The 119,435-nt window shown below is 41.8% G+C and overlaps 1 protein-coding gene across 2 annotated transcripts; it reads left to right on the top strand.

Annotated features, from left to right (window-relative positions):
* Window positions 1-2,757: 2,757 nt before the first annotated feature.
* On the top strand, window positions 2,758-84,871 carry PIGG (phosphatidylinositol glycan anchor biosynthesis class G). 2 transcript variants are annotated; one of them, XM_054284927.1, is made up of 13 exons: window positions 2,758-2,977; window positions 6,250-6,455; window positions 7,442-7,651; window positions 9,142-9,330; window positions 10,871-11,009; window positions 14,583-14,795; window positions 22,824-23,041; window positions 25,425-25,706; window positions 32,775-33,232; window positions 42,052-42,243; window positions 43,972-44,281; window positions 54,227-54,390; window positions 82,990-84,871. In XM_054284927.1, the coding sequence occupies exons 1-13, from the start codon at window positions 2,818-2,820 to the stop codon at window positions 83,213-83,215; spliced, it is 2,967 nt and encodes a 988-aa protein (XP_054140902.1). In that variant the 5' UTR covers window positions 2,758-2,817; the 3' UTR covers window positions 83,216-84,871. The 2 variants fall into 2 exon arrangements, with proteins under 2 accessions (XP_054140902.1, XP_054140910.1); XM_054284935.1 differs by lacking the exons at window positions 2,758-2,977; window positions 6,250-6,455; window positions 7,442-7,651; ... (1 more) ...; window positions 10,871-11,009; window positions 14,583-14,795 and adding an exon at window positions 17,441-17,605.
* The last annotated feature ends 34,564 nt before the right edge of the window (window positions 84,872-119,435 follow it).

Raw genomic sequence — 119,435 nt, 5'->3', positions numbered from 1 at the left:
TCCTTCTCCCTCAACATACAGAGATGTAAATTTGCTTGAGTGGCTCTTCACAACAGCAGCAGTAGCCACGTGTTCTCCTATAGAGAAAGATACAAATTCATCTCCCACAGGGATGGGTTGTACCATGCTCTAAAATGTTTGCTGGCTCTGATAAAACAAAAGCCTTCTGAATCACATGAAGTGCACTGTATTGCACCTTTCCAGACATTCTGGCATGAACCTTTAACCTTCCAAAGACTATTTAAGTCAGCCAGTACCCATTGACACGAATTGGTGCACGCAGCGCTGACTGTGCGCTTACAAACTGGGAAGCACACAAACACTTCCTCCGAATGCTCATGAAATCACCAGCTCTCAGGGCGTAAATGCGTTGTGCACAACAGAGGGGCTTATACCCAAGAGCTTGTAAAACGGCCACAGCAGCGCACAGCAGTGACTGTCAATACATTATGTTGCAACATGCTTGCAGGCTCACAGACAGGCAGATCTAAAGTGTGGTACAACGCTCAGGATTCTCTCCGTATCTGACCCCTGCAGTTAAGTGCTACAGTAATGGACTTGAAAGCATGTTGCTGCAAGAACTTGCCAAATGGTGATGGTACCCAGTAAATGCCCAGTGATAGGTCCCAGGGAGTGTGAATCACATGCTAGATACTGCTTTTTATGTCTGTAGAGAAATCCTTTTTTCCTGAACGCAGAAATTCTGATCTTCTGCGGGAATCTGAAGGTTTGAATGACAGGAGAAAGATGCGGTTTGGCGAATTTCCACTTACTGAAAGGGAAAGTAAGCTTTACACATGAATTAAAAAGAAGACAGACATTTCTTAGATGCTGTTTTGTGTTGCATAAACATTTCCTACATTAGGTTGCTTTATATTTGTTAGGCAACCTTTCCTAGTTTCTGGTTGGAGAGTCTCACTAATTCAAGGTTTAAAGGAGAGGAAAAACACCCATAAAAAAAGCAACCAATACAGCTTCTCTTTGATGCACAAATAATGTAACTTTAAGGCATACTACCTAAAGTAATTTTAAAGTTTGAATACCATGGCCCAAAGTTGCTTTTTGCCATGTCCTACTGTTTGAAGCAACATTCCTTGCATGGTTTTTTATTCTGAATTTGATTGCACAGCTCATAATCAGCTGAAGTTAATTACTGAATACTGACTTTCATGGGCCTTCAGAGTTGTGCTTCTGCAAAAAACCAGGTGAATAGTGTCTGCAGAAATACAATTTCTTTTAAAAATAATGGGTTTGGATGCTCTCAAGAAGTGGAAATGCTATCAGTATTCAAGGTAGAATCATGAAGTGGTAAAAGGTAGCCTAAAGGTAGCATAGTGCTCAGGGATGCTCATAAGTAAAGAGCATGAAAACACAGGACCCAGGCTCCTTGATTTTTTTTTCTTTGTATTTGGAGACCCTATGAAAGGCCAAACCAAAGCTTTTATCCTCAACCCACTCACACATGCTTCTCACATCACAGCAGCTTTGCCTTGTGGCAGGCGTTGCAAAGCCCAGAATTAACAGCTGGCCAGTGTAACTGGCAGTAAAACCACAAACTGACCAACTGCAGCAGGGAAACATTTCTCAAAGCACAGTACAACGCATTTGGCCTATGTTTACACAAAACAGATCATGCGTTGTGCTGAGGGAAAAGACCCAGTGGGAAAACCACCCTGGTGTCTGCTCTCATGGTTCTTGCAGGGTCGCATGGGAGCACAGGCACACAGCTGTTGGTGGTGGCTGCAAACAGGTGCCACGCCAGCAGCAGACTGTGGCAGGGCAGCTTTGTCCCGAGTGACCACAAGAAGACACGTCCAGGTGTAAGTGGAAATGCAGCTGGCAGGGTGCTGTGCTTGTTAGATCAGGGAAAACGTGCCACTCACAGGTAAAGCCAAGGACTTGTGCACACTGCAGAAACATGAGCCACATCTTTCAAGCACAGCCATACAAAAACTTCCTGTGCAGGAATGAGGAGCAGTTTTCTTCGGGAGAATGAAATTTTGAGGCTATCTTCCTATTTCAGTATACATAGCAAGACCAGTATAAACTCTGCTTCACTTTGCAGTGATTTGGTTTCCTTTTTCAGAAAATCTAAGTTTAAAACTTACTTCCCCTCATCTTCTGATATGATCTGCCTACCATGGTCCATTTCCATTCCAACGGAAAGATTAAGAGATACCACTATCCAGTTTTATCAAGACGTGTGCGTTTGCGCGGCGAAAGACTCTGCTTGCCAAACACCCGCCGCAGCCACAGTCCAGGACTCCTTCCTGCCCTGCCAAGCACTCTTTGCTGCAGCTATTCCTCAAACCTGCTTTCCGCTCCCGCCGGGGAACGCGGGGTCGGGACGAGGGGTGGGATGAGGGGTCGGGACGCGGGGTACGATGTGGAGTTGGGTCGCAGGTGTGGGACGCGCGACCGGGATGCGGGAGGGGCAGGCGGGGGCAAGAACGCAGAGACCGAAAGCGCAACGGGACGCGAGCCCCGGGGGCGAATTGCAGAAGTGGAACGAGGATCCAGGAGGCGGGTCCGGAGGCGGGACGCGGGCCCGTGAGGCGGGCTGTGGGGGCGGAACGAGGGGCTGTACTTCCGGTTCGGTGTTGCTGTTACGCGCTCGCGGAGGGGCTGCCGGGCCGCTGGCCAATAGCGAGGCTTGGCGGAAGCGCGCGCTGGTCGCTGGTTGGCCGGCTGCGGGCCGGAGGCGGGGCCAGGCGGGCGGGGCGGGCATGCCGCAGGTGCCGCTCCGGAGAGCCGGCGTAGCGCCGGCCGTGCCGGGTCGGGTCAGGTCGGTGCCGCTGTAGCAGGTGCCGAACCAGGATGCGGCTGCGCTCCGGGGTGTTCGCCTCCTCCTGCCTCCTCGTGCAGGCCTTGGGCGTCGCGCTGTTCCTCCGCGGCTTCTTCCCGGTACCCGTCAGGTCCGTGCCCCGCAGAGAGGCCCGGGCGGACCCTCCCGCCGAGCCGGCCCCGCCCGGCCCAGGTAACGCGAGCAGCTGCCGGGCGCGCCCGTCGCGCGGTGTCGCGGAACATCTTTCTGTAGCGCCCTCGTGTTTCCAGATCAGTTTCCCGAGTAGTTTAGAACTTAACTGGTTTTCATGTAGTTATGGATCACAGGCAGGTGTACTTATTCGCAGTCGAAAAGCCTCAAGCGTCAGCTGTCGCTTTCTTGAAAGGTGTGTTTTCCTGTCGTTTTGTTTCCCTCTCCCTGACTCTGATGGAGCCGTGATACCCGGGCTGTTCAATGGCTCCTTGTTTGCATTAAATGATGCCACCTCAGCTAAAACGCCACACGCTTTTCCTGTGATCATTCGCTAGCTGTGTTGTGACCGAGATTCATTGTTCATTGATGTTTCTGTGGTGTGTGAGTGTCTTAATGCCACCTCAGTGAGACTTTTAACGCCTCCGTAGTGACAGAGCAACTGTAGCAATGCAGGTTGCAATATGTACAGTATTGCCATCCATCACTGTTTCTGTGAAATCGCTGTCTTTACAGGTCGTACTCTGTTCCAGAGCTGAATTTGTGAAAGCAGAATTTTCAAAAATCTTTTTAAGGAGCCTATAGAGGATGTGCTAAAAAAGTAGATGTCTCATACGTTCAGTCACAAATTGTATTAAAGTAATGTGAAGACGACTGTGTACTTGAGGGACTGTTTTTCACTAGTTTGGAGCTTGTGGGGTGAAACTTCAGTTTCACTTGGCAGCTAGATCGAGTTGTATTTTGCTTATACAAAGTTCTTGATTGGAACACCAAGTTATGGTTAACTTTTTGGAGCAGGACTGTAAGTGCCAAACTGGGTCTTCAGCTGCTTGATATTTACTGTTAATTCTTCTGAAGTCTGTGATGTTATGCCTGTAGGGACAGGCTTACTTAAATTGCACGACACAGTGGAGAGAACAGAAGGTTGTGTGGTTTAGAGTGTGGTGTGCTGGTATTGGTTAAGCAGGAACACAAAGAATCTAGTCTGGTAACAGACTGAGTGGTTTCTGCTGAAAGGCAGGTTGATTTTTAACTGGAGTTTACCACGACTATCACAGATATTTGAAAGGCTGCTGTGAGTGAAATATTGCATTCACATGTGATTATTAGCAGAAGACTTAATGTAGAAGGAGACTGTTCGGGTGGGAAGGAGATGTCAGACAATTTGGTTTTGGAAAGAGTGGTTTGTGTTGAAGAGTGGTTTGTGTTGAAGGTGAAAAGGAGATGTCAGACAATTTGGTTTTGGAAAGAGTGGTTTGTATTGAAGAGTGGAAATGTTGAAGAATGCCACAGGGCTCTACAAGTAATTTAAATTTAGGCATGTCACAAGCAAGTCTAGGTGTAGTAGGCAAAAATGGAGTGACAGTAGAAAAATGCTTACTTTCTGTAGTACTTGGTTACAGTATGCTTGCAGAGTGATGTCTGGATGATATTGTCTAAAGGCAGGGTATTGCTTACTAAACCATTGGGCAGAAGGCTTTCAACCTACTTTAGACGTATTCAGAAAACAATATTTCTCCAGTGCTTCTTTAATTCCTGATTGTTTCACTTTGTGAGTCCTGACTGCTGTTGAGTGCATCCTGTCGTAGCTGTAAGAAGGCTTGATGCTGAATGCTTGCAGCACATTATTGTAATAAGTTCTTGATAGAGAACCTGTGGTTTTCTTCACAGAGTTCAGGTTCATTTAGAGTAACTGTTTTCTAAGTAACCCTGGCAGAGATAAATAGGCATGCTGCATGGCAAGATTTGGACAATGTGTTGCTTTAGCTGTCTTACAGTAAGTATTTGCATATGGCTTGTAAATGACTCCAAATTCATTTGAACTTCTCAACACTTTGGCTTTCTGATAAATCACACTGCAGGAGGAATTTAGGAGTAGGGCATATGTGTCTGTGATCTGAACATTTTTGGTGTCCAGCAAGCTTTCTTTCACTAAGCAGTGGATAGGGAAAAGATGTAACTAACAGAACATCTGGTGATGCCTTCTTGTTTTTCATAGAGAGCCAAAGCATGCCTGATAAGTTGATAATTCAAGTCCTGAAAAAACCCCAAATTATCAGTTTAATTAGGATTGCTTGCAGTCAGCATTTTGTTGTTTTTGAGATTTCCTTCTTCTCCCTGCTGTGTCCTCCTCCTCTATTTCCTGCTCTGGAAGAATCACTAGCAGTAACTAGTCTTTGAATGTCAGTTGGTTGATGCTTCTCTGTGTAACCCCAAAATAACATTTCTGAAGTTGTTTTTGATGTTGCTGTGTTAGACACACCATTATCTGCAACCTGTCCAAACTGTCAACCATTTTGCAGAAGAAATCTTTACTCTGAAGGACTGTAAAAGCCCCAGCTTTGTATAACACATTTACAGAGCGGTCAATTCAACATGATGGTGTCTGGGTAGAGGCCTGTAGGTGGGATACATTCTGCTTTCATTTTGCCCTTCTGTGTTTTTTCCTGATAGAGAAATGAGACGTGTAGAGGTTGGAGCAAAAATGTTGCTGTAAGACCTGAATGTCACCATGTGGACCAAGTTCAATGCAGATGAAGAGTTGCTGTGGCCAGAATTAAATCCATGCAAGAGAAAGAGGTGGCATTGAAGGCATGATGTTGCCTACTGCTTGATGCACAGCAGCATTTTTCTGTACCCACCTGTATGTTCAGGGAATTCTGGAATTGGATTTTGGCCCTGCAGCTGCCATCACTGAAGTAGCCTGTCATACAGTCTTGTACCTTGAAGGGAGTGAATGTGCATAAATCTGTTTGATTCAAGTTTCAGTGAAATTGTCTCTTTCTTTGTAATCTTCCTGTTATGTTACAGTGAAATTTCATGCAGAGGCATTGTTTATGTTGTGATGTGAAAAACTGGGTATTAGCACTGGTGAATGCTATGTCTTTTTTTGTAACAGAAGTTGTCTGTCAGATGCAATTAGTTCAGTTTTACTGAAGTAAAAAGAGAGAAGGTAGCCGCTGTTACTTTGAATGCTCTGCATTACAAAGCTTTTCCTTAGTTTTCTCAATTTCATGTCACACATTCCTTTCACATCATATTTTACTTCCTAAAGGTGATATTGGAGTTGTTGTGTTATTCCTGTGCTGGATGGCTTGAAAACTCTTCTTCAGATTATTTCTCAGATTTGCTGTGTGCAACTTCTTGTTTCTGGGTGTAGAATTAATAAAAAAGTTGAAAGCACTCATTTATATGGCCAAGTTGTCCTTTAACTTCTGTCTCGTCTTTGGTGAAATTTTTTGGTGACTTTTATATGCCCTGTTTTTGTTGCTTAGGAATGGTTTCTAACTGGACCAAGATTCCTCCACCGCTTTTCAAAAAAGTTGTCATTGTGCTGATAGATGCTTTGAGAGATGATTTTGTGTTTGGACCCAAAGGTAAACAGTTCATGCCGTACACTACTCAAGTTGTTGAAAAAGGGACTTCCTACAGTTTCATTGCTGAAGCCAAGCCACCCACTGTGACTATGCCTCGAATTAAAGTAAGTGGAATTTTTTTCTATCATTTCATTGGAGAAGCTTTTGAAGTATGAGGTGTTTCATATGCTTGGAGTTGGCATAAAGGACATGTGTGTGGTGTTAGTGCAATCTATGGCTGAATGTCTCTGTGCTGTAGTAGTGCATGTGATAGACTCCTGATTTGCCATGGGCAAGTAAGGCCCTAGTCCAGGCTTAAGTGATCGATGTAGCCTTTTTATTTGTAATCATGGGAAGGCAGTAGCCTCTTAGTTGTCCAGTTTTCCAGAAACATTTTTATTGTATTTATCTAGAAACATTTTTATTGTATTTCTCTGTGTTCTTGTAACTTCTGAGAGAAAATCTAGTTAAGTATAAGATTTTTTTGTCATAGGGATGTTTCTGAAGAGCTTAAAAAGGAAATTCTGCCAAGTTCCAGATAAATAAAAGATGAATTGTGTTGGTGTCATCAAAATACTAGATCATTCAGGCTTATCAGTGGTAGATCTGAGTAGCACCTCTGCACTGAAGAGGCCGAGGCAGTGATCAGTGGTAGACTAACTAGCAGGAGAGTGAAGGAGAGACAGTCTGGTAAGTCTTTATAGGTGCACTTCAGTGCTTCTTCTAGAAGTTTCTTACTTAGTGTTTTGAAGGTACTGTTGCTGTTAATGTTGAGTCAGTTTACTTACACCTGAATTGTCTTTTGATGGTTTAATGACCAGCAAACATCAACTGTTTGTTTGATGAAAAGACTGAAAGTCTTTTTTCTGTCCATTAATTGAGACAGTAATATTTTTACTTTCTGTAAAGCAGTAATCACATACATAAACTAGCACTATGTTGTGGCAGATGAGGTTATGTGGCAAGACAGCTTGTGTTCTTTTACTTTGTTATATTTCCTTGCCAAAAATGTGATTTGTCTACCATCTGGCTTATTCCTTCCTCCCATAGCTACTGTCTTCTGAGCATTGGAAGTTTCCTGTTTAATGTGTCTCTTTTCTTCTTTCATTAGGCTTTGATGACAGGTAGCATACCTGGTTTCATCGATGTTGTTGTGAACCTCAATTCTCCAGCTCTCTTGGATGACAATCTGATATGGCAGGCAAAAACAGCTGGGAAAAGAATCATATTTTATGGTGATGATACTTGGGTCAAATTGTTCCCAAAGCACTTCATGGAATATGATGGAACAACATCATTTTTTGTGTCAGACTTCACAGAGGTGAGAGGTTTTGTATGATCTCAAGTTAAATGAAGTCAGTACAAACAGACAGTGCCAGTTTTTGAGAATGAGTGAATAAAGCTACCCTTGTTCTGAGATATTCACCTGGCAATTAAATAGAAATTGAATTTCTATGTCATTTTGGTGTGGGTGCTGTAAAGCTAAGCATTTGAATCCCTCATGCATCTGCCGTAAAAAGTGTTGGAATGATACAGTAATCATCAATTTATCACTCTATAATTTAACTAAGCATGCCGTTTTTTCACAAAACTTGTTCTGGTTGGAAGTTAGACTAGTTGCTTTAAAAATTCTGCTAACCACATTTTCATTTTGCTATCAGATATTTTTAATTAGTGCAATCTTTAAGAGGTCCATTAATATATTAACTTGGTGTCTTAAAGGTGTACTTTTATAGTATTGCATCACTTTTGTAATTGCAATGGAAGCAGTGTTTCTTTATGTTGTAAAAGAAGGAGCACAGAAAGTAAGTGAAACAAATGCTGATAATTTTTACTCCGGGCACATTAGAAGAGTAAATGCTTTGACAAATTTACTTCATTTTTGAACCTTTATGATTTTTAAAACCTCAAGTCATTGACCTGCTGCTACTGACTAAAGTATTTTATTATTTAAGAAAGTTAAAAGGGTCTAATGTGAATTGGAAGACATGTTTAATTGTTTATATTGTTGAGAGTTGCAAAAGCTTCTACCTGAAGTAAAAAGTACCAGTGTTCTACTAGATCTCTGGTTATGTGGCTCTCAAACTCTTTATGCAGTCCTTATGCTGTCAATGTAGTGTATTAAACACAGCTTTTTACAGTTCTTTTGGTAGTTATATACAGACTCAACAAAGTAGTATCACATGGGAAATACTATAGGGATTTTTAATAACTGAAGAGAATACATGCAACTAAAAATGTATCGTCAATCAGAGCAGGAAAAGTTAAGTTAGTTGACTTAGTTTGAATAGTACTTTTCAGTTTTTCTTTCTCACTATGTTGTCAGTTATTTTACTCATAGCAAGTTCCACCTTCTTGTGTTTGCACACTAGCAAAAATGGAGCTGAGAAATTAGGGTTTGTTGTACCCCCGAGCTTCCCATCATTAAACTGAGACTTTTGTTTGTACTTGTGATATGATGTATCACATGTGAAGTGATTATCTGGAATGTGCAGGATGAAAGTGACTGAAATGTTCTTGGGACAGTTTTTAAAAGTTTCTGTGGAAGCTTTGCAATCAGATTGCCTTGTCTGCACGTAAGCTGGTGTGTCCTTACCAGAAAAGATTAAATGGGGTGAAGAATCTATTTTGTTAGACAAATATATTTGAGTGCCTGACATTGAACTAATCAGTTTTTTTTCTTGTTAACATTGCCCATGTATGCTCATCAACTTCTATGGAATTTTCATGGGTAGTATATGATTATTTTTTTGTGCTTTTTAAAAGAAGAAAGGTTTTTTTTACCTTATAGTTGTTTTCCTTTTCTTTGAGGTTGATGATAATGTTACCAGGCATTTGGATAGAGTGCTAAAGAGAGAAGACTGGGATCTCCTAATACTACACTATCTGGGGTTGGACCATATTGGTCATATGACTGGGCCAAACAGCCCATTAGTGGGACCAAAACTTCGTGAAATGGATAACATACTGAAGAAGATTCATATTTCCCTTATTTCAAAGGTAATACAGCTTCTGGGGTCAGTGTCTGTTAGTTGTGGACTGACATTAAAATGCTTGCTGGTTGTTGTTGTTAGCTTCTTTATGCATAGACTAAAGTGCATATTCTGTTCTTTGCCTTCCTGGGCTATTTCCCAGTGTAGTATTTGTAAGGATTTGGTGGCTGACCTTAGTAACATCTGCTAACAGCCTCTTCTGGGCAGCTGTGGGAAGTAACATCCCCTTGATGTGCAGGAAGAGGAGAGGAATGCCTGCCAAAGTTCTCCCATCCTTTGTGAATTAAAATGGTTGTTGATGTGCTTTCAAGTAATGAAATTCTGCAGAAGGAGGAATGGGCATATGTAGCTGATGGCTCTGATGTCCAGAATTATGAAGGCATACGTAATTCTTAGATAGCTGATAAATTCAAATGGAAGTGGTGGTCTTAATCTGCATTTTTTTGTGGTAAATGTAGCACATCTGAATCTGTTTTTAGATTTGTAAATACTAGTTGTCACTTACCTAAGCAGTCTGGATACTGAAATACCAAGTCCTAGTTCCAAGTGGCCTGAAGCTCTTTTTATTGTTTGTTTTTGGCTACTGCAATTCAGAACAGCTGATCATGAAATTTTAATAGTATTTTTAGTCAAGTGGGTACTATAACATGAAAAAAAGGTTAAATCCTGTGTGTGGAAGTTCCAGGAATGTTACAGTTTTCTGCTTTTTAGTATCTTTGCTTTTGCCATTTATATTCAAGCCTTTATCTCTGTTTTAGAATACAGACATAGTAAAAGCACTTTATTTTTTGGATAGCATGTGTACTGGTGATAACTAGAGATGATACAGAAGTAGTTTGTTGTTGAATGACTGTTAATTTTCTGCCGCTTTGATTTGTTAGCTCAAAATTCTTGGACAGGCCTCACTTAAGTTTCTGTTTCTCTTTATTCAGAAACATACACCTCATTCAACATCATTCTTCAACAATCATTATCAATTAGTCTTCATTGACTGTTAGATTTAAATCCCAAATCAGTCAGATTTCAATTAAAGCCCTTGGGAAACTATCAACCATTAGAAACAGGATTATTTTTTAATATTGAATTAATATTATGTTAGTATTCACAATATTAGTAATTTGGAATTTGTATTAAAACTTGGTGAAGCTGAGGGAATGAAGAGGGGGATTATTTCTGTGTTAATGATGCTCTTCTGGGATGCCTGATTTTCTTCTCATGGTGATAGCCTTTATTTAATCTTCCAGAGAGTTTCTTGTAACTCTATAAATTCAGGGTTTTTTAAAAAAGGTTTTTTGTGCCTTTTTTTTTTTTTTGCTAAGATACTGGCAAACATGTTAGATATGAATATGCCTTAAATTTTAAAAATTACTATTACTGAGTTACACTTAATTGCAGTGATCTCTTATTATCTGTCCCAGGGTCAGCAAGTTTCAAAACTGAAGTTAATTTTGAGACATATTCATGTTTGAAAATGATGAAGATAGTGAAATTATATAAACGAATTGTGTTTGTATGGTAACGTAGATTTTTTTTTCTGTCACTTACAGGAGGAAGCTTCTCTTCCCAATTTGTTAGTTGTTTGTGGGGATCATGGAATGTCTGAAACAGGCAGTCATGGTGGTTCTTCAGAAGGAGAAGTGCACACACCCCTTCTGTTTATCAGCTCTGCTTTTGGGAAGAGAAGTGGTAAGGATCAAAGAAGCATGACGTTTTTTAGAACTGTCTTAGTTTCAGATGGAATAGAGTTAATTTTCCACTTAGTGGCTTGTAGAGGACTGTTTTCTGGATTCAGTATGAGAATAATGTTGATAACAGACTGGTGTTTTGGTGTTTACTCTGAATCAAGGACTTTCCTGTTTGCCATGCTCTGCCATTGAGCAGATGCAAGAGGAGCCATTAACAGCATAGCAAGGACATCTGACCTGAACTGGCCAAAGGGATATTTCATGCCATGGAACATCATTCCTAGTATATAAACTGGGGCTCCCAGTCACTGCTTGGGGATGGACTGGACATTGGTCAGCAGGGGATGACAAATTTTATTGTGAATCACTTGTTTCTCTTGGGTTTTATTCTTCCCCTGTCTTCTTTTCATTAGTATTATTGGTATAATATTTAATTTTGTTTCAATTATTAAACTGTTCTAGTCTTGACCCATGAGGTTTACCTTTTCTTTCTCCTCCCCACCAGGATGTGGGGTGTGAGTGAGTGGCTGCATGGTACTTGGTGCAAGGCTCCAGTAGGTACCAGTGCATAGTGTACTCTAATAGGGTGGGAACACTACTACTGAATAGCGCTGTAACAAGAATAGCAATAATAATAATGTGTAGATTATAGTAGTTATTATTGTAAGGGAAAGAGGGGAGAAAGAGGAATAAAACCCAAGAGAAACATGTGATGCACAATGCAGTTGCTCACCACCTGCTGATTGGTGCCCAGCCCACCTTCAAGCAACAATCCACAGGGCCCAGTCAACTCCCTCCAGTTTGTGTACTGGCTACGATGTGCTATGGCTTGGACTATTCCTTAAAGCAGTTCAGGTCAGCTGCTCCTACTGTGTTCCCTCCCAGCTTCTCTTGCTCGCTGGCAGAGCACAGGACATGGAAAAGTTCTTGATTTAGCATAAACTCTTCTTACCAACAGCTAAAACATCAGTGTGGTATCAACATTATTCTCATACTGAATCCAAAACATAGCCCCTGTATCAGATACTAGGAACAAAATTAACTCTGTCCCAATTGAAACCAGGACAAGAACATATTGGCAACTCTTAATTTATATTATGCTAGAATTCTTTTTGAAAAGTGCTTTGGTTTGTTTTACAGTTATTTGGGAAGCCCATTCTGTGTGGTCTAAAACTCTGGTTTCAGCTAAAGTTAGCATCTCTATCTCGGTGAATCATGAATGAAGCTTTGTAACCAGTGAGAGAATTGTGTATTTCTGAGATGATAATCTTTTACAGCACTGTCCTATCCAAATGTTGAGCCCTAATGAGATGTGTTGTCGGAATATTGAGCTAATGGTGAATGAATAGGTGTATATCCAAAATCCTATTTGAAGTAGGTTGAAACTGTGTCTTTCATGGCCAGAATATTTCCTTGGTCTCTATTCTTCTCTCTCAGGCAGCTGGGATAGAATCATGAAAATTTCTCACACAGAGTCTCCCAGGAGGAGGAAGAAAGCCCTTGGGATACTAGAGACTATTGGAAGTAGGATTATTTGATTATTTTTTAACATTAAGTTTATCTGACCCTTGTGAAAGGGTGAGAGGTGATGGCACTGATAACATAACTATTGATTGCTAAGTCTTAAGGATAGAATATGGACCGTGAGTTTGTTTACTGTACAGGCTGCTTAATTTTATATAACTGATGTGAGTTCACATGGTTCTAAAGCTGATTTTCTACTTGTAGGTAATGACAAAAACCAAAAACCAGACTGTTAAAGGCAAGAGGCAATAAAGAAATGGGGTGGTAGAGAATCTTTAGTCTACTTTGTAGAGTTGTGCTTAAACAAACTTCTTGACTGAGTGGATAGTTAGAATGCAGTTATACCAGGAGTGAATATTTTCCTCAAAATAATACTCCCTTCTGCCTTTCATTCTGCCACTTGTTCATTTCCATGTGGGTTTCTTTTCTTCTAAAACCTGTGTGCAGAAACTTGATTTATTTATCTTGCTGGAAGTTCCTGCAGCATGGTGGAGGTAGATTGCCCTGTAAAGTTGTTATCCAGCTGCAGTAGAAAGCACTGCTTGAGGAGTCCTTGACCTCTTCTCAGGTCTGTAAACAAAACAAAGTCAAGAGTGGATCAAAACTCTTGGCTAAATTCTTATTTTATGAATTTCACTAGCATGTGTTGACAGCCAGGCCACAAGAGTATAGGTTCTGTAAATGCAGTCTCCTGTTCACTGGAATTAGTTTCTGTGAGGTTTAACCTGAATGAGCAGTTCTTACAATTCAGTGAAATGTATCTATTTTACCTGTCTTTTGGGATAGCATTTGTGATTTCTAATGCCTTTGTAAATACCCAGCAGTTTACTTTTCATTGGTACAGTAATCAGGATTCTAGCGACTGCTCCTTATGATCCTACTGTAAACAAAATGTACTGTGGTTAATTTGGTAGACCTCAAAATAGTAATCCTGTGGGCTTTTTACATTTAGTATGCTGTCAGAGTATTACTTGTATAGCCTTCTACAGAGGTGTGTCACCCATGATTGGCTAAATGTGTTTGGGTAGTTCGGCTTTTTTTTTACCAGTTAAGAACTTGCCTTTAAAGATAAAATCTGAAAACTGCTGACATACAGGCACTCATGCAAAGAGGCTTTACGGATTATAGATGGCATTCTGTACAAGTACGGGATTAATCAGAGCTCGGTGAGAAATGAGGCAAATTTTAATGCTCTTAAAAGCAGCCTTGAGAGGAATAAAGACTATATAGAATTCTTTCTATACTGCATTTAAGTCAAAACACTCAATGCTTGAAGTTACAAAGAGGATGAAATAAAAGCATATAGAAAACCACTGTTACCTAACTAGTTTAGTATGAAAAGAAACAGCTGGCAAAACAAACAGAAGGTTCATTATGTTCATAAAATCATTCATGTCTGTAGATTTCTGTGGGACTGAAGGCTAATCCTGATAACTGCAGTAAGTTAATGGAATCTTACACAGGACCCTGTAAAAATCACTAGGTTTTCCTGCAGGTAGCCATGGATTTGGAGCCTCAACATTCTTTACCTGATGTCTAATTCTGTTTTCCTAGCAACATGATATTAATTAAATCTTCAGCTGTTGTCCTTATGTCAAGATGCTTCTGGAATGCTGTCAGCATTATTTTAGGTTCTCATTCTTTGTTCATATATTAAATTGACCTACTGTAGTGTTTTCTATTATTTCTAATGTAAAAGTTATGAAACCCTCTTAGGATGTAGGCTGCAATTTGATACTAAGATGATGTCCTGGACCATCTGTTTTCTTACTTCTACTTGTATAACATTTGTTTTATGTTTACAGTAGTTATTAGCATTAAAGAGTGGCACTGGCTAAGAGTTTAATAAATATTGGATTTACAGCAGCAGAGGATGGCAGCTGAGAAAGATCAGTCAGCTCTCTGTAGACCACTTAAAATAGCTGATCTAACACCAGTGAAACAATTTTGAATCTAAAAAGGTGTCAGCTGTCTCTGGAGAAATAGAATGGGCTTGTTGAAACACTTCTTTTCCTCTCTTTTTCTTTCTCTTTTTTTTTGGTCATTCTAGCTCCTCCAGCCCAGCCTGAGCATGTGCAGCAAACAGATTTAGCTAGCACACTGGCAATAGGTCTTGGCCTACCAATTTCAAGAAACAGTGTTGGGAACCTTATATTGCCAGTTGTTGGAGGCAAGACAATGAGAGAACAGCTACGTTTTGTGCACTTGAATGGGTTCCAGCTTAGCAGATTGCTGCAAGAGAATACGCCTGCATATGAAAAAGGTAAATTAGCTAAAAAGATGTTACAGATATACTAAAAAGAGATTGTTTATAAAACAGTTTGGACTTTTAAATTCAATAGTATGGCATTGCACTGCAAGTTAGCTATTCTTTTGAGAGCAGTATTCAGAACAGTTGTACTGAATTCAATCTTTACTGCAACCTACTTTATACTGCTTCTGAATACAATTTTTTTAATGACTACTAATATTCCTAGTTGGCAAAAGAGCAAAAATAATGATGGAGTAAGATTAAAGTAAAACTGCCTGTGTTGTTAAATCTCAATGGTTTCATAACTGCTCTTTGTGAGGTGTTCTATATAGGGCACTGACTCTGAGCTATTTGGAGAATTAACACAATGGAGTGAATTTTCTAGTTTAAATAAAAAGATGCTTCAAGTAAAGCTGGGAGATAATTTAGGGTAAGTTATCTTTTTATTTCATTTTTATGTATTTACTTGAAATGAGAACCTAGAGAACTGCTTATTAAAAATGCATATGTGTGTGTGTGTGTGTGTTTATTTGGAGGAAAGAATAAAAAACAAGTAGAAAAAATAAACCAAACCTAGCAAAATGTTGTATTTCATTAGGAAGCATGATACAAACTGCAGTATAAATAATGACGTTAATATGATAATTTTGTTAAAAAAATTGAGTCAGAGGGTGAAGGAGAATATTTTACCATTGACATTAGAAGATGTTGTCTTAAAGTGATTCTGAAGCTTGTCAGTTGATTTGTAATCTGTTGAATTATTAAAATAACTAGATGAGAATGCAGAGCTGTTGTATTGCTAGGAATAATTAAAGTGGATACCAATGTAGATTTTAGCAAAATGATTGTTCTAGGTCAAGAATCAATTATCTTTCAACATCATAGCTTCAAATCATAATTAAACCTTGTCCAGGAATCTCAACAGAACAAATTCTGCTTGTAGCAACAACATGCCTATAGCAGGACCCATGCTCCATGTCTTCTGGCATTTTTCTTCTGCACAAATTTCTTCACTTAACCCAGCTGTGTCAAGTGAGGAACTTGCCCTGTTGAGGGGTTTCAGGATATGACTGTGTTGCTGAAAATGCCAGCAAGAAACTCCCATCTGACAGTATTTCTGCAAACACTGATGAAACAGGCTGGAGCTTCTACCAGCTTCTTGTTTATATCTTCATTTTCATTTTATTCTTGTCTGGGAACAATTTAATTTCAACTTGTAGCTTTCATCTGAAACATGAAAGTCAAAATTGCTGAGGATAAAAATGTGAGAAATTTTTATGGTGCTTGCTTGTGACTGCAAACTTATTAGAGGTGCTACCATACTGGAAAGAGTTTGGGCGGCAAAGCACCCACAATGACTTTCTCTCCTTTCAGTAATGGAAAGTCTCAATAACATGGTGCAAATTAAGCTTTTTTAATAGAATCTTAATATCAATTTCCCCTGTTTCTGTTGACTTCTTAGAGGGGGTCTTGTTTTTCTTAGAGTGTCCTAGATGTGCAAGGCTTTGGTCTGTTCAGTTAAGACTGGCAGGGAAACAGTATGTTCTGTTTCTTTAGTGTTTGATTGATGTGGATACTTCAGGCCTAGAAGTACTAAAGACAACGTCACTAACTCAGTGACGTACATATGTAACTCAAGAGCTGCATGAATGGCCATTTGTTTTGCATAGCCTTTAAGTGGAGATAAATGCCATCCCACTATCCCACTACAGAAACATGGACATCTCTCCGGATTCCCCTAGTGGGAGGTTACCTTGCAGAGAAGTTACTATATTCAGTAGTCTGATTCATGTTCAAGAAGGTTGCCTGCTCTTTAAAAAAGGTAAAAAGAAGGCTTCTGGGAACTGTTAACCAGTCAGCCTTACCTCTGTACTTGTTAAGATCACAAAACAGATCTTCCTGGAAGACATATTAAAACATGTGGAAGACAGAAAGGTTGTTGGAAATTATTGATACTACTTTGCCATGGGAACATTGAGCCTGGCTAATTTAGTGTCCTTCTATGATGGAGTAAATGCATCAATGGACAAAAGATGTGTCATCTACTTAGACTTTTGTAAGGCCTTTGGTAAGGCCTCCCTAAACATTCATGCTGTTGTTGTTAGAGTGATATGGTTTGACAAATGGACTGTGTAATGAATAAGAAATTGGCTGCATGTGTGTACAGTCAGTGGCTTAATGTCTAATTGGAAACCAGTAATGAGTGGTGATGTAGCAAAAGATGTCTCCATTAACAGTGCTGGCAATGAATGAGATAATCTTAAAAGCAACTTCCAGCCTGAATAATTCTACAATTCTAAGATTGTAAGTTGGGAATGTGAGGAGGGAAAATTTATCTTAATGTGAGAGAGTGGTGACAGGCATGTAGCTATTCCTGGGAGGGGATGATGAAATAGTTGAGAACTTCTGGGTCAGGATTAGTGCACAGACCAACATGGGCAATATTTTATGGGCATCTAGGGCAGACAGTTGGATTGTAAGGAATTCTAGCTTTTGTTGTAAGGATTGTAGCTTTTCAGACAACTAGAGGAGGTCTTACTTTCACCATCCATGGTGCTCCTGTGATGCTTCAGCCATCCCGTTGCATTTCAGGCTAGATAGCTGGACAGTGAGATGGACTGAAAAGTGGCTCACCTGCTGGCTTCATGTGAATGTGATCAGCAGCTCAAAGTCCCCTTGAAGGCTATTTTGATCAACTACAGGGCTTGACTCAAGCCAGAACTATTCAACCTCTTCATCAATGATCTGGCCAGTGGTACTAAGTGGCATCTCAACAAAGGAAGGACACAACAGAAATCTGGGAGAAGTGCTTAATGCAATAGGTGGGTCTCCTGCACTCAGAAGCACTTTGACAGCCTGGAGAAATGGGCTGACAGGAACCTCTTAAGGTTCAGCAAAGGGAAATGCTAAATCCTACAGCTGGGAAGAAGTAATCCCAATGTATCCTAGCAGATTGGGTTTTGGCTGACTGGAGACAGCTGGAAGAAGCACCATGGGATGACTGGGGATACCAAGTTGAATATCAGGCAGCAGAACACCCTTGTAGAAGGAAGGGCAATAGGAGGCATCCAAGGTGGCATTAGGAGGACAGTCATCAGCTGGTCAGTCCTGCCTCTTCTATCAGCTGTGGTGAGCGGGCACCAGGAGTCTTGGGTCTGGTGCTGGGCTTCTCAGTACCATAATTTAGTGGATGTAACATAGTAAGTGTAGTGCATGGTCATGAAGTTGATGAAGGGATTGGAATGTCTGTCATATGAGGAGGGGCTGAGGGTGCTAGGACTATTTAGGAGGGGTCTTATCAATGTAGGTAATGTATGATGGGAGGTAATAAAAAAGATGGGACCAGGGTCTAATTGGTGGTCCTCACAAAAAATTTGGAGGAAACCTTTTTAGGTAAGGTTTGTCAAACACTGGAATGAGTTGGTGAGAGAGGTTGTAGAGGCTTCATACCTGTAAACATTCAAGACCTGACGGGACACAGGTTCAGAGCAATCTTCTTTAACTCACCCTACTCAGAGCCCTTTAATCTGTATTTATGGAACATCTGAGCACTCAGCAGAGTTGTGCTGACAGCTCTTGAGCCCTATAAATTCTGAATTCCACAGACAAGGTCTTCTGCCAGGTTTTTTGGAGTAACAGAAACCCCAAAAGATAGTTGGATTCAGCTGGACATCCCTCCCATTTGCTTAGTTGGACATCACTCATATTGAAACTGCTGCTGCAGTTTCAAGTTTTCCAGTGCGGATTCTCCTCTAGTAACAACTAGTGGATCAAAACATTTCCGTTTCAATGCTAAGAGAAATGCCTGTACTTGCAAGGATAGCGTTAGCCTTGCTGCTTTAAAAAAAATATTTTTGACTCTTGAAGTCCTCTTCAGTGCTGTAATTTACAGCACAGAGATTAGAGCACCAGCTGTTGGGACCATGAGGATGATGACTGAGTCAGGAAAAGATTCACCCATTTTAAGCTATATCATAAAATGTACGTTCATTTTTGGTGGAATATTGGTTTCCTTCTTAACACAGTGATATGAAGTCAGCTGTCAGTTGAGTTGAATTGCTGTCAGATGGGAAGGCAGAATGATTTTAACAAGCTGTTTCTTAAAGAAGCCATGGGTTTCCCTGAATTCAACTGCTCCAATGTTAAGAGCAAACTGTAACAGTACACAAAAATTTAATCTTCAGGTATGTTTTAAATATATCTGTTAAAATAAATAAAGGGCAGAATGAAGGCCAGTCAGTAACTTCCCCATCCCCCCCCATGTTTGTTCGCATAAACATGCATTTTCAAACAAAAATGTTGCACAACATTTAATGGGACTTGGGCTTTGCTTTATTGAGGTTCAAAAGAATCCTCACACTTATATCATCAAGTAAATGAAATTTTACAGGAGAAAGTTGGAGGTTGACTAAAGGCTTTATTATTTAAAACATATATTTTTGAAACATGCTAATAAATTGTGATGTGAGGCATGAGATTTTCTTTTGATAGATGTGGCTACATGCAGCTAAAGAAAAAGTCTGAAAAAGGAGAATAAATATAGCTAGCAAAAATTAAAAAGCTGAAAGAAGAATTATCTAAAAACACACTTTGGGTTTTTGAGCAAGTTCATACCTCAGTGTAAGATAGGCAGTCCTAGGTATCTAGCAATGCTTCCCTTATGTTCTGAACTTCTGAACATGTAGTTGAATGATAAATTAGGACCTCTTCTTTGAAAGACATTTTACAGTGGAATGAAGAGCCATTCTGGAGAGCAAGTTGGCTGGTGTTATTAAAATGAGTGCAAGCTTTTCAATTTGGGACTGATCCTGAACTGGTGGTAGATTAAAATAATTTGAATTTGACTTTTACTGGGACATGTGTATCTTGGAACTGGAGAAGTCACTTTTACATTATTCATTCTTTCATATAACTCTTTTTAAATTATTGTTGCCTGTGACTGGAACTAAGTGAAATTATTGTCAAGCATGCTTGCAAAGCTTATCCATCTGGTTGTGATAAGATGGTAGTGAGGCTGAAGCAGAAATTGCTAATGTAATAATATGCAAGTAAAACATTGCCAGTGCTTTGTGAAATATGCAGCTGGGCAAGCTTTCTTTGGATTTTGCTTCAATTTTGACTTGTTTTATAAGTATCTTGTATGAGAGTGACTTCCCAATGTTACCTGCCTGTTACCAAAATGCGTCTCCAACAACTTAATGCCCATGACCTGTATTATTTTATGCCTTCTGCATATAAATGTGCCACTTAACCAATATAACTGGAGTTCTCCAATGAAATTTGGCAAGCATGGTCTTCTATTCCTGTCTGAAAGATCTTTAAATAATTAATTCATGAGAGTTTGGCTAAAAGTCATCTTTCATAGCAGGGACACCATAGTTTTGGTGGGCAGTTAGCATGGAAAGGAATAGATGAGAATGAAATAAAAATGCTGAAGGGGCTGAAGAGGGAGACTAGTCAAGAAGCATGAAAACGGAGCAGAAGATGTGGAGAGAATTTATTTATGTTTCAAAATATAGCTTGAACTCATTTCAGTCTTCTGTATAATGAAAAAGTGTCATGTCAAATCTCAGTTTGATTAAAGCTCATTTTAGATGATCCTTTATGGATGTCCTCAAACGTATGAATATTTAACTCTTATTTCAAATATACTGAATGAGAAACTTGAGAGGGAAGTTAAAAGAATTACAGGAAGGAAATAAAATTGTTCGTGAGCACTGGCAGCTATCTTGATAAACAGGTGTTTGCTGCTGGCTGGATTGTGCTTTCTGGCAGATTCCTGCAAGTCCCCTGAATAGCAGGGTCAGCATGCCTTGGTATCTGCTGGAAGTCTTAGGAAAGCAAACTTCACATTTTGAGTTAAACACCGCCTTTTAAAATTCTCACCTTGAATTCAGCCCACAGTAAATGATGAAATGTCTTGTATGGTAAGAGACATGAAAATAGTAAGCACAATTCTTTTATGACTATATGATTGAGAATAGAAATACTTTGTTTAGCTTCATTCACTTGAAATAAAATTTAGAATATTTCTAGATTTAATAATGCACTTTTGCTGAAAAGGCTTAAAAAAATAAAGGGTTTTTTTTTTTTCCAAGTAGAATACATTGATCATCTACAAGGAGTGAAAAAGAACTGCAACTTAAGTCTTTGTGACAGCAAAGTTATTTCACTCATTGTTTTAACCTTTCTTGTCTGAAACTGTACAGCAAATGTTTCACCCTACTTTAAGCTAAAGAGGGAAAAACTGCACGTTATATAAAATTTCCAAATTGACTTTTTGTACTTAAGTTATCATTACCTCTCAAATCAAATTGCAGGGAAATAGCAAGTACTATTAGTGTGAAGTGAAATTAAACATATATTTTTCAGAAAAAATGCAGATAAATGTGAATATTCATGCATAACATAAGTTCCAGTGAGCTGTGATGTTCTGAAAATTATGCTCTTGCTCTTGCTTTCCATGTGTTATTAACTGAATTTGTATTGTGAATGCATACTGTATTAAATGATCAGTATTTGAAAAGCAGAGTCACAGATTAGGTAAAATAGGACTGGATCACTGCAGGTTATTTAGTCCAACTGCCCTGCTTGAGCAGGATCCCCTACAACACATTGCTCAGGAATGTGTCAGACAACTTTTGCATATCTCGAGAAAAGGGCTCTGCAAACTTTCCATGCAACCTGTTCCAGTGCTCAGCCACACACAGTATAAAAAAGTTCTTCCTCGTGTTTAGGTAGAACTTCCTGTGCTCCTGTTGTCTCTTGTCAACAAGCAGACTCCTGCCTGTTGCTGGGCACTGTGGAGAAGAACCTGGCTCCTTCCTCTTGGCGCCCTCCTTTCAGATGCTTACAGACACTGATGAAGTCCCCTCTCATCCATCTCTTCTTGAAGATGAGCAGGCCCAGCTCCTTCAGCCTTTCTTTGTCGAAGAGATGCTTCAGTCCCTCATCATCTTTGTTGCTCTCCACTGGACCTGCTCCAGGAGCTCCATGTCTCTCTTGTCCTGAGGAGCCCAGAACTCCAGATGTCCCTCTGCTCACCAGGGCTGAGCAGAGGGACAGGATCACCTTCCTCAACCTGCTGGCAATGCTCTCCCTAATGCACCCCAGGGTCCCATTGACCTTCTTGGCCCCCAGGGCACACTGCTGGCTGGCTCATGGGCAGCTTGTTGTCCACCAGGACCCCCAGGTGCTTCTCCACAGAGCTGCTTCCCAGCAGGTCACCCCCAGCCTGTGCTGGTGCCTGGGGTTGTTCCTCCCCAGGTGCATGAGGATTACCCTGCTCTTGCCTCTGTTGAATTTCAGATGTTTCTTTTCCCGTCCCTCCAGCTTGGCATGGTATTTCTGAAGGGCTGCACATCCCTCTGGGGTGTTGGCCGCCCCCTCAGCTTTGTGTCATTAGGGAACTTGCGCACGGGAGGCCTCTGTGCCTTCATCCAAGTCATTGGTGAGTAAGTTAAACTTCTTTGGACCCAGTGTTGATCCTTAGGGGATGCTGCTACTAACAGGCCTCCAGCTAGATAGACTTTACACTGCTGATTAAAAACCTCTGAGCTCTGCCTTTCTTTTAGTTCTCAGTCCACCTTCACCATCCACTCATCCAACCCGTACTACCAGCTGATGTGACGTGTGTCATTTGGTGTTTTCCCTAGACATCAGCTATTTGATAATTTCCTACTTAGCTTATACAATGTGTTCTGGTCGACAGCATTGCTTTCTTCCCCCTCCAGTATCTGAAGCATTTAAATTGTTTGTCCTGGAAACATTTTGTAAAAATGAATGGTTATTCTAATAAGTTTGTCAATTGTTAGAGGTCTTGACAGTTTATTAGGTTAGAATTAATTGCTTTTATTCCAAGTAGCTGGTATTGCTGCAGAAAGATAGTGTAATTTTGTACCCATGAAAAACTTCTCAACTGCCATACCAATTATATGTTTTTATACATTTTACAAGCAAATATAAAAATACGACCACATCTCCAAGTAATCTTTGTTCATGGACCCTCTTTCTTCTTTTCTTATCTCTCTTTCTCTCCAGATCCTGGGTATGAACATTTTAAGATAGCAGAAAAATCCCATGGTAATTGGATCAAACTGTATTTAGAGGGGAATAATTCAGAAATACTCTTAAATCTTGGCAAGAAGGTCCTGAAGCAATACTTAGAGGCCCTCAAGACTTTGAGTTCTTCGTTAAGCAGACAAGTGGCACAATATGACATGTATTCAATGATGGTGGGGACTGTGATTATCATGGAGGTATGAAAATCTTTTCTGCGTAAAAGTTAAGTGCACAAAAGTAAAGTATCTTGGTGTTGGATATGTAATGTATACACTTACTAGTCTTTAAAATTACTGAATATGGATTCTTAGGGTTGGCTGACATTCTTCTTGCATGATCAATACTCTTTTTAAAGTAAAATCTGGCCTTTAAAATTATTCAAGAGTGCTTTTGATATGAATTACTTACATTTTAGTGTATCTAGTTACAGTAGATATGCAGATGTGCTGCAACTTTAATTACTCCCATATTAGTTAGCCTCCTATTTTTAAGTGACTTTACTGCATTAGGAAAAAGAAAAAGAGTCTGGCAAGTAAATCCCTAGCTGTTCCTCTTTATCTAATATTGAGTATAGCTGCTCCAAACAGGCAATACCTTATATGGAAAATTCTCACAGTTCCAGGAATTGTTCCTTGTACTGATAGATTTAGAGCCCTGAAATAAATACTTGCTGTAGGGTTACCTCTTCATATCTCCTGTAGTTACAAGGATAAGATATACCGAATCTTTAATTTTAAGTGGATCTCTCCAAGTGATGTTTTGGGGAAAATTCAAGTACTGGGTCTCCTTTGTCCTGGCAGGGCTCTGTGCCTTGTCTCCCATGCACTGCTCTCTGCATACAGAGAGATTCTGAAATGGCTTTCTGGTAGAGTGCTCAGTGGGGTTAGTCACTCTGCTGATCACTTCACAGGAATGAGTTCCACGGTGCCCTTGGGTGGATGGGATGGTAGGTTCTGTTCCTGCTCTACAGATGGAAGATCTGGAGGTTCAAAGTTCAGTGCAAAGCTGAAGGTGCATGTCTTTCTTTGTTCCTTTATTTTCAGAACCTGTGCATTCAAGTTGTTGAATGTTACTTTCGATTTTTTTTTTTTTGGACTGCAGTTGTAGATGCTTACTATTTCTTGAAAACAAATCTTAGGTGTTATACACAATCAGTCTTCATCAAAGAAATATGCAGCTACTAACCACAGAAATTTTTGTTGAGAAGTGTATGCTTAGTGTAGCTGTAAGACTCCAGCAAAATGGCTGGAGTTGTTTATTTTCTCCAGTGCAACACTAAAGAAACTGCCTTGCTTTCCAAAATGTTTTTGCCTTGATATTGATTTTCCACCTTCACGGAATAAATAAGAGTAGAGAAACTCAGATGTCTCTTCAAACTACATTATGCTATAAATGCCATTTATCCTGTACTTAGGATGAGGAGAATACCTCTGAGACGTGAACTGATAACAGTGCATTTGTTCAAAAGACCTAAATTTAGTTTGGTAGATACCTACAGTTTCAGCATTTTCCTGCCATGAGTGCTGTTTTGGTTTTAAGTGATGGGCTGAAATGTAAGACTTAAGCCATAACTGCATATTTTCATAACCAAATGAAATATGCAGTAGAATATGAAGAAACAGCAGACTGTTGCAAAGCTTTTTTTTTGTCTACTTTATTATGTCTCACTGTAGTGTGGGAAAAATTTTAGGCATAGGTCTTCACAAGTGACAGTGAAAGATTACAGGTTGACAGTGGTCTGATATAGTTATTTTTGTTTTGATTTCTTTTAATCTTGCTCTCGCACCAGCTTATTGAGGTCAGTCTAGTCCTAGCTCCATCTCTGCAGCTTGCAAACATTTCAGCGTGTGGCTGAAATTTCCCACTTTTTGGTAAAGATTTGTATACGAGTTGCAGAAAGTTTCTTTGTGTTGATCATCTCTGCTGCCACAGTTATGTAAGAGAAAACTTGGAATTCTGCGTGATCCTTGTGCAGGTCAGAGCAAAGTGAAAGTAAAACCGATAAGTTCAGCTAAGATCAGGAGAGATAAAAGAAGTACTGGGAGAAGTCATAAACTAGAAATTCAGTGTACACTTGTGTGATGGTATGAGAACTTCCCCTCGTTCGGGAAGCTATTTAGCTCAGCAGGATCTCATACATATGTATTTCTCATACAGGAAATAAATTGCCTTTGACAGAATGTATTAACTTCAGGCATTTACAGGTGACAAACAATGGGTCAAATTTGCTTGCTTAGGAGCTATTTTGATACTGGGAGTTCAAGATCTTTTACAGGGAATGAAGGTCATACATATGATTGGTTGCCACAGGTGAGGAGGCAAATGATGATTTATTAAACTTGGTAACTTGTGTGTTTAAGCCCTTGATAAATGAAAAGACAATATTGGGTTCTCCCATTTATATGGTAATATCCTACTGGGGGAAAAGAATTCCAACATAATTCTTCATAGCTTTTTTTACAAAGTATGCATATTAGCATAGTGACATGGATGACAGCAGCATGATTTTTTATGTGAATTCTTAGTGTATGCTTTAGCTAACCCCAATTTTCAAAGTATTAATTCTCCTTTTTTTTCTAGGTTCTGATACTGCTTTTGCTCAGTGTTCCAAAAGCCTTGAGCAAGCGGGCAGAATTTGAAGTGCCCCTCTCCCCTCCACTGTTCTCTCTGCTGTTTTACTTGATGTGTCTGATGCTGTGTGCTGTTCATGTCATTGTATGCACATCAGCAGAAAGTTTGTGCTATTTCTGCAGTATGTCCTGGTTAACAGCAGTTGGAGTGATGATGCTGATTTCTGCACTCATGTGTGGTATTTTATCTGCTGTTGCAAAGATCTTAGAGAATTACAGACTTCCACCGAAGGTGAGAGTGTGCATTAATTGTGTTTCAAAATGTTTTATCTTTCATGTACTGTCTTCTATCTTCCATAATATTGTCAGTTAAAATGGTGTTTTCTCTGCGTGTGCTTAAAGAAATTCTTATTTGTAATGTAATATGAATATGTATTATTATTTAAAATTGTAATTGAAATGTGTTGTTGTTGCTGTGGCATGATACTGACCTGATGAAGATCTAAGAAGTGTTTTTTTTGACATGATTTGAAGAATTTTTTTAAAATATTGTACAGTATTTTCTGGTTGACTTTATGAGATTGGAAACAGTTATGCATTGTACAAATCCTATGCTTTTACATAGTTAGGTTTCACAATTGCAATTAAAACAAGATGTAAAATGCTTTACAACAATATGAACAAAGGAAAAGTGATGATACAACAGAGAGTAATGCTGTAAGTATTCCTTTTCTTGTATTGGTGTTACTAATGTTTGGGTTTTTTTAAATAGTTTTGAAAATGCAACAGAGAGAGATAATTTAATCTGTCTTTTCTACTTTTTAAGCTTAAGAAATAGAGTTTGTTAAAATCTTCGGAGTTCTTGAAGTGTTCTCAGTGTGAGGAGTTAACTTCTCTATGTTACTTGATGAGTTTTATTGTTTGTGTTCTGTAGAATACAGGTAATTTAAAGGAAAGAGAATTTGCAATGCCTTTTCTTGCACTATGAAACTTTGTGTACTAAGACCTGTCTGTCAGATCATAAAATAAGCTTCTAGCTGTTTTTTCTACTGCTTGTTAGTCATATTTTTCAAAGGTCTCTAATGTTCAATAGCTTCACTGCTCATAGTACTCCATTTGATGGTGCAGCCTCTGTGCAGTACAGTCCTTCATCAGTCTGTTTCGTAGAATCAAGCTTGGGGGTTTAGTACCTTTTTTTAGTGTCTGACAAAATATGGCAAGTACATTGCTTTTATGATATGACAACATGCTCTATCAAGGAAAAGAGCAAACTTTCCAACTTGAAGAAACATTTTGTAACAGCTATATTTCCTACAATTCCGAAAATTCAGAATTCCTGAGTAAAGATTTATTTTGCAGTCTGTGCAGATATGTGCTATAATTCCTGAGTGTAGATTTAAATTCTTATAAGTAGGGTTGCTAATATATTTTATTCAAACTATGCCAGATTATAATTTTGTTTCCATAATTTCTGACTAGCTGTTTTTTTTTCTTAGAAAAAGAAGAAAAATATGATCTTGAAATAAGTATTAATGCTTCACTGTAGAAATCTCACATGTACTTGGTGTGCAATGACAAACACAACTATGAAAGATAAACTTGTTTTTCATCTTGTTACTAGGTTTTCTAATTTTAGTAAACAATAGAAATCTAAATACGATGCATTTTGTGGACCTGCATAAAATTTACGTACATACCACTTCAGTAGCATGGAAAGCAATTGCAAGAGATGATACATTTCTTCTCCAGGTGGATAGTCTCAAAGAATCACAGAATGATAGAATGGTCTGGGTTGGAAGGGATACAAAAGATCATCTGGTTCCAAATCCCTTCCATGGGCAGGGACACCTTCCACTGGACCAGGTGCTCAGAGCTCTGTCTAGCCTGACCCTGTTGGGGCATCCACAGCTTCTCTGGGCAACAAGTTCTAGTGTCTCACTACCCTCAGACCATCTGCTTCAAGTTGATAATACACGAATGAGATTTTCAGCAATGTTTTCCAGGTTTGTTTGTATGTTTGTTTTTCCAGGGCTGGGGCAGATAGAAATAAAAAATATTGGATTCTCCATCCCAGGCTGGTCTTGTGATTTTATTCCTACCTTAAATATATCTGAAAATGGGGACGCTTAAGTAAATCTTATGAAGTTTGGTAGTAGTAATTGTGGTTGGGCAGATATGACTTTATATTCAGACCAGTAGAAATACATTTTTGTCATCCTGTCTTCACTCCTATTCCATAGGTGACTGAATTACTGGATGTATCTCATCACATCAGTCAGGGAGGCTTTGTTGTGTCTGTTCAAGTTCCAAACAAAGCTTGAAATATTTCTTGGGTTCAGTTAGTATGTGCCTTCATTCCAGATATGTGTAAAAGCAGTGACTTGGTTCTGAGTAACATTTTTATCAGTCTCAAGGCTGTTGTAGAATGATGTGGTAGGGTTTTTTTTGGGTCTGCTTAGACAAATACAGAGTCTGGAGAAGGTGAAAGGAGCAGTGTATAAATCTGGCGCTGCTTGTCATGAAGATGTGTTCCAAATGTTCATCTACCTCTTTCATGCCCTTTCCAGTAGAATGCCTAGGTTTCAGGGAGAAATGGGTTGTTTTCATATGCTGTGTGTTGATCTCGAGGGGCCTTCTGTGTGAGTTGTGAGTATCACTTATGCTAAAATATCTCTGAATCCAAGTGTTTTGTGACCTGTGCATCTCCATATTGTGAATCTGCCTGTGGAGTCCACTTCTGACAGAATTCTGAAGCTCTCATCTTCTGATGGTGGGAATAGAATCCTGAATCTTGGCCTTTCTGGTTAAAAAAAAAAAAAAGCTAAAAAGCCTTTTCTAAGCTCAAGCTATACGATAAAATGCAGGTATTCTAAAAGTAATTAAGATAAGCTCTCCTGTTAATAGCTTCAGAGCTTTTTTCCTTTAAATTGTTTCCGTTCTCTTCTAAAGATTTCTCTGAAGTGCTTCTCATTTGTAATGCTTTTTTTTCCCCACTGTGGCTGAATATAGAAACTGATTACCAAGTTCATGAATTTTCTGAAGACCAGTGCAGGGAGTGTTAGCATCTGCTTCCTGATGGTTATTTATAGATTCTGATTGCTGTGTTTCTAGCAGAACCAGTCCCTTCTTTTAGTGATACTTCAGGCTTTAAATAGTTCTGCAGCCCTTTATGAATTCCAGAAAATTGTTTAAAATTTTAACTTCTTGTTCATAGTTTCACTGTAAGTGCTTGGTAGTTGATATAAGCATGGTATTTACTACTACTAATTGTGGGGTTTTTTTTCCCTGTTTCTGTTAGAAACAAAAACTAACCATTTTTTTGAACTAGAATACAGAAGTTAAGGCTTGTCAAGTAGAGATTTTGAGAATTTTCATTATGCAGAATTATAGTGGGTTTTCATCACATATACAAAATGTCCTTCTTTCAGTTTATTTTAAAGCACCTGTTCATATAACAGTAGTTCTGATTTTCCTCCTTTTTTTGATATTCTTGATGAATTGAACAATGTTACATTTTTATGCAATTGCACCTAAAATACTTTTGTCATTTTCTGATCTGGGGAGAAAAAGCTGATTGGGTAGTGTCTTTACCAGGTAGTGTTCAAAAATTATCCCAAACTGCTGTGAAAATGTAGGAGCAAGTGTGATCTGTAGTACTATGTCATGGAAAAGTTACCATCATAGAGAATCATGGGTTCAGGGAGCTCAAGTATCAGAAGGGAACATAATGATAAGTGTTTAAATTGTGAGTGATGGTGAGCATGAAAAATAAAATGTTTCTCCTCTGAAAAGTAGTTGCAGAATTTCTCAGGCATTAGCTGTAGATGGTTAATCACACAAAAAAAAAAGGTAACTGGAATAAGCCTTAGAGTGCAGGAGGCTTTATTTCAAAGTGAAGAAGTTTCAAAATTTAATGATCAAAGGTGCATGTACTCTGTCATTTATGTAGTGACACTTTTGCAAGCTGGCAAGGTATGTTCAAAGATGGGGCAGAGAGGTCAGTTTCCATGTTGCTTAAATATTAGTGCTGATACATCAGTTGTTAAAGTTGCCTTGGCTTGGGAGATGATATGTTTACATCATTTGAAGCCTGGCATTTAAAGATTTCTAAACAAAAGCTTTTGTTTGAAGTTTTTTTGCCAAGATACCAAACAAACTGAGAGTAATACTGTTTTTTTAGTGTCTGGAGTGTCACCTGAGTTCCTGAGGGCTGGAAATGTTCAGCAGCTGGAAAAACATAGCTGTGAATATCAGAGTAAGACCTACATTTCAATGCCTTTAAACCAAATCTAAAAAATAGGTACAATCTAAAAAATCGAAGGTTAGACTGTATATGACACCATACTCATGGCATTCGTAATAAGGCACAGTTAATACATAAGGAATTAGAAGTAAATGTAGAAAACCTTGATGAAGATATTTCTAGAATTTCTGAAGATTATCAGGGCTCGGGAGATTATAATTTGCATCATAATTTTTAATTTTGCATAGTGATTTAACTCTGATCTGAGATGTGGTTTATCAGTAAATGTCATTGGATTTTAATCCTTTGATGTAAATAGGAGTAATTTTTTTCTCTTTTCACTGAAGTTAGGAGAGACAAGCAGGCAAGAAATACAGATTTCTGATCCTGGGACATGTCACATTAATGCCATCATTTTAATGAGGTTTTTGTATGTTCCCCATTGATAATGCATCACTTCTTCAGTTTTCACATCGGTTGCTGACAGAAACCAGATACAAGAGACCAGTCCTTCGATGGATTTTATGTTATGTCTTACAAAGAAGACAAATTATATCATGGACTTTTTCATTCTCATTTATTTAGGATCTCAGATTCCTTTGTCTCTGCAAGCTGATGGTGCTTACATGCTCGTTTGTTTAGTTAGCCAAGATCTTTAAGGTCAGCATGATAGAATTATTGGGATTTAAACTTGCTGAAGATCCATCATGTACTGTTCTTGTCTCAGCTTTGTGAATTTCATGCTCTTTGGTCTTTGCAGAGACTACCTTGTCCTTTTGTTCCAAATACCAGCTTATGGTATTTGCTTTTCAGAATAGAGTACTAAACAAACCTGAGTTTGTTCTTCCACCAAAGAAATTTCAAATGCTAGTAAATTTAGATTGAACCTGGGCATTTTTTCCTGATTATTGGTATTTTTCTCTCCATTATTGTTGTGTGTAACCTCATGAAGACTTTTTTGGTTGTGTGGGGTTTTGTTTGTATGTTTGTTTGTGTTGTTGTGTTGTGTTGGTTTTTGTTTTAAGTTAAATGAGTTTGATGTAATGTATTCTTTAAGAACACAAGAAATGAAGAGGTGAATAGGTCATAATTGTAGTTATAGCTCCTGCATTCTTTCACATCCATCTCATTAAATTTCAATTTTGCAAAAGTTATTTTTTTCCTAAAGCAAAGTTTTTTTTTTCCTAAAGCAAAACTTTTTCCTAAAAAAGTTTTTTTTTCCTAATAACATTAACTATCTTCTTGCATCATGTGTTTGTTGTCCTCTCAGTGTTACATTGTCTTGCTTATTGACAAAAATACATATGCTGCTGTCAGTAAGTCATAAACACAAATGATACTTGCATTTAAGATGCTCAGAGCTACTTGTATTGTTTATACCTGCGTACTTATTATTGGCTCAAAGGTCAGTTTGGTTTGATTTTCTATTAACATGACTTAAACTGTGCAGGTATAATAGTACACTGTGCATCTTTTAATTTAGTAGTTTCTCTGTGAAATATATCCCTGTGAATATTCAAGATTTTTAAAAAAGTTTTTTCATAGGTCAGATGTAGGAGGATGATGTAGTTAAAATACGCAGTTAAAGAAATGAATGTGAAAGTAGTTTCAGATATCTTTGTTCTGAAGTAAAAATGGCATGCAGTAATTTCAGTCTGGCTTCTAAATTTTTGATTCACTAGGTGCTTCAAATACATTATAAGAGATTCTGCATAATATTCTGTAATAGTGCAAAATTAGATAAAATAAAACAGTAATGTGTGACAGTGCATTGACAGTGTCTTTCCCAAAATTCTTCACAAGCATGTATGCTAGCCTATTCATTAAGGTATTGTTAGGAAGCTCCTGGTGGTTCCACTGTCCTCTGGTTCTTGCTTTTACTTGCTCTGGTCTCAAGTTTTTGACATACAGTCTTGTCCCCAGCTACTCGCAGTTGCATCTTGAAACACCCACAAGGTGGGACAGGGAATGGGGTTGAACAGAATATAGGAGAGGATTTAGTAAGAGAGGATAGACCACAGTGACCAGGCACAGGGCTCAGCCTGACATGTGCACTGGCTCCTGCTTTTATGTAACTGAATCCTTTCTCCTTTCCCTTCTTACTTTGCCCCTGCTTCCAGCATGTTCCTCACCACCCCCTCTTCCCCACCCTTGACATTCTTGAAGCTCTCTTTAATGAGTTGGTACAGATCCACAGGCACTCTCAGATATCTGTAACGCCCATGTGCTGTCACTTCTCCCTTATCTGTTACAGAGTCCAGACTGATGCTCTTCAGAGCTGTGCCTGTGATTTCTTACTGGCCTGTCAGTTAATGGCTGAAGAGTTTTGGTCATCTTTATGATCTTCCTTAGTGCATACTTACCATGGTTGTGTCTCTCTGTGGTCTTTTTATGGCTTTCTTTATGTGCTGAAATGGTTCTTTACTTGATAACAGCAATAAACTGGGTACTCTCAACTTCCTCATGCCCTTAGGCTTTCTCTTTAGCCCTACCATTGGAGGTAGTAATGGTAAGGCAATTCCAATTAGCTGCTGAGAACAGGAAATTGAGCTAATGAAGGCATTAGACAAAAAATATTGTGGTTTTAGATAAGCATAGTTTGTAAAGTAAGTAATAGATGGTTTAAAGTAGATGTTATGATGAAAGACGCATTTCAAGCTAAGCAAGGTCATGGGGTGCCACCAGGCAGCTTTGTTAGCTTGAGTAGTGAAGGCTGTCACTGCATTGAGTTGAAGATATCACAGATTTCAACTACTAGAAAATTACCTATTATCTGTATCTCAAGATTTCTGCCGGATTTCTATTTTTACTTCTACAAATATGCAACAGGGCATGAACTTCTTTTGAACCTTCTGTTACAGAGTGGTAGGGAATCTTAATCTGTAAAGTTGTGATGATTATTCATAGAGAAGTTTTATTCCTTAAACAGAATGCAGTTTTAAAAATCATTACTACATTGTAGTGCTGAGTATGCTTCACTGACATTTTGAATTTCTAAAGATAGATATAAGTTATCCTGCTATTTATTTTGTTTTCATTGGTGGATACATACAAGTGAAAGTTTTACATACTTTTTCACCACTGCTTTTTTGGTGTTTTGTTTTTTTTTTTTTTCAGAATCCTGTTGCTTCCAGTTATAGCTGGTCAGAAATAGATGTCCTGATTCTGGCTGGAACTATTGGCCATGTTTTGAGTTTGGGGGCAAGCAGTTTTATAGAAGAGGAACATCAAACGTGGTATTTTCTTATCAATACACTTTGTTTGGTGCTGTGTCAGGAACTTTGTAGAAATAATTTTCTTCTGAAAGAATGTGACCCTCAACATAGCTCCAATGTGAAACAAAATTTTGATAGTATCGAGGAATCCTCTGAGTGCAAGAATATAGACATTCCAGCAGCAAGTAATTCAAAACTGGGCAAGGCTACCTCTTCCTCTGAATTCATAAAAGGATCAGATAAGTGGATAAGCTTAGCAACTCCATGGATCATCCTTATTTGCTGTCGGCTGCTTCGATCCTTGAATCAGACAGGTGTTCAGTGGGCTCATCGGCCAGACTTTGGACACTGGTTGACAAGGTTGGTATCTGATTTGTTGTCACACTTTCTGCCTTATTTAAAAATTACTGTGTGTTGAATTTGGTGGAATATGTATTTTTCTATATGGTCTCTGATCAGGAAGTGCTGCAAACAAGCAGATAAATGGTGAAGTGACATAAGGAATTTTTTCACTTCTATTTCATGCAGGAGTAATTCCTTGTGTACTATCAATAGTTTATAATCTTTGCCCTGCACCATGACATACCTAATTAATGCCAATTATACATGATAGGTTTATCAGAAGCAAAAAGTAAATATTTTCCATGTGTAAGTCAACAGTGTCTGGTTTGAGAAATTAAAAATTGCTTAATAGAATTAAACTTGAAATTCAGGCAGGAAGGTTCTGCATAATTCCAAACTTTCTGAAGTCACAGGAGAAGATGCCGCACATAGAATTCTTCCTTGTCTATCACATGCTTGTAATGTGTGGGTGAAAAGCTGAAGGAATTTATTGAGTGTAATATGATAAACATGAAAGGGATTTTTTATAACTGAAAGAACAGCAGAGAAAGGCTTCTGCTTTTTCTAATGCCTTTCGGTATTTTTAAGGACTAAAGTTATTATTCAGTGATACTTGAACTGTCTCATGTACTTCAGTTAGTGGATAGAGATGCAATACTTTTTGACTATCTAGTCAATGTTTTGCAAACAGCAGATGAAGAGGCTCTGCTGTGTAAGATAAATAGATTTCTTGCCAGTATTTTACAACACGTGGATGAAATGTCATTCATCATTCATTAAAAATGACATGAGGAAATGGACTAATATGAGACTTTTTATTTATTGGCAGCCTCACAGATGAAATGCTAATTGCAGTGACAGGCATAAGTGCTGAAAGACATGAGTTATGAGGGAATTTATTGCATTATAGCAGTTGTTCTATACCAGAGTGTTGCAGACATCTTTTATGAAAAATCCTTTCCTTAGGATTTTTCCTCCTGAGAAGCTGAGAGGCCTCAGGAACAAAATGTAAACATTGATTATCTGCTGCTGTGGAGTGCAACAGGTGGATCTTTGATTGGCCCATGTTAGATGGTTGTAATTAGTGGCCAATCACAGCCCAGCTGGCTCGGACAGAGAGCCGAGCCACAAACCTTTGTTACCATTTTTTGCTAGCCTTCTGATGAAACCTTTTCTTCTATTCTTTTAGTATAGTTTTAATGTAATATATATCATAAAATAATAAATCAAGCCTTCTGAAACGTGGAGTCAGATCCTCGTCTCTTCCTTCATCCTAGGACCCCTGTGAACACCGTCACACCAGAGCTTTCAGCATGCATTTCTGCTCTTGAGGTCAGGAAATGAGGAAAAAATGTCATATTTCCTATATCAAGTCCATATGATAGATAACTCACTTCTTCAGTATGAGCTAAGCCAATGTGTGAGCAGGATGAGGTATGATTTGGTGTGACTGTGAGAATTTTTACAATTAATCCTGAGCATCTGCGGAAGATTTATTTGTCCAGTTATGTCCTGAGCCAGATTTTTTTCTTCAGACAGTCCTTTTCTTTGGAGTGTGGTGGTGCCACAAGGCCATGAAACAAGGACCTGATTCTCCTGCAGCTGAAAAGTTTGTTTTGTTTTAGATACATACTTTTACTCATGTGGTCTGCCAGGGATGTTTATTTACTCCTGGAAATGTTACCAGACTTATAAAAATTGTGTGTGTGTGTGTGTGTGTGGACTTAACTTTCGAAGATCCTCTCTTGCTTTAATATGCTCCCACCTCTGATTTCTTGGTGCTAAGTACGCCTGGAAAGCAGCTAAACTTTTTGTAGCTTTGGCCTGTAGGGGTCTCAGGGGGATAACACAAATGGAGTGTAGGCTGCAGATAGAGCGGGTGCTTCCTAATTTATAACAAAAGTGGGAAATCCTGTATGCCCAGCTCTAACACTAGTTGCCTGTCAGGAACTTCCAAGCAACCCATTCCGGTAAAGCGAAAGCTTTTTACATCTTTTTGGTTTACTATGGTGTTTTTGGTGCATTTTTTTGTGTTTTTTGGTGCTGTTTTGTTTGTTTGGGGTTTTTTTGTGTGTGTGTGTATCTGTGGGGTTTTTTTTGTTTTGTTTTTTTCTGGTTTTTTTTTTTTTTTTTGTTATTGTTATTGTTGCTGTTGAGGAAGAAGAGGGGAGAAGGGAGAGAGGATTCTATTTTTGTGTTTGGTTTTTGTCCCTGTGAATTGGAAGTCATGTCAATTTGAATATGTCCATATCTTTCTCTGCACTGGGTCACCCCTAACTGGAGCCATGGTTGAACCCAGGGTGAGAAATAACCTTTGTCTGTCTTTGAGTAGGGTTCTGCATGTGCAGCTCCACATGCTGTTGGTTGCCTTTGTTACAAGGGCATGTTGCATGCTGATTGTTGAGTCAGGGTCCACCCAGGCATTTAGAGTCACCTCTGAGAAGATGGTCAGCCCCCAGTCTGTCCTGATATGTGTAGCTATTCCTTCCAAGGTGCAGGACATTCCTCTTGTGCTCATTGAACTTCATAAGATCACTGGTGGGTGATTTCTCCAGGCTGTCAAGGGGCCTTTAAATGTCATCAGACCCACCTACTGTACCAACCACCCCTCCCAGTTGTGCATTGTGTGCAGACTTGCTGAAGGGGCACTGCCCCATCCCCCACATCATTAGTGGAGACGTTAAACAGTATGGGCCCCAGCGGGGGCCAATGCCCAAATCCTAGGGTTGACAGGTACTGACTGCCCTCCACGTGGACTTTGTGCTACTAACGGCAACTCTGTGAATCCAGCATTTGAGTATTTTTCAGTTTGCCTGACTGTCCACTTATCTAGCATGAGATTGCCTATGGGAATGTTATGGGAGCTGTTATGGGAGCTGGTGATCAAGGTTAAAAACCTTGTTAAGGCACAGATAAACAACAATGTGGGGTTTTTTGGGTTTTTTTAAATTTTGTGCTCTTCCACTGAGCTTGTCTCATCACAAAAATCTGTCAGGTTGATAAACTATTCTCCTTCCTAAAGCCATCACAACCCTATTATTAAAACTGTCTGCCTCCCCCTTCAGTAAGGCTGAAGAATAGCAATTAGACGTCAAAACAAAACCACCAGAATTTTACAGATTAATTTCTTCCTCTGTTCCCTGTCAAATTATGGCCTCACATTGAATATATTTGCTTAGGTCTTGAAGTAAGTAGAAGAGAAAAAATTCTATGTCTGTAGTCTTAGGCTATGACTGATTGTTTGGCTAAAGTGCTATATTTTGCCATACGAGGCAAGGAACTTGCTTTCTTTCTCCTCACCTCACTGGCCTGTATTTTACTTGTTCCTGTGTCGGTATGGTGAACCACTATGTGACTGCATAGACGTGTCTGGAAAAATAACTCAAGATGGTATGGGGAACTCTTGGCTTTCAGTTGGACTTTCACTTTTCACTCTAATTTACCATCAGTCTTGGCAGGCAATTGGGCTGACTTAGTAACAGGAATGCAGGATGGGAAATGTATACAAGTCAGCACTGCTGTTGTTGGAATTACTGTAAGAAGAGAATGTGGAAGTGTCTGCATCTTTTGAAGTGCATCCAGACAAACAGTTTTTTCTTTCTGCTGTTGTCAAGCATTCCTTACAAAACTCACTTGCCTTTCAAATCTAATTGAGAAAGAAGCAATGATTCCCTACCTTGTACTTTGGGAGGCTTAAAAACTTTATGCAACAGTTCAGAGTGTTGTGCCATGGCAGGCTAAGAGGATGTGTGATTAGGACTGTCACTGTCACAGTTCTGCTTTCTCCCTTTCATTGGTGCAACTACTTCTTCTGTGTTTAGGGACCAAATGAAAGAACTGAGCCCTGGCAGCCCTGGCACATGTTCGCTCAGGCTGCTGTGGGACTACATATTGACTTAAAACAACGGAGCAATTTTCAGCCTAACAGGAGAATATTATGTAGATGTCCATGGTGACATAAACTTCAGTTGCAATATGGAGTTAAAAGATTAGTAATATTTGAAGTATGACAATTTTTGAACTTGAATGATGGGATGTAGTTGAGTTTATGACTCTGTTATGGCTCACTGAACAAGCTTTGGAAAGGTTAGTCAATGATGCAGCTAAATCTTTACACATCCTGTGGTCTGTAAAGTGTCTGGGAATTCCTATTTGGCCAGCATGCTTACATTTTCTTTGGTCAGGGGTTTTAACATCTTTTTTTCTTCTCCTTCACATGATATTAGGGTTGTAGAGATGTCTGTTTCCCTAGTGATTTGATCAGTATTGAGATGAATAGCATGAATTAAAAGTTGGTGATAAACTGAGTTGCATAAAGCATTTACTCTTCTTCCCAAAACACATTGCTAGTCTATAAGGTTGATTGTTATTCTATTTTTAGTATTAGTTTAATTGGTGTAGTTATGTCTTAATAGCATGTTTTTTACTAGTAAGAATTAGGAACCTTACTTAGATCATGTGTGCTGTTGTTAGTTTGAGTTTGGGCTACTCAGACTTTTTCTAGCCAACCTTCTGTTTTGTCTCTAAGATAAACTAATGAACAAACAGCCCTCTTTTTTTGTTCCTCTGTATTTATTTTCTGGACATCTGTGCTCATGCTCAGACTAGGATTTTGCTTAACTAGACAGTGCTAAAGGGGCTCAGCATTTAAAACAGAGAGACTGTTGTCTAGATTTTCCTGTTTCGTGTAAGCATCAAAACACAGAAAATCAATCTACCTATAGTGTGTTGAATTTGGCTACTAGGAAAGCATTCAGCAGTGCTGAAATAAGGAAAATGTTCTTTGTTACTTGCAGACAGACTGTGAAACCCGAAAAATACTTTGATGGGACAAAAAGCAAAAGAAAATCAGACAGTAGATGAAATGAAAGAAAACATGCAATCTAAATCTTGGCTGGAAGTCAAGTTTTCTTTTTGATTGGTTGGTATTCAGTTAGCTTTATTTGGCTGTTAATCTTGGTCAGCGCTGATACTTGAAAGTATCTTCCATGTACTTCCTTCATGGAAGTGTCAGCTTGAAGAGAAGTGACAAGAAGCATCAGCATGGGAAGATGATAACATTTTCTTTAAACAATATATTAACCATCCCCAAATGCCCTTCCCCTCAAAGCTAGCACACCTTGTGATTTCTGTGTATTTGGTTGTAAAATGAAAAAAACGATTTAAAAAGACCACATCCACTTAAGTTATTAATCATGCACATTTACAATTTGTTTCACTCTATTTGTATTTGCAGTAATGAGGTGAGGTACAAACAGTGGAATAAAATGTCTTCAACCCTCCTTTTATTACCAGAAGTATGAGTGTAGACTAACAAGCTGTTACAGTAGGAAGATAGAGCCAAAGTGCTCTTTTTTCCTTCCCTTCTCACCAGATTTTCTTCTCAGGGGGCTATTGGTTCTTCACTTTCACTTTTGTGATTTGTCCAAAACCCAGGACAGGATAGCTGAGATCAGAATAGCTTGTTTGTGCTTGTATTTCTGAGAAGACTATCAAAACCATGTAGAACTTTCCATTATCTTTCAAAATATACGCTAATTACATGTGCTTTTAACTACCTAACTGTAAGAACCTTGACTGGAAAACCTTAAAACAGTAGGTGATTTGTGCTGACCTGACTTGGCTGTCTGTAAATCCTTTCCTTGCTTCGTCAGCAAATGCTATGAAGCATGCAGGTAGGGTTTTTTCCAGCAGATTTATATTATTCAAAAAAAATCCAAATAAGATCACAGGAGACTGTTACAAGAAGACCTGGACATGAGATGTGTGTTAATCCCTGTGCTAGCAGTCAAGAATGTAAACTCAATGTGTATTGAGATTTTTAGATAAAGAGACAAAGATGATGATGAGGGTGTGCTGTTTTTTATCCCTGGTTTGTCTTGCTCTCACACAATGACTAGCCAAGGAGAATATAACCAGAATGGTTAGGGTTTTCTGTAAGTGCTCATTTGAAAAGTGGCTACTAAATTAGTTAGTTATATTTTGATCATAAAGAAGATGGTGCTTGTGTTACCTTCATAGGTTGCTGCAGGAGTCCACTGTTTCTGCTCTCTCCATGTGTAGAGGAAGAATAATTGGGAGGAGAAACATCAAAACTACATTTTTTGTTTCATAGTATTCTAGATTTTGTGCTTCTCACTTTTCTCCACTGGGTTTCAGAGAATAGTTCATCTCTTGGGAATTTTGTTAAGGTGTACAAGCTACTTGACTGGGTTCTGCATGCAGAACTAACAGGACAATTTATCTGCCCTACAACCTTTCCTCCATGACTTTTCAAGCACCACACTTGGAACAGCTATTGATCAAGCTCCTGATAAAGTGTATACTGGGGAATAGGAAAGTAAACTTGTTTTTGAAGTACAATAATATTTATTAAATCAGAGATAAAACTGGAGTTTCATAAGTTATTGAATTCAATGCAGCTAACAGCCCAGGCACACTGTTGATTTCTTGAAATTAGTGATCTTTTATCATGGGATTTTGAGTTGTGGAAAACAGAAGATGGAGCCCTCAGCTCTATGGGCTATGGAAAATCTACATGTTGTTCATAACTGAAGGCAGATTTAACAAAATTAGTGGTTTTATGTTATTTGGGATACTGGGAATATTTTCAGGCATGGTGTGGTGGTTTGACCAGGAAGAAGTGGGAATTCTGGGATGCTGTGGTCAAACCAATGGATGCTCAGATTTTGATATTGGCACCTGGTGTGGCCAGTTGGGTTTGGACACACCTCTGAGAACACACAGGGGTTAAAAGCAGAGCTTTGGGCCTGGGAGGCCCTCTTGGGACTTCGAGGCAAAGAGGACAGATCGCCCGCTGCTGCTGGACGTGTGAGGGGCAGCCATGTGGTAGGCCTGGGCCTGGACAGAGATGGGGGGTGAGGAGGCCCTTGAGGATGGAAGGGTGGAGGAGCCCCAAGAGACATCGGGCAGCCACCGCCCCCCCCCCCCCCAGGAGAGAGAGAGGGAGAGCCGGTGTCTGAATTTGATAGGGGCCGGCCCAGGAAGAAAAGGGGGGGGCAATGCGGCGAGGAGGTGCCGGCCGGAGCAGCAGCGAGTGTGGGAGTGCCGGAGCTCTGGGACAGGCAGAGACTGAATTTTTAACCCCTTTCTTTCATGATTGGGACCTCGCAAAAAATGCTGATCCTCCTCAGAGCTGAATAAGAAGAGAAATAAGAGATGAGATAACCAAGGACCTGGCCCGAAGGACGTGGAGAAGGCTTGCTGAGTGGAGAGAGAGATGATTGGAGTGGCCTTTTGGCTGGACTTTTCTTGTGTAGCCATAGACTCAGTTTTATTCCTGTGACACAGAGACTGCACTTAGAGGGAGGCAGTGCCTCAGAACCAGGAGGGTTCATTGTGGGGACCCCTCGGCCCCAGGGGGTTGGAAAAAAATGGGGGGGACAGATGTCCTAAAGCAGAGACTGTGCCTTTTTGGAGTGAGACAAGGCATCCTTAAAAGACAACCCTAGAAGCAGCTCTGGTCCATGCACAGTGGTGAGAGCACTGGGCATGGAAGGAAGATGTCACAAGCGGCAAAAGGACTTTCCAGGCGGTGCCGAGTGACATGGAAGCACACGAGGTTTCAGCGTGTTTCCAGGGGAAGCCTATGGTGCAAGAATGACTCCTCTCCTCTTCATGGACTGAAGTTTGAGTATTCTAAAGGGTGGTGCCGGACTGAGAGTTGGTGATTTGGGGGAATGTATTGGATTGGGAAATTTTTGGGTGATGGGGAGGAGGAAAGTGCTTTTTGTAAGGTTTTCAATTTTTTTTCCCTTATAGGTTTTTTCTTCTTTTCTTGTAGTTTAGGTAATAAATTTTTCTTTATGTTTAAGCTGGAGCCTGCTTTGCTTATTCCTGGTCACATCTCACAGCAGACACCAGGGAGAAGGTATTCTCATGGGGGCACTGGCATTGTGCCAGGCCCAAACCATGACACATGGGTTGGCAGTTCTTGGACTACAGCAGGCTTTCTGAAGCTACATGTTAAGGAGTGGGTGCATATCTTTGCCTTACCCTATTACATTTTTCATTGCTGGCTCCTACTACTGAAGATTTAAATATATAACACTGGCAGCATGCTCAGTGGAATGCCCTTGTTTCTGGAATGAGTGTTACCTATTTAAGATGCAGGGGAACAAACAAACAAGCTGTATCTGTGATCTTCTCTGCCAGTGATGCAAATTTTCTGTCTGTCTCTTGAATGTATTGACAGAATACAATGTTCTGTAGTTGCTTAAGGGAATCATATTGTGCTAATGAGTTTGTGTGTGTGTGTTTGTGTCTGTTTTAAACTGTGTAAGTATATTTTTGGTCATTTTGGGTGGATAATGTGCTCTATAGGTGGTAGGGTAGGTAATGAAGCAAATACATATGTAGTTATTTCGAAAGACAGTTCTAATCCTGTAGTGCAGAAATATTTGTATCGTGCTAGAAAATAAAATACTGTAGTATAAGAAAAACACACCATTTCAAAATGTATAAATTGCAAAACTGTAGTTTAAAAGCAGTAGACCCTTTTCCATTATGCAATATGCAGCTCAGTTTTATATAATTAACAGAATAACTAGCATATGGTGGAACACAATAATTACACTTTTAATATGCATGCTTGAATAGAAAACCTCATTAATAAAACTGCTTTTCTAAAAATACTAAAATATTTTACCACACCTCTTGGAAAGTTCATAACAGACACCATTGCAGTGATTAATTTGGTGCTGCGTTAATTAATGCAGTTTGTTTAATACAGTGCTGTAGCTAAGGCTTTATCAAATGTGTTTAGCACTAATTACTGGTTTTAAAGGGGTTTTTTTTGTTTGGTTTTTTTTCCCCAGCTCTGAACATAAATCTGAACTCTCCTTCTTGGCTGCAGTCTCCCTTCTTATGATCTTCTTTCTGGTTCAAAGAAGATGCTCCCTGGTTTCAAAAATTGCTATGGCACTTGGGCTCCTGGGAGTCTACAGTTACCGGGCAGCTATTGGAAATGTCACATTTCCATGGCAACATGGTGGCAAAGATATTTCAAAGTAAGTTCATCAGCAGATAAGTAACTGTTTCTAACAAGGTGTTGAACACTGCCTGTCGGGGAATGAGGTGGATGGGATGTTGTAGGTTGGAATTACATTCTTAGGAATAGAATTGTAAGTTGTAGGTAACCAGCATTGAATTTTTGTGATGTGTGCTTAATTTTAAGCCACATGAAATGTCTTTTCACTGTGACACATGAGAAGCCAGTCAGATAAACATTAATATGAGGGAAATCTAGTAGGTATACTCTATATTTTTTGCCACTAAAACCTCCAAATGGACCTTCTCTTGTTTTTAGTTGGATTTGCCACATCTAGCAGAGCACAAGCCAAGCTCATTTAGCTACTTCTTAGTTTCAAAAGTGCTTAGTAGTTCAGAGAGCTGCTTTTCCATACCTTACTTTTGCAGTTGAGTATTCTATAACATGGGCTTTCAATAAAGGTAAATCATGCTTGACCAACCTGACTGTCTTCTGCTATGAAACAAGTACAGGGATGAACAGGAGGAGAGCAGTGGATGTTGTTTACCTGATTTCAGCAAGTATTTCAACACTTTTTCTCACATTTCAACCCTTGTAGACAAGCTCAAGTAGTGTGGACTGGATGAGTGGACACAGATCTTGGCAGCCCTCAACAGCCTGGAGAGTTGGGCAGAGAAAGAGGGGTGACCTGCTGAGAGGCAGCCCTGTGCAGAAACACCTGTGGGTCCTGGGGGACAACAAGCTGCCCATGAGCCAGCAGTGTGCCCTGGGGGCCAAGAAGGCCAATGGGACCCTGGGGTGCATTAGGGAGAGCATTGCCAGCAGGTTGAGGAAGGTGATCCTGTCCCTCTGCTCAGCCTCCAGAGGCACATCTGGAGCGCTGTGCCCAGTTCTGGGCTCCTCAGGATAAGAGACATGTGGAGGTGCTAGAGTGAGTTCATGGCTGGACTCTGAAAGTGGTTAGGGGACTGGAGCATCTCTTGAATGAGGAAAAGCTTAGGGAGCTGGGCCTGTGTAGCCATGAGAAGAGAATGATTGAGAGACAACCTCAGCAATGTCTTTGAAAGAAAGGTGTCAGAGAACCACCAGGCTCTTCTTGGTGGTGCCAAGCAACAGGGCAAGAGACAATGGGCAGAAACTGATGCACAGGAAGTTCAATTTGAATATGAAGAAGTAGTTCCTTAGTGTGAGGGTGACCAGACACTGGAACAGGTTGCATGGAGATGTTGTGAAGTCTCCCTCACAGGAGATATTCAGGAACTATCTGGAAACAATCCTGTGCAACATGCTCTAGTTTGTGCAGTGTGCCCTGTTTGAAGCTTGAGCAGGAAGGTTGGATCAGATGACTTGCTGTAGTTTCTTTTAGTCTTAGTTTCTCAGACCTTGCACTTCTAGAATATAAGGTTACAGTTTCTAAGCTTACTGATCCTCCTTCTTGTCAGCTTTTTTGAACAGCATGCTGTGTTTCCGTCAGAAGCTGGCTTTCACTGGAAATTAAGAGGCAAATGAATTTATAAGTGGTTTGAAGATAATGTAAGTGCTAATTACACTTACAACTTAAAACATACATTTTTTTGTAATGGAATTGCTTAGGGATTTCAAAAATACTAGCCTTGGATTTAACCTGTTTGGCAGAACTGGTTGGTCTTGACCTCTCTTGAAAGGTTCTGAAGTAAGTATTAGTAAGTAACTAATCTTTCTGGTATATTTACTTATTAACTTTTTTTCAATTTTATTTTTTCTTTAGGGGGATTACTGAAGCTCGTTTTGTTTATGTCTTTGTTCTTGGCATAGTCTTCACTGGCACTAAAGATTTACTAAAGTCACAGGTTATTTCTGCAGACTCCAGCACGAAGAGCACAGGATTATGGGAAGTATATAGTGGATTGGTTCTACTGGCAGCTCTTCTATTTAGACCTCACAATTTACCAGTCTTGGTATTTTGTCTGCTGATTCAGACAATGATGACAAAATATATTTGGATACCTTTGAAATTTGATGCAGCACAGATTACTATCATGCACTACTGGTTTGGCCAAGCTTTCTTCTATTTTCAGGTAAGCTGAATACTCTCTCCGCTGCAGAGGTAGGAGATGGAATAGTTTTTCAGAGAAATATTGCCCATTGTAAATAAAATGCTAACTAAATATTACAGTGGAAGACTTTACTGAGTTCTCAGAATGATTTAGTTTCTAAATGCTTTAATAATGTTTAATTTTCAAAATCAGGGAAAGATGCATTCCTTAGTGTCTTATCCTCATTGTAGATTTCCAAAAGTGTTACAAAGATCAGAGAGCTGCACCCAGATGATTTTGGTCTGTTAATGGGCCTCATAAGTACTTTTCAGATGATAATTACTTTAAAAATGTCATCTGAGTTGATTAATACCAGTAAAAGACATGTGGCTTTTGTCACTGGTTATTGAGAATTACGATAGGTCTATATACTGTTTAAGACTGAAAGCAAGTGCTGTGGTTTATAATACCTCTTATGAGAACCAGAACTAATTTTCTTTCTTACTACATCAAATGATATCTTCTTTCCTGAGGAGCCTTACTAACTTCAATAACCTAGTCTCTGTATTGCAAATAAGGTTGCAGTTCCATAAAAACTTTGCTTTGCACTGAAGCTGGAGAGGATCTTTCTACTTCTAGTATTGTTGGAACCTTAGCGTAGCAGGCTGTCTAAGGAGAGCATTTGTTAACCTGGGAATCAGGTTTAAAAGGTGGGGTTCTGCAGATTGAGGGTTGGCTTGATTGAGAGTAGTGTATGTCCAGATAGGGGACTGCTGATGCAGGTAAGATCATCATGATTCATCCCTTTGTCCCCACTTTTCCTATTCAGAGGGTCTAGCATGTCTTGCTTGAGTGGCTTTTGCATCTTTTGAATGTTACTATTCAGGCAGTCAGCTTTGATTACAGTCTTCTGAGAGCACCCCTTAGTGCAGCTGGCAAAATGCTGAAGACAGAGCCATCTCTGTACTGAGGTACCAAACCATAACAGCTACCGAAAATTTAATGGTGGGGAGGCTGGCATGAAAATCCTAGTGGAAAAGAGACTAAAAAAGAATGGTTCAGATTTTTTCATAAAGCAACAAATGGTTCATGTTTTCAGTGATGTTGAGTTCTTGATATACTTTGCTGAGAATTTCAGAGGACCATGAAATTACAGGAGAGTTGAAGCTGGAAGATGCCTCTGGAGATCAGTTAGTCCAGTCTGACCCTGACATGAATCAGCAGATCAAACAGACCAGGTTGGTCTGAACTATGTCCATTCCCTATTTCAAATACTTGAAAGGTGAAGACTGCAGGCTCCCTGGGTAGTTGGCCCAGGGCTTGACCACCCTAGCTAGTAAAAAAAGCTTTTTCTGATCTTAATCAGAACTTCTTGCATTTCTGTTTCTGTGTATTGCTTCTCATTCCTTTGCTAGTCACTGTTGGGTGACTGAGAAAAGTCAGTCTGGCTACATTTTCTGTACTTCCTCTCATCAGGTATTTATACACATTGTTATGATCCTTGCTGAGCTTTCTCCTCTTGAGAGTAAAAACATCCAGGGAGTTGCTTGTATGACATGTGTTTTGTTCCTGCTGTCATCTGTGGTGCTTCTGTGGACTTTTTCTGGCACGCCCTTGGCATTTCCATGGTGGCAAGCCCAGAATTGGACCCAGGCACCCAAATGTGGGTCTCACCACTGCTTATTAGAGAGAATGGAGATATCCCTTATGTAGCTTAATGGAGTCCTGGATGCTGTTGGTCTTTGCGCAAAAAGGACAATGGCTGGCTGATCTCTTCCAAGCTACTTTCCATATGGTTAGTTCCCAGTGTCACCAAAGGCATGATTTTATTCCTCCCCAGGTGCTAGATTTGACATTTCCCTTTGGTGAACTTGCTGAATTTCTTGTCATTTCATTCCTTCAGCCTGTTGAGGTGCCTCTGATGGCACCTCTGATGGCAGCCTATTCCAGTGCTGTATCTGCCACTCTCCCAGTTGTGTATTGTGTGCAGACTTCCTGAGAGAACTCTCTGCCCACTGCCCAGGCCATTGGTAAATATGTTAAACGGTATCAGCCCCATTGTCATTCCTTGTGGCTGATCACTAGTGATTGGCCTCCAGATGGACTTCAAGCTGCGGACGGCAGCCCTGTGAACTCAAACTAGCAGTTTCCAGTCCACATGACTGTCCAGCTTCCTAGCCTGGACTGCATCCATTTGTTTGCCTGAGGAGATACTTAAAAGTGCTTGTGAGGTGAATGTGCCTTAGATAAATGTAGCCCATGTATCTTCAACCAGTATTGCATGATGGAAAGGAAAACAAAAGCTTCTTAAAGTAATAGTTTTGTTTTGGAAGTTTAGTGTGGCAGATGAAATGTTGTGTCTTTTCTGCTCTGAATGATGCAAAAACTTTGGACTAACTTTTCTGGAAGAATTTACATCAACTTTGAAGCAGCTATAAACATCTTCCAGAAATGAGCTATTAGAGCTATGAAGAGCTTGAGACATCTTTCTGTTTTACTGTGCTGTGTCAAGGGTTTTTTTTCTACACCAGTAAAAACATATTTATGCAAGACCAATAGAAGATTACATGATCTAGTAACATGTTTCAGCTTTCTAGTGGTCTTAAACTGGTGTTAGGGAGAAGACTGCTCTTTTTCGTTATGAATGTTTTGCAGTTTTAACTACCCTTGCGATTGAGGAATTTTTTCATTTTTAGAAGATTGGAAGTGATTTCCATTTTATGTGACTGCAGATTGTGTTACTGCACATCCTGCAGTTTCAGAGCATCTGCCTAGGTTCTATCACTCTGCTGGCAAGTTTGACATTTCTTCTAGAAGTGTTTCCTTTGGAAATGATAACTTCAAGTATGATACAGATTTCAGCAAACTTCAGGATATTTGAAAAATTAGATCTGACAGGGGAGTTTCTTCCACATAGACATGTTGCTGAGTCACAGCATCCAAATCTCATAAATGAGAAATTCTCCATTGCTCTATTATGAGCCAGATTTCTAGATGAGTCTTTGTGCATCTCCCATCACTGTAAGATCTGGAAAATTATGTGATCTGGGTGATACTTACCTATCAGAACTTCTGTTAGAAGCACAGCAAAGCTCTTCCCCCCATGTTGCTTCTCCTGCTGCTGTGTATGAAATAGAACAGGCCCAGATAAGAAGCTGCCTTTTTCTGTCCCATCACAGCTTTGAAAATATTATTTTGAATAGCAATGGCTTAGCAAAAGTTTTGAGAAATTCTTTAGCACAGCACCCTTTAAAAAGTATCAATTTCAGAAGAACATGTTAACAGTCTTCTAGAATTTTTTTGTGTGTTGGTTCACAAAAACGAAGGTGCATGCCTATTCATGATGCCCAAGGCTGATTAAAATGAAAAATGAATTGTAATAGAACAGGATGGATTTCCTCTATTGTTTCTCTTTATTTCTCTTTTTGTTTTTCTATTTTCAGAACATCTTAGAAATGTTTCAGAAATAGAGAAATCAATTCTTCTGATAAAAAAACAACAGCTTTTAAGGGTCAAGTCAGATGGAATATTCTTCCCCCCCCACCCCCTTAGAGAACAAGTTTTTGGTTCTCTTTTAGAAATGTTGTAAGTACATTCATATTAGATGCCTTTTTAGGGTGGAGATTAAGAGTTTGACCAAAATACCCATCTTTAGATGTTGGCTTGTTCTTTCATTCTCTGATGAAAAAACTGTTCTGAAGGTATGGAAAGAAGCAAATTAATTCATACAAGGGTAAGAGGGACCTTTTTTTTGCGTTTCACAATTGAAAAAAAGTTATCTGATATGCAGAATATTAGCATAGAAAAGTAGAATGGTTGAGCTGGTAGTTCATAAATTACAGAGCCTACAAAGGTGCTTCAAAATCTAATTAATGCTCTTTCTTAAATTTGTAAATTTCTCTCGGTTTATGCTGAGAATAGTTTTTCCAGTCTGGATCCATATTTCCAAGGACGGAAGGAACTTCTTCCAAAAATGATGTGTAATTTCATGCCTCTTTTATGTTGTTTTTCTCTGTGGCATTCTGATCTGCATTATCTGGGAAAATCAAAAAGCTGGTGACATACAGATTTTCAGAATGTATTTAAATGTCTTCTTCTCTTTCCTTTGAGTTCTGTCTAGAGATTAATGACGTGTTGCAAAGGGAAAAGTGCTCACTCTGTGCAGCTGAAAATCAGAATTGAAATGTTTCTTTAGTTTATTTGTGACACATTTATTAACTGGCAACTTTATACTGATAATGAACTGCCAGTCGCTGGACTATAGATGCAGGTTCCATACCAGATATACAACAGGTGAGCTTTTACCAATATTTATGCTATTTTCTGTACCTGAATTGGAAAAAAAATCTAAAAAATCCTCTGCACTGGGACACCAGGCTCCCTAACACATGGAGGTAACCTCTCCCTGTTTACTCACACCTCCTTTGACAAATGCAGGCACGCAAACTTCCTTCATGTGTCTTGATAGTACTGTAGGCAAGTGACTCAGGTGAAGCTAGAGATGATTCTGCGTGGTTTTGTACATTCTCCAGCTATTGCTTAAGTGAGTAATGGAGGGTGGAGGTCTGGATGTACCCATACTGGTTCAGTAACAAATTTTACTTGTTTGAATAAGCCATTTGATCTTTTTCCTTTATTTGTGGGAAAATCAGGAGGATCTTTGCTTAGTGACAAGCAGATTCAGATTCCCACCTTACTTCTGTGCCTCCCCATGAAGTGACAGTGTTCTTACTGAGTACAGTTCAGGTGTCCCAGGTTTAGGATCTACCTGTCCTGTCCATGACCATCAGTGCTGAGTTCATACACTTTGACTGAGTTAGGACAGGGTTGTCTTTCTGACTGAGCATGTATGGTTTGTTCTCAGACACTGAATAAACATAAAAGAAGTACAGCTGGGCTGTTTCTGGAGGGGGGAGTCAGTCAAATTCTCCCTTTCAGTATTGACCTCTGTTCAGCTTACTCTTGGTAACAGTCATTTGTTTACTGCCTCAGGAGCAAGCAATACTTATGCTAGAATTCTAGGGGAGAGATGTGAAGGAAGCACAACTGTATTACTAGGTGTGATATGTACTGCTGGTGTAGATTTAAATGTCTTCCTTTATTTCTCCAAGTTTTGTGGTCACTAGAGCTTCAGTATGAAACTTACTGAGTTCAGAGTGATGCTAAGGTTTTAATTTCCAGACAGACATAAAGATGTAATGTAGCATACAAAAAAATAGCAGGCTTATGGTTGAAATACAAAAACTGAATACCACTGAAATTCACTGGTGATGTAGATCACATTGGATGCTAAATTTATACTGTGCTGGCTAAATGAGGCAGGAGAAGCGAAAAATAAATGAGATATGGAATGCTTCCATCTGGAAGTAGGAGAGAGGTTTGGAGAACTACTTTTTGCACATGTCTTGGTGTGATTATGAAGTAAATGAGAGTTGCCCATGTTGCTGAGTCTTTCTTAAGTCTTGGTAGACAATATGTTACATAATGACTAAAGGAGTAACTCTGTCTTGCTGAGTGTGGATTGTAAGTGATGGCCTTTTGAATATGATAGTAAAAATAGCCTTGTTCAGGATAGCATATTTAATGAATGAGGCACTGTTCTTTCAAAAAAGTATTGTAGAGTCCTTCAAGACTTCATGGAAGTAGATCTGCAAAAATCCCAAGTGTACAGAATAAGCAAGGCTGACAGGAACAGATACTACTTTTTATTAATCAGTTGCTATAACTGAAGAACATGGGGGGAAAAATGAAGTGCCTGGGTGTGGAAGTTAACTTTTTAATTTTGAATGTAATAGGAAAAAAAATAAGGATGGGTTGAAGACAAATACCTTGATATTACACTTGGTTTTGCATTCTGCATTTCGTCTATGTCTGAACCCTGAGTGCATCTTTTGTCTCAGTTTAGTTAGCAGACTTCAGGGTCATGTCCTTGATTGAGAGAAGAGCTGATGGTAGAAAAGCAGCAGGAAAGGCCTGGCTCTTCTTTTCATTCTGGTTCTGCTTTAATCTGATGCTTTACCACCTGTGTTGTATGCCAGCTGTGTAAGCAGGTATGTGTGTGCCTGTCTTAAACTTTCTCGATCCTGCCCTGGACCTGGACCTGATGGCTGGGCTTTCTGGCCTAATCTTGGACTTGCCTTGTCACTACAGACTTGCAATCCCTGGGCTACATCTAGCCCTGATCATTATTTCTGGATCCAGCCCTGATGTGGGCATGCCACTGAAGAGTCCTGACTTACTGCTCTCACTTGCCTTGTTTTCACACTCTTTTCCCAGCTTATCTTCATTTGCAGAACCAAAGTCCCTTTCTGCTTTCTTGCAGTTTGGATCTAAAAGGCAAATTTGTTAAACAGTTGTAAATTAAATGGGAAGGCTATGTGTAATGTCATTTTTCCAGCATTTTAGCAAGATTTTTGTGAATATTAAGCAGAGGAAAAGGTTGCTCACACAGGTTGTGTAGTCTTCATGCTTGGAGGTTTCTAGTGATTGTCTGGATAAAGTGTTGTCTTATTGATGTGGAGCTGGGTAAACCAAATTTGTTTTCTAGTCTTGTTTTAGTAATTAAGGACTTGGTTTATCACTTTGTGTGAATTGATGAAGTGAAGGAAAGTTTAAAATATTCCAGTATTGTCAAAAATAGATGAAGTTAATAGATTTAGTCAGAATACTACTTATTTATCGGGATATTATTGCAAGCTTGAGAATCTCTTGATGAATTTTGCAATCAACTTGAATAATTGATTGTTTTCTCCTAAGCCCTGAGTTGTGCACATCTCATAACTCAGCAGTCATTTCCCAAAAGTATGTTGTATCTTTATTGTTATTATTTGTCCTTAAAATACAGTAAGAATAGAAATAAATTACTTGGGTTTTTTTTCTCTTTAATAGCCCAGCTCATAAAAAACTTATTTTGCTGTAAATATTGCTAAAAATATTGTTGTTTTCTTGTGTGAATGCTCATAAATGAACAAAAATTCGATGTATTTATTTATTAGTCTTGTGGAGTTTTGTTGCCATGCTTACAGCAGTATATCTGCAGAATGGGAGAAAGAAAATACAATTCCAGTTTCTGGTGGTTCTTAATCACTAGAAGAAACCAAAATAGGTTTTATATTTAGAATTATTTGGATCTAATTCGACTTGCCTTTAAGTAAAGAGATGGACTGAGTGGCTATTTAAAGTGATTTTAACTTTTTCTTGTTATGATTTGAAAGCATTGTAGGATAATTTACATTGGAAAGGACTCACAGTTCAGTCCCATTTTCAGAACAGTGTCAACTGTGAGGTCAAACGAGATGGCTCAGGGTCTTGAAACCTCCAAGCTCTGTCCGGAGACAGCAGAACCTTTCTGGCCAATCTTTTCTGAAATACTAGAGTGGTATGTTAAAATAAAAGGAGGCACTCTGAATTGTCAGTTATTTATTATTGTGTGGCATATTAGAATTTATAGCTTTGAAAATTTAGTGTAAATACATGAATTTGTCTTGGAGAAAGATATTTAACGTGAAGAAAAAATGCTTCTTCCTACTCACTGGGACTCTTCCAGTAGAACAGTGGCAGTAGTATCCATGAGACTCGGATTCACAGTAGGAATAAGATGTTTGGACGCCCCACAGTGTGATTAGAGCTGTGTGTGGATCCAAATGTGTGCGTCCTTGTTCTACAGCTATGTCACTTTAAACAAAGTCAAAGACAGATGGAGTGAGCCCTGTGGTGAAGGGACTCAGGGAGCTGAGGAGAAGGAGAACCTGTTCCTTCCTCCAGCTTCCTTGCTTGCCTTGACTACCTTCCTTGGGGAAGTACATATTTTTGCCTGCACCAGGTCTGCAGGACCAGTGACGTGCGCTGCAGGGCAGCATTTATTTTTGCTTCTTCGCATATACAGTGACATGGGGCCCCAAGATGCCGAAGATCAACCATGTGTGTGAGGATTAAGCAGTGTAAAGAGACTTTTCAGCTCCTCATGACACAAGCAGGAAGGATCTCCTAATATCTCAGCTTTTCTACTCTCTATGCATCATGCAGTGAAGGGCAGTGAAAAATAAGTAGATGAGGTGGGCAAAAGACCTGCTGCTGTTGACAGGGACTGGAGGAAAATAGAGCAGGTTCCTTCCCTACCTGTCCCTCTCAGACTGTAGCTTATTGAGAAGCAGCACCTTGCTCAGCACTCAGAGTACTTACACTTACCTTTCTGCTCTTGTCATGACCTCAGTCTGTACTGGTTAAACCTGAGAAGTAGTCTTATTTTGCAGCTTCCTTTTGCAGTCTCATATTACAGGTTCTAGGGCACAGACATGCTTTTTTTTTTTTTTTTTAGCTGCTTGTCCTTTGTTGTGCTGTGCTTTGCTCCTGGCATTTCTGAGCATTGCACTAAATCCATAACAATAATTGATACACTGGTGCAATGATTTACTACAGTGGTGCATGATGAAAGTCAAAATGAGGAAGACTAATAGTCATAAGTGAAGAATTTTATACTGTATGATATCTTGGTAAAGTCTATACCATACAGCCGTCTTACAACTTCAGGCTCCCCTTACATTCTGGGGATATCTTCATGGTGAGATTGATGGAGATGACTACTCATAGTGGGCTCTGAAATGGTTCCATCAACACAGATGCCTTTTTTCTCTTAGGTTTTAGAGCTGTCTCAGGAATAGGGTTTTTTGCTGATGCCTCGTTAGTTATGTACCTAAAAGAGCTGCCTATCTTTTATGCTTCCCTGTGTGCTCTGGGCTTTGTGACAGAAATGTGTATTTGATGATTGCACTTCCTTGCTGGGTTAACTTGCAGTTCAAGAGGACTGCAGTCACTCAGGTGACCTGAGGTCAGGTTTGAGGGAAATGGAGAGCTACCACTCCTCATATGCTCTGTGGGGATTGAGTCCAAGGCTATTGGTGGTGACAGCTGTCCTTACATTGATGTTGTTCTGGGATTCTGTAGGTGGAAAAAGAGGGTTTGATGGCTGTTAGAAGATCAGTGCTGTAGAAACTGATCAGTTTCTCAGGGTACAGCAACAATATCTGAGAGCTTTCTCACTAGTCTGAGGAAACCTATCTGTGACCTTTTAATTTAAGAAATATTCTGCCTTAATCATAGGGTGTGTTTGTTATTTTAGGTATTTGGGTGAAGTTAAGTACTTTTGGATTTTCAATGGAAAATACTTCCTTCAATTTTACATTGTTTCTTGTTATTTAGTGGTCCTGGTCACTGGAAAAGAAAACTAGGTAAAACATGCCGGACTTTGACAGCTCTTGGTACTTTAATTGCTGTATGTTCCTTCTGTTTTTCTCTTGGTAGTTTTAAATGCCTTTTATTGATGATTCAGGCTATACAGACTGACTTCTGGTCTATTTCAATGCAATCTTATGTGGTACAGGGACTTGAGAAGGAGAAGCCTCTCTAAATTTGCCTGTCTTAATCTGTTTACATGCAGGAACTTGTGCTGTGAGGCAGGCAGGTGGGCGATGTAATGTTCCATTACAGCTCTAATTTAGAGTCCTGCTGTCTCTAAGGGCAAGAAATATTTATTCCTGGTGTAATTTTAGGCAGCAGACCTAAAATCTTGTGTTCTAACCTTGTGTGACAAAAATAATGCATCTTTTTCATTAATGTGTCTGAAATCAGCAAATGGAGCTGTTTATTTTAAATTCTTTATTTTTTTAATGTAACTTATTAAACAATAGGCATGTTAATTTGCAGAAAAAATAAGACTGACAAAGTAGCATGCTGTTTATGCCTTTGTTAATCTGTAAATTTTAATTAAATTTGTAAATTTGTAAATCTGTAAATTTTAATTAATCTGTAAATAAAAGCACTTGTTTGGTAAGCTGTATTATTGAAAGTCAGATGTAAAGAATATGGCTGTACTGTAAAGCAGTTCAAAGAGTAAGTCCTTAATGGGTGCAATAATTAATATTTTTCTAATGTATTTAAAATGTATCTTTGTAGGTATTTGGATGTTTACTATTTTATCCCTATTTTCAGGGAAATTCAAATGGCATTGCTACTGTGGACATTTCGGCAGGTTTTGTGGGACTAGACAGCTATGTGGAGATACCAGCTATCTTCCTCACAGCATTTGCCACGTACGCGGGACCTTTCCTTTGGGCCGTCCATCTGCTCTGCTACTTGAGTTCTGAAGTTAGGAGGTAATAATTTTTGAACTAAAGTAATGCTCCTCTATGCACTGCAGTTATAAACACCATCTATAAAGTGTATATGTTTGCAAAGAAGTTTTTGTTGACATAGTCTTTTTCCCTAAAAGTTAGTTTTGTATTAAAAAAATGCATGTGAATTTTTTTAGTATAAGTTCACCTAACTCTACCAGTTCCATGTTATCTGCAGAAGCTTTGCTTTGGGAATATACATGCATGTTTTCCTAATTGTGTTTCTTAATGAGTTCTCAGTTTGCTGTGCTAAATTACTTAATTTTTTTTTTCTTTTTATGACAGCATGTTCTGCCTAAAAACATTTTTTCTTGAAACCTTTTGAGACCTGAGAAGGGCTTTTTAAAGTATTAGAATAGAATTCAAACTTAACTAACATGATGTTCTTTGAATGTCCTAGGACATAGTGACATGCCAAGTTTTATAAATAAAACACATTAATATTATTGTGTGTTACTGGTTATTGCAGTCATTTGTAGCTAAAATATTTGTATTTCTTTCGGTATCTTGTGTAGTGGATAACTTAAAGTAAAATGAATTATTGCATTGGAATTAGAATTTTAAGACGGTTGTAAAAAGGTAATGTAATTTAGGAGTGTGCATATAACATCCGATTGGACTCTCTAAAACTGCTTTTAACTCATCATTCAGCGTATTTAAACTGTGTGGTACAATATGTTTAAATAGGGGAGTTATTGCATTATATCAGTGTACAAATGCCAAAACTTCATGAATTTTCACAGAATTGACATTTGACAGTGACAAAATTCTTACCATCTCAGAGTCTTTTCTCTGTTATCTACTTTCTTTTAGTGATTGTAAAAATATTCCAGTAGGCTCAGTAGGTGGGATTTTAGGCAGTATTTAGTTTATCACAAATTTTTACCTAACTTGTCAACATCTGTAAACCTCTGACTCCCTTTTATCTACACAGTGTCATTGCTCTCACTCTGTCAGTGATTTTTTGATTTCTGACTTCTCTCTTCTCCTTTTGCTTCTCTGTTTTGTGCTACGCCTACACTGTGTACTTGTGTTGGCTCGTTAAAGGTGTAGGGAGATGGGATCACCAGCTGACAAAACTGCACAGACCAGTGGAGTTTTTTGAGCCAGGAGGGACCTGTTGTACCAGACTAAATTGGACAATGACCCAGTCACTGTGTCCATTTTTCTGGATTAACAGGCCCCTTAACAGGTATTCAGAGTTATTAACCTTTGTTCACTGATTTGCTTATCTGCTACATATCGCTGTAAAGATGTCTGGCAGTCCCTTGTTGCTGTGGATTTATGCAGACCAGTGCTGGGCCATTGTATTGATCTACTCATGCACTTCTTAGTGTAAATTGAGACTCACTGTAGAACCTTACCTCTTAGGCTGAGGCCAGATACCCTGAGGTTGTCTTTGGTCTTAAATGGGTTGGTACTTTGGTCTAAGTACTGGTGTTTGAATATAATACTTCTGAAAGCCAGGCTTTTCTCTGTTCATTCACCCTGTTCATTTTTTTGCTTCAGCAAGAGTAAATGTGGAGTACACTAAATATTGTTGTTTTGATTTGTGTAACCTTAGAAAGCTCTTTCCTGAATTTTTCTTACTGCCTGCTGACTTGACACCAGACTGAGTTATAACTCTATTTCTAGTGCTCCCCAGTTTAGCTTTAGTTACTGCTTTGCTCAATCAATACATTTTTCTAGTGTCTAAACTCTTCAAGTGTTCTCCATTCTTTCACTCTATTTTACAAAATAGTGAACCTGTACATATAAAAAGTGTCGCCACTTGTCTTCTGGTAAATATGTTACCCATGAATCTGGGTATTGCTTGCATTCTTTCAATGTCCTGATTTTCCCAATTCCTTTATACCTCTAGTGTGATTTGTTAAAATAGCTCTGTGCTGTTTTACGAGTTCACATCCATGTTTCTGCCATGTTGAATTTTTTTCTTGTGGTCTGACTCTCCATTCTTCGTCGTTGTACTGTAGGTGCTTTTGAACTGGCACTTTTGGTTTGAGCTTGGAGGATTCCAAGCAGAGTAGAGAGCACTGCCTTGGTGGCATTCTCTGGGGAAGGAGGAGAAAAAATTTAGCTTCTGTAATTTAAAGAACTGCAGTTTTATTGTTTAAAACCTAGACTGCAGACTGTGATGAACACTAACATACAATGAAGAGAAAATGATAACATACAGCATGTTTTGGAAAGCTCTTCTAACAAAATAACGAAAAACTTTAGGTGACAAAATCTTTGAGTATCTGTACTTGTTTAATATTACTTCAAATAATGTGCCTCTACAGTACTGTTTCTTGTTGTTCTGATGTTTTCCTGGTTGAATTTTTGCAGATTAAATCTCAGCTAGTAGTGTTGCCAGGTACAGAGCTGGCTTAACCTGCTCTCAAGCGGGTAGCTATGGCCAGTAACTCCCACATCACTTATGTAAGTAGATTCCATCAAGCAGCTTGTGTCTCTACCCATTCTAAGGTTCATTTCGTTCAACTGGTAAGGTTGTTTCCTCAATGAAACAGTCCATAAATATGAACTGGAATCTCTAGCTGCTGGGACTTACTTAAATTAATATGTTAATCTGCTCGGAACTTGGTCTATATGCTTTTTATTTTTTATTCTTGTGCTTTGCCATTGCTGTCCAAATGGTTCTTATTACTTGCTTGTTACTCCTTGGAACCAAAGCTGAAATTGAAGAAGAAGGCAGGGGGTTGGCTACTTCATGTGCTTTCTTAAGTGTGTGGGACATTGAACTTTTTTTAAAAAAATGCTAGATGCTTTAGGATGTTCTTTATAAAAGCTTCTTACTAACTGCTTTATAGCAATATGCTTTGGTCAGTGGAATTCAAACCTCTGCTTTTTGATTGTGGTTCTGAGAGCAAGATTAAGATGTGCCCAGAACCACTCAGGAGTATCATTCTTAGCAAAGAGCCTTGCATTCTGCAGCCTGTTTAGCAGCTGTTGCATCTGAGGAGGTTGGCCTGGATAGAAAAGCCTGATTCCAGGGCTGTCTTTGTTAATTTCAACCACTCTAGCAGAGTCCATGTAATTAACAGCTGCATCAGTTGGGTTGGCTTACCAGACCTTCTTGCACTGGGCATCCCGGCATAGGTGCAAGTACACATACATTCATTTCCCTCTCTTGGCACTTTGCATTTATGAAGTCACAGAATACCTGAGTCTGGAGTCCACCCTCCTGCTGAGGGTCAGTCAGAGCAGGCGGAGATATTCCAGGGTCTTCTTGAACAACCTGTTCCAGGAGTTAAACAGTTGTTCACTGGTGTTTATGGGCAATTTGTTGTGTATCATTCATCCTTTCACTGAGCACCAGTGAGACGAGTCTGAGTACATCTTCTTGTGCCCGTGAAACATTTATGAACGTTGGTGAGAACCCTGCCAAACTTTGTCTGCTCAAGGTTAAACAGTCCCAGCTTTCTCAGCCTCTCACTTTGTCAGATGCTCCAGTCTCTGAAACATATTTGTGAGCTTTCAGTGCATTCTCTCAGTAGACCCATGTCTGTCTTGTACTGGAGACTGCAAAACTGGATCCAGAACCCTAGTGTGATCTCACAACTACTTAACAGAGAGGGAAGATCACCTTCTTCAGCTTGCTGGCTCCACTTTTTGCACTATGGCCTTGGGTTGGTTCATGGGAACATTGCTTGCTTATGCTCAACTTGTTGTCCAGCAAGAATGACACACGTCCTTCTCTACCTAGCTGCTTTCCAGATGGTCAGCCCCAAGCCTGTTCTGGTGTGTGGTGCAGAATTTGGCATCTCCCTTTGTTAAACATCTTGAGTTTCTTTCTTGCCCATTTCTCCAGCCTGTCAAGATGCCCCTGAATAGTAGCAGACCATCTGCTGAGCCAGCTCCCGCACAAACTACTCCTCCCAGTTGTGTATTGTGCAGACCTGCTGAGGGGGCACTGCCCCATCACCTACTTCATTAGTGAAGTCATTAAGGAGTACTGGCCCCTGTGTGACATCCTGTGGTTGACCACTGGTGACTGGCCCTCAGATGGAATTTCTACAGCATCTCAATAGTTTATCAGTTCACCTAAATGTCCACTTTTCCTAGTCTGGACTAGGCTAGGAAAATATCAGAAAATACCAGTTTGCTTATGGAGATGTGATAAGAGACATTAGGAGCCTACTTGTGAGATGAAAGTGCATTAGATACATGTAGCCCATGTATCATGCCAGTATTTTGCTGGTATGATAAGGTGGAATAGAATATAAGGATGTTTTCAGATAGTACATTTGCTGTGGAAATGTAGTTGAAAGTCCTTAAACAATTTGCTCTCATCTGAATAAACTCGTGAAACTATAAGATATTCTCCTCATATGGAAAGGTAAATGTGTTTCTAAAATAATTAAGTGGCATGTGATAGACACTAACATGGGTATTACTGCCACTTTTAATCGTTCAGGCTCTCCTGAGAAACTTGGCAGCATAAATGTGAAGGGATTTTCACAGACAGAAATAGAAAGAACTCTTTAGGTTCAGTCTCCATGGAAACTGTGCAATATCTCTTGAAACTATTTTTGAGATGGGGAGTACTGATTAAACTGATGCCTGAACTTAACCAAGTGTTCTGTGTGTGACTTGCATAAATTCCTGTGAGTACCTGGTTCTTATAAAAGGTAGTTTTTACAGTGATCACTCTGTTGCTCTGATCTGGATTAGAACTTTTGGGTTTTCTCTCCTTAAAACTGGAAAGGGCCGTGTTTTTGGATAATTTAACCTATATTATATGACCTCACTGTGCAGTACACTCCATATGGATTCAGCTTCTGAGCTCCTACCCAAACAAAATTGTCATGTGGGTGATGTTCACAGTGTTGTGTAATTACCACTCTTCAGTTAGGCATCGTGATAGTTTTCAGATTACCAGCACATTGAAATCTGTGTTTTAGTTGGTTTAGTTAGTTAGGTGTCAGGGTGAACTGGTGGGTGTTTCCTAGCACTAGAAGCCTGCATGCCTATCAGTTTTTGTTCCTCAGATATCAAAAGTTGTAACAGTGCTTTCACATTTGCAAATGGCTTTCAGGTAGCAAAAATGGATATGTGCCCAACAAGAGGGTGTTAATAGTTGCATAACTTTAATGTTATGCCTTGACTCTGTTAATGTAGAGCACTGGCATATCAAACTTAAATTTTCCTCTGAATTCTTTTATGATGCTGATCTAAACAGAATTAGGAAGGTGTTCTAGCTGAAGGAATTTCAGCAGTTCATATCAGCTTTTGCTATCTTCAGCCTAATGTGTTTGATTGATTGAGTCCCCCTTCTTGGTTTGAAAACACAGGTGTCTGTTAAGGAGGGCAGGAGCCTCTCTTAAAATGGAAAATGTAAACTCCCTCCCTCTGAATTACTAGAATTCTGAAATTAAGGGGCTCTCAGGCAAGATATGGGAGTAGGAATAACAGTTCTTTATCAGGAGAAATAAAAATGCAGTAATACAAAACAACACTGTCAGAGTCAGAATACAACCTGACACCCCGTGGGTCAGGGTGTTGGTAGCAGTCTGATTGAATGGTGGCTGCAATCCTGCTGCAGTGACAGGGGTGGTTCTGTTGGAGCAGGGATCCTGTAGAAGGGCATGATCTTCCTCTGAAGGTCCAGTGGTGGTGTAGATGGGCGTGGTCTTCCTCTGGGAATCCAGTGGAGAAGAAAGCTGCTCCTCTGGGGATCTAGTGGGAAGAGGCTGCCTGTTGTGTTCCATATCTCAGATTATATTTTGGAAGGAATGCTTGGCTCCTCCCCCTGAACGAAGTATCTCACAATGGGATGATGGCACTTCATCAGTCATGCAGGGAGACTCAGTGGCCCATTAACAGAATATATCTCCTGGAGGGAGGATGTGTCATGGAAAAGATAAAGGAAACTGCCCAATTAAGAGAAGATAACTGCCCCACCTCTAAGAGATGGCAATAGAATGGACAACCCCATTTGCAATCTAAGACACCCCCCATTCACTACCCATGTTAATGCATTAAAACTTTTCCTTCTGACATAAGGTAGACATGCAGTGAGTGTTTCAATACCTTTTTTTTGAGTCCTAGGTAGAAAGTGTCTCCTTAAAGACAAAGGACAGTCCAAACATTTTCCACTGAACCCTTCAATATTTTATACAAACAGTTTTAAATTCTTCTGTTTAAATTCATTCTGTCTTACTTAGATTAGCTGAACAAGGTGTAAGCTGAGGAAATGTTGGCATCTATGAGTATATGCTGCTGTATTCTCTAAAATTGTAATACTTGTTATCTGTTATACTGTGGCAGTCTCATTCTCTAAATAAATAAAAAGAAATACAGAGGTCATCTACTTGTTTGTTGATAATGTATGGAAATCTGGAAATGATTGGCTAAAACTAGGCTGGGGGTTTTATTGCCACGAGGTAGAGGAATATTCTACTCACTTATGTTTTTCCTGAGATGCTGTCATTGTAGAGATGGCTGAAGATTTCTCTTGGACTTTATTACTACTCTGTGATGGATACCTCTTCAGTCATTCCTTTTTCATGTTGTTGAGACACTGATTTTTCCAGGCATCCGTGACTTTCAGTGTTGAAAATTATTTTCTAATTGGAAAGTGATCGAGCAAAGTAGGGTTGCTTCTGTTACAAACAAATAACAAGTTACTTCCAATCCATTTGCAAAATAAATATCATCCTTTTGCTCCATTAATCAGTTTTAGGAGCTGAAGCACTTTCTATGTAAGTATTAAGGAAACTTGTCAGCACAGAATTTATGAGTAAACAGATTGGGGGTAGGTTAGGTTATTTTTGCTTTCTATAGATAAAATTAAGTGTCTGAATAGGTTTTGAACTTAAAAAATTAAAATCTAATTTTTGGTGGAGTTAGCATATCCAACATGAGGTTTGCTTTCCAGTAATGACTGATGACCCTAATTGAGAACTTGTCCTCCTCCAGTGTGCTAGCTACTGCCCAAATCATTGAGACTTACTCACTTGGCTTTTAAATGGTCTTATGGATGCTGTTTATTGCAATTGCTATGAGATTTGTTCTCATCAGCAGAACTGCAGTCTTAGGTAGAGACCACTTTGAGTAATATCAGCTACACTTTTAAATTGAAATGGTCTATCACTTTTTCTTTGTGGGTAATACTGAATTGAAAGGGTTCTGAAAATCTTTTTTATTTCTGCCCAAGCTCTGGTTTGAGGTTGTCATGGTTACATTGTCTTCTTCCTCTTGTTCTTCTGGTTTTCATGTGACTTTTTCTCAAGAGCACATAGCTGAGTTGACAGTTCTCATTGCATCTTTAGACTGCAACTACCTACAGTGCAAGTGTGTAGTACCACTTTGCTGTACAAAAAGTATTTGTTCTTTATTTTTGTTTGGAACCTCTGTGTTGTGAGACAGCATTTTTCTGCCATCCTATATGGTTAGATTTCCCAAAGTTGCTTGCACAAAAGAGTTCATTAAATGTTAATACATGCAAAGCTTATTGAATATATTAAGACAATCAGTATTAACTGTGCTGGACATGAGTAGCCTAGGGGAAGTTTTGTGTTCCAGTGGTAAGCATGCAGAGTATCCTCAGAGAATAATGACAGTGTAGTCAGAAACTGTTAGCAGGATTCTAAAAGGACTTGAAAAGCTGAAAAGATAGTAATGAAAGGTTGGTTAAGTTTTGTGTCTGTAAATAAACTTATAGCAGTCCTTCCTATTGTTACTGAACTGTGCTTACTGGAACTTAGCAGAGGAAAACTAAAACAACCACATCATTCTGCAATAGGAGGAATTTTAGTAAGTTTGTATGGAGAAGGGATTAGGTTTTTCTACACGACCATGTAAGAAAATTTTGATTAGTCAGCCCAGCTGATCATAGATGAAGAGCTGTGAAGCTTGGTGCTGCTAAAAAATGAAGATTTCATTTTCCCGTGTGCTTTCCTGCTGTCTCTGACTCACTGTCCTTCTTTATATCTTGCCTGCTGTCTCATCTCTCATTCCTCTGTATCCTTTTCTTTAGCTTGTTTGGTATCTTCCCTATCCCTCTCTTGTTATCTGCTTGCCACCAGCACCCCACCCCAAACTTCTCTTCTTTCTTGGACACACTTTGCACCTGTTTTTCATACTTTTTCTCGCTTGCATGTGCAACACATCTCTCCCTCTCACACTTCAATCGAGATAAGACCGCTGCATGCAGACTGAGACAGACCAAGATGGAAAGCATGGAATTACAGGAGTAAACATTTTTTTATGTATACGAGGTGTCCCAGTAAAACAGAGGTACCTGGATGTGGTTTGACACCTCTGTTCATTCTCCTCTCTCTCACTGTGTCAGTCTCTCTCTTTGTCTATGGTGCTACACCTGTCTTCTCTCCACCCCCCTCCCTCTTGCTTTCCTATCCTGTCAGACACTTACCCTTCTTGTGCACATTGCCCGTCTCTCATGGCTGTGCTTTCATCATCCCTTGTGTTTGGGTTTCCTGCCTCTTTTACATGCAGACTTTTCCTACTTGCCACATGTGTTTGATTTGTGCCTCTTGTGCTTCCTGTCCTGGCTATGCTTACCTCTCTCTCTTGGGCTTCCCCACTCTCGTGCTCTCCTCCTCAGTGCCCTCCTGTCACTCTCATGGTTCTGCCCCTCACAAGCATGCTTCTTCATGTTTCATGCTTCTGCACGAGCTTTCCTCCTCACACACTTCCTCACTCACACTTCATGGCTCCCTGACTCCCCATCAAGGCTTTTCCCCTTCTTTCTTCCTCACTTTTTCCATCTCTCAGTCATGCTTGCTCCTTCTCATGTATGTGTTCTTCCTGCTTTATGTGCTCTTTACATCTTCTCTCACACACTTCTCCCCTTCTCTCACACACCTTTCTCCCTCTCTCTCGCCTTTTTCCCTCACCATTATGCTCTTCTCCTGATTGGCACACTTCTCTCCTCTTTTGAGTGTTCCCGTCTTGCAGCTCCCCCCTTGTATGCTTCCCCCTCTCACGCATGCAACTCTCATTGCTCATGCACTTTCTCCCTCTTGCAAGCATGCAAATACTCTCCCTCTGTCATTTGAATGTGCTTTGTTTTTCTCTTGCTTTCTTGTGCATGTTTGGTCTCTTGTTTCTTTCTCTTGTGCATCCTTATGTCTCTTGTTTATCCTTTTTGTGTCTTCCTTTCCCTTTTGCAGCTTTTCTCCTTTGTTGCATGCCTTCCCATGCCTCACAGATTTTCCAGCTTTCACATGCACTCAGGTACTTTCAAATCCAAACTACTTGCACTGTTCTTCTCTGCCCCTTGTTAAATCTTTTACCTGGGTCCTCATCTTCTCCCTCACCCTTCTTCTTTCACATGCCTTTTTGTCTAGGACTTCCCTCCCTCATTCTATGTCTCTTTATCTTTTACTTTCTCCTTTGTATGTATTCTCTTGACAGACATACTTTTCTTGCATGCACTATGCCTCCTTAAGCTTGCAATGTCTCACTTGTGCTTTCTTCTTCTCACTCGTTCTCTATCCTTTCTGCCTCTATAGTTTTTCTTCTAAATCTGTAGAGCTTGCCCCAGCCATACCCTGCTTTGGCTTGTCTTGAACCTGCTTTTCCTCCCTCTTAGATTTGCATTTCCTCTTTCTTGGGGATTTCCTATCTGTCTTTCAAGCGTTTTTGAGAGTCCTTCCCAAAGCAGAGTGGCTTCCCTTCTTCTCTCCCCTCTGTCCTTATCTCCAGTTGTTCTTCCTCCTCTTTATTGTTCCTTTCCCGCATCTCTTCCCCCTCTCACTGTGAAGCTTCTTCTCTCTTTATGTCTGCACCCACATTTCCCTCTCTCTCTCTGATAGGTTTTGCCTTTTTGTCATGTGCTTTGCTTTGCCTGCCCCTCATCTGTATCTTTATCAGTGATCTGTACAAGGGGATTAAGTCGTGACACCAAGTTAGGTAGAAGTGTTGATCTACTGGAGGACAGGAAGGCCCTGGAGAAGGATCTGGACAGGCTGGATTGATGGGCCTAGGCCAGTGGTATGATACTGAAAAAGGCCAAGTTCCAGGTCCCTACCCTTGGATCACAACAACCTACAGGCTGGGAGCAGAATGGCTGGAAAGCTTCTTGGTGGGAAAGGACTGGGAGAGGGGTACTCATAGAACATCAAGGGCCCAGGTGGGTCACAATGGCCAAGGGCATCCTGGCCTGTGTCAGCAATAGTGTGGCCAGCAGGACCAGGGCAGTGATTGCCCCTCTGTACTTGGCACTGGTGAGGGCACACCTTGAGTGCTGTGTCCAGTTCTGGGCCCCTCACTACTGGAAGGATATTGAGAGGCTGGAGCATGTCCAGAGAGGGCAGTGGAGCTGGTGAAGGGTCTGGAGCACAAGTCCTGTGAGGAGCAGCTTAGAGGGATTATTTAGCCTGGAGAAAAGGAGGCTCTCTACCAGAAAGGAAGTTACAGCTAGATGGGGGTCAGTCTCTACTTCCAAGCAGCAAGTCATACGACAAAAGGAAGTGGCCTCAAGCTGGGCTAGTGGAAGTTTAGATAGGATGTTAAGGAAAAGTTTCTTCACTGAAATGATTATCAAGTACTGGAACAGGCTACCCAGGGAAGTAGCTGGGTCACCATCCCTAGAGGTATTTAGGTGTGCAGATGTGGCACTTTGGGACATGGTTTGGGGTGGACTTGACCTGGGTTCATGGTTGTACTCAAAGATCTTAAGAGTCTTTTCCAGCCTAAATGACTCTGTATGTTTTTTGCATGTACATTCCCTCTCATGCTTTCCCTGCTATCCAGTGCTTGCTTTCTTCTGCATGCTTTGCCTCTCCTGCCTTTTGCCTGAATATTGTGCTGTGCCTCTCTCATGTGCCTTTTTTTTTTCCTTGTAACTCTGAACTTCCCTTTCTTATTCTGTCACTTTGTTCTTGTGCTTTGACCTGTGCTTCCACTTTTGTGTTTCTTCTTGCATGCATTTTCCCTCCTTTGTACACTCCATCTCTTATGTATCTTTCATTCCCTTCTGCATGTTGTCATCTTTACACACATGTTGCCTTCTCTCTCACATACTCTCTGTCTTTCATGTGGGCTTTATCTGTCACATGCTTTGCTGTTCCCTCATTTGTCCCTTTTTGTCCCTTGTGTCATGTGCTTCACCTACCTTCCTTCCTTCCTTCCTTCCTTCCTTCCGCCCCTTCCGCCCCTTCCGCCCCTTCCGCCCCTTCCTTCCGCCCCTTCCTTCCTTCCTTCCTTCCTTCCTTCCTTCCTTCCTTCCTTCCTTCCTTCCTTTTTCTTTCTTTCTTTCTCTCTCTCTCTCTTTCTTTCTCTCTCTTTCTTTCTCTCTCTCTCTCTCTCTCTCTCTCTTTCTTACTCTCCTTCTCTCTTTCTCTCTTACTCTCCTCTCTTTCTCTCCTTCTCTCTTTCTCTCTTACTCTTCCTCCCTTCCTTCCTTCTGCCACTTCCTCTTTCTCTCTCTCTCCTCAGTGTTTTGCACTCATGCTTTGTCTCTTGTGCATGTGCACTTCAACTCTTGTGTGTGCTTTGCCACTCTGTCTCCCACAAATGCATTTTGCAGCTTTGTCTTTTGTGCTTTGCAGTCATTGTGTCGATTTAGGCATTTTACTCTCCTAGTCTCTCTTCTTATAGTGTCTAACATTCTTCTCTCTCATGCATTTCCATCTTTCAGTTTTTCTCTCCTTGGGCTTTGTCTCATGACAGCTTTCTGTCTCTCACTATCCCCTCTGTGTCACTTGCTGTCTCATTCTTTGCCTCACTGTACTTCTCTCTCCTGCTCACTCACTATCCCTTCTTCTCAGTTGCACCCCCAACCATTCCTCTCCCTCCCCAACTTTCCATCTCACTCTGCATCTCTTTTTGCCTCCCTCTTCTCCATCAATCTTTGTCTCTTTGACCTCTGTCCTTCTCTTTCTTCATCTCTTCCGCTGTCTCCTGTCTTTCCCTTCCATGAGATGGGCTTTTCCTCTCTCATTTGTATCTCTGCCCTGCAGCTTTTCTTGTCTTCCAGACATATTTTGCCTCTCACTCACTTCACTTGCATGATGTTTTTTCCCATGTTTGCCTTTTTCCATTCTTCCTTGCTTTGCCTTTTTCACTTTCTCCATTCCTCATGTGCTTTCCCACCTCTTTGACACATTCTTGCATGCACTTTCCCTTCATGCTTTAATTTCCTTGCTTGTGCTTTCCCTACACTGCTTACTATTTCTTGCTCTTGGCATTCCACTGCCTTCCTTTCTCTATCCATCTGTCTCTTGGGTTTTTCTTTGTCTTAGATGTGTTTTCTCTCCCTCCCCTCCTCACAAATTACCTCTCAGTCTCACTCTTTTCTTCCCTTTGTGTAGCTTCTGCTTTTGTCTTTTCTTGTCTTAGGCTTTCTCTGGACTCCTCTTTGCATTCCACTAGTCTCTATCCTTCCCTGTTTTCCCTCTTAGCAGTGTGCTTTTTTCAGTCAATTCCCTCTTGCCTCTCAACCTTTGCCTCCCTCTTGGCCGTGTTGTCCTCTTCCCAAAGAAACTGTCTCCTTCTTGTAGAGGTGCTTTCTCTTCCATTCTGATCAGCCTTCTCTTTCACAGACCTTGCCCTCCTGTTTAAGGTTGTAAACTTAAACACATCTGCTTTCTCTCACATACATAACATCTCAAACACATGTTGCTTCTCTCTTGGTTTGCTTTTTCCTTATGTTTTTGTGAATGTTCATGCTTTTATATGTTTCTTTTCTATTTTTCTGTGTTCCTCACTTTTTCCTCCCTACTGTCATCCTGTTGGCTTCTCTTTTTCTTGCTTTCACTTTCCCTGTGTATTTTTCTCTCTTCTGTCTCCAAATTCCCTCCCTCCCTCCTTTGATCTTCCCATTTCCCTACTCTCTTTACCTTCCTTTTACTCTGTCTCAGATGTTTTCCCTTTCACATTCACTCTCTCATATGGTCTTCCCTATTTACTTTCTTCACCCCTCTCACTCTGCTTCTGACATGCCCTTTGTCCCTCTGTCACATGCTTTGACTCTCTTGAGTGTTGTTACTTTGTTTTGCACTTCCCTCTTCTCACTCTTTCTTCTCTCTGTCATTCTTTCCTCCCCTTTAGTTGCTTTTCCATGTCAGACACATTTTTCTACTTTGATGTGCTCACTTTCCCTCTTGCTCATGCTTGCCATCTCTTGCTTATACTTTCCCTACCCCTGATCTCTTCCCATTCCCATGCCATTCAGGCACGCTTTTCCTCCCTGATGTGCTCATTCTCCCCTTTCCTCACAGATTTCTCTCAAAGGGAGCTGAGCAGGTGGTCTCCTTCCTCTCAGCAGCCATTCAGGTGCAGGGAGGTGCAGAGGTGCTATCAAAAGAAGGCTCTAAGGAGCATGGTGAACAGGGTGTGGCCTGTGTTTGAGGGAGCAGTGTGGCAGTTTGTGCAGGCAGGGTGGCAGTCATCCTCCTAGTGGAGTTTTTATTTTGTGTTGGGGGTGGGTTGGTTGGTTGGTTGGTTGGTTGATTGGTTGGTTGGTTAGTTTTGGGGTTTTTTCAGCAATGGTCTCTAAACGATGCCATAGCTAGTAAAAGTGTGCCAACCCAAACAGAACCCCACAACACATCTGTCCAGACCCTTTCCTGTAAGGAGTGTTTGAGCCTGTGAGAAGTACCAAAGGATGGATGATGCCTGCCTGCAGTGTGAGCAGCTGAATGATCTCCCCTGTCTGGTGGTCAAGCTAAGGAGGAAGTCGAAAGACTAAGGAGTATTAGGGAAAGTGAAAGGGAAATATTGTGAAGTTTCACCCTTCCATCTGTGAGAGAAGCCCACCAGGAGCCAGAGGACTCCTGTGCCTCCTACAATCAGGCAGAAGGAGGAGACCTAGTAGATGAAGGAGAATGGAAATGGGTTCCTTCTTGGGGGACTTAATAAAAAATTCTTCCTGACCCTCATTACCTGCCCAGGTGCCACTTCAGAATAGGTATGAGGCCTGGATCCAGAGGATCAGCCAGATGATATTGAAGAAAATAATCTGCCTGGAGAGCCTCCAGATTACATTTCATCTGTCAGATGGATCACTAGCATTAAAAAGAGAAGTAGTCATGGTAGGTGTCTCCCTTCTGAGGGGAGTAGAGGACCCTGTATATTGACCAAATCCATCCTACAGGGAGGTCTGCTGCCTCCTTGGGGCCCAGGTATGGGATATCACCAGGAGACTCTCTGGGCGGATTCAGCCCTCTGATCACCCTCTGCTGATACTCCAGGTTGGCAGTGATGAGACTGAAAAGAGGAGTGTCAGGGCAGTTAAAAAGAACTTCATGGCTCTGGGTCAAGTGGTTGGTGGGGTAGAGTGGTGTTCTGCTCAGTCCCTTCAGTGGCGGGGCAAATGATGAAAGGAACATGAGAACCCACATTTTCACCAAGTAGGCTGGTGCCATCAGCAGAATTTTGGGTTTTTTGATCATGGGGCTGCTTTTACACCACATGGCTTGCTGGAGTCAGATGGGCTTCATCTATCTATTAAGGGCAGAAGGATTCTAGCCCATGAATTGGCAGGACTCATTTAGAGGGCTTTCAACTATGTTCGAAGGGGGAAGTAGATGCAACTAGGCTCTCCACAAACAAGCCCATGGGTGGTAAGCCTGAGTCAGGGGTGAAATCAGCAGCCTAGCTGAAGTGCATGTACACTAATGTGTGCAGCGAGGGTAACAAACAAGAGGAGCTGGAAGCCATGGTACAGCAGGAAAGCTGTGACTTTGTTGCCATTACAAAAATGTGGTGGATCGACTTGCATAACTGGAGTGCTGCAATGGATGGCTACAACATCTTTAGAAGGGACAGGAAAGGGAGAAGAGGTGGAAGCAGGTAGCCCTGTATGTTAGGGGGGCTCTTTACACCACAGAACTTGAGATTAATGATGATATGGTTGAGTGCCTATGGTTAAGAACCAAAGGAAAGGGCAACAAGGCTGACATTCTGGTGGGAATCTGTTATACACCACCCAACTGGGATTAAGAGATGAATGATATTTTTTATAGACAGCTGGAAAATGTTTCACAATCACCAGCCCTTGTTCTTGTAGGTGCCTTTAACCTTCTGGGAACTCAACACAACAGAGAAGAGGCAGTCTAGGAGGGTCTTAGAGTGTGTGGAGGACAACTTCTTGTCGCAGCTGGTGAGCGAGCCTACCAGCAGCTAGACCTGCTGTTTGCAAACAGAGAAGGGCTGGTGGGAGATGTGGTGGTTGGAGACCACCTAGTGCACAGTGATCATGGAAATTACAGTTTTCAGTATTTGGCGAAACAAGGACCGGGGAGTCAGGTCCACACTGGACTTCCAGAGAGCAGACATTGGCCTATTCAAGAGACTTACTCAGAGAATTCCTTGGGAAGCAGCCCTTAAAAACAAAGGGGTCCAGGATGGATGGGCATGCTTCAAAACAGAAATCTTGAGGGCACAGCAGCAGGCTGTCCCCTATGTGCCAAAAGATGAGCCATCGGGGAAGATAACCAGCCTGGATGAGCAAAGAACTTGTGAAGGAGCTAAGGAAAAGAAAGAGGGTATATCACCTTTGGAAGGAGAGTCAGGTGTCTCAGGAAATGTTTAAGGGAAATGTTGCTTATTTGGTCATGTAGAAAAAAAATTAGAGAGCCAAAAGCCCAGTGGGAACTCAATCTGGCCCCTTCTGTGAAGGAAAAAAAAAATGTTATTTTTAATCCATTAATGGCAAAAGGAGATGCAAGGATAACCTCCATTCTCTATTAGATGTGGGAGGGAATTTAGTAACTAAAGATGATGAAGAGACAGAGATACTTAACACCTTCTTTGCCTCAATTTTTAATAGACAGGTTGTCCTCAGGACAGCTGTCCTCCTGGGCTGGTAGATGGGGACAGGGAGCAGAATGGTCCCCCTGTTATCCAGTAGGAGGCACTCAGAGACCTGCGGAGCCACTTAGATGCTCACACGTCTATGGGCCCTGGTGGCCATCCCAAGGTGAGGAGGGAGCTGGCAGATGAGCTTGTGAGCCTCTCTCCATCATTTACCAGCAGTCCTGGCTCACTGGGGAGGTCCCAGATGACTGGAAGCTGGTCAGTGATGTCCATCCACACAAAGGGCAGGAAGGAAGATCCAGGACACTGCAGACCTGTCAGCCTGACCTCTATGCCTGGCAGGAGAATGGCACAGATCATCCCAAGTGTGGTCACGTGGCACCTCCAGGATGGCCCAGGGCTCAGCTGCAGCCAGCATGGATTTAGCAGGGGCAGGTCCTGCCTGACCGACCTGATCTCCTTTTATAACCAGGTGACCCACCTGGTGGATGAGGGGAAGGCTGTGGATGCTCTCCATCTGACCTTCAGCAAAGCCTTTGACACCATCTCTCCACAGGACTTCCACTGCTGGAAAAGCTGGCAGCCCATGGCTTGGACAGGAGCATTCTTAGCTGGGTTAGGAGCTGGCTGGATGGCCGGGCCCAGAGAGTGGAGGTGAATTGTGTCACATCCAGTGGGTGGGCAGTCACCATGGTGTCCCTCAGGGGTCTGTGCTGGGGTCAGTCCTGTTCATATCTTCACTGATGATCAGGACAAGGGGATTGAGTTCACTATCAGTAAATTTGCAGATGACATCAAGCTGGGAGCAATTATTGATCTGTTAGAGGGTAGGAGGGCTCTGCAGAGGGACCTGGACAGGCTGGATAGATGGGCCGAGTCCAAGGATATGAGGTTTAACAAGTCCAAGTCCCAGGTCCCAGACCTGAGTCACAATAACCCCCTGCAGCACCACAGGCTGGGGATGGTGTGGCTGGACAGGGCCCAGGCAGAAAGGGACCTGGGGGTGCTGGTCCACAGCCGGCTGGACATGAGCCAGCAGTATGCTGTGCCCTGGGGGCCAAGAAGGCCAAGGGCATCCTGGCCTGTGTCAGGAATGGTGTGGCCAGCAGGAGCAGGGAGGTCATTCTGCCCCTGTACTCGGCACTGGTGAGGCCACACCTCGAGTGCTGTGTCCAGTTCTGGGCCCCTCAGTTTAGGGAGAATGTTGAGATGCTTGAATGTGTCTAGAGGGAGGCAACGAGGCTGGTGAATGGTCTGGGACACAGGTCCTGTGAGGAATGGTGGGGGAGCTGGGGTTGTTTAGCCTGGAAAAAAGGAGGCTCAGGGAAGACCTTACCTCTCTCTACAACTGCCTGAAAGGTGTTTGTAACCAGATAGGTCTCTTCTCCCCAGCAACAACTGACAGAACGAGAGGACGCAGTCTTAAGCTGCGCCAGGGGAAGATAAGATTAGAAGTCAGAAAAAAATTTTTCACTGAAAGAGTGATTGGGCACTGGAACTATCTGCCCAGGAGGTTGGTGAATTCACCGTCCTTAGACATGTTTAAAGAAAGACTGGATGTGGTGCTCAGTGCCATGGTTTAGTTGATGAGGTGGTGTTAGTTCATTAGTTGGACTTGATGACCTCAAAGGTCTTTTCCTTTCCTAGTTAATTCTGTGATTCTGTAATTCTCCCTAAGTATCCCTCTCTTTTCCCTTTGTTATCCCTTTCCCTTTGGCTCTGTCATTTGCCTCTTCTACTTTTTTCCCCTCACACTTGCCCTTTCACAGGCTTCCCACACCCTTTTCCTCTGTGTGTCTTTTACCCATGTGTGGTGCACCTATCTGTCTCAACAGCCTCCCTCTCAGATGCATCTTCCTCACTCTCATGTGTTTCCTCTCTCACATAAATTCTGCCTGTCATGCTTACATTATCTCCCATGTATTCTTTTTCTTGCTGGCTGTTCTCATTCTCTGGCACTGCCCTCTCTTACGTGTATTGCTATTCTCCATTTCTGTGTCTTCCTTCCTCTCTTGTGTGCTTTCTGTCTCACAAAATTACCCTTCCTGTTTGCACTTTCAATGCCACTTGTGCTTTCTGTCTTGTCTAGTGTCATTGTTCCCTGTCTCACTGTCACTATACCTTTGTCTCGTTCCTTCTCTTTTTCTCTAGCTTTCCCTCTCTCCTCATTTCCCTCTTTCTTATTGTCCTCAGTTCCCCCTTCTCTCTTTCTTCAACTTCCACCCTCTGTCACTTACCTCGTCTTTCTTACGCACTTTCCCAACAGTATATGATTTGCTTCCTTCTCACCTGCCGTGCCTCTCTCTGTCATGTGCTTCCCCATAACTTTTCATGATTTACTGATGTCATGTTCTGCTCACCTTGCACTTTCTCACCCCTCCTTCACCTCATCCATATTCCCTCTGTCACACACATCTTCCCTCATGCTGACATTCAGTTTTATTGTCTGTCTGGTATGTGGTTTTTATTGTCTGTCTGGTATGTCTTGGACGTGCACTTTGTGCTCACTCTCTAATGCTTTGCTTCCCTTGCATGCTTTTTCTTCCCCTTGTGCTATACTGTTTCCTTTTTTTATCTTGTGTTAAGTCTTTCTCTCTCACTAACCTCCTCTCTCACACTTTCTCACCTTTCTCACATTTTTCCTCTTGGATTTCCCTTTTGCTTATCCTTCCAGCCTCTGGCTAATGCTTTCCCCCCCAGCTTGCTACCTCCCTCTCTATTGCTCTCTGTCCTTGTCCCACTTGCTGCCCTTCACACTTCCTCTAGGTTTACATTTCTCACAGTATGTTTCCCTCTCTGTCATATGCCCTTACTGCTGTCCTCAGTGTTCATGTCCTCTCTCTTGAGTGTGCGTTTTCTCTGTCTTGGATGCTCTTTGACCCCTTCGCTTGCATGTCTTCACTCATTTGTGTGTATCATCTTTCTCTTGCACACCTTTGCCCTCTGTCCCTTTGCTCTTCTGCTGCCCCCCTTTCTTGCATTGCTATACAAAGCACACAGTTCTCCTCTCCTCTGCTTGTACTTCTCTTACTCCTACTGTCAATTTCCTGTGCCCCTTTCCTCCCTCTCTCTCATGCTACCCCTTTTCATCTTTTATTATCCCTTTTGCTTTCCCTTCTCCCTTCTTTCTCTTTCTCTTGTTTTCCTTCCCTCTTGCACGATTTCTTGTTTGTCTCCATCTTCCCCACACTTTTCCCTCTATCGTGGGCTCTCTCACTTTGCCACCTTGTAGTTTGCTCCCTTGCATGCTTCATGTCACTCACTTGCACTTCAGCCCCAGCACATGCTGTCACTCTTGGTTGTGCTTCTTGTGTGTCTCTCACTCAGTAGCACTTCTCTCACTGTCTACTTACTTGCTAGTTCCCTCTCTGTGCATTTCTCTCTCCCATAATTTAATTCATCTTGCTGCCCCCTCACTTACCCTCCAAAATTCACCCTAACACTCCTTCTCTTGCTTCCTTACTCTTGCCTCTCACACACCTTGGCACTCACTGGCGTACACAGGTTCTGTCACTCCCACATGCTCCTTCCCCATCAGTCTGTCTCTCCTGGAGTCTTTCCCTCTCCCTTCACCCCTCTCTGGACATCCCTTCCCTCCCACCCACTGCACCTTTGGCTCCCCTATCAGACATCTTTCACCTTCTTACCCTCTTTTACTTTTTCACACACTCTATCACTTTCTTCCTTGCTTTCTCAGACTTGCCTCACAGAGCTTCTTCCCTTTCTACCATGCTTGTCTTGCCTCCTGCTCTTCTGCATATGCATTTCCCTATCCCTATGGCACTCCTTACATGTTTTTTTTCCTTTCCTTGTGGGTTGTCTCACATATTTTGTTTCTCTTTTGTACTTCATTGCCTTTATTGCTTTCTCTTGACCACATTTAGTTTCAGTTGAGCAGTATCCCAGTCTCTCTTGCTTGTACTTTTCTAATTACATGCACACTGCCTTTTCTTACCCATGTCTTCACTTGCTCTTTCACTTCCTCTCTTCTCTTTTGCTCATGCTTTCTGTCACTTTCACACATTCCATCCCTCTGTCACACATTCCATCCCTGTTTGTTTTTATGCTTTCCTTTTAGTTAATGCTTTCAATTCCTAGAATTCTATATCATGGCTTTACCTTGTTGCATGTGCTTTTCCTTTGGTCTGCTGCAGTTTTCCTTGCTTGCCCTTGTACACTTTGCTCCCTTGTGTATGCTACCCCACCCTCTCTGTCTCATACTCTGTTGTTGATTTACTCATCTTTTAAGTTTCTACTTCCTTGCATGCATGCTTTCCTTCTCTCTCTATAGTGTGTCCCCCTTTTTCTGCACGTGTTTTTCCTCTCTGGTACACTTTCCCCATCTCACAGTCTTATGCTTCCTCTCTATTGCTTTTACTTTCCCTCTCCTGGGCACACTTTCCCTCCCTTATGCAGCCATTTTCCTCCTTTCCAGTGCTGACTTGGAAACCTTCCATCTCATTTGTGTACTTTCCTGCTCTGTCACATGCCTGTGATTCCACATGTGTATTCCTAATATAATTATCTTCTATGTAAATTCTCTCTCATTTTTTCATTCATTTTCCCGTGCCTGTCCCCTCTCTGACAGCTTTCCATTCTTTCTGTTACACCTTTCCTCTCTCTTGTGCACATACTTTCTCATCTTCTCTCTGGCATCCCCATATGCTCACACCCACAGACATATTCAGTGTGTTCTTGGTATGCTTTCCCTCCTTTTCCCTGTTGTTTTTCATCTTTCTCCCATACTTCTCTCATGTACTTTCTTTTCCTCAGTTTCTTGCTCTATTGCGTGAATTCCCTCTCTGACAGGCTCTTTCACTTTCCCATACACACTTTACCTCTGATTTGCTCAAGTGTCCCTTTGTCTCTACTGTGAATGTTTATCACTTTTACACTCTCTTGGTCTTTCTCAGTCAACATAGGTTCCCCACTTCTTCCTTCCTTCCTTCCTTCCTTCCTTCCTTCCTTCCTTCCGCCCTTCCGCCCTTCCGCCCTTCCTTCCGCCCTTCCTTCCGCCCTTCCTTCCGCCCTTCCTTCCTTCCGCCCTTCCTTCCGCCCTTCCTTCCTCCCTTCCGCCCTTCCTCCCTTCCGCCCCTTCCTTCCGCCCCTTCCTTCCGCCCCTTCCTTCCGCCCCTTCCTTCCTTCCGCCCCTTCCTTCCGCCCCTTCCTTCCGCCCCTTCCGCCCCTTCCTTCCTTCCGCCCCTTCCTTCCGCCCCTTCCGCCCCTTCCGCCCCTTCCTTCCTTCCGCCCCTTCCTTCCTTCCGTCCCTTCCTTCCTTCCTTCCGCCCCTTCCTTCCTTCCTTCCGCCCCTTCCTTCCTTCCTTCCGCCCCTTCCTTCCTTCCGCCACTTCCTTCCTTCCGCCACTTCCTTCCGCCACTTCCTTCCGCCACTTCCTTCCTTCCGCCACTTCCTTCTGCCACTTCCTCCCTCCTACCCTGCCTCCCTCCTCCTTTCCCTTCTGCAAATTAACAACTGCAATCTTCTGAAAGTTGTGTTCTGTCTGTGTACATTTTCTGTCTCAGAGCCATTACAATTACAGTATCACCAAAACTAGGGCATGAAAAATCCCGTTCTGATTTGTCTGTCTTCTCAGCTGGGGTCCAAAGAGGAGGAGGGTCTGCAGCTACTAATCAAGGTATCTTCATAAAACATCAGATTAATCTTGCAATTAATTACATTTTGTTCAGTGTTCCTTCTGCACTTAATGATATTAGCAGTGTTTCATCTTTTCCATCTTTGCAGAGGTCTTAGGTCTACAGATCATGCTGTAATCCATTTTGCTTCCCAGAGGAGGTATGTGGGGCTTGCAGTCTTTATCCCAATGCTGAGTATTGCTCTTAAAAGTAATTTGGACAAAGCTGAATTACTAAGAAGTCCAACACTCCTATAAACTTGCCTAAGTAAAAAGTGTGTATAACACTTGGGCTTAGTAAGAATATCCCTGTGTAATCCCAGAAGGCATCTCATTGCACCACAAGGAATAAAAAGTCTCTGAAGATGAATATGCTGTGCATTGTGCTAGAAAAAGCTGTGAAGAAAGTTGGGAGCAATATTCTGATGCAATGCATGAATGCACGGTTCACTGAAGAAATTATTCCATTGCCCCTTTCTCTTCAGTATTTTGCATATTCCTCCCTATTTATTCTGAAACAGATTGGAGCATAGTACCAACTTTGTTTCCTCTCTTAAATCAGCAAGAGCTGCGTGATGATGTTGGACTCTGAGTTGTTTATTGCTGCTGCTCAAGCACAAGCAGAGTCATTCAGAAGAGCACTGCTGGAAAGAGAGGGTCATACTTGCAGAGCTTTGCTTATATACCTCTTTATTGTCCCTATTATACCTCTTTACCTCTATACCTCTTATACCTATTTATTGTAGCAATGTTTCTAGATATAACCTGTACTTTTGCTGGTATTGGCCTAGTCCTACTATTCTTACAAGTTTTTTTCCTTTTTCTCCATTACTTTACTGTTCTCCTCTGTTCCATGACCAACATAACTGCTTGGTTCTCGTAGCTATGGATAGGACTGTGCATAGGACCTACTGTCATTCTGCATTTATCTAGGATTTTTCTATCTTCTTTTCTCACACCTTTTCTTGAAGTTAACAAATTCTTTTTGAATGTGTGTGTTACTGGGATGGCAGGAGTAATTTGAGGAGAGAGCTGTTATTTCATTTAAGTCGTAAGTTTAAAAATAGTTACTGTAGTGGAAAAACACAAGAAAGAATTGAGTCTGCCCTCAGTGCAGAAGAGTGAGAATTGCTTCACAGAACCACAAGACACCCCAGGTTGGAGATGCCCTTAAAAGATCATCTGGTCCAACCTTTTCTGGGAAGAGGAGCGTCCATGAGATTATCTAGCATGCTGTCCAGTCTTGTCTTGAGAATTTGCAATGAGGGGAACTCTACCAGATCCCTGTCAAGATTGTATCTGTGTGTGATAGTTCTCACTATAGAACATGTCTTTTTTATACTGAGATGAAACCTCTCCCAGTGCTACTTGTACCCATTGCCCTATATTTTCTCCCTGTACCACCTGGTGAGGAAAGCATCTCCATCCTTTGTTGCCATCTTGAAATAATAAAGTACAGGAATGCTGTGATGAAGTCTCCCTGAGCCTTCTCCATGAAGAAGAGACTTAACTTCTAATGTCTTATGTTGTACAACTCTTTCATGCTCTTGAGTCCTTCTTTAGAGCCCCTCCAGCCTGTCCATGTCTTTTTGGAAGGGTGGGGAAAAGAACTGAACATGGTACTACAGCTATGGCCTGACAAGCACTCAGTAGAGTTGGGATAACCACATCTCTCCCTGCTAGTAGTGCCCTCGAGAATGCAGCCCAGAACGTGATTTGCCTGTTGCTGCAGCAGTGCTCTGCTGACTTGTGTTTAGCTTGTTTTCCCCACTACCCCCTGGTCCCTTTTGGCAGCACTATTTCCCAGTCACGTGCATCCTAGCCCACAACCCGGGTGCAGGACTCTGTGAAACTTCATATAGGTCTTGATCAGATCTCTCTGTAAGACAGCTCTCCCTTCTACTCTGTCCACTTCAACACCCAGTTTAGTGCCCAACAGCACATTAGCAAAGGTGTTTTCAAGACCTACCATCTAGACATAATTAATCCAGAATTAATCATGTATTTATGAAAATGTTCAGCCATTTGGGGCTCAGTAGCATTCACTGTGGTACCCTACTTGTGACTGACTGCCACAGTGAGTAAAAAACACAGATCACCACCTATTCTGGCCTTGCTGGCCGGTTTTCTATCCACGCTTAAATAAATTGTGCTTTACCTTTCTAGAAATGCCTTGTGTCACTGTCAATATGTCTTGTTATACTGGTATATTTTAACATGTTACGTTTGAATTTAATTGAATAACTTGGACACTAACAGTCTGTGTTAAATTTCTTCAGATCCCATCTGTCAATAACAATTGTTGGATGCAATTTTTCTTTACACCTTTAGCTAAGGTCATGAAGAATAACTGTTTGTTTACAAAGATGGGCAGGAAATTGTGCAGATGCACCTTAACAGAAAATCAACCTGTGAATTTCCTTGTTTTTCCTTGCATGTATGATGCCATTGTAAAATGCTTCAGGTTTTTTTCCTACTGGAAACCTTATGAAGTGTTCAGCGAATTTTGGAAGAATCATCACAGAAAATTGACTGATGCTGGGCTTTCAAATGTTTAGGATTTGTGTTTGGCTTGTTAGGATAGTTTGGTTATACCTTGCTGCAATAAAATCTGGGACAGTGTCAAAGGAGTAAACTGACTTGGTTTAGTGTTTTTTTTCTTTTTTGTCTTTTTTGTTTTGGTTTGGTTTTTGTGGGTTTTTTTTTGGTTTTGTTTTGTTTTTTTGTTTGGTTTGGTTTTTTCAGAGTTTTTTCAGGGTTTTTTTTTTGTGTGTGTATGTTTTTGTTTTGGGTTCTTTGTGTGTGTATGTGGTTTTTTTGTTTTGTTTTGTTTTGTTGGGGTTTTTTTTGCTTATTTTGCTGACATGAAGCTCACAGCACAACTGATTATGCCAGCAGTGAGAACCAGAAAAAAACATTGATACAATTCTACTTTTCATACTCTTGATGCTGAAATCAAGAGAATTGAAGTTTTGAGTCCTAATAGCTTTTTACAACTAAGTCTGTGTGAGAACCTGCTGATCGCTGTACTACAATCCACGTGTCCTACAGTCCCCTGTAACTTACTGCCACAAACATGACCTTGCTCAGGTAGTTGTACCTTCTCTGCCTTTCTTACTGGGAAAAAAATGCAGAGGGCAGAGAAAAATCAGTCCTCCCCAAGTTCCTCATTTCAATGGCAGCAGAATACACTTTACAGCCCTTTTATCTTGCTGGCAAGCACCATTTTTGACATCTATCCATTGATAGGGTGTGGTGACAAAAATCATGACTTCATAGCATTAAAACTGTGGTTCTGATTGGTAGTTTCTACCAGAATTAATCATGTAAATTTCCAGAGGACTCTTGGTTCCTTTGGAACTGCTAAATATATAAAGTGTTTTTCCATGAAAACGCAGGATTGTGTGCTATAATCTAAAATAGTGTTGTAGAATTATACTAAGTGAGAATGGGACATGTGGGAGAGATACAGCAAATTTGTTCTTGCTGCTGAACTGATTGATACTTGCTTAGATCAGAAAAATTGCAGATACACATTGCAGATACGCTAAGATGATGGAGAAATTTGGAATGCTACACAGCTTGTTTCTGAGTGCAACCCTTCATTAGTATGTATGGGGCAGGTGAACAAAATCCTGAGTATTTTTCAGAGGGCACTAAACAGGGAGATCTTTGAAACTGCAGAATGCCTAGAAAGAGAAGTGCCACTTAATACTGTAGAAGATGTTAATACAGTAAAAATTGCCTTCAAATAGGCAAATTCAGGATCTCCAGTAGGAGATAACTTAGGCAGTGATGTTCAACTAGAAAAGGGGGGGTGGAAGGGCAGAAATGCTAGAGGGTAACTGGCATTGAAAGGACTCAGCACATTCACAGTGAAACCCTCCAGAGTGACCCTGCTCTTCCAGCCCCAGAAGAGCGACAATACTAGGGTATTCCACCCTCATATGTCTGCATGTTTCTATGCTGTTTATTTGGTATGGTGTGTTGGAAAAAGGGTTGGAACACTGTAAACACTGTAAAGATTATTTTAAAATTCCTTGTGGATGCATTTGTAGGACTGTTAGTGGAGATGTTTTTCTTGATTTTTAAGCTACAAAACTTGTGTGCCACCAGCTGCCAAGTATTCTGTATAACTATGAGACATGTTTTCACAAGAAAATAGTGGTTTGGGTTTTTTGGTTTGTGGGGGTTTTTTCAGGGTGGATTTTTTTTTTTTACATTGTAGTTTTTTTTCTTTTTGCAAGACTTGTATTACTGAGTGGCACTTTAGAGATGGATTGAGAGGTGAAAAATTTGTTGATGGAACATCTACTATTAGGGTTTAGAATATCAAAAGAAGTGGTAAACCTATTAATATAACTGTTTCTTGGGCATATTTTACTACACATTAAATATTTTCTATTAAGAGACAGTTTTTGCTGAAAGCCAATGTTTTCTAGACCATACTTAATGTTTGCATTCTAATTACAGCATGTCTAGTGATTTTAATCTGTAGTGTTCTTTGCTTCAGAACTCTCCAAAAACGTTTTTTCCAGGATCTCACACGAAGTTTGGATATGTTTTGTCATCTGTAACACATATGGATCTCTCTTTCAAGTCCCCATAAGCTGACTTGCTAGATGAGATGATTATTAGAAGCTGAGCATTCCTTTTTGTTACTCCTGCATTGTGCAGAGGCCTTAATAGTGGGCTGTTTTTGTCAGAACACGGAGGTAGTTTATACCTGTCTATGCTCTTCTCCTTTAAATAATGAAAGGTATTAATTGCTGAAGAACGACTCAGTGTGGATTAGTTACAGTTTGATACTTTAAATGTGTCCTGTAGTCTTCCATTATTTTAATTGAAACAGCACTGAGAATTTTTGCAAGGTTGTTCATTACTGGCTGGTCCAGATCATAAACATGAGCATACATGGGTGACATCCCACAGACGGCTTTCTCTGTTCTTCTGGTGAATTAGTTTGGAGTAACTCAGAAACTGGCGGAACTAGCTGGATTGTCATGGTCCTGTTATCAGTAGCTGCCTAATCCATGGATGCTGCCTTCCTTGTGGCCTGGAGATGCCGTGTGCACTGTGTCTGTAGAATGAGAAGAAGGAGCACACAAAGGGCATTACTACTCGCGGTGCAAATTTTGTCCCTGGCCAAAGTAAGAGAAAAGGATTATGATGTGCTAAGTTGTTGCCTTAGGATCAGGCCAGGTAGGTCTCACTGCTTCTGCTCAGTCACTCCAGTGCTCTGTCCACAACGATGCGTGTATGAACACTTTCACCAGCTCTGAGATAAACCCAATTATTCTGCTGCTGAACCCCACTAACAGTTTAACTTTGTGGATACAGTGTGCTTTTGCTGCCTTCTCTAAATTGCACCACTGAGTTATGCAGCAAAACTGTCCAAGTTTTCCCTCTAAAGGTATGTGTCAGTGTTATCTTGAGAAGTGAAGTGAGTGCTGAGAGCTTTTGTAAGTAGAGGTATCCTGTAAGTAGAAAACAGTTAGCTGTTTTTATGATATCAGAATACAGAAAGAATTGGGTCATTGACCTGGAGATTCATCTATACAATCTATTAAGTGCATTTTTTAACTCTAGAAAATATTTTTAAAAATGCCTGTTTGTCTGACTGAAAAGCCATTTCCTCTGTTTATTCAGTGATCATCTGACTATTACAAATACTATTTTACTACAAATACTGTTTTAACTCATATCAGCATCAAAACAGCTAAGACTGAGTGAACTGAACTTTGTTTAATCCTTGTCAATAAAATCAGTTATTAAACATAAAGTTGGTTATTTACACAAGCTCACTGAAGATTAAGATAGTTATGCAGACGCAAGGAGCAGTCTAATTCACTCCCAAGTCTCAGTTTTCTTGGCTAAGCAGCAAGGGAAACAGCTTTCTGTGAACTGAATATATGTTTTTCAGTCATTCATGCCTGCTGTTCTTGATTTTAAAACTCTGCTTTCATTACCTGTTCTTCCTTCTACTGAAAGAGTTGGGAATTTAGATCTTGACTTCACTGGAAAACAGGACTGTATCCAAGTTATTTTTATTTTAAAAATAAGAAGTTTAATGGTTTTTGTAAAATACTGCGTTCTGTAGCTTACTTAGTCATAAGTAACTAATTAACATCTTGCAGAAGTGCTAGCCATACTTGGAACAAGATTAGAATTAAAAACTGGGAGGAGCAGAACAGATTCTCAGATCAGGATTTCGCTGTAAAACATATCCACTCTTTGCCAGTGTGTTCTTTTGGGAACTGCTTATGTAAAATATTTTGATGGGGAGAGGAAAATGTTCGCTTATTATTCCAGTGAAATAGTTTTTTCCTTCCTTTTGTCTGAAGGGGTAAACATCTGAATTTAGTGTGAATTAATCTCAGCAGATGTATTTTGGGGAAATTGGACAGGGGCCAACCCAGCATTGCTTTGAGTTGGTGCCTCAGGAGAGAGAGGACAATCAAAGTGCAGAAAACCTCACTTCCATTTTCATCTGACTCTTGTCACCCACCAAAATACATCGATGTGGCAAATATGGTCCATGTAAGTTACATGGGGCAGACATTTCTTGGGATGCAGTGGACCCAGCTGAGCTAAGCACCTGTGACAGGAATACAGTGTATCACTCTTGTGAGCCTTAGAATACAGTATTTGGAGAATGTTATGTTAGTTAGCTTTGTGAAGCTTTCCAATAGCACGGTTTTAATGTTGTTTTGTACAGTGTTGCTGGCTATAGGGGCAGTGGTGCACTCTGACAAGTTTAATGCCCTTTACGAGGGGGCTGCATGATCCATCTGATTGTCTGTTGAACAGGTTAGAAGCTTTGTGAGAAGTACTGTTGTCCTCTCTTCCTCCTACCATTCAGGTTTGGTGGAACTGCACTATAAATCCAACAGGAGACAAAGCGGTCTTGAAACTGCTTAATGGAAACTTTGACAATTAGAATAAAATACATTAAAGTACAGAACAATCTAAGGTTGAAGTGAACTACTGGGCACCTTTATTGTAATCTATGCTTACATCTGATGTGCATGTTATAGGATATATAGAGGTGACAAGAACAAATTTTATTGGTTCATCATTGCATTAACAATCAGTTTTCTAAAACAAAGTGGAGATCTCTGAATACTCCTTGTGCTGTGAAGTAATGCTGAAGAGGGGAGGAACTCAGGTGTCTTTTCTGAGTTTGCCTGAGAATGACCTCCTGTGTTTTTGTTCCCAGGAACTCTGCAGCAGTGGGTCACGGGTGTTTCTGCTACGCTCTGATGCGTTCCATCCCCGTTGCCATCTACGTTGTTTTGGTGACAGGTCTGCGCTACCACCTGTTCATATGGAGCGTCTTCTCACCGAAGCTCCTCTACGAGGGAGTGCATGTGTTCATCACAGCTGCTGTCTGCCTGTTCTTCACAGCAATGGATCAGAACCACTCCTACAAAGTGCAAGACTGAAAATGGGTGTGTTTTGTGTGGTTCTGCATTGCAATGTCCACTGTGCCACTGGATTGGAAGAAGGAAAATACTGGCTTTAAATTGTTGTGGAGATTTTGAAGAGTAAATTGTTAAAAGAGTTGTTTATTTTAGTCAAGATCAGTCTTGTGTTAAAACTGAGCTTGCTTTAGAAATGTTGAATTGAAATAAACTGTCTTTTCAAGGATATCTTTTGTTCTATAGCTGTCATTATAGCACTTCCCAAATAACAGAATGGTGATATTACATGTTTTGAATTTGAAAATATACATCTTGATATAAATAAAGACCAGTGCCTCGTAGGCACAGAAGAAATCCTGTGTGCATATAATTTTTTTACTTTCTTAGACTACAGAATCTTAAAAATGTGCAGGATTTCTAGGTGCTATTCAAAAGATCCTGAATCCATTAGCTTCAGGGGATTTTTGTGTTTGCTTTCTTTCTAGAGGATGCATTGAAACTTTTGTTGTACAAACATCCCAGGTAAGAGGTTTTGTTTTGCATAAGCAGCAAGCATTTCTGTTTAAAAGCAGCATTTTTCTTTGTAGGATGAGTGCCGTCATTGTTTGTAATGGATTTCGATCTGCACTTCAGACACTGAATAAGAAACACTTATGGTCTAACAAAGTAATGAATCTTTTATGGAGTCCATTCACGGCTAAAATGTTGTTTCTTCTTATCAATGTATAAATGATAAATCAGGTCGGTGCTGCTATGCTGAACATTTGATCGTGTTTTCCACACATGGGTACAGAGTTTTGGGCAGTAAACAGGAAAACAGTTTAATGGATTAAGTTAGCAGCAGAATAAAATGTGTAAAAGGTGTGTTTGCAGTTTGCATCACCACCCCCCTAGTGACCTGTCTAGCCATCTCACTTGAATTAATTTCTGTAATTTCTGTAATTGCTGTAATTAATTTCTGACAATGTTTTTCCTTGGTTCTGTAAAGAAGATACATGTTAACGACTATACTGACTGTCAGTATTCATGTGGGGTGTTTTTACTTCTTAGTTTTGTCCATGTTTTGTCCATCGAGTTACTCTATATTTGAGGTATATCAGAATAGAAGCAGACCTTTTAACTTTTGTTACAAATATGGAAAAATAAAGCTTTCAAGACCGACATAGCTGACAGTACAGTTAAAATAACTGATGCACTTTTTGTCTCATGTTACAGATAATGCAGATCTCAAAATGTAGGCCTTTAGTTTTTATACATTAATACTAGGCCATCTTGATTACTCATAATGAAATATTTTTTCAGGCTATAAAACGACTAAAATTTTCAATATACTGGCAGCTTATTGCTCATTACCTGAAGGAGAGAATACTCCATCTTAATGTCCTTTACTGTGACCTGCTGGAAGATTGAAAATTAAATACTTCTAATAAATCACATTTTACTGGAAATTATGGTTATTTAAACCAGTTTGTATTTGTGAATGTGCATCTACCATTTTCCCAATTCTCAATTTTTTTTGGTTACCTGCTGGCTAGCAGCCATGTTGGCATTATCAACATATTCTCTGTTTATTACATTGTTAATTTGTAAGCATTCCTCCCTAAAATTCATACAGATTATGTTTATAAGACATTTAAATCAATGGAAGAGGTTGCTAATAAAGAGATGGAAGGCATAGAACAGAGCTTCTGGTGAACAGAATCCTAAAACAATGTGGGATGACATTTACAAGGTCTTTTATTGCTTCCTTCTGGGTTTGTTTTTTTCTTTTGTTGTTGTTGCTTTTTTATTGTTTGGTTTTTTTGTTTGGGTTTTTTTAGGGTTTTTTTTGTTTGGTTGGTTTCTTTTGTTTGGGTGGGGTTTTTCTGTTTGTTTTTTGTGGGTTTTCTTTTGCTTCTAGCATATCTCTTTTATCAAATAGTGGAATCTAAACTATTGCGTGTGTAAGATTGAATTTTTTCAGATTACTTAGTTAAATGATCAGTGTCCCCCTTCTCCTCTGAAGTTGAAAGATGTCCAGATTGGATATAGGATTAAATGGCTTGGGAAAGCTGTTACTTAGGTCTTCAAGACCAGGAAAGGGGGGAGAAAGGAGAAGAGACTGCATATCTGTCTCAAGTCAGCTCATGAGTTTGCGTGATATATGAAAGAAACATGGTGCTTTCAGCTTCAGAATCGACATTTCAATTCTTTTTCACCCTTTCCCTTTGGGTGTAGGCAAATGAAATAATGCTTCATGAGCTTGTGGGCTGTAGCAATGCAAATCTTAGGCAGTGAAGGAATGAATTAGTTCCTGCTGCAGGCAACCAAGCTTTAACTGAGGGATTATGTTACAATAATTTTATTTTTAATCAACATGAAGCAAATGCCTGAATACAAATTCTTATCTCACTACTTGTTGCACCTCACTTCTTGTCATGTTCAGCATGTTTTAAACCCTCAGACAAGGAGACAAGTGATGTGGGAAGCAGGAATTCTACTGGAGATATTTTTTGCCATTTTGAGCATATCAGTTTCTTCTGTCCAAGTCACCTGTAGTGCCTGCTCCAGTGTGGGATCAGACTGGAATTCCTTGGTAGTGCCCTGTGCATAGGCACAGACTCCTCCTTTAAATACCTTCTGAGCAGGGATGTTTTCTCTGTTTGGATAAAATTTTGCCATGTTAAATATTTCTGCTCAGCACCTTTACAGACAGTGCAGCCAGTTACTGTGGGCTACTGCCTGCTCTGCTAGATTTCACTAGGTCACCACCAGCCAGCGCAACTCAAAGCTCCTAGCTGATGTCTGGTCTGGTCCCATGGATTCGCAATGGTGAAGCTTGAGCTTCATTCTTGTAAATGAATTCAGGTTTAAGAAAAAATACTAAATCTATTTGTATTTCAGGTACTGCATAGATGTATTTCTGCTCTCTAGGAAAAGAAGCCTCCATTTTCCCTGCTTCTATATAAGCCAGCACAAAATCCACAGTGAGAACCCCAGCCTTTCCAGCAGGCAGGACATGTGTGTTAGGCCACTGTTCCTCTGTGGTTCTCTCTGTAAGGGTCAGGGCAGTTTCTGGAATCTCTCACATCAGGCATTTGCAAACTAAAGATCCAAGATTTAGCTCCACAATTGCACAGTTGCAGAGGAGGGGCCACAGTTGCAAGGTACCATGAAAGACTTCCTCTGAAAAACCAAAGTTTTCCTGAGTGCTTCACCAGCAGAAGTAGGGGAAGGGAGCTGTGATCCCACTGGTCAGTGGGGCAGGAGAAGGAGCTGGCTGATGTCATTAGAGGCATCCCACTCTCCTGACTGTGAAAGACTGTGTTCAGGTGATGTTTGTGAGGCTGGCATTGCACCATCTAACAGAAGTATGGAAAGTCTGGGAAATAGCCTCTCTTCAGTCCCCAGGCAGATAATACAGAGGGACACTCTTTGCCAAGAGCTAGATGGAGGGAAAATGACTGAGAGGGAGTTTGCCCAATGTGTTTGGCCCATTGGTACTTGATTTCTTCTTTTAAGAGATGACAGGCGCTGTGGAGAAGGGAAGAGCGTGGATGTTGAACAACTTGAGCAAGGCCTTTAGCAGGGTGTACGTGGCAGCCACATGTTGAGCTAATAGATGAGTAGGCTTGAAGGATGGACTGGATCTTTGGGCTCAATGTCTGAGTCACCCCATCTCAGCCTTGTTTGTCAGAGAAGAAGTGATGTGATACTATGTCGGATTTGGGGCTGTTTAGATGGTCTGGAAAAGCCCGAAGATGGCCTTGGGTCGCCCGCGCTCCAAAGGACGAGAAGGGACTTCAGATATTTTCTCGGTCTCGGTGTTTATTAAATGCTTATCTAAAAGATTTTCTCTTGGCCTGACAGAGTTCTGCTCAGCAGTCAGCCATGGGCACACACTGAGAGCCCCTGGGGCGGTCGTCTATCTTTATACTTGGAGTTACATATTTATCATTTTTCTCCAATAAATACAATATTTATCATTTTTCTCCAATACCCTCTACTCTTATTAACCAATGTTCCCCTAGTAAGGTCCAATCCCAGAGTGCCAACATCACCACAGAAGATGGAGGCCTAGAGGAAGAAGAAGAAGGAGAAGGGCACGCCCCAATTCCTCCATCTTACCTCTCTAGACCCCCCTGTACAGAAATCTTAAACCCTTTGTCTCACACTCCAATTAACTTATCCCTTCACCGTTCACCCCGGTGAAATCCTCCTATCCTCATACTGATGTCATCTCCCCTGTGGGATCAAAGTCCAGCCACCAGACATTTCTGGCAACATTCCAGGACTCCCGAGCCCCCCAGGGGTGGTCTCAGTCACTCTGTCCCTCAGCCCTGAGAGGCTGAGATCCCACAATACTAGGGCAAGGCACTTTAGGATCATTCTTAAGCTGGATGAGGGGAGAGACCAGAGCAAATCTGGAAATGGTACCAAGCAGGGGGACTGGTGTATATGCTAAAGGGAGGACCACCCTTTGGAGAGAGCTTGGCACGCTGCTGACTGCCTGCGGTATGGCCTGGGCACATGTCCCTGGCTGGTGATGGTGCAGGATGGTGCCCACAGGCTGCTGAGCAGCCCTGACAGCCTGATCCTGCTCCCCAGCTCATCACTGTTCAAGGAGCAGGCGCACACATGTCTGCATGGACGGACAGTGTATCCAGTACCCGGCCTAGATCCCAGTGGCCTGCCTTGCTGTTGTCAGTCAGACAAGGGAACCCCAGGTTTCCAGCTTCTGTTGCTGGTATACAGACCTTTTCTCTTATGAGTGAGCCCAGCTTGAAGTTCACTGCTATTCATAAATATCTATCAAGAGTAGAGGATGCACTCAAAAGAAGTAGGATTTAATGAGAGGAGGGAACACTCAGCAGCAATGAAGTGAAGGACACACACAGAAATATGCATACTAGAGGTCTGTTTATACATAGTCAGCACTTTTCCTCTACATTTTCCTCTGCTTTTCCATTCTTATTCCTTTCTGAGCCATCTTGGTCTTTCCTTTTCTTGTCCTTTTGTCTCTCCCCTAAGTATTATGTAATGACTTGCATGTTCCATCAATCCACTTAAACACACATCATAAATTTTACTGAATCCTGAAGGGCTTTTCCCTGTGGATCCCATGAGTTGTGTGCTCCTCCAGGCAATAAATTCCTTGAGTCTGCAAGGTCTTCAGGAGGAGACGTTTCTTTTTTTTACTAATCCTGGTGTACTTCAAACCAGGGATAATTGTCCAGTTGCTTAGTGAGTGATTATATTGTCATCTTAATAAATTAGTATAAATTGCTGATTGAGCAATTAGGATAGCTGAGATCCTCAGCAAGTCCTTGCCCATCTGACCTTTGTGCAGTCATGAACAGTCTGTTATCACCTAACTTCACAGTGATTTGTGCCTTGTTTCAGCCTGGGCATGAGGATGCATCAGAGACCTTTTGGCTGCCATCAGCTCCAAAGAGGGAAGGCACAGAGGTGAATTTTTCTCAGAGGAGAGGGAGAGCCTCAAAGACAACAGGCACAAGTTGGAGTACAGGATATTTCCAGGAGTTCAGGGGACTCTCTTCTTACCTGTGTTTTTACTGTGGGGATGAGCCCCAGGTGTCCCCCCTGGGAGATCTTCCAGCACTGGAGCAACCTCATTTAGTTACCCCCACTGTGTGTTGGAAGTTGTACTGTGTGTGCTCTGAAGTTCTCTTCCAGCCAACATTCAGCAAGGATTCTGTGTTTTTTATTGTGCTTGAAGCCGTCTGCAATTTCTTACTGACCATTTCACAGGTTACTTCCTGAAGTCAAAAACTTTGTAATTGATTTCATAATTAAAAAAAACAACAAAAAAGAAAATGTCTGTGTCATTTAAAAAAATATATAGATAAACCTCACAGTTGAAAATTGTTACTAGTTTCTGTAGCCATGCATTTACACCCTAGTTGTAATGTCACCTGCCCTTCAGTGCCTCTGTAGCTTGAGTATTTCCAGACTTGATTACAAAAGGTTCCCCATTCTGTATTGTCTCTGTTATGATTCAGATGGTTCCCCAAAGTGTTCAACTTGCCTATCAGGCCTGAAGTGACACTTGTGGCCTGACTGTGATTTCTGCAGGTCTGTGTTGAGTATGTTTGGTAGGACACACACAGGTGACTAACTTACTGTTTTCAGATTGAGAAATAGGCCTGTGGACATTAATTCCTTTTGTTTTCCTGATGGGGGACAGAGGGTCATCCCAAAGGACTTGTTACCTGTCCCTCAGCATTTGGTGAAAAGCTTGGGTTGCCATGAGGAATAGCCCTGTTCCTTCAGCTGTCTCTCCTACTCAGTATAACACTGTTGTCCTCCCCACCTGCAGGCTGCTGAGGACACATTTTCCGTGTGATACAGTGGTTAAGGTGTAACTCAGTGAAAAGTTCAATCTGTTGCTCAAAGCACCACTGTTTTTGCATAACATCATTGTCATTTGAAGAACTAAGGATGCCAGCCACTAGAGATGGGCCTTAAGCATGGTACTTAGTCTCAAGATGAGCTATACATGGCAAAACTTTAACCACCTAAGCCTTTTTTTGACCTCTGACATTTCCACTGCAGTGTGTTGTATTTGCTGATGTCTGCTGCAAAGGCTACCTGTGATGCAGAACCTGACACAGTCCCATTCAAATGGGACCCAGCAAATATGCACCCAGTGCTGCATGTTGGTGTGCCAGTCACCAGCAGGAAGACATGAGGTCCCAAACAGTCAGAAGACCCTGCACCTGTTACCCTGAGAGCGGATTCTATCTGTGTAGGTAGGAAAACTTGAGGTCAACTTTTCCTAATAGAAAAAAGCCCTGAAAAGCTGATGTCTTTGGAGGCTGAAGGAGTTCCCAAAATAGCCCTTCTTGGTGTTAGGCTTTTGCTGACCTGCAGAGGCTGTTAGTATGGGTGGTCCCCTGGAGAAGCTGAGTCTGTAGTTAGAGGGACAGCACTGGAGAGCTGTGTAGTGTCTGGCTTGCTGGTTTGGCAAATTTTTGGTTTGTACTGTGGGTAGCTTTTTGTTTTGGATAAATGTCTAAAAGAGTAACGTGTTTTGGATAAATGTCTAAAAAGAGTCAACCCCCATAGCAGTGAGTGGCTTAGGAGTGGGTGAACAGCTTCTTAGATTTTGCTTGCACGTGAACTCACCCTGCACATCAGTGGTCAGGCACTTTTGGCAGTGGCAATGAAAGCCTAGTTCCTCCACAAAAGCCCTGCTGAAGGGGCCTTGTCAGTGGAGTAAGGTCTCTCTGGTCCTTCCCTTTCACAACTGGAACACAAGGCAGCTGCTGAGAAAAGACAGAGGCCTGTTAGAGAGGATTTTCACAGCTGGAGGTGCAGTTACGACTGGAGATTTGTTGTCCACAGCTCTGACAAAGACATGCTTCTGGGAGCGTGAACATCTCCTTTCTGCTCTGGGAGGCAGAAACTCTCCAACGTTGCATGTTTAATGTTGCTCAACAGTGTGCCACAGCACATAAGTAGTGGCTTCCCTCCTGCTTTGCCATAAGCGTGAGGGCAGCCCTGTGGAGATCCACCATGGGAGGGAAATGGGTGGCACTGCCTCAGAGACCCCAGCACTGTCGGGGGATGGGTAGATATAAGTCCAATTGTGTCAGGAACCCACGTCTTTAAAAACGGAACCCACTAGGCCGCGGCAAAATGTCCAGAATGGACAACATTGTAACCAGACCAGTGAAGAGATTTTTGCTTTTATTTCCAGCACATCAGTCTCAGAATACAAAAAGGAGACATGACAGCTCACTGATCCACCCCAAAATGTCTCCTCCAGGAGGGCTCCTACAGCAATACATAAAATCATCTCAGTCTACATTTTCAACCAATCACACACAGAAAACACATATTGACAAGCATTCTATCCAATCTTATAAAACATACGTAATGGTAGCTAAAACAAAGACTAGTTCGTAAGAGACAAAGAACAGAGTTCTATTCATGCTAATCTTCTAAAGATATACATTAAATAACCTTGTTGCCATCCTAAAGCCAATTCTACAGAGGCCTATTGTTATTTGTCACGTCTACTGCTTGGGAAACTTTTCTGCTTGCTTGGGAAACTTTTCTGCAATGCTAAAAAAACTCCAATCTAAGGCCTACATACCTTTTTTTTAACCACTTCTTGAAAATCCTCTAACCTTATGGATTCCAACACAGCACAGCACAGCACAGCACAGCGCAGCACTTTGTGTGGTCACTTGCACTGAGGTGCCTGCACTGATAAATCCTTTGGTGATCAGCAGCATGGGGCACAGCTTTGGTTTACAAGGCACAGTCTGATGTGTGCAGCATGTGAAAGATGGATATGTGGAGAGCCATTCTCAGCTGTGTGTGATTAGGATCTCCATGCCTGGCAGGTCTGGGTGCACAGAGGGCAGCCCAGGGAACCCCTTTAAGGGAACTGGAGTCATTTGTGAGGCTCACAGTGGCAGATTGAGAGGATTCCCTGGTGGGATGTGAAGAACATTTAGGGGAAAGTAGAGCTGTGGAAAGGGATGTGCAAGGATGAAACAAAATGGTAGTTATTGACAGCAATGGTGTTGAACTTTTCTGTTGAGGGGTAGTTTTTGCAGGGTGGGCTGTGTTGTTAATGCCATCTGCCCTTTGAACGCATGTAGAGTTTCTGAGCGAGCCAAAATAAATCCCTTTTATGAAAACACCAGAATTTTAAAAAAGGGAAAAACCGACTAAGCAAAAACCCCAAAACCACATCAAACCAAACAAAATGAAATGAAACCAAATGAAACCAAACCAAATGCCAACTAGAAAAACCCAATCACAATAATCAAGACAGTTGTCTGCTTGGAACCAATAGTTTAGCTACATATAAATTCACAACAGCTGATTTCCAATAGGCTTTGATTTCAACATCCTACTCAAAAAGTTTTGCTAGTGGAGAGAAAGGGGAACAGAAGGAAATAAAAAGTATGTGAGTAACTGTATCTGTCCTGCTGACCTGTTTAAATCAAACCTGGAGAAAAACAGAGTTTGCAGGATATTCTGAGTTTCCATATCCCTTGGCTAAACATCCACAATGTCTAATGTAGAAAGTTCCCAGGATCGGCCTCTGCTACTACCCTGACTTCAGCAATGCTTTTTACACTGTCTCACATAACATCCTGGTAGGTAAACTCAGGAAATGTGGGTTAAATGAACATTGAGCTGTATCAAGAACTGGCTGAAATGGCAGAGCTTGGAGGGTTGTGACCAGCAGAGTAGAACCCAATTGAAGGCCTCTAGTGGTGGCATTCCCCAGGGATCAATACTGGGTCCAATCTTAATCAGCTTGTTTATCAACAACTTGGATGAAGGGATAGAAAATTACACTTTTGCAGTTGTTTGCATAATCCAGTTTGCAGATGATCCTGAACTGGGGGGAGGGGCTGGCACACCTGAAGGCTTTGCTGCCACTCAGAGGGACCTTCATGGGCTGGGGAGCTGGGCAGAGAGAAACCTAATGGGGCTCAACAGGGGCAAGTGTAGAGTCCTGCACTGGGGAGGAACAGCCCCAGGCACCAGCACAGGCTGGGGGTGACCTGCTGGAGGGCAGCTCTGTGCAGAAGGAGCTGGGGGTCCTGGTGGACAACAAGTTGTCCATGACCCAGCAGTGCCCTGGTGGCCAGGAGAGCCAGTGGGATCCTGGGGACATCAGGCACAGTGTGGCCAGCAGGTCAGGGGAGGTGATTGTGCCCCTCTACTCCACTGCAGTGAGGCACACCTGGAGTGCTGTGCCCAGTTCTGGGCTCCTCAGTGCAAGAAAGACAAGGAGCTACTGGAGAGGGTCCTGTGGAGAGCTGCCAAGATGATTTGGGGCCTGGAGCATCTCTCCTATGAGAAATGAGAAACTGTGAGAGCTGGACCTGTTTAGTCTGGGGAAGAGAAGAGAAGACTGAGAGATTTGTAATTGCACACAAATATCTCCAAGGCACATGCCCAGAGAATGCTGCCAGACTCTTCTCAGCAGTGCCAGAAACAGAACAAGGGTTAATGGCCATAACCATGACACAAAAAATTCCACCTCAACACAAGGAGGAATTTCTTTACATTGAGGGTGGCAGAGCACTGGAACAGACTGTCCAGGGAGGTCATGAGGTCTCCCTCTCTGGAGGTGTTCAAAACCCACCTGGGCATGTTCCTGTGACACCTGCTCAGGGTGACCCTGCTTTGGCAGCAGGGCTGGACTGGGTGATCTTCTGAGGTCCATTCCAACCCTAAAAATTCAGTAATTCTGGTCAGTCAGAACTTAGGTAGTGTCCATTCCACATAATAGCAGTCTGACCAGTCCATGCACATAGGCTTTGGACAAAGAACAGCTGTTGGAACCTGGCCTTGCTACTTCCCCTGGTCCTGGAACAACCTTATTTAAATGCAAAGTGAAGAAGCTCCTACAAGTTCCTCCTTACTCACTAAAGAGACAGTCATCTGACAAATGTGCCTCAGTAGCAGAATTTTGCTGGGTTTTTGATGAAGGCTCTTATCCACAACCATGGCCAACACCTGCACCTCTGCCTTAGCATCCTTGTGGTGGAGTCTGGACAGCTGCTGCCTGTTTTGATTCCTGAGTACAAGTGCAGGATCAAAATGAGTCACACTTTCCATCTTTCCCCCACACTGCTGCACTGTCAGGGTTTGTGACACTGTCTGCACTGCATTCCCATCTCAGCAGAAAGGGTGCCAGGAATGTCACACAGCCTGCCTGAGACTTGGACAGTGAGCAGGGAATGAACACTTTTTCCTCCTCATTGAATGCTGCAGGGCCGTGGCTGGGGGCTGTCTGCCACCCGAGGAGACACTCAACACTGTCCTAGCTCACAGATCAGCACAGACAGACAGAGGTCTGACTTTCCTTCTGCCTTTTCAGGATCATTTGTGTGGAACCTGCTTGCTTGCCCTAGGGTGAACTTTGCACAGCAAAAATCATGATGCCAAAAGTATACCACGTGCTATATACCACAGCTAGCAGACAGGTATAGACAAACAAGATATTTAAAGCCTGAAACTCAGATGATAAAATACTAGATGATTAGCAAAGTAATTTTACTCCATTTGTAACAAATGTGCTCATTTGCATGAGGAGTGCAATGAACGTAGATTAGATGAAACAAAAGCACAGAGATTGGGCAGTTTTCCTCTTTTATGCAAAGACTATAATTAGTCTGTATTTTGATATGTGATGGTTTGAAAATATCTTAGCTGCATACAGAGCAAGTGTAACTTCCCTGGAAGTGTTTTTCACCTGCTGTTAGATGCTTAAATGGAATTGCTGGATTTTTTTTCATCAGACCAATTACATTATTTTACATTGTTACATGTGACGTGCCTCCCTCCCCCCCCCCCCCCGCCCCAACTCCACTAAACGTACTATTTCCCTGGAATGGGCTTTTTAATTGAGCCTTGCTTATTCCCACTGAAATCAGCGGTGTTTTTCTCATAGTGCCAAGAGAGCCCTAACTTGCAAATAATATCCAGTTGCCATCACTGAAATCTCTTACTTGCCTGATGCTGTACTGCTTGAGATGTATGAAGTACTCTTAGAAAATAAAGACCGAATCAGTTTAATTCTTCATTTGAAATGTTAGTGCCATGCTGCTTTTATGTAGGCAAATGCATATTGAGTCCTATTTTCTGAGTGTAATTGCCTTAAGTGCTGTTGATCTTGCAAAGAGAATGGTGCATTCTCTAATTCAAGGGCATCAAAGATCCAGATCCTGAAAATGCTTAAGCATGTGGAGAAGGCCTTCCCAAGGGATGACACAGACATCCAGCTACTCTTGTGCTCAAGGCTGGGTCTGCATTTGCCAGACTGACACAGGAGAGGCACTCTCCATCTTACCCCTGAGCAGGGCCGGTCGTTGGAGGGAGAGACTTGGCAGGAGAGAAGTGGTGAGAACAGTTGCAGGCAGGAAAAGAGCAGTGTGGATAGAGTGTTTGGAATCAGATGGAAGTAGCCAGATGGGACATAAAAAACACCAGGAAGGCAAATGAACAGAGGCAAAAGAGGAAGACTGAAATATGTGAATCCAGTGTAAGAGAGTGATCCTTCAACTTATTGGTGGCAATGTGAAAAAGCTGGGTTGAAATCTGTTTTCAAGGTGTTTCTTGAGGGCTTGTGACCAACTTCAATCCACTCTATTTGTGAATTGAAATACAAAGAAAACTAAAGGGAGCTTAAGAACATAGTCTGGACAAAATGACTAGTGGTAGAAAACTAAGTTATTTTGAAGACCAGTAGCATTTATAAGAACTACCAATGAAAACCCTCTGCTCTTACTGAGAACTCTCCCTCTCCATCTCATGAAACATTCATTGTGTTCCACACTGGATGATTTCTCATGAGCAGCATCCCACAGTACAATATCTGAGTGCTGGCCAGGCTCACTGTGTTTAGCCTGGCTTGCTGACTAGCAAGCACTTCATGGGATCCTGTCATGATCACCCTCTGTGCAGCTTCAGACCTGCACAGAACAATATGCCTTGATGTAGTTCAGGTAGAAAAACAGCACAAGAAAGACATGGACCTGAGCAGGTCCACCTAGTGGATCCAGAGAAGAGCCACAAGAATGAGGGCTGGAGCACTTCTCCTAGGGGGACAGGATGAGAGAAATCAGGTTGGTCAACCTGGAGAAGAAAAACATCCTAGAAGACTTACAGCACCATGCAGTACTTAATGGAACTTTATAATAAAGAAGGAGACAAACAATTTATTAGGATCTGTAGCAATTGTTTTAAATTAAAAGAAGACTTAGAGTTAAGAAAAAATTCTTTACTGTGAGGGTAGTGCTCGGAGAAGCTGTGGATGCCCCATTCCTGGCAGCAGGCTGGGCTGGTGATCAAGGCCAGGCTGGGTTGAGCTCTGAGCAACCTGGACTAGTGAAATGTGTCCTGGCCCATGGCGAGGGGGCTGGAACTAGATGACCTTTGAGGTCCCTTCTACGTCAAACCATTTTATGATTCTAGGATTCTATGAAATTTAGACTAGATGTAAAGAAGAAATATTTCATTATGAGGGTGATGAAACACTGGCACAGGTTTCCCAGGGAGGTGGTGGATACACCATTCTTGGAAATGTTCAAGGCCAGGTTGGACAGGTCTCTGAGCTACCTGATAGAGTTGAAGGTGTCCCTGCTTATTGCAGGGGTCTTGGGCTACAGGATCTTCAAAGATCCCTTACAAGCCAAATCTTTCTACGATGCTATGGAAAGCAGGAATAGGGTGGGAAAGCTGTAAATGTAATATACAAACATCCATAGACATTGCACCCTGAGCATTGCTGGAATTGATAGTACAGAGCAATTTCCTTTTTCATGCATGAATGTTTTACAAACCACTCATTTTATGCCTCCCATTTCACAGAGCTGCCTCCTCCCTCAAAGTAACATCTCAAGAAAGGTCCTGTCCCTGCTTGTGAATGAAGGAGGGAAGCTTGTTTTAAGGAGGATGAAGTTAGAAAGTGATTGAGAATTTTCATTGCTTTAAAGAGAGAGAGTTTTACTGGTGAAAGAAAAACACAGCAAGTCCATGAATAGATATGTGTCTAGAAATCCCTTATTTTGAGGGAGAACAGCCTCTTACAGGAATATGCAAAACCACTCCAAGTGGAAGACAGCATCTGTATTTGCTTGTTTTGCTTGTTACTCTGTCATGGCTTCTAGCTTTCAGAAAACTTCTACCCTCTCTTGCTTTAACTGCTGAGTCCTTGCACTACTCAGCTGCTCACAAACCAGCTTGTGGGAGCACCACTACCATGTGCCTCTTTCAGGGTGCATCTCACCACTTCATGCATGCCTTTCTGTGTATGTGTTTGTCCCTCTGCTGCATCTCACACAGGTATGTTGAGAGAAACGACTGTGTTTCAAGAGGGACAAAAGCTAGTTTAGATCAGCTTTTTTTTTTCAGTGCTGTGCCCCTACTTTCACAAGGCCATTACTGCCTTGTTGGCATGTAGACAAAAGGGGTAGAGGGAAGTTTCTGGGATTCTGCTCCTTTTAATGAAAAATTAATTTTTTTCCCAAATTAAATGGCAGAGATCAAACTCATCCTCTTCTGCATGCTTCTCCATAACTGCTGTCTGTTGTGTAAAACAACACAAAAACATGAGCATTTCAGTCTGCTGACTGATGAGGCTGGCAGCATGCTATGGCTGGAAACTGCAGCTGGTCTAGCTCTGATCTTGCAGGAGGAGGAATGAGGAAGGCAAAGGGAAACACTTAGCCTATCCTTTCTTCTGGTGTGTAATTTATTCACAGGAAAATGAGCTTCTACCCATGCTCAGCTTCCTCAGTCCAGGCTGAATTCACAGCATTGATTTCATGCTTAGAGATGGGTCACAAAATGGGAGAGAAAACTGGCAGAGGCAGGTTTTTCTCCAGAGTCCTCTGATTAGAGCTTCAGTATGGCCAAGACAAGGGTACAGTTCTCTGGGTCCCTCCAGCTCTAGGCAGCCAGGAGCTTTCACTGCAGTGTGCTTTTACCCTTGAAGTGGTTTGGCCCTGGCTGGATGCCAGGCACCCACCAAAGACTCGCTCTCACTCCTCTCCAACAGTGCACAAGCGAGAGAAAATATAACAAAAGTGTTTACGAGGCGAGATCAGGACTGGGAGAGATCACTCACCAAATACCATCATGAGCAAAACTGACTGCACTTGAGGATTTTAATTGAATTTATTGGTAGCAAAATCAGAGGAGGATAATGAGAAATAAAAAAAGTATTAAAAACCATCTTGCCCTCCTCTCCCCCTGCCCCTTCCCAGATCTACCTCCTTCCCCAGAGGAGCAAGGATACAGAGAAAGGGGTTCAGTTCATCACACATTGTTTCTGCTGCTGCTCAGGGGCAGGAGTTGTTCCCCTACTCCAGTGTGGCATCCCTCTCACTGGAGACAATTCTCCATGAACTGCTGCAACACGGGTCGTTCTTACACAGGGTGCAGTCCTTCAGGCACAGTCTGCTCCAGCATGGGTCCCTCACAGGGTCACAAGTCTTACCAGGAAATCTGCTCCAGCTCCTCTCTCCATAGGTCTGTCAGGAGCCAGTTCCTCCCAGAGGTCACAGCCTCCTCCCAGGCATCCACCTACTCCAGTGCAGGGCTCCTCCATGGGCTGCAGGTGGATCTCTGCCTCCTGGTGATCCTTCATGGGCTGCAGGGGCACAGCTGCTCACCAAGGGCTGCAGCAAGGGCTGCAGGAGAATCCCAGCTCTGGCGCCTGGAGCAGCTCCTGCCCCTCCTTCCCCACTGACCTTGGTGTCTGCAGAGTTGTTCCTCTCTCATATTCTCATCCCAGTCTTCTCTGGCTGCAATTGCATCTGCACAGGAACATTTTTTTCCCTCCTAAAATATGTTACCACAGAGGCATTACTATAATTCTTGGCTGTCTCAGCCGTGACCAGTGGCAGGTCCATCCCAGAGCACTTTGACATTGGCTCTGTTTGACATGTGTCACCATTGAGTCAGGACTGGGAAGGATAGGTGACACATACTCTGTACATGATCAGAGGCTAATAATAATTTTATTAGGAAACCCGTTCTTTTTATACATGGTTTTATACAGGTGGACCTGATTGGTCCTTTAATCAACACACCATCACCATTGGCTAACTAAGAAATCACCCTCTGGTAAACATCTTTCCATAATACATTCCATATGTTCACAAACACCAGGTGCAGAAATGTAAGAATTGTTAAATTCTTTTCTCTGACCTTCTCACAGCCTTTCCCAGAACAATTCCTGGGAAATTTTCCCTCTCTGACCAGGCTGTCAGTATCCACAGCCATGGGACCACTCTTGTAGTGCCCCCACCACCAAATCCTGTCCAAACAAAACCAGTACAACCCCCTCCTGCTGATTCTCTTTTCCTTTGTATGAAGCAGCTGAATGTCCATCAGAGCTGAGGTCCCTCCCTCAGATAATGAGTTGTTTTCCTCTGTGCTGTGAATATTTACACTACTTACGCAAGCTGAAGGACTGAGAGGGAAAGCAAGGAGCCCTGCCCTCAGCACATCTTGCAGTGTGACTTGCAGGGAACCCGGAGAGATGTCCCTGTGCACAAGGTCAGGTCAGATCTTCTAGAAATGACTTGATTTCTTGCAGAGGAAAGGCATGAAGGGGAGAGAATAAATTTTATTAGCTAAGGCAAAAATCAGGCAAGTTCTTGTATGAATGTCTACACAAAGAATATGCATGTGAGGGAAATATCAGTGATAAAAAGTCAGAAAGCCAAAGGAAAACATGTGCTAGCTCCCAGAAATCCCAACTAACAACATTCCTTGATATGGCCATCCACAAGGGCTTGTGGAAGAAGGCAGCTTACTACACTGCAGCATCTCACTGCCAGCTGACGTGCAGGAAGGAAGAGCTTGGTAATTCCTGCAGCTCTGTGGGAAGCTTTCAGCTGGTGCTCTTAGAGACTGATGTCCTGTAAGCTAGTACTCAGCACTCTCACTCAGACTTGTGAATGTCCATGTTCATGTAAGTATCTAGACAGGAATGATTTCTCTGGTGAGTCTGCTCCTCTGGTGTGTGAGAACAACATTTCAGTGGTTCCTTCCAACTGTGGTTCCTTCCAGCTGGAGACTTCACTGACCTGAAAACAACTGTTTTCCAGACCTGAAAGATAATATGTGAAGAAAAGGCAAAAACTTTCTTAAACTGCACAAAGTGAGCAGGGCCATCTTGTCCAGACAAAAAGCCTGAAAGAAAAGCAACACAGAATTTCAAGAGGCTTGTGCACTGCCAAGAACAGAGTTATCTGAAGGTGTACGTGGATCTCCAGTCTAATCTAAGAGGGGAGCAGTTTTCTGGGCATGTTGCTCTCTCAGGTGCACCCAACAAAAGCAAGAAGCTGGTTGATGAGGTACTGACGGGTGAGGGTGGAGCTCCTTGAGGACATTGCTTCAAGGAGCTAAGGGCCGCCAGAGGATGAGGTTCCCAAATGAAATGGAAGATGGGGAGCTCTTAATTTCTGTGCTTTACAGAAAGCCACCACCATTTTCCCAGGTGTGCACACACCCATTTAGGAGATTTGATTTTCAGTGTGTGAAGTTCTAGCACAGATGGGTTATGAGGGAAGACAGAGCCCCATATCCATGACGTGGGCACTAGCCCTGCCTGGAGTTAACTTGTTGCCTCTATCTTAAGAGGATCTACCTCGAGGGTCTGACACAGGCAGAACATGGCAGGAAGGGAATTTAGTGTGAGATCCTTGGTGAGGAGGCCACCCTCTGCAGACAGGGATGGGCCAGGGCAGGTGGTTCAGGGTTTGTGCTGAGGCAGTGGCACTGGGACTGTATGAAGGTGAGCAACTCCACTGGGGCTGCTGGGACAAGGTGTAAACTCAGCCCTGGTCCTCCACAGGCTGATTTTGGGGTGTTTTCAACATGTCCTTGTAAGCAGATGCATGCCCACACAGATTGTGGAGCCCCAGCCCCAGCCCCTGGCCTCCTGTCTCACAAATGCTGCGTGGGGGCAGAGCAGCTGGAGCTCCCTGCATGGATCTGTGCTGTGATGTCTTCTGGAGAGCTGAGCAACAAGGCAAAAGCCAGCCCTTACATTCAGTTGTCTGCTATGTGCTGCCATTAATCCACTTCAGTTTATTTGGCAGCAGAGATCAGAATGAATTAATTTGGGATTTTCAGGCTGTTGAATGTTTTTCCTCAGGCAGCTTTCTGTTGAGTTCTGGGCTCTGGGAATTAGCTGCTATTTAAAGCAGCAGTGTGTGAACTTTCCTGATGGCTTGTGCTCTGTCTGTCCAACTGAGACAGAGGAAGAAGTGATGCGTGTGGGTGCTAGTCAGTGCTCTGCCTTGGCTCCTCCATCCCCAGTGGGATTGATCTTGTTGAGTTTCTAGGAGGTAGGCTTTCAAATCTTCCTGAGTGCTGGGGTCTGCTCTGCGGCAGCAAATGTCACACTAGACACCTGTATAGCCCTGATCTCTCCAGGAAGGGAAGGGGCTTGGCATCCACTTCTTTAGGGCTAAAGAAGAGGGGGTTTTGCTGTTTGCTTCTTGATGCAGACAATTCCATCTGCTGATTCTACTTACAGAGCTGCCCCAGAGGACCTGTCGTCGGTGTTGGAAGTAAAGCAGCTAAATAGAAAGATTGAGCTATGAAAAGGCAGCCGGGGAGGTTGGGGAGTGGTGCAGGGACATGAGGAGCTGCTGTGGGAGAGAAGCTGTCTCCAAGCTGTTCAGAATAAAAGCAGGAGCCTGTGTCCAGGGACCTGAATGCGCCAAGCAGGGGCTGCCCTCTGCCCAGCCCAGCCCCAGCATGGGCAGCACATGTTGAAAAGGATGAGCCATGTTTCCCTGCCTGCCTGAGCATTCAAGCACACCCTTCCTACCTTTCGTACCTCCTCCCAACAGATTCTTTGACTTGGGTGTACACAGTAGGGGTCACAGGAGTCTGTGAGAAGAGCCTGGAGTCTTGAAATTGCTTGCTGAAAGGCTTAAAATCTCACATAGAGGCTGAGATCTGCAGCCTGACCTTCAGATGGGCAGAGAACATACCAAAGGCTTTAACATTTGGAAACAAAATGACAGAACTACCCAATAGCTTCGCGTGACTTACACCTGGTTTTCAGCTTCTCTTTATGTTCAGCTCCAGTTTTTCCCCTTTTTGTATCATGAAGTAGCTTTTGCTTTGCTCTGCAGTGAGAATTTAAAGGGGGAGCCAGGATGAAAAATAGAATAGGTGCAGCAGGTCTGGTCTTGATCTTGCAAATGCACTTGTCTGGGATGCTGCAACACAAGGTCTCTGAGATCCACACAGAAGGCTGTGGGCCACAACTGGCCCAAACTTGCACTGGCCAGAACCTGACCATCAATCCTGTGTTCAGAAGCCATAGCTCCATTTCCTCCAGTAGCTGCAGGAGCAAGCCTTGTTCTAACCCCTGGACAGAGTTATCCTTTGACCTCACCTGTAATCTCACCTGTGGTTTAGAAACATGAATCTGTTTTTTGAAACAGATTAGATAGAAATATAGATAAAAATCAGTGCTCATCTCACACCTTTCTATTTTCAAACTAGGAATTTTTTACTGGACAGAAGTATAGGTCTGTGACAAAAAAGACAGCAGCTAGAACTGTCCTGGTGACTGATTTTGTATTTGCAAGTTACTATAGAAAACTTTTCAATCCAGAAATATTTTAGCTGGCACTTGTTTAAATTGGATTCTCTGAAAATAGCATGAGTTATTTTGGAAATCTTTTCTGCCTTGAGCTTCTTAGTACCTATTAGGAAATTTTAAGTGTGCATTCACTATGCTAAAAGAATAATGGAGAACTCAGAGCAACCAGTTCTGTGTGGGATGCTTAAGGCATTAACATATTTTGAAAAGATTATTTCCAAATTAAGATACCTAAAGTTGGAACTGATCGTAATGTGAAATTCCTGCCGTTGAAAGATGCAGAGTGGGAAATGTAGAGACATGGAGTCATGTATGTGTTCTGGATTAGGATTAATGCTTGTGTGTGCACTCTTCCAGCCTACTGCTATAGCATTACTAATATCCATTCATACATAACAGATTTAAAAGCTATTCACTGTAAGAGTCAGTTTTTGTGGTCTGAGAACTTCACATGGAGATACTAAACTAAGTTCTGACAACTCAAAACAAACAATATTATTTGTTATTATATAGGTGGTCTTATTTTTTCTCTTTTTGTACCTTGGAGGAAATTTTCCTTTCAGAGGGGAAATTACCACTGCTTCCTCAGCAAGGAGAATACCCTTTTGCGTGTGCCTTTATTCTGGATGGAGGAGTTAGTGCTGGAGGAAGCCACATGATGCTGGATGGAGATGCAGAGGGGTGAGACTCTGTCAGATATGGTTTTGGCCACCCTGCTGCCTCCTAGGAACCCTGTGACTTTGGAAATGTTAATATTTCCTTCTCTCTGAAAACCTAGATATCTTCAGGATCCCCTGAAGCTTCACCAGATCTTGATCTGGTGAAGGAGTCCTGGGAGGAAGGGAGTGGGATATTTGTATTACAGGCTGGAATATCTGCAATATGCAGGAGTACTCTTGTAAGCTTCTGGGAGCTATTCTGAAAATAAGGAAGAACTGCAAGGTAGGGACAATCTGTAGGGATAATAAAACTAATGCCTCTTTTCTCTTTTAAGTCACAGGACCGCTCCTGAAGCTCTCCTCGCAGCATCCAAATGCACCTTCCTCTATTTATGCAATCATATGGACCCCATTTATGGCCCTTTTCCTGTAATGCGTGCTTGTAAAGTGCTAAATCCCTCCAAAACCTCAACATGCATGACAAAATGTTTGGCATATACCATAACATGAAAAAAGCCATATGCTCTTCCTCCTTGCTTGTCCTGCTGCTTGAAGCCACCAATTTAGGCATAGCTATGTGAATGCTCACTCCTGAGGGACAGAGATTTCTGTCCACTACTTGGACTGCTGCATCTCTTTCTTGGCCCACCTCCTTACAGAGTTCACTGCTGCTCAGTCAATGAATTCACTGCAAACACATACACATACACACACACACGCACCTACACACAGTTTCATAGCTCTGCATGGCTCGTCATCCAAAACCCGAAAATGAAACATGTCTGATCTGCATTTATTCTAAAAAGTTATCCATAGTCTACTGAGTTAATTTCTTTTCCTTCAGTAATGAGCTGACAAACCTGCTCTTAGAAACAAAGGATAGTGTCTGCATTTGAGGTTTTCTCCTTACACAAAATTAACTCAGCCCTCAAGCTCCTTTGTGTTGTGTTCACTGCATTGCAACAGTGCCTCCATGCTTATCAAAAGAAATGTGAGCTTTCTGAGAGTGTCTTGAGTAATTGTCAAGCCAAACAGCTACTGGTGGGTATTAAAATCCTTTACTAGTTAAAAAGTTAATATAGCAAACATTTGTTAATGTACAAGAGTTCTGGAAGGGCAATCAAATGAATCCAAATCAAATTGAAACTTATTATGATCATGTCTCACCTGGCCCACATTAAATGAATCTTGAGAGAGTGTTTGAATACAGCCCTGTGGAACATGTCATCAGAATACCTTCTAAATGAAAAGGCATTAAACAATTATTTGGCTAAAAAATGTTTTCCAGTGCCCTTCATGCCCCAATGCCTTGGAGTGTTTTGGGCTCACAGTAGTGCTAAGCAAGATCTTTAAATCTGTGGTAAATAAGTATCCTGGAGAAAACACCTGGTAATGAAGAAGAAAAGCCCTGGTTGTCTCTGTGGAGTGGTTCTTCTTTTTTAACACTCTCTGATGACAGGCTGGGTGACTTAGGTCAGATTTCCAAGCACATCTTCCCTTTCACAGCAGTTGGAGGTATCCTCTTGTTCCTTTGGATAGGATGCAATCATGGAGCAGAGCTGGGACAGACTCTTCCATGCATTAAACTCTCTCTCAAACAGCTGGAAATACCTTCAAGTTTTTTCTAGCAGCTGGGCACAGAGAGACAATGTTGATGCATCTTCTTTTCCTTGCAAGGGGCCACCCTGAGCTTTATAGCAGTGATTGTGACACTGCTGCAGATGCATGCTGGATGAAGGAATGACACAGGCTTGGAGACCAGCAGCCTGCCACCTCGGTCAAACCCTGCTTGCCCCAGGAAGGATTCAAGGAGTACACACTGGCCATGATGCAGGAATATAAAATGAGGTGGGATCTGGGAGACAATCTTCCTTCACACGATGATGTCAAGTTGCTGAGCTGTGTCACTGCTCTGGGAATGGCTGCAGCCTGGCACAGCAGACATGGCAAGGGGACAGGAGCGTGGATCCTCCCTGTAGTGCCGCTGTTCTGTGGTGGAGAGGCCATGGCCACAGAACCACTTCCCTCCTTCCTTGCTCTTGGCTTTTGCTACACAAGGTACAGAGCTTGGGGCTGAATCCCACTCTGTGCTGGAGAAACTCTCTTCCAGGAGTTTCTTCTGGCTGGTTTGGCATATTGCAGTCAACTATGACAAGGGTGTGCTGGTGGCATGCACTGACAGCTAGGGGGACAAAACTGCTGGCATGGCCTGGGATGTGTGCCAACATATCCATTGATAGGTAAATATGTCTTTCTGCCTAGGAGGAGAAGGAATTTTCCTGTCCACTTTAAGGGGACAGTTAACAGTGGGATGTGGTGCTGGATTGGATCAAGGCATCAGGGGGCATAAAAGAAATTACAATACTAAGATTAGAAAATAATTACTGAGATATGTCACTACTCTATAAAAGAACCTGGACCCATGTGAGCTGGGTGCTGACAGACCATTAGGACAAAGATCTTGTCAATGAAGAAGGCAGCCCATATTCAGCATGACAGATCTTACGCTGGTATTCACCCAGAGGAGTATCCTAGACAGAGTCTGGGATGAAAGGAGCATCGCTGGGATAGCAGTGGAGCAACATTGTCACCACTGTGCACACTACTGGGGTGACTGTGGCAGAAATGCTGTGTCCAGCCCTGAGCCTGCAGCTCAGAAACATGCTGCTAATTTGAAGGAGGCTCTGAGAGGAGGGAGAAAAACAAGTAGGATACCAGGAAAGTTGCTTTTGTAATGAAACAGTTGGGAGTTCAATTTATTTGACTAATCACCCAGGAGGCCACTGGCTGACTTGATCCAAATCTGTAAGTACCTTCTGGAAACAGAGATGTGATGACAGAGGGCTCTTCAGTAAAGCAGGCAGACAGATAACAAGGCCCAGTTGCTGTGGATTAAAACAAAACAAGTTCAAAGCTGAAATGAAGGGTTGTTTCTCCCATCTGGCTTAATTGAGGGCTGTGATGGAGTCACAATCTTCCAGAATTGCCCTTGAACCTCAGCGCTCCTGCCACATGCATCCAGCAGAGCAGCAATGCCCACCTTGCTGCTCATCTGGGGAGGTCTGGCAGGACCCTGTGGGCTTGCCTTTACGCCCACTGTGGCGCAGTCCTCTTCCCCAGAGTGACTTGCAGGTGTTGCATCCTTCAAAAGTGGAGGAATCACATAGGAATACAGCAGCAACTCATCAAACCCCTGGCTGATCTCAGGGCTTGCTTTACTGCTCTCTGGAGGCACAGGGCAGGCTGGGCCCCTGACAACCTGCACGGTGCTGGTGCTGCAGGAAGCCCTGTCCTGGCATGGGTTGCTTGGCCAGGGGTCTGAGGGGAAGGCACTGCCTCTATGGGGATAGCCCCCAGGGTACCCAGACACTTGAATATTAGAGAGGGGACTGCCTGCAGATTCAGGGATCTCACTCCATGCCCCTTCCCTCCTTTATCTCAGCATAACCCTTTACTCCCCCAGCCCCTCCTGGGCCCCAAACCTGGCTGATCCAAGTGCAAGGCCAGTCTGTCCTGCTCGAGCGCAAGGGAGAGAGGGAAGAATTGGGAGAGAAGGGCCACAGCTGGATGCCAGATCAGCCTTTTCTCTGTGCTACTTCAGGAACAGAAAGAATATACAGAAACTTCTTCCTTGGCCTAGGCAAGGAAGGCCATGGACAGAAGAAGAATTGGCAAGGCACACGGAATTAGGAGCATGAAGTCATAGCATGTACATTTGGGCTGTCTATGTTGCCATGACTCTACATGGCCTGAGAAGACAAACATAATCTTAGGCTGAGACTTATCTCTCTCCTGCTTGTGGGAACTAGCATGTCCCCATTTCATGGTAGACAAACTCTCAGGTGTTCTGTTTTCCATGCTCTGTTGTCTGCACCATGAAACAGAAAAACCGTTAGGGGTGCAGGTCTATTAGATGATCATGATGGAGACAATAATGGAAAAATTATCTTGTCAGCCATGCATTTTTCCTCCAAGAGGGAGTTAAATAAAATGAAATCTTTGCTATCAATCTGGGATCAGAGTCTGGGAGTGAAACAGATGGAGCCTGGACCTGGGCTGTTGACATGGCTTTGTCTATGGCTGTATTGAACCTTACTGCTACTCCTGCTATTGGATATATTAATGTTTTATTAGTTGCACAAAAGTTCAGGGATGGTTTCCTTGCTAGCTGAATGGCCAAATTCTCACTGGTAGCTCAATGGGAAAATTTTCACTGCTATGCCAAGGACTAATTCTAGTGTTCAGGCAGCTATGCAAAGTTCTATCCTAGCAATGGAAGCAGCTATGAAAATAGGAGATACTGTCTCTGAGACATTGTATGACCTTTTGAATCAAAAGGGAAAAAGAGATTTTCTGTGAGCCGTTCTGCTCTACTAGGCAGTAACACTCTGCATTTGTAAATAGCAAACTGCTGCTCCCTAGCAAAGGATTTTCTGCTCTTTGTGAAATATGCACTGCAACACTGAAGTACTCTAAAGAGGAAAATTTTGTTTGCCAGGAAGAAGATTGTAAGAGTCATTTGGGTGCAGCCTTTCTTCCCTTGGAGGAAGGTAAGAAGGCTACTACAGGCCTGATAGAAGTTGCTTTTATACCTACATTTTTATCTAGTTTTAACACATTCCACAGACATGATAATGGGAAGTGACTATCTGTTACCCAAAGCTGTAATGTTCTTCTGACCAGAGGTCTAATGCTGGTTCTTCCTCTGTCATAAACATTTCAGTTTAGAAGCTGTAGACCCAAGTGATGTGCCCTCTGCATGTGCACCCCCAGAGGCCCCACAGCTCTGTATGCCAAATTCATGTTTTGGAGGAAAACATGTTTTTTGGTTGTCCAGGTTTCCCCTGGTTTATGGTCTGTGGGGAGACTGGCTGCAACTCCTGGGATTTTCTTTCTCTTTCTTTACTTATAGTGCTTCCCATGGTGGCAGCCTTGTTTCTCCATTGTTCTGCTCATGTCTGTGCTGCTTCACAAGGCAGGGAGGAGACAGCAAGTGCTGGGACACAGTGATCTTCGGGAGACACTTGCAGCTTCCTTTTATTAACTCCAGAGGCCTCTCTTGAGTTTGCAATCTAAATGGCTTTGGACTGGATAAAGGCAAACCCTTCCCTGACAAACTCTCTGGAGACTGCATGTGTGCTCAGGGCTTGAATCAGCAGAAAAAACTTCCAGTGACTCCTTATGCTCTGAATAAGGCATGGAAAGTCAGGCCAGTAGTGACAGCATGGAAAACCAGAGAATTAGTACCTGAGAAGCACAGGGAAAATAGAAAGAGAGATGGGATGGCTCTTCTAGGTCTTTGATAAAAAATTCTGTAAAAAAAAAAAAAAAAAGAAAAAAGCCAAAAATACTTGCTTTCTGTTGTGAAAAAAGAGCTGATTTTATAATGAGTGAGTAGGAGATTTCAGTTCTGGCAGGATTGGCTGGCTCTGGGCTGATAAAACTGTTATGCTTCCAGCTCTTTCACATATACCATCTCTGCTGAAAATGATGTTTGGTTGAAATCTGCCATATTTGGATGTTTGCCTGTAATTCCAGATGTTCAATGTCCTGATCAGAGTTGTTATGCAGAAATTTCAAGTTGGAGCACTGCAGAGGAGCTGGTTTGTTCTATGCAAGTGCAGTATTTGCTACACACTGAAATGGGTGTGTTAAACCTTCAGTACACAATGCAGAGGAAGTCACTCAGGATCCCAGGGGTTCATTGCACAGTCTCGTCTGTGATCATAGAATCACTTCTATTTGGATGGGGTGGGTTGGAAGGGATCTTAAACATTACCCAGCTCCAAATCCCTCACCATGGGCAGGGACACCTTCCACTAGATCACGTGATTCAAAGCCCCATCCAACGTGACTGTGAACACTTCCAGGGATGGGGCATCCACAGCCTCTCTGGGCAACCTCTTCTAGTGCCTTAGCAGCCTCACAGGGAAGAATTTCTTTCTAATAACTAATCTAAATTCTCATCTTTTAATTTTAAACCATTCCCCCTTATCCTATCTCTTCATGTCCTTATATAAACTTTCTCTCCATGCATGGACATGATTTCTGTCCTAGAAAACCCTCCATGAGGAGGAAACATGGCAGGCCTGTTTGGGGGGAATATGTATCATACTGAATGATTAAAGTATTTTCATGATTAACAGGATATTGAAAATCTCTGCTTCAGAAGATAAGAGAGATTATTTTCCCCCTGACACTAGGATCTCCCCTTTTTCTGGAGAAGTCTAGAAATGAAATGGAGGAAACGCTTGACTGAGACCAGAGACCACAAATCTCCCAGCTCCAGTATCCAGTCTTGGACAATGACTAGTCACAAATGTTCTGCTGATCAAGGATAATATGGGAGATAATATTTGGAGACAATTTGGCAATTCACCTAAAATCCTTTTCTTGATACCTCTGACAGCTGAGTTTTGTTGACAAAAATCTTTTTCCCATCCTGTGTTTAGGCTGTTGCAGAGTTCAACGATGGGTCCTGTTCTGTGGTGTGGGATTTCTGTGATTTCTGCCACTCCAGGAGTGCCCTCACCCCCCAGCTGTCCCTCCCCAGGGACACTGTGCCACCTGTTGTCACGCAGGGCATGTGTCCTTTCCCTGGCCCCCTGCCTGCCTCTGGCTGTGCTGCCCGGCGTGGCCGCCCCTGCAGCACCAAGCAGCAGGTCACCTTGTGTGAGCACCAGCATTCCCCACTCTTTCCCAGCTCTTAATCACTGATCCTCAGAGCACATCACCTCAAGCATCTTCTTCTTCCAGTCACGACCATCTTTGCTGACCTTTGGGAAGCAAGCTTGCAAAATGTCTCTTATTTGCTGTGAGCTGCAGAGAGGGAAAATTTTAATTACTCTCTGAAACCAATGGGTTGGACAACCTCTCCCTGCAGCCCCTAAGCACTGTGCATTCTCTTCTGTAAATCAGGTGCTTTATTAGATCCACTGTAGCAGAAAATGAAATGTAAAACTGAGTGTAGACTTATTTTAGACACAGTAGTAGCAGAATTAAGAAGGGAAATATGTTTGAATTACTGGGGGAAGTCATTTAGGAAGAAATTGGAATGGTTAATTAGAGAAAATTATCTCCATCTAATTCTCAAAGGCTAATTGAAATGCTCCAGTCTTTTTCTTGAAAGGAAAAATCTATTTTAATAGCTTAGATTATTATCAAGGAATGTAACTTTGGTGGTAGCAAAAAAATTTTCATAAATTTTCCAAGAAAAAATACTGTTGAAGTGGCATCTGAGTATTATGACAGAGATGCAAAATCATAGTTGGCCTCTTTTCTTTTATTGATATTTTATTCCTGGGGGCCTGGAAGGTTGGGGACAGGAAGGAGACAGGGAAAGGGATTTATGAAGCTTTCCAAATTTCCATGTATACCATAAGTGATAGAAACTTTGAGACCAAAATCTGTATCTGTATGATTCCTGAATCTTAAACTGAATAACAAAATAAACACTTAACCTCTTGACAAAATCCCAGGATTTGTAAGGATGTCAGTAAAAAGACTTATTTTATACAGGAGGTATGATATTGCAAGTTCCCAAAACATGCTGTTTTGATTGGTTTCAGCTAAAGAAAAGTCTAGTGCTGATTAACTACCCTTCTTCAATTTAATCTTTTACTCAGGGTTTCAGTTGTTAAAATAAGAGCTTGGGAGTAATGTTTGACAACTTTACCAAAGCAGAATTGTGTCTTTCACCTGGGGTTTTGCAGATCGTGCTGTCTCTGAAGTGGTTGCAGATGATCATCTTGCAACTGCAGAGTAGCTGCAAAGGCCAAAGCAAAGAACACCCTTGTTGCACCACCAGTATGTTCCAGTCTCCTTTGCCTTGGCTGGGATTCTTTTTGGTCTCACCTCTAATGCAGTATTTCTCTTCTAGCTGAAGAGACTTCTCTCTCCAGTGAGAAATCCTGGTACCTGATCCATTGTGGAAACTCTAGTTGCTCAAGAGAAGCCTCAGCTGGATTTTACCAATTTTCCAGTTGGAAGAGGACATTACTCCTTTTCAGTGTGACTAGTTTCCTGTCCTGCCCAGGCTGTCCCACCTGTTACAAAGGACGTAGTGTGTTAGAGAAATCTGATAAAACAGGGCCTGGACATGGTCTGTGACTGCCGCTATCACTGTGAATGTGCTGCACCAGAATTTGTTGCTGTTGGCACTGTATCTTTTCTGGAACAATACAAAGCATTTGGACAACAAATTTAGTTCTTACTTTCATTTGCCTTCATTCTCACAAGAACTAAAAGGAAGCCAACAGCTCTTCTTTCAGAAAACCCTTTTCCTTCCAAAATCAGTAAAAACCTGCTGCACAGTTACATGTTTAGCATGAGTCCAGGCACCAGCCTGTGTATGGTCATCAGGCATGAGGGAGAGATTGTATGGGAGACTCCAGGAAATTGTGTTTGGAAGTTAGCAATACAGACCACACAAGAATAGCCTTTAATTTTCTCCTGAGATGTGGTAAACCTATTCAGTTACCTTTGGGAAGGATGAATGACATTTAGTCACTGGGAAGATAACTCATGTCTCATGACAGTATCTGCAATTACCTAATGAGAAGTTGTAGGTTATTTTTTTCCTCTGGGAAATAAATTTTCTGTGTAGTTGTGCATCTTCTGCACCAGGGATGCTTTGCATCTAGTGTAAATTCTGCTTTTCACTGAAATTTTTGCAAAGAAGTGGGACAGATTCTGACATTTTGGTCTAAAATAAATATGCAGTAATTTATATTTTCAGTAGAATAATTCCATTCTGCCAATGTTACTATAGTAAACTTGCCTTCATTTATTTGTTTGTTTGTTTGTTTGTTTTATAATCCAGTTCTGACAATATTGTGCTTGGAAAAACATTAGAAGTGTGGACTACTTTCCACAAAAGTGGTCAGTAGTCTACGTCTTACATAAGTATGATGTGGCAGCTTTGATTCCAGGACACTGACTGGTGAAGTTATCTTTCTACCTTACAAGTCTTAATGTTAGGTACTTTAGTGACAGTGAAATTCCATGATGACTCCTTTGTGCCAAAGTTGGTGAGCAGGGCATCTACTGTTCTGTTGATTTCTTTCCAGGGCATCTACTGTTCTGTTGATTTCTTTCCAGGGCATGTACTGTTCTGTTGATTTCTTTCCCAACTGTTTATTAGCATCTAGCCCACAATTTTTTAATCAGGATCAAAACCAGTACTCTGCTTAAATTATAAAAAAGGAGTTAAAGGAAAGCAGTCAGCACATTCAGTCCTATGCTTTCAGGCAGAGATTATCCTTTAGCTTCATTGGAGGCTGGAAAGAAACAACCTACAAGCAGCTTACTTGGTAATAACTTAATGCCCAAGAGTTTTGTGTCTTTCCATGGAGCAGTAGATGTTGGCCAAAGGATTTTAGTAGGGTACACCACTGGAGTTTTCTATTATCACAGACACTGTGTTTACAAGTGTAATTAAATACTTTCAGAAGGGATTATGTAATAGCACGTGGAACACATGAAAAGTAAAGCCAGATTCTGCTCTCATTTGGATTAACTTTTGTGTGGAGGAAATGCAAGAATTTAAACAAAGATAGCTCATATACAGCTACTGTACAGTCTCAGTTTCTCCAAGCTGCCACATGCCTCAGTCCATACCCTCAGCCTTCCTCCCAGCGCTCAGGCAGCTGCTAACCCGATGCTGTTGTGCTGTCATAGCAGGGTGGATGCTGTGTGAAGGAGCAGGCTTGTGTTTCTTGGAACTTGGTTTGCTCTCTGGCTATGCAGAACCTCGAGTCCACCAGCCCAGGTGCCTGAAGCAGATGTTGACTCCTGCCAGCTGTCACCATCAGAGGGCAAGGCAGCAATGTGGCTGTGCTCAAAATGATGGTTTCATATGCCTTCTATTTGCATCTGTGATGCCCTAAACATGACAGTACAAATAGTGATGGGAAAAGGGAACTTGGAGGGGTAAGATGCAGCTGCAAAACCAGAAGGAGACAGAACAGTATGAAGTGGCATGGCAGAAAAGAGGTGGGAAGTCTGGGTATGAAATGTAGGGGCAGAGAATATCAGACCTGTGAAAGGCTAGAGAAAGAAAGAGGCAGACAACAGTTAAAGTGGCTGAAATCAGTGTGGAGAGCTTTCACTGAACAGGCCAAAGGAGAAAGGGAAGTCTCTCCTTCTATTTTTAGCCAAGCAGCTGAATTACTCCACTTCCCTGCCCGCGGGGGTCAGGCAGTAATGGAAACCACCCTCTGAGCAGCCACTGAGCAGGATCAGGGCTGTGCTTTGCCTGCTGGTAGGGCTCATCTCCAGGCGCTGTGTGATGGCATGTGCTGCAGCACAGCCCTCCCCTGAGCTGGAGCTCAGGAAAATGACAGTGCTAAGGGAGCTGTCCAAGTTTTGGCACCTGCTGGCCATCCCAGGGGACGGGGGCATCAAGGGCTGCAAGCGGCCTCCCCTCTTGATTTCAGCCATGCCTGAGCAGTGGTGTGTTCCGGCCCATGGGTGAGCCCTCATCAGCCTCATGCAGTGCAGCCAGTCTCCATTTCTGCATTCAGTGCAGCCCCTGTGCCTGTGAGCTTCTGTGCCACATCATTTTGGGGATATTTGGCAAATCCTCAACTCTCTAGAGAGGTTGTCTTCCTGATTTGTCATCAAGCACCTTGCTCTTTTTCAGAGGGCAATTCAGTGCAGCTAAATTAGGTTCCTGTCTTGCTTTGTGTTTTTTCTCTGTCTAATGACTGCAGAGTACATGCTTCCAGCTCACATGCTTAAGATAGTTATGCTGTGTATGTACTACCGGTTATTCCTGGCCTTGTGAGGTGGCATCATCTCAGAAATACAGATCAAGGATGTGCCTAGCTGAGAAAATAGGATGGGAGATGATATATAAGGCTGAGGGTGACAAAGAAAGAGAGAAGATCAGAGCAGTCCTGACATGAGTGTTAATAACACTTACAAAGGCTTGGGTTTCCTTCTCTGCAGGGAGTAGTTGGAGTTGTATTCTCAGGAGCCATTGTCATCAATGGTGGTCTGTGGGGAAGTATAAAAATCAGTTCATTATACAGATATTTTTGTTAACAGTTTTTTTAAACTTTAATTTTTTTCTTTCATCACAGCCCTGAAGCTGGTGTTTGAGGAAGAAATGGATGAACCAACGTCACCTTTTTGTCATTTAAAGGTCTATGAAGAGAAGAGGAGGTGAAATGTAGCAGTTAATTCACCATTGCCAGTTTCACACCTTTTATGCAGAACATAGCCATCAGGTTTAATTTTTGGTTTTGCATTTTTGAGTTATTATCCACAAAAGGTGGGCACAAGGGGGCCACAAAGGATGAGGGTTTCATGTCTCTGTTGAGGTAATCCCTTGCAGTTGGACTTGCGGCCTGTGAAGAGCCAGGCTTTGCTGGGCCTGTGTGGCCCTGTACTTTGTTAGGTTTCCCTGCAGAGCCTCTCTGCCTTTGAGGGGGTCAAGACTTCCTCCCAATATCTCCCTTGGCTTTTGAATAACTGTTGAGCTGAATTTGGGCAATTTGTCCCAGCTGCTGCTCTGGGTCTTTCAACTGGTGAATGCACTGAATGCACTGAGGCAGACCTGAGTGCAGCAGGTCTCCTGATGAGCTCAGAGCTGCTGTCTGCCTGCTGGCCCTGAGCAGGAGGGCTATCACCCCACACACCCAGCTGAGCTTGGCTGCAATGCCATCTTGCTGTAGCAGCCACTTTCTATGGCTGAGAGACAGGACTGGCTGTCAGGATCTCTGAATTGGCACTCCCTTCCTCCTGCACCAGATGAACCAGCCTGCACCTCTGGAGCACCAGTGGGAGCTTAGTGGTGCTGTGGCCAGCAGGTAATAGACAGAACCTGGGCAAACAACCTTCTGGTGTATCCCACTTCTGCTCCAGGGTCTGGGCTCTGTGTGCCAGTGCAGTCCCAAGGTGGGGACTGATGTCATTCTTCTGTAGGGCAAGTAGCTGCAAAAGGAGAAACATAGGAACTCCTCTCACAGGTGAAGGAAAAGCATAGGAAAAGCATATGAAAAGCACAGGAAAACAAATGCTTGAATATCAGTCACTCAGCATCTCTGTCCTGATTTAGAAAAATGCATTGAATAAGAGGTCACATTACCTTGGTCCTCACCTTTCTTCTGGCTGATCTCAGGGACTCCAAGGTTCACTTTTCCTTGAAAGGAGACAGGAAATTAATTTTCACTGGGAATGCCAGTAGAAGCACCTGCTGAGTATAGGCAGTATTTCTCTCACTGAAAGGCAGAAGATGCTCTTATCTGCCTTCACCAAAGGGCAGCCCCAGTAACAATGGATGATTATTGAGGCGGTTTTGGAGCTGGCAGGTAGAATAATTTTAATATTGTTGGGATTTTATTATACCTGAGATGTCTTAGGCCACTGAGAGCCTTGGGCAGACTTTTTTTATTATTGCTTAAGCTGACATGATGCATCACTGTTGGTACCTGCTGTCAGCTAGATCTGATACAGTGACTATCTGTACCTGCTGTTCTGGTTGTGAAGTTTTTTCAATCAGGCAGATTCTGCAGATAGGATCTGTGCTGTGATTTGAATATGAAATATTTGGGGTATAGAGAAACAATGAGATTTTCAGGAAGCTGAAAGGTACATGAACAAGACTTCAGTGATGCTGCATGTTTGGATCTTGGCTCATTTGGAAATCCAACAGATGAAACCATCTTCTTCAAATTTTACTGGCAGATGTATGAATGGAGCACTTCTCCCTTTCTGACTTTACTTCACGATTCCAGCCAATCTGACATTTCTTCTTCTGCTTCAGACCTGCTGTTCCCCAGCCTGCATCCTCACAGGCAACACATGGGTCACAGTGGTTTACAAAGAAGGTATTTATGTCTTTGGCTTCAACTCAGAATCTAATTTGCCACATGCATTTTGAGGTGCACATAAGCAGACACCTCAGGCAAGCTAGGAGAGTGACTAAGAGGCAAGGAGGTGCTGTGGATGCACCCTGGAAGTGCTGCTGTGTTATGTAATGAGGACCTGGCTCGATGTAAGCATTAGGTCACAGCCTTGAACACATCCCCGCCTCTCCCAGCAGGTTCAGACAAAGCTGCTGACATGCACAGCAGCTTCAGTGCTGCTTCTGTGTTGCTTCAGTGTCTGCACAATAAGCAAGGCTGAATATATGTCGTTTTATTGCTCTCTTGCCTATGCCAAACCAGCCATAGGCAGTACCTTGGTTTTGGGGACAAACGAGGGTTAAAACAAACAAGGAAAAAAAAAATTAGAGAAAACAAGAGAAACTGTTGGTAGCAGTTACCGTTCAGTTCAGACAGATGACAGCATTTTATTATCTCTTGCATGGTATCCAGGGGAACCTCAGGAGCTCCCTAGCAACAATATAGCAAGAAAAGGAAGTGTCTTAATCCCTGGAGCTAATGTGTTTGTGCAGAGTTATGGCCTGTTGGCTCTATCTGTCCTGGTTGTAATGGCATGGAGAGCTGCTACCTCCTCCCACAATACTGCCAGGCAGCAAAAATGGCAAAGGCAGCAATTTCTGGAACTGAGGTAGAGGAAAAGGAGCATACATAGTCTAAGGAACCATGTGGTCCACCCATGAGAAAGAAAAGACTTCTCCAGTCGTTAACTGAGATGCATGCCAGTCTGTGTATTTTATAGAATACAGCTTTTGTGATCTATGTTACCCCTGCTCTCCTAAAAATCCATCTTTTCTCCTTTCCTCCTCTCCTATCTCTGTCTAATTATCCCTTTATCCATATCAAATGTTTCCTTGTTTCTGAAGATGACATTTGTGATCCTACAATCGTTCCCCTTACTGCTCTGCTGTAAGCAGATCATGACAGAATGGGAAATCTTTGTTCCCTCAGGACTGGCTTTATAAAGGATCCCAAATTTCCTTGATGGTAAGGTTTTCCTCAGGCTTTCAAAGGCCTAATGTCTAGGAACTGAGAGACCACTGACACTGGAGGCAAATGGCTCCATGTCAAAATGTCGCCTTACAAAACTGATTCTAGATTTTTAATTTTGAAATTGTGTTTAGAGATGTCTCCCCTTTATCATATATGGCATCAGTGCTCCTTAATTTCCTCTGCACTTTGGACTTGTTCAGCTGTTCCTATTTCCCTGAAGGGCATCAAGACAAAGTGAATTTTGTATGAGTTCAACTTTGGCAAAAGGCAGTACCTGAGGGTTGGTGTGTCCCTCCACTTCTTCCAGCCCTCTGCTTTGTTCCACTTGGCTAAGCTGATGCATAAATCTCTGTAACCAAAACTGAGCTGTTAAAAAAAAAAAAACAACTCCCTCACTCTCTCATAATAAAATCTTGGAAAAAAACCTACTGTGTTGCTCTCTTATCTCCACATGTAAGCTTTGTTCTTGGCAGGCACAGGTGCATCTTTTTACAGAGATGGGATCACTAGGAAGAAGTTCATGGTTGGTCTCAGGTGTCCATGGGACTGGAAGCTCCCTTCTCTTGCTCATCAGGGTGCAATTTCCAGGCACCATGTTAAGGTAAGTGCTGCAGACACCTGGAACAGAGCGTGCCTTTCTGGCTGGGAATGTATGAAGCATTTTGTCTAAAACATTGTGTTATTTCCCTAAATTGTTTGGGTGACTGGAAAGGGATGGAGTGTTCTTTCTCTGTGGCATACATTGCTTTCCCCTGCCTTGACACGAAAAGTTTTCCTCACTAAAGGAAACATGGACACAGCTGTGCAATTTTGTTGTGCTCTAGAGTACTCTGACTAGAGGGGAATAACATTTGCTTCACCACTGATGCACATTGCACTGCAGACACCTTGTCATGGTGGATCTCTCCTCTATTCAGCTCTGCCATGGATACCTGTATATTATGACACTTTCAACATCAGCAAGGTATAATTTTGCCACTTTCATAGCCATGCACTATCTCCTCTGCTTGGTCATTTGGAGATGAATCTGTGTCCCCCCACCCAGTGTGGTGCTATTGCAGCATTTCTAGCCATGATGAGCTGAGCAGAACTTGGGCTGATGATTCATTACTGGAAGAGTGCTGAGCATACAAATGAGAGGGTACAATCAGCAGTGAGGCTTGCTTTGCATATTTCTGCTCTGCTTTGCTTCACCAGTAGGAACATTTCTCAGACCAGCCTGCAATCCTCTGCAGCCCTGATGGCAGCCTCTCTAGTGATGTAGCGCTGTAGAAACTCCTCTGACAGGCACAGGCAGTGAAAGGAACCCTGTACTTACTGAATGTGAAGTGCTGCTGGCATGCCCCTGTGCTAAGCTCCTCCTTTTCTGGTGGCCTTTATCAGTGTGTTTTATTAGTCAGGCAATGAGGAGTTCAAACAAAGACTGAAAGAAATAATGGATATATGCATGTCACTGCCTGCCTCATATAAATCAGTGTGCAATGATGAACCATTATTATTTGTGTGCTTCTAGCTACTTGTAGATGGCCACAATCCAGATTAGATGCTCTCTGTGCCAGTACATCTGATTGTCAATAAGAAGCAGCTGGACTCAGCTGAAGCAAAAGCTTTTTCCTGCATATGAGAGAAGAGCGTTGCTAAAGTTGGCTGACTCCCGGGCTGTGTAGGATATATTCCAACAATAATGTTGTGGGATTTTTTTTTGCTAAACACTTTCCAGCTTTTTTTTGAAGAAGTGTACTCAGAATTTCCCATAATGCATTTTGCAAAGCGGATAGTCAGCACTTTATATGTTCTTTTCTCCTTCTGGTGATATGAGGTAGGTTTTTTTGTGTAATTCTATTGACTGTAGTGATTTTATTTCCATTTGTCCACATCAAAGTGGTCAGAATCAGGACCTGACACTTATTCACTGGTGTCTGAAAGGCAGGTGGAGGTGGAAGGGTATAAACATCAGTAAAGAACATGAAAGGATTAAGATGCCAGCCCTGTTACAGAAAAATCTCCTGTTAATGCCTTGGTGGCCAGCAGAAATTTGTAGTTCACTGAAACCAGCAAGTGGTGGTGTGGTAGACTAAGAGCTCACCCATTTTCATGCATGCATTTGAGTACAGGAACCCTGCAACCAGCTCTGGGGTCTCAGTGCAGAAAGGATATTGACCTGCTGAAGCAAGTCCAGAGGAGGACACCAAGATGATCAGAGGAATGAAGCATCTTTCCTATGAGGAAAGGCTGAGAGAATTGGGATTTTTCAGCTGGGAGAAGAGGCAGCTTCAGGGTGATTTAATTTGCCCTTTCAGTAACTGAAGGGAGCCTAAAAGAAAGAAGAGGAGAGATGTTTCCAAGAACATGTAGTGACAGGGCAAGGAGAAATTACTTCTAACTGAAAAAGAGTAGGTTTAGATTAGATATAAGGAAAAAATTCTTTACTGTAAGGGTACTGAGGCACTGAAACAGAGCAGCTGTGGCTGCCAGATGCCCCAAAGTGTTCAAGACCAGGTTGGAAGAGCTCTGAGCATCCTGGTCTAGTGAAAGGTCTCCCTGTCCATGGCAGGGGTGTTGGAAGTAGTTGGTATTTAAGGTCT

The sequence above is a fragment of the Melozone crissalis genome, unplaced genomic scaffold (genome assembly GCF_028551555.1).
Source record: "Melozone crissalis strain CALT ecotype California unplaced genomic scaffold, PUWL_Pcris_2 ptg000005l_1, whole genome shotgun sequence".
In the NCBI taxonomy this organism is placed as follows: domain Eukaryota; kingdom Metazoa; phylum Chordata; class Aves; order Passeriformes; family Passerellidae; genus Melozone; species Melozone crissalis.
The sequence above is the reverse complement of the archived record's forward strand: the minus strand, read 5'-3'. Positions and strand labels throughout refer to the sequence as shown.

What these genes read in the sequence shown, in the direction of transcription:
- PIGG (XM_054284927.1), top strand. Translation starts at nt 2,818, where the DNA reads ATGCGGCTGCGCTCCGGGGTGTTCGCCTCCTCCTGCCTCCTCGTGCAG. An exon ending in TTGTGTCAGACTTCACAGAG is followed by an intron (nt 7,652 to 9,141) that starts GTGAGAGGTTTT and finishes CTTTTCTTTGAG; the next exon opens with GTTGATGATAATGTTACCAG. An exon ending in TTGAGTTCTGAAGTTAGGAG is followed by an intron (nt 54,391 to 82,989) that starts GTAATAATTTTT and finishes TTTTGTTCCCAG; the next exon opens with GAACTCTGCAGCAGTGGGTC.